The following is a 136,537-nucleotide window of genomic DNA, read 5'->3' as shown; positions in this document are numbered from 1 at the left end:
TTATTTTATTTTATTTTATTTTATTTTATTTTATTTTATTTTATTTTTTTGTCTTTCACATCTCTGAGGAAGCTGGAACAGGCCTGGTATACAGCAAACATTCAAAGGTTGTTAAGTTAAGCAAATATTTGTTACCACACACACAAAAAAAAGGCTCTCCTAGCTTTATTACAATCATTTAAAAACATGAGGTGGAATGTTTCCAGGTGTTCTGTTCTTTAACCATTCCTCCTAGTAGCTTCCTGATAGCCAGTCCCAAGTGTGCCCTGCAGTTTCTCCCTCCAGAGTGCGTCTTGAACTCGCCCACTTTTCTTCTTGTCATTTCCCTGTTCTGGGCTATCATCATCTTTGCTCCCATTTCCTGTAGTGGTTGAATCGTGCTCCCCTCCCAAATTCATGTCCACCCAGAACCTCAGAATGGATCTTATTTGGAAAAAGGGTCTTTGCAGATGTAACTAGTGAAGGATATCAAAATGAAATCATATTGGGTGTAGGGTTGACTCTCAATCCAATGACCAGGATCCTATAAGAAGAGAAGAGGAAACAGAGACACAGAAGGACGAAGACCAGGTAAAGACAAAGGCAGAGGTTGGAGTGGTACAAGCCAAGGAGAACCGAGGATTTCTGGGGCCACCAGAAAGCAAGGAGAAGCAAGGAAAGGTCCTCCCTAGAGACTTCAGAGGGAACATTGCCCTGCTGACACCTGAACTCGGAGCTTCTAGACTTTCAGAGCTTGAGAGAACAGATCTCTGTTGTTAACCCACCCAGTCTGAGGCACTTTGCTAAAGTAGCCCTAGGAAACTAACACATCTCTCTACCACCCAGGGTTGTGGTTTCTTTTTTTTTTTTTTTAAGATTTTATTTATTTATTTGAGAGAGAGAGAATGAGAGACAGAGAGCACGAGAGGAAAGAGGGTCAGAGGGAGAAGCAGACTCCCTGCTGAGCAGGGAGCCCAATGTGGGACTCGATCCCGGGACTCCAGGATCATGACCTGAGCCAAAGGCAGTCGCTTAACCAACTGAGCCACCCAGGCGCCCCAGGGTTGTGGTTTCTAACACATATCAGATCACATCACGCCTCTGCTCAAAAACCTCCAATCATTTCCCGTTGCTCTTAAGATAAACTCTTAAAGCCCCATTTCTCACATAGAGGAAAGAAGTTACAAATACGAAAAGGAGAAAACTAGAACAAACCCTGTGTTGCTGGATTGGGACTAGAGGTGTCAGTAATGAGCTCGTAGATTTTAAGGTGGATGTGTGGATGCGTGGATGGGTGGATGGATGGATGGATGGATGGATGGATGGATGGCTAGCTAGACAGATACTTTCTTACCTCTGTTCATTGAGAGAGCCTAGAAGCAATGATTTACCAGTAGCATTGAGAGCATCAATAGTCCAGATCTTGATTTCTAAATACCATTGTCCACCAAAAGGAACCAGGGAACCAGGGAGAAATGGGTAGTTCCAGAGCTGGAATAGGGCACGGTAAAAGGACATAATGTCTTCAATTACTCTTGAACTGTTCAAAATAATAACAACATATATATTACATATATAGATACATGTATCTCTTTCTATATAGCCACAACGCCCCTCCCCCCGTCACTGTTTCCATCTCACCCCTTCTTCTGTCCCTCTTCCTATCCCTCCTCAAGCCCTCAGCCCATGTACCCGTGCCCTCTGCAACTCACAACCCTCATCAGCAAACCCCTGGCGTTCCAACTTCTTTCAATCTCCCTCACCTTTTTGTGCTGACCTCAACCTGGCTTCCCCTGAGGCCACGATTTTCCTCAGAGTCCTCTCTCAAGTTAAGGCTGCTTTTTGCCCCCATCCCGACTAGCACTAGGTCTCCAGTGGGAAGTACCCTGCTTGCTCCTTCTTGCCACTTCCAGGTTCTTCTTCCTCCAGCCGCCCTCACGCCGCTCCCTAGCTTTGAATCTCTGCCTGTCTCGTCTGATGGAACTTCTCTGCGTCCGGTGGAAAGGAAACATTTTCCGACTGTGCTGCCTTCCCTATGTCGCAGCCTCTAGACTTGTGTCTATTGGGCACTTGTGGCTAGTGACCCTAAGGAGTGGAATTTCACATTTTACTTAATTTGTATTAATTTAAATTTGAATAGTCACACATGGAGGGTGGCTGCCATATTGGAGAATGCAGCTTAGACATACCATCCGCTTCCGCTTAGTACGGTGTTCTACAGACCCCCAAGGCACTCCCTCTTATTCCTCAAACAGTTTAGCTCCTCATTCTTTCTCTTAATGCTAGGTGATGACACCATATACTGAAATGATTCTGGCCACACCCTGGTCTCTTACTTTTTTGAACCCTTCTCCTTCAGTGATGGTGCCCATCTGCCTTTTATTCCTGCAGTCTTAGCCTTTATTGTTACCACTGACTGGGACCCCTCGTTGGTCTCAATACCCTGCGTCTGCTCTCTGACCACTGTCAAATCCAAAAATAAAGGGACTGATCTTCCTCTATTGCCCAAAGAGAAGGACATCTTCCCTGACTCCCTTTCCCTTTAATAGAGCATTTGCTGGAGAAAAGTATGTTTGTAAACCCTACCTCTCCTTTGACATGTATATAAATCTTTTTTTAAAGCTACAGAAGCCTCTGGCCAACACTGCAACCCAGAGAGGTCTTCCTTTAAGGCCTCGGGAGCCACTTCTTTGAAATGTAAACATCAAGGACCAAACCTTCCTGTTACTGCTTGTCCTAGAAACAGGAGAAGTTTCTTTTTTTCTTTCTTTGGATAAAGGCAGTTAGCCAACACAGATGGCTACCTTAGTTACAAGGTGGATTATTTTTCCCCCAATAACAGCCCCTTATTTTCCTAGTACCCTACCTGTCCATCCCCCTGGGACCAAAATCCAACGGTCCTATCATTGTCCATCACCCTGTCATGCCTGCACTTCCTTCCTTAAACTTCACGATCCATATTGTATCTACTGTCTTGCCCACCCTCTCAGGTCTCTTGACCCTCACTTGCTTTGTTTACTGGATGGCCAAAAAAATTCCAACCCTGGGAAAATCCACCTCTAGGCCTGCACTGTGTTTGCCTCATGCAGCCAGCTGTACGTAGCTGGAGGAAAACCCAGGACCACACTGATTGGTCTTGGAGGAAACAGAGAATATGTCACACCGAGATATACGCCACTGGTCATAGATGTTAAGCGAAACTGTAGGGGAGGAAAAATTCTCCTCCACCCTATTTGGATCTCTGGCTGGACCTAAGAATTAAACTGGCAGAAGACAGATTAATGGGAGAAAAGCACAGAATTTTTATTAGATTTTTATATGTACATAGGAGCCTTCACAAGACAATGAAGACCAGAAGACCAGACCAGAGCAGGAAGCTTTTATTCTCTTAGGCAGAAGAATAATCAATTTGTGAATTGATCAGACAAAGGGGTTTGGACTAGGTGTAGGTGAAGCAGTAAGTAGGAAGATAAAGGTTAGCTTAAGTAGGCTTGTTTGTACAGATTTCTTGGCTCCACATTCCCCTACAAGTTTCCCTTGACATTTATGACCAGGACCATACATTGCGCCCTTGATACTGTCCTGCAATGTACTATATTTCCCTGATCCATTTTGTCTCCCAATCTTCCGGACAACTATTTCAAACTCTCCTCTCTCCTTGTATGTTCAGTTTCTCTTCTCCCACCTCCGCCCTCAGCAGAGAACTTTGGTAACGCCCTGAAAAAAGGAAAACAGTCAAAAGAGAACCTCCACAAGCTCCTGTCAGCATCTATAAAAATTAAGTCAAAATGGATCACAGACCTAAATGAATGAACTGAAGCTATAAAACCTTTAGAGGAAAACAGCAGTAAATCTTTGTGAGCTTGGGTTAAGAAAAACTTCTTGGATATGACACCAAGATCACAAGTAACAAAAGAGAAAGAAATTGAATAAATAAAAACAAAAATAAAAAATAAATAACTTCTGTGCTTCAAAAGGACATTATTAGAAAATGGAAAGACAACCCACAGAATTACAGAAAATATTTGCAAATCATATGCCCGATAAGGAACTTGTATCTAGAATTTATAAAGAACTCTTATGAACTCAATAATAAAAAGGCAACCCAATTAAAAATGGGCAATGGATCTGAATAGGCAGTCTCCAAAGACAATATATAGAAGGCCAGTAAGCATATGAAAAGATATTCAATATCATCCATCATTAGAGAAATAAAAAAAAATCACTATGAGATACTGCTTCGTACACACTAAGATGGCCATTATTTAAAAAAAAAGAAAGAAAGAAAGAAAACAATGGAGTGCCTGGGTCGCTCAGTTGGTTAAGCACCTGACTCTTGATTTCAGCTCAGGTCATGATCTCAGGGTCTAGAGATTGAGCCCCGCGTCGGGCTCTGCACTAAGCATGGACCCTGCTTGAGATTTTCTCTCTCCCTCTCCACTTGCCCCTCCCCCTCCTTCTTTCAAAAGAAATAAAATTTGAAAGAAAGAAAGAAAAGGGAAGGAAGGAAGGAAAGAAGGAAGGAAGGAAGAAAACAAGTGTTGGCAAGGATATAGATGGGTTGGAACCCTCATACGCTGCTGGGGGCGAATATGAAATGGTGCAGCCACTTTGGAAAACAGCTGGGCAATTCCTTAAATGTTACCTAGTCACCAGATGGCTCAGTGATTCCACTCCTAGGTACATAACAAAGAAATGAAAACAATGTCCACAGAAAAACGTGGACTCATGTGTTAATAACAGTATTATTCAGGGGTGCCTGGGTGGCTCAGTTGGTTGAGCGACTGCCTTTGGCTCAGGTCATGATCCCAGGGTCCTGGGATCGAGCGCCGCATCGGGCTCCCTGCTCGGCGGGAAGCCTGCTTCTCCCTCTCCCACTCCCCCTGCTTGTGTTCCCTCTCTCTCTGTCTCTCTCTCCCTCTGTCAATTAAATAAATAAAATCTTTAAAAAAATTTTTTAAAAAATAAAATAACAGTATTATTCATAATAGCCAAAAAGTGGAAACAACCCAAATGTCCATCAGCCGGTGAAGAGATAAATAACCTGTGGTATGTCCATATGGTGGAATATTACTCAGCAGTGACAGGAGTGGGGTGCTGAGGCAGGCTTTGCTATGGATAAACCTTGAAAACATCATGCTAGGTAAACGAAGCCCATCACAAAAGACTGTGTATTATATGATTCCCTTTATGTAAAATATCTAGACTAGGCCAGTCCACTGAGGCAGAACGTAGATTAGTAGTTGCCTAGAGTTGGGGGAGGGGTTGGGGAAAAATGGAATGTGACTATCAATGGATATGGAGTTTCCTTCTGGGGTCATGAAAAGGTAAACCGATTGTGGTGATGACAGCACAACTCTATGAATATACTGAAAAGTATATGGTATGTGACTTATATTTCAATAAAGCCATTTAGTTTTTTTAAAGATTTTATTGATTTATTTGAGAGAGAGAATGAAAGAGAGAGAAAGCACATGAGATGGGGGGAGGGTGAGAGGGAGAAACAGACTCCCTGCCGAGCAGGGAGCCCGATGCGGGACTCGATCCCGGGACTCCAGGATCATGACCTGAGCCGAAGGCAGTCGCTTAACCAACTGAGCCACCCAGGTGCCCTCAATAAAGCCATTTAAAAAAGGAAAGCACCTGCAGATACCATGTACAAAAAAAAGTCACCTAAAAACAAACAAGTCTGCTCAAGCATGACCTGCCTGTGAAATCCTTCCAGGTCCTTGTTTGGATTTCTACACCTCCTGGCATCTCCCATCCTTCTCTTCACGGCATGCCGTGCGTGAGGCTGTGGTCCCTGGTCATCCATCTGTCCCCGTGGCTGGGCCGTGAGCCAGCGGAGGCCATGAATCACTCACTCTTCCCTGTGTCACCAACACCCTGCACAGTGCCTGGCACAAAGTAGGTTGCCGGGAAATGTTTGTTTAATAAGTGAATTCTCATAACGATCTTGAAAAATATTACATTTAATAAGTATACCAATCAGATATTTAATTATTCAATAAACATATATTGTCCATTGCCATGAATAACATATCCTTGATTCATAAACTGCTGATAAACATTGCCAGAACTATGAATCTAAGACCCGGGCTGTGCCCCATAACTTCAGAGGTCAGGAATGTCAGTCTCTGAATACTCAAACTCTATCTTGATCGCAACCCTGCATGGCCAACATTTGGAGGATCAAGCCACTTGTGTAGGTGGCTGGAGTGGCAGGCCTTGCCCTGAACCCCACTGTGGTCATCTCTGTGCCAATGAACTGGACACAGTGTCCCGCATGGACTGGGTCCTCAAGAAGGCTCATGCTATGGATTATTCACCTGGCTTACTGGGAAGACCTATGCTTAGCCAGCAGGCCAGTGGGAGAAAGTCTGTAGGCAGGTGAGTGTGGGTGACAACAGTGGAGGAAGTAGCCAATCCTGTCATCCGTGTCCATTCGCCCCAGCACCTTGGGAGAACACTGTGGGAGGTTCCCTACGGTGCAGATGAGGCTCCTGCCCAACACTTAAAGAGGTTGTAAAGATCCCTTTTAGAACTACTGGAGGCACCTGTGAATGTCTGTGCTGCTATGCACGACCTCTCCCCATGCATTTATTCGGCAGGAGTGACACACTGACACATAGATGAAATAAGATAGAATGAACTATGCCATCTGTTTAAAACACATCATTGTTTTTAAGATGTGTTCATTTGAAAAACGAGCGCCACGATCCGGGAATTTTGAATGAGAATGTTATAAAGGAACAATGGTTCTCCACGACCAGGGAAGAGCAGCACAAAATTCCCACAAGTCTCTGGTTTATGGAAGTCTGAAGAACCTGTGGACAAAGTGAAGCAGTTCACATATACCAACTTACAAAGTGGGGCTTTCGAGGTGTTAGTAAAACCAGGGGTGAAATCTCTAGGCAAAGTCTTCACGGTCCAGCTGGGTATGAGCCTGAACCCTGTGTCCTGTGTCCATGGGTTTGAAGAGGCCCTTGGGGACCCTCATTTCTTTGACTAGCCCATCCTACCTTGCAAACTTCCTGGTCATCCCCACTTTCCCCCACCCTGCTCTCCTCTCTCTGTTCTTTCCAGAACACTCTGTGTCCTCCCTCCGGTCCTGAAGCCTCAGGGATCCTGGGAGCCATCTTCCAAGGCAAGCTGCCCAGCTGCATGTCAGCCTTCCTCTGCTTCCCACTGGGACCCTCCCATGAGAACAGCTGCAGGGAGACCCATGCTGCCACACCAGATGCCTCCAAGAGGGAGACTGTGGAGACCCCCCCCCCACCCGAGGCTCCTGACATCCAGCTGACCACCACCCTCTGCCCCTCCTAGGAAGGGACAGGAGAAAGGAGAGACATGTGTCCCTGATGAAAGGTCCTCAGAGACGACAAGACCCATCAGGGAAAGATCCGTGGCTGCCTGCTTCACTGCAGGGTGAAGCTAATCAGCAGTATTTCCTGAATGAAAGAAAGAGAGAGAGAGAGAGAGAGAGAGAGAGAGAGAAAGGAAGAAAAAAGGGAGAGAGAGAAAGGAAAGAAAGAAAGAAAGAAAGAAAGAAAGAAAAAAAGTGATGAGTGATGAGTGAGTGAAATGTCATCATCTGAGCATGGCTTGAGCGTCCGCATTGACAACATCCAGCCCCGGCCCGTAAGCTCCCGGTGCTCCTCCACTCCGGGGAGCTTCCCTTTTTGTCTTTCAGCTCCCACTCCTGAGGCCACACCCTGCGCCTCATCATCACCCGAAACTGCTGCGCCTCTGAAAGCTTAGCTATCACCAGCCGCCTCAGCACAGCTCGCTGTCCTCCCTGCCCTCCCACCTAACTCCCACCGCATGGCGCAGTGCATGCACACATGTGCTCATGTGCACACACGCTCACATGCACGCGCAGACACACATGTGCACATGCATGCACACATGCACAAGCACACAGAGGCGCTCATGCGCGCGCACACACGCATGCACATGCGCACACGCACACACAAGCCCGCCTCGGCTGCCTCCCGTTCTGTCACCTCCCCCTGGTCTTGCTTTTTTCCCTGCCAGGGCTGACTGTCTGAACTTCCATCTCATTTGTACCCTTGTTCTCTCGCGCTCTTTATAAACACTAGATACCAGTCCTTTTTGGTATAGGTGTTGTGAATATTTTCTCCCAGCTTGTATTTTGCTTATTCATTTTAACTATGTTTCTTGATGATCAGAAGTTTCTAATTTTGATGACGTCTAACTTGTCAATTTTTCTTTTGTGATTACGGATTGGGTGTGGGTGTGTGTGTGTGTGTGTGTGTGTGTGTGTGTGTAGCCTAAGAAGACTCTACCTATTCCCCAAGTCATAAGATATTCTCCTGTGTTTCCTTTTTAAACTCTTAATGGTTTAACTTTGATGTTTAGATCTATGATCTATTTTGAATTCATATTTTTTTGTATGGTGTGAAGTAGGACTCGAGGTCCATTTTCCCCCGTCTGGAGATCCAGTTGCTCCAACACCGTTTGCTGAAAAGAATTTCCTCTCCTCACTGGATTGCTTTGGTGCCATTGTTGAAAATCAGATAATTACATATTAGGGTTTATTAGTGGGCTTTTTATTCTCTTCTATGATCTGTTTGCTAGCTTTATGGTATGTCTTAAAATCGGTAGCGTAAGTCCTCTAACTTTTTTTTCCAAAAGTTTTTTGGAAAAAAACTTTGTATTTCTACACATTGTCAATTTCTACCAAAAAAAAAAGCTCACTGGGATTTTGATTACGATTGCCTTGAGTCTGGAGATTAATGTGATGAGGATGGACATCTTAACAATAAATCTCATCTTGAATTATTTATTTATCTCTCGCACCCCTCCCTAACCTGCTCTTACACTATGTGCTATCATGGATCCCCCTGAAACTGGGAGGCACCCTGAACGTGGCCCTCTCCCTTAGCTTTAACAACAATCACTGAGGCCTGCCGACTTTTCTCCCTAAATATATACTGGATCCATTCTTACCTTTCCCTACTACCACTTTGCAGAATGCAGGCCTTCCTCCTCAGTCACTTAGAGAATTGCAATCACTGTTTACCTAATTGCACTCTGCAAAGCTAGCTTGCGCAGCAGCCTCAGAGAGAATCTTTTGTGGAGCTGATCATGCCACTCTGGCTCGAAGCTCATTAGCTCCAGGACGAAGTCCCAACTGCCTTAACTTGAAATGCACCATGTTCCTGATCTAGCTCTTTCCCACCTTTTCAGCTGCCTTTCCTGATATCCCCTGTACCTTCCTCTTTCTGAAAACCTCCCCATCCCCCAAATGAGTTAGGGGACCCTCCTTGATGTGCCCATTATGCCCTGTACATAAGAAAGGGTATCTAATGTGGGGGCACTTGTTCAAAAATTAAGAATTTCATGATGTTGACAGCAGAGTGTTAAGCCAAGTATAAGGCTTTTCTGAGCACAGGGCCCTGTGTAAGTGCATGGGTCCTTTGCACATCTCACACTCGTAATTGTCTCTGTTTCTATAGAGCAGGAAGCCCTAGAGCTCTGGAAGGCCCAGGCAAGTCATCCAGAAAATGAGTTGCTTTTTCCTAAAATCAGTGGCTTTTGTCTTTTGGTATAATCGGATCATTTTAAATGCTCTTCGAAGGCAGAACATTGTATTGTAGTATTGTAGTCCAGTTACTTGGTCCTCAAAATTAAGTCAACAAATTCCTATGCATAAGACCCACTGAGATCAGAACATTGTGAGCTCTGACGGAATGAATTTGCCTGTGGCCACAACGTCAGCCAGCAGCTCCATCATAAGGAGAGGTCGTGATAAGATTTCAGGCACAGAAATCACCCGTTTGTACTCTGTAAGTATAATTAGCCTGTGTTCATTCTCCATACATTAAACACTCCAAATATCCCCTTCCAAATAGGCTGGAAATGCACGCACATTCGTATTTGCTATTCTTCATACAAAATGTAAGTGATTGAGGAGGAAATGTCTACTGAGGTAGCATCTTACTGTCTGGGGCTGGGTGTGGGGTGATGACTGTGGTCTGGTTTGGGGCACAGGTCCTAGTGAAGGTGTTTGTGGTCAAGCGTAAGAAGTCTTCTAGTCTGTTTTACTGCTCAGCTGCCCTGGTTTGATTTCTCCCTCTCCAGGATTCCTTAGCAGTGTGGGCTATGTCCTATGCAGGCTTTTATTCCTAACACGCACAAGGCCTGGCAGCAGGTCCAATAAATGTTTGGCTGATGAATGCATGAGAAGGGGGAGGGAGAAAGGGGAAAGAAACAGGGGCAGATTTCAGGGCAGGATTCTATTATCTTGTGGAAATAAGATAACTTCCTTCCCACCCCCATCACCTAAATCCAACAAGCAAACAAAACAAACTGACTTAATCTAAAGTCCAGCTTAGCTTTGTTCTTAGTGTAGGTAATATATTATTCTGGTTCACTGAAGACCATTAAATGCCCATATTAATAATATTAATGAAAACAATAAGTTTATATCAATAACGTTTAGGAAATATTATTTTCTTAATAACATGCATATAGCTTTCATCATTTTTTAATTTGGTTATTCACTTATTTTTTCATTCAACAGACATTGAGTGCCTATTATGTGTCATAACTAGGGAATAAATGTCCATAATCAAACATACTATAGTTTATTTTACCATTGGACATTTGTGGATTTAAACATAAAAAAAAAAAAAACTGGGAGCCTAGATGGCTCAGTTGGTTAAGCTCTGACTCTTGTTTTCAGCTCAGGTCATGATCTCATGGGTTGTAGGATTGAGCGCCGTGTGGGGCTCCACACTCAGCAAGCAGTTTGCTTGGGATTCTCTTTCTTCTTCTCCCTCTGCCCCTCTCCCTGCTCTCTCTCTCTCTCTCTCTCAAAATCAATCTTAAAAAAGAAAAATAAAAAAGCAAATCTTTCTAACAGTGAAAAAGTTAACTGTATATTCCTTTTTCTTTCCCATCCAAGCCACATGAAATGGCCAAAAAGCATACCATTAGGTCGTATAGAAATAAAGAGCAGCACCAATGTGCATACGCATCCTTGAAAATGCCACCATTATCTAGGATACACTCTGAAATCTGTATGTCAGTTCAACTTGTTACTATTACTTAATAGTAATGACTAATTTTTGTATCAGAATGTCATCTACAGAGCATTTTCTTATGTTTAATTTCACTTGAAACCTGCCTCCTAGAAGCTTACAACCTAAAGCAGACAGATGGACAAATGTCTGAACTGTGCCTGGCATGCGGTAATAACTCAATAAATACTTGTGGAACAAATGTATGAGTGAGAATGGTGATAGTATATGTGATCTAAGGGTAAAGAAGTATTAAGATAATACAAAAATACAGAAAATTTACAGTAAGTCCTGAAGGCATTTCAATTTAATTCAAACATGGTGTTTACACATAGTAGCAGATGGATACATGGTGTGCTTAACCAAACTGAATTTGTCAAATCCTGGCCCATATGCCAAGACTCTGTTGCACGGAGGGAGGAGTGACTGTCTTTCCCTTGGCTGGACAGAGAGCTTGTGCTGGATGGTTGTATTGCTGGCAGTGATGAGGACTATCCAGGTGTGGTCAGCAGTGATCTAAAATGACCTGATGACCCTCACCTCTCCGTGATTCCTTCCCCTGTGCATATGGCAGGATATTATCTTATGTGACACCACAGAAGAGATTTTTGCAGGCGCAATTAAGGTTATTAATCAGTTGATCTTGCAATAGGACCTAACTTACTCACACAAGCCCTTTAAAAGAAGAGTTTTCTCTGCTGGACACAGAGGAGGAGATCAGAGAGACCCACTCTGAGTGGCCTGAAAGAACGCAAGCGTCTATATCATGAGCTGCCAATGGGGGTCATGGGGGATGGACCTGAGGCCCAGCCTCTGGGAGCTCAGAGTGGCTCCCAGCTGACAGCCAGCAAGGAAAACAAGGGGTCTCAGCCCTTCAACTGCAGAAGAATGAATTCTGCTGACAAGAATTAGCTTGGAAGCTGATTTTTTTTCCCCAGAGCCTCCAGACCAGAACTCAGCCCAGCCACCAGCTTTGTTTCTGCCTATCTAAGTCCAGCCATTCTGTGCCAGACTTCTGACCTACAGAACTGTGGAGCCAATGTTTATGTGGTTTTAAGATACTCGGTTTGTGGTAGTTTGTTATAGAGCAAGAGAAAACTAATGGCATTTTTAAGATGGGGAAAATTGCTCCACGGGTTATGGGCAAACCTAAGTGATGAGGCAGAGAAGCAAGGAGATGGGCAGGCGTGGGATCCCTGGCTCCCGGGCGGGGAAGGCCTTGGCTAGGAGGAGGGGGCTGCTCGCTGTCACTCAGGCAGGTCTACATCCCGTCTCTCTCATGCAACCTGGGGCAAACTTGTTTTTCTTTTAAAACTTTCAAACCTACAGAAAAGTTGAAAAAAAAAACCCAGTATTTTCAACATCTCACATACCCCTTTACATAAATGGAACAATTATTAACATCTTTTGTAATATTGGAAAATTAATACTGCCTCCTCCATAGGTCTCAGTGAAGCTTAAAGAGAGGCGACTTGTATAAAGCATTAAATTAGAATGCTTACCGTCCGCGCAGTGAAGTTGGTGATTTTATTCTTATTCATACACATAGCAGCATCTGCACAGGGCAAGACACTTCCAATTCATCAGAAATCTGATGTTGTATCTTGCAGTTCAGGAATCTATGGAGATGTGGATTAGTAAATAAAAAATCACAAATTCTTCAATCTTGAGCAATGATCATTCAGGTGAGGGGAAAAGAAATCTCACCCTCAGTATTGGCTCGGCTTATTTTTTAAAAAACATTTTACTCTGAAATAATTTTAGACGTACAGAAAAGTGGTAAATACACCACAGAGGGTTCCCATATGCCTTTCATCCAGCTCTCTCTACTTTTACCATCTTCTACAACCATGGCATATTTATCAAAACTAAGAAGTTAACACTGGTGCAATACTATTAACTAAACTACAGATTTTATTCAGATTTTCTGAATTCTTCCTTAATGCCCTCTTTCTGTTCCAGGATCCAACACAGGACACTGCACTGCAGCTAGGACTTACTTTTTTTTTTAATGTTTGACTTGAAGATATATAAATATAAACCCAGCTATAAGTTTATTGTGGTTTTAGCTCTTGTCTTACTGTACACCAAAGTAAACCTATGCGTTATTTTCAAGCAAAGTGTTAAAAGTTCAAACCAATGTAATTCAAATTAATTTAATATGATGATTGATACTGTTTTGATGAAAACCATTTGCCACTTTGCTAAAGGAATATATAGCACCTCATGAATTCTTTTGCATTCCCTGCCCCCTTCCCTGATCAAGCTGATTTGATTCTTCCCATTGCTGTTCTCTATCTGATGAACCGTAAAAGCCTTCTTTCACGCAGTGGGCCATGACATCACTGGACTTTCACTTGGCGCAAACTTTTCCCTATCACATTACTTCATACCATCCTCCTCTCCTTCTAATCACTGAGCCAAGACAATGAAAGTAGTGCCACATGGCACCAGTGAACTGTAAGTGAAATGCAAACCCGGCATTGACATTGACACTGAGCTTCTTTCAGAAGATGGCCAACCAGATAACCAGGGCTGTTTACATCAATTGTTGAAAAGACTATCACTGAAATAAAAAAAAAACAAACCTAAAGGTTTTGTTGAGAATACAGCTGTAAACCCCTGTTTAAGAAACACTGCAATGAGATTATAGACACTGTTTGATGAAAACTTAGATATTTTAAGGCTTCTGGGAGATGAAGAAGGATGAATGGGAGTGACCGAGGTTTGCCAAGAGAGGGAGTTGAAAGGAGTCAGGAGAGCGGGTGTAGGCGCCTGGGTGGCTCAGCTGGTCGGGCGACTGCCTTCGGCTCAGGTCATGATCCTGGAGTCCCGGGATCGAGTCCCGCGTCGGGCTCCCTGCTCGGCGGGAGGTCTGCTTCTCCCTCTGACCCTCCCCCCTCTCATGCTCTCTATCTCATTCTCTCTCTCAAATAAATAAATAAAATCTTAAAAAAAAAAAAAGAAGAGCAGGTGTAGGGGCATGAAGAGGTGAGAGAGGGTCTTGTATTTTTCAAGGTGTAGGTGATTCAGCCTGGAGAGTCTAGGGGGTGAGGGTCGGGGTGGGAGAGGACTGGGGGAGGGGCAGCATCAGATACTGGGACTAGAAGGCCGGAAAGACCAGCAAAAGTGGGCAGATGTGTCCTTCGAGGTTTGGGGAAAACTATAGAGCTTTGAATTGGAATGTGATGTGTTCAGATTTTCCCATTAGAGAGGATCTTTGTCTCCTGTGGGAAACAGACACCAGAGAAAAGGATTATAATGGGTCAGGTGAAAGAGGATGAAGGTTTGAACTCCTGTGGCAGTGGGAACAGAGAAGAATGCATCTGACATCTGAAAAGTAGAATCAGAAAGATTTGGAGATCAATTGGCCGTGGAGGGAGAGAACTGAAAGAGGAATTTTGGATAGTACTTGAAAGCTTCTGAAATGGCAACTCAGAACATTTAAGTTATTTGGAGCCTAAATTCAGTCTTTTCTTAAACAGTTCTAACTGTTTTTGTTCCCAGGACTAACTAATAGCAAGTAATGCATAGTGCTCACCATGTCAGGCACTGTTCCGAGTGCTCCATCTCTATTGTATTTTATTGAATCTAAAAGCCCAAGGGGGAACCTGGCTGGCTAGTTGGGAGAGCATGTGACTCTTGATCTCAGGGTTGTGAGTTCGAGCCCCACGTTGGGCATGGAACCTATTTAAAAATAAATAAATAAATAAATAAAAGCCCATTAACTGTAAGATGTACCATTACATCAAGGACCACTAGAGGAAAAAACTGTCAACTAAGCACGCATGACACACAAGACACACTCTCATTTCAGGGATGTTAAAAATAGATGTCTTGGACTCAGTGATTTATGGCATTTGCTCATTTTATCTTTACAACAGCCCTCTGAAGTATGTACTCATATTATCCTCATTTTTCAAATGAGGAAACAGAGGCAGGAAGAGATCAGGTTAACTCACTGTATCTAGGCTCTCTCTGGGTAGCCAGTGGTAGAATCAGGATTTGGCCCCAGGCATTCTAGCTCTAGAGGCTGTTCTCCTAGCTCCAAGAATAGGCATCTCATAAGCACTACATTCAAAGTTCGGTATGATTGCAGAACTGTTTGTTTTATACACGATACTCAAAACACTGGAGAAACTGCACCATGCTTTGCAGTTCTTTTTTTTTTTTAATTATTTTTTAAAAGATTTTTATTTATTTATTTGACACAGAGAGAGAACAAGGAAGAGGAGTGGGACTCCCCGCTGAGCAGGGAGCCCGATGTGGGACTCGATCCCAGGGCCCTGGGACCATGACCTGAGCGGAGGGCAGATGTTTAACCAATCGAACCACCCAGGCGCCCCACTTTGCAGTTCTGTCCTCAGTGGAAAGTAACCCTAGAGAGCAGCAGTAGGTCACACCCTCAGGCCAGTGACTGTGGGGAGGGAGCTGTCTTGGCACTGAGGAACCAAGAACACCTTGTTTTATCTCGCAGAAAACACTGTGTTCCCTCCTTTGTGGTTCCTGACTCAAAGCTCTGACATTTCTTGTTGGAGACATAAGATGTAGAAATGTACATGTTTGAAACAATAATCATCTGGCATAGAGATATGCTGGGTTTTTTTTTAAGATTTATTTATTTATTTGAGAGAGATACAGTGAGGGGGGAACACAAGCTGGGGGAGTGGGAGAGGGAGAAGCAGGCTTCCTGCGGAGCAGGGAGCTCAACGCAGAGCTTGATCCCAGGACCCCGGGATCATGACCTGAGCCGAAGGCAGACACTTAGCGACTGAGCCACCCAGGCGCCACGATATATGCTGTTTTTAATATTACCAAAGGCCACGCTGTATGGTTCAAAGAATTAGGACTTTGGGTCAGGATGAGCAGTGATAAATTAATCGATTCATTTTTATGAAGAAATACTTACTGAAAGTGTGCTACATACTAGGCATTGAGTTGGCCCAGGGAACCCAGAGATGAATTAAGGTCCAGTGCTGAGCCCTCGACACAAGGGTTTGAAAAAAAAAAAAAAAAGAAAAGAAAAAAGAAGGCCCAGAGTTGCCACGGAGTCTAGATGGACAGGGTGGTCAGACAATGCATTACACATTTTCCTATAGTAATAAAAATGAGGGAGGAAGAAGGTAAAAGAGTGAAGGACATGTTCACAAGGAGACTCTTCCAAGTTTAATAAAGGAAGACGCTTTATGGGCTCTTGAAAAACGACATTTTAGTTAGCCCTGAGAGGTCGTGGTTACTTAAGGAAACCAGAGCACCTGAAGGAAACCTCCTAAGGAAGCCTAGGCTTCCAGGACAGCATTACATCCAAGTTCATTATTGTCCTTGTAGGGTGTATTAAATTACCATGTCTGTTGCTAACAAAAATCTACCAAGAAGATATAATTGCCATAAAGGTACTTATACAGAACAGTGAAAGCATAAGAGAATGAACAAGATATTCAAAAGGTGAGTCTTGAGGCACTGGTGGAATCTGGATATAAGGAGAAACGGAGGGCATTCCAGAATCCCGATTAACATAAGCAGAGACAAAAACCAGAATAATGAAACCAGTGCTAATGAATGAGAAGGCAAATTCAGGGGTTGGTGGGAGACAGGACTGAATAAAGTGAAATGGCCTATGGCCCTTAATTATCAAAATTTGTAGGATGGGGCTGCCTGGGTGGCTCAGTCGGCTAAGCATCTGCTTTGACTCAGTTCCTGATGTCAGGGTCCTGGGATCAAGCCCTGCCTCAGGCTCCCCGCTCAGCAGGGACTCTGCTTGTCCCTCTGCCACTACCCCCCCCCACTTGTGCTCTTTCTCGAATAAATAAATGAAATCTTTAAAAAAATTAGGATAGGTCTGTATGTCTTCTAACACAGAGTACTTAATAAGTGACAGATACTGTTGTGTTTTATAATCAGTGGGCTTTTACATTACATTCGTGGAAATAAAAGTATCATTTGTATAAAATTATTTAAGATTTCTTGGAAATCATCCTGCACATTTTGGAAAATAAATGTTTTCATTTTTATGACTTGCTTAAAAGGTCTATTTTATTATTGCTATGAAGCCCATGATCTTTCCACTGTGGCACACTGCCTCCCCAAGGAGGATGACAGTCCTGCATACTTCCTCAAAGAAACGCTCAAGCAGAAAGTAGAATCTGGACCGGAACTTTGAGGACAGTTACAACAAAAAGAAAATTGCTAAGCCCGAAAGTCCTCACCCTACCATAAACTAATATAGCCTTGCTCAAAATGACCCACCTCAGTTACATGTAAGGGACGTGGTACTGTGTTACAATTTCAAAGGGACCCGTAACTTTTCATCTAAGCCAAAAATTCTCCAGTCCTCACATCTAGTAAAGGCTGTTCTCTATGTAACTGGACAATCAACAGAGGCTGCGAACTTTCTGGAAACGATGTAGTGAGGGGCTGCGTCTGTCGTTACTGTCATACACCCGTCTCAAAAGACATCAGTTTCAAAGAACTTCTTCCTTGATCTCCACTCCTTTTACCACTTTCCTTAGTACGCTTTTTCTTTTTTTCCCTCCTTAGTGGATGAATGTCAAACAAATTCAGACGAAAGTAACATTTTTAATACACTAGCTTTAAAGAGCATTTATTTGTGATGTATTGTTGCTGAAACACTGGAAAGAAAAGAATACAAGTCCGCTCTGATTCCCTTGACCCAGCCCCCAAGGCCTCCGGTCGCCTGGCCAGCACCGCCTGCCCACTCGGGACCGCGACACCTGGGCCCGGACGGCGGCCCAGGGGCTTCCTAACGTTCGGGGTGTGGAGGGGAGAGAGACAGAGCGGCTCCTGGCCCTCACCGTCTCGGGGCCGCCTCGCCAGAGCCCCACTCGGTTCCCTCCCCGCCCCTCCACTTCCCTCTTCCGGAAGCTGGCGCTGTCCGGCGCGGGGGATGCGTCATCAGCCGGCGCCAGCGCCGCACGCCGCCCAGTCGCGCCGGGGACACGCTTAGATTCTGATGCTCGCGTGCGGCGCGGGGAGAGGGGCCCGGGGAGGAAGGCGGGTCGCCGCTGCTCTGCCCTGGCCATGCAGGTGTCCAGCCTCAACGAGGTGAAGATTTACAGTCTCAGCTGCGGCAAGTCGCTGCCCGAGGTGAGGCACTTCGCGGTCCCCCTCCTGATAAGGCATCCGCCCGTCTCCTCGGCCCTGGCCTCTGTGTCAGCCTCGCCCTGGCCGGCCCCTGGCTCGAGGAGGCCCGGAGGCGAGTGACGGTGCCCGGGGGGAGCTGGTCGGTACTGGTAGATGAAGACGCTGCTGTCCCCGCGCCAGAAGCTGGGCCGAGGGTGATCAGGGTCGGTAAGCTTTGCTGGAACTTTTGTCAAGTTCTCTAGAACAGAGGACGCGTCCCTTTGGGCTTCTAGGGATGTTCCCAGCTTCTGCCACACAGAGGAGGAAAGCGTGGACAGATTGGTTACAGACATTTCTCCCCCATTCATCAGCTGTTTGTTGGATGCCTATAGTGTGCCAAGTTCGAGAGATACAGCAGTGAGCAAGAGAATGCATCTGCAGAATTTATGGTGTAGAGGGCAGTGTTTCTGAACCTTGCTGACCTTAACTTAATTTCATCCAGTCTTAGGATCTCAGAGTTGGAAGGGGCTGGGAAAATAGTGATTTCTTTACAGCCTTCTCATATCTAAAATGTGTAACAGAGCCAGTCATGGGAAGGGTGGCTTACCCAAGCTCACCCTTGGTTTGGTGTTTTATTTCTTATAAGTCTTGGTCAAGCCTCTGTCCAAGCACTTCCAGTGAGAGGAAGCTCATTTCCATTTTTAGATTACTGGTTAGATATTGGTTTTAAAACTTGTCATTTTATAGCATCCTGGTGTTGGTTTGACTCTTGCCCTTAGAAATTAGAATAAATGTAGGTCTTCCCTGTGTCTGCCCCTGAGAGATTTGGAGTCAGTGATTAGATTCTTCCTTTTCAGAACTCAGGCTAGATAATTCCTCATCTCCCAGTTATTCTTCACACAGCATGATCTTTCTCATTTTGTTCAATGTACACATTTGTTAAGAAGTAACTGCGTGCCTGCAGCCCTGTTCTGAGTTTGGGATGTATAATGAACACGTCAGATAAGGTTCCCTGTTGGGAAAAAGGATGAGTGAACAAATGAGAAGACAACTTGGGGTAATGATAAGTGCTTTGAGTGATGTGTGACTGGAAGAGTGTGTTGTGGCTAGAGTGGTCAGAGAAAGCGTTTTGGATAAAGCCTTCAGGGAAGGCCTCTCCACAAGAGGTGGTAGGAGCAGAAGCTTGGACAATGGAAAGGAGCCGGTCATGTGAAGATGGGGGAAGAGTTTTCAGTGCTGAGAGAACAGAAAGTGTAAGTGTTTCCAGGTAGGAGTGCACTTGGCATGTTGGAGAAACAGAAGAGGCGCAGGTTTGACTGTGGTATGCCGAGGGGAGAAAGTGGGGGCGGGTAAGGCTGGAGAGGTGGGCCTTGAAGGCTCAGGGTGGAGGTTAGGGTATTATCGTTAGTGCTTCTGGAAGCCATTTTGGGGCTTTAATCTGGGCTGCTGTGTGCAAACAACTGTAGCTGGGGAGAGCGTGGGTGGGGATGAGGTAGATAGACCACCTGAGAGACTTGGGCTTTGCAGTTAACGCTGCCTGCTACACTGAGCAACATTAATTTCAGAATAAAATCTGTCGATGAATATGACTTAAAAGTGCCTGCACTTTTAAGTCATATTCACTCCTTCATTATCAAGTATCAGCTATTTGGTTAGTTAATGATCTAGTTTTGTTCTTTGTAAAAAAAAATAGGTTACTTATTAATATTTCACTTCAAGAAATAAAGTTATTCCATATATTAGTTGTAACCCATCATATTTGAGGCTTATTGCCTTCCGGATGAATTCGTTTTCTTTTGTGTAAAACATAGTAGTTCTAAAATTGATTGTCTAATGTATGTAAATATATACCAGAAAAAATCCAGAGGATATGTTAACAGGATTGGGATTACAGGATATTTTCACTTCCTGTGTTAATATCTTCCTATAAGGTTCTGATTTTTTAATGTGAGCATTTTTGTAAGCTTTAGAAAAACAAATATAATTTGAAATAAAGTCTCTTCATTTTCTCTAAGTGGCTTTCTGACAGGAAGAAGAGAGCACTACAGAAGAAAGATGTCGGTGAGTATTATTTTTTCCCCCCTTTGGCTACATTCATGGTCCATGTTACAGTGCTTTTACACATTTCTTGTTATATTTAAGTGGAGGTTTACAAAAATAGTGCAGTTAATACAGTGGAAAATATACTTTTTTGCCTTTTCCTTCCTAAGAAGCTTCTTGTTGTAGTTGATATGTTCCTGGTGAGTGTGGGGTTTAATTCGACCTACTTAAAAGCTGATAAGTTAGCCTGTTACTATTTCATGCATGATAGCAGAGGACGTGACGTGACTCCTGGGACGGAGGTGAGGACTCCCTTACTCAAGGTGACACAGCAGGTGGTCTGAGTGTCAGCATATTGCTGTCAGGTTTTCTTGCCCTGAGTTCCCCAGGGGCACTCAGCAGGGTCCCCATGGCTGCTGGGCACACAGGGGGGGGCTTGTGTTACAGCTGAGGAACACCGAGCTTAGGAAGTCCACTGCTTTTATAGCAAACAGGAAGCAAGCCTGCTCTTTGTCCAGAGGAGACGTGTTACCTTACCTGTCAAGGTTCTCAGCTCTACAAATAACCCTGAGAAACGGCTCAGGTAAAGGCATGGCCAGGGCGTTGTGGTCTTGCCATACCTAGCAAGATGTATAGGAATGCAAGAGACCTAAGGAGGATGGTCTCTCCTAGCCGTACCATAACTGCTTTGTTCTCCCTTGTATCAAAATCTTTTTACTAAAAGATCATTGCAGAAGATTTTGATTTTTTAATTTATGGTGGCTGGGAAAAATAAAAGATCGGTTCTTCTTCTTTTTTTTTTAAAGGGGGACAGGCAGATCGTGCCTCCCAGGCATCCTGCAAAGTAGGCGGGTCACCTTAGGGGCAGCCTATACCCGCTTAAAAATTCATCTCACATTAACATTGAGGTTTGGGTTGTCACACTGAATTGTTACTTTCCTTACTCATAAATTTAAGGCATCGATCAGTTTTGTTTTGTTTTTTTAACAAATTTTCACTAAATTTTCTCTATCCAACTTGTCATAGTGAAAGATGATTTACCTTTCCATATATGTTGTTTAATTCATCTCTAAAAATCAAAGACTAAGATGTTGAAGGCGTATCTTCTGGGTGTGAGAGCAATGCCCCAAGGCAAGCATCTTGGAAGAGAAGGCTTTTGTATAGATAGTACTGAAGGTAGATGACAAAACTTTGAATCAGAGGAAAACAAGAACTGCTGCCTTAGTAGTGTTCACTGATTCGGATTTCTCTGATTCCCCCCCTGCACTCCGGCATCCTAGTGTGTAGGAAAACAGATCTGAATTACTTAGAGGAAACACCTGTTCATCAGCTCTTTCTCTCAGCCCATCTCAAAACTGTCGTGTGTCTTCCATATCAAGTGGGCCATTCTTACTCTGTTTGAGTCTTATATTTGGGTTTAATTTAATAAACAAGGCAGTAATGTGCCATAGAGTCATAAACGGACCTTGCGGTAGACCCATTGTTATGATGGCAACCGGCAAGAATCCACACATTCATATAGAAGCCAAACAGGTTTTTTGAGAGTCAGTTTTGATCTAGAGAGATTGCTCTAAATCTTTCTCCAGCCTGGGTCCTCTTGGCTCAGAGCTCTGGTGCCAGCAGAGGGAAAAGTCAGCTTGGTAGCAGTTTCTTATACAGACTTAAGATTTTGAAGATTTTAAGCTTTGTTATTATTTAGGAGGAAAAAAAGATAAGATTTTTGTCTTAGCCATGACTGAGTAGTGATAGCAGTGTAATGTTGGTTCTGTTCCCCTTTATCTAGGTCTTGAAACTGGATGTTTGATACACAGTTGTGAACATTTTTCTTTTCAATTAGTGATGATACTTTTTTCTTTTTAAAAAGAAAAATAAAATACTAATGTATAAAAATAAAAAACTAATGTATGAGCTAAGAAAAAAACCTCCCTGTGTGATGGGTGGGGCTGTATGGATGCACTTTCCCAAGGCTTGGAAGCACCGGGACATTGTTGACCTGTTCACAGTGACTGCTCTGTGTGCTTTGTCTTTTTAGGAAATAAAATAAGCACTTGGTAGTTAAATCCGTTTCTTATTTCCTCTCTTCATAGATGTGCGCAGGAGAATTGAACTTATTCAGGATTTTGAAATGCCTACTGTTTGCACCACTATTAAGGTGTCAAAAGATGGACAGTATATCTTAGCAACTGGTAAGCATCTTTTTGGTTAATGATTTCCATACATTTCATAGCAGGAAGCGCTAGGATGGGTAAGGTCACTTTTTTTTATTACCTTAACATTTTACTATAAAAAATTTCAAACCTACATACTGAAAAAATTGTACAGTGAACATCCTTTTGCCCACCACCTAGATTCTCAGTAGTATTTTGCTTGGTCATATCTGTCCATCCATCAGTCCATCCTGTTTTCTGATACATTTCAGAGCAGGTAGCAGGTATCAGTGTACTTTTCCCATAAATGTCTTGGTGTGTATACTGTTATCCAGAGTTCCGTTTTATTTGTGGTTTTGCCTTTAGGTAAATTTACATACAGTGAAATGCACAGATCTTTTGAGAAGTTTTGACAGACGCATACACCTGTGTAGGCCAAACGCCAGTCAAGATCACGACATTCCTTTCACCTAGAAAGGTCTTTCGTGCCCCTCACAGTCAACCATTGCTCTTTGGGTTTGGGTTTTTTGTTTTTTGTGTTTTTTTTTTTTTTGGTACCCGTGACAAGTTTAGCCTGTTTTGGAACTTTATGTAAATGCAGTCATACACTATGGATTCTTTTTATGTGAGACTTATTTTCTTAGGATTTTAAGATTCATACATGTTGTTATGTGTGTCAGTAGTGTTTTATTACCAAGTAGTATTTCCTTATAAGAATATACTCGAGTTTATTTATCCATTCTCCATTTGATAGACACCTGGACTGTTTTCATTTTTTTGCTGTTATTGATAAAACACAATGAACAATCTTTTACAGGCTTGTTTTAAGGACATTGCTGTGTCATAGGGTAGGTGTCTGTTTAGTTTCTAGGAAACTGCCAGACTTTTTCCAGAGTGGTCAGATCATTTTACACTCCTACCAACAATGAATGAGAGTTCCAGGAAGGGTGACTTTTAACATAATTTTCCATATAATGGACTAATATTTTTTATGTTACTAAGATTTTATATTAGAAGTAGTCATCAGTTGCAAAAAGCCATGAAATATAGGGAACTTATAATGTGTTATAATTTAGAAGAGCATAACCCAGTATGTAGTTTGGCTGAGATTTTGGTACATATATCCTGTGTTTTGTCCACATACGTCTTTTTTATTTTGCTGGCTTAACATTATCCATCTGTATCCCTTTTCCAAACAGTTTCTTATTTGACAGAACTTTTATGCATCAACATGCCAGTGTCTTTTGTTTTGTGTTAGTGGTTGTCTCAGTACTAACACTATCCACATTTTTTAGCCACCAGTTCATATGTAAGAACTATATATGCTGTATATAGTTGTTGTTGTTTTTTAAGATTCTGTTTATTTATTTGACACAGAGAGAGACAGCGAGAGAGGGAACACAAGCAGGGGGAGTGGGAGAGGGAGAAGCAGCCTCCCCGCCAAGCAGGGAGCCCGACGCGGGGCTCGATCCCAGGACCCTGGGATCATGATCTGAGCCGAAGGCAGACGCTTAACAACTGAGCCACCCAGGCGCCCCTCCTTTTTCTTTTTTTTTTAAAGATTTTATTTATTTGAGAGAGGTAGCAAGAGATAGAGCATGAGCAGGGGAGAGAGGGAGAAGCAGGCTCACCACTGAGCAGGGGAGTCACACTGGGCTCGATCCCAGTACGCCGGGATTATGACCTGAGCCAAAGGCAGACGCTTACTGACTGAGCCACCCAGGTGCTGCTGTATATACTTTTATATACATAAAAAGTTATATATCTGATATGTAGTAAGCATGTGTGTGTGTATATATATATTATACTATTTTTAAATGAGGTCTTGGGGACTCAAGGACTACCTCATTCCTTTAAAAAAAAAAAATCCATTGGTTTTAAAAACCAGTCTTTTTCGGGGTGCCTGGGTGGCTCAGTCGTTAAGCATCTGCCTTTGGCTCAGGTCATGGTCCCATGGTTCTGGGATCGAGTCCCACATCGGGCTCCCTGCTCAGCAGGGAGTCTCCTTCTCCCTCTCCCTCTGTTGCTCCCCCTGCTTGTGTGTGCTCTCTGTCAAATAAATAAATAAAATCTTAAAAACAAAAATCAGTCTTTTTCTTTTCTTGATTGCAAACATGATACACTTATAAAAAATGCAAACATTACAGCAATGCATAGGATAAAATGTGGAAGACCCTAAAATTGCCCTTCACAGAGATAAACAATCACTGTGCTTATTCTTCCCACTTTTCTATAGAGTGCTTGCATGATCAGTGTTGGGTTCATAGACATGGGGCCGTCGGCACCACTCTGCAGCACTCACCTGCGCTCTCTGGACTCTCTATTTTACTTGGTAGTATGTCTTGGTGGCTTTCCCTGTGAGAACAGGTCTGAGTCATCCTCTTTATGAGCCATATGATGATTTGCCATCATTTACTTAACTATTTCCATGTCAGTGGACATTTTACTTTCAGTTTTTGGCCATTTGTGAACAGTGCTGCAGTGAACACTCTTCATGTCTTTGGTACACTTGTGAGTATGTTTCTCTAGGATAAATTTGTATAAGTTGCAGTACAGATTCAGGGTGTGTAAACATCACATATTTTACAGATATTGCCAGATTGTCCTTCAAAGAAGTTGTAACAGTTTATGCTAATCACCAAGTTATGAGAGTACTTCCTTTTTTAGCACCCTCATCTACACAGGTTATTAACTGTCTTTTAATCTTTGCCATTCTCATGAACAATAACTATTTCATTGTTTTAATCTACTTTGTTAGATTATTTGTGAAGTCTATTTTTTTCTTTTTTGTATTTAATTTTCTGTGACTTGCTTGTTTGTATCCTTTGCTGGTTTTCTTCTTGGCATGTTGGGGAAGGCTGCTTTTAAAATTCTTTTTCTTTCATGTGGTTATAACGAATCCTGTTTACCTATCTGCAGCATATTGACAATGAAAAGAATGTCCTTTCGGTTTTACATCACATTAATTTTTTTTTTTATATAGGAACATATAAACCTCGGGTTCGATGTTATGACACCTATCAGTTATCCTTGAAGTTTGAAAGGTGTTTAGATTCAGAGGGTAAGTAAGAGATGAAATTTGAATTCATGAAAGTAGCTTTTTATATGTGGCTACTTTTCTGCTTTTTAAAAATGGGAATGTGTCATGTGTAAGTTCTCTTTGCTGTGTAACAAATTACCATGAATATGGCAGTTTAAAACATGCATTTATTAGCTGACGGCTCTGTAGTTGAATTCATCCAGGATCTGCTGTTTTCTGTGCTCAGGGCTGACTCGCCTAGCGTTTATTCGGGGGCTCTGGGCAAGGATCAGCTTCGAAGCTTTCTTTCTTTTTTTTTTTTTTTAAAGATTTTATTTATTTGACAGAGAAACACAGCAAGAGAGGGAACACAAGCAAGGGGAGTGGGAGAGGGAGAAGCATGCTTTCCGTGGAACAGGGAGCCTGATGTGGGGCTCGATCCCAGAACCCTGGGATCATGACCTGAGCTGAAGGCAGGCACTTAACGACTGAGCCACCCAGGCGCCCCAGCTTTGAAGCTTTCTGGGTGTTGGCAGAATGCAGTTTGTTGTGCTTGTGGGACCAGGGTTCCTGTTTCCTGCTAGCTGTCAGCCTGGGGCCACTCTCAGCTTCTGGAAGCTGCCTGCACTGCTTGTCACCTGGTCTTCTCCATCTGTAAGCCAGCACCTACTCACTGGGTCTTTCTCCTGCTTCGTATCTCCCACTTCCCCTTCTGCCACCAGCCGGAGAAAACCCTGATTTTAAAGGGCTCACGTGATTATAGATCTCCCTTCCCCATCTAATGTGATGTAGTTACAGGTGTGTCCCACCAGCATTCAGAGGCTCCGCCCAGTCTCTTGGGAAGGGCCGAGAGAGTGGAGGTATTTCTGTCAGGTGCCTGGTGTTTGGGGTTGAGAGAAAAGCAGTAAATGGCTAAGTCTTCTCCAACTGGTTTTACCCTTTCCTTTTTAAAAGCAGGACAAACTCCACATGCTGCTGACAACTGTTTTCACTCTGTGTTTAGCAGATGTATGATGAATGAGTAAAAAGCTACTGTTGTCTTTTTTATTTTTATTTATTTTTTAAAAGATTTTATTTATTTATTTGACAGAGCACAAGTAGGCAGAGCAGCAGGCAGAGGGAGAGGGAGAAGCAGGCTCCCCACTGAGCGAGGAGCCCGATGTGGGGCTCGATCCCAGAAACCTGGGATCATGACCTGAGCCGAAGGCAGCTGCTTAACTGACTGAGCCACCCACTGTTGTCTTTTTTAAATAAATAATTAAAAAAAGAATTTTTGAATGTTCTTTAATGTCTGTTTTATTTTGAGCTTTTCAGAAAAACTGGGAGAGTTTAGAAGTCATTATGTTTTTGTTTTTGTTTTGTTTTTTTTAAAGATTTTATTTGAGAGAAAGAGCATGTGCAGGGGGGAGGGGGAGAGGGAGAAGGAGGAACAGACTCCCCACTGAGCAGGGAGCCTGACATGGGGGCTCCATCCCAGGACCCTGGGATCATGACCAGAGCTGAAGGCAGACGCTTAACCGACTGAGCCACCCAGGTGCCCCAGAAGTCATTATGTTTTGTGAGTGTATCTAACTTCAGTTTTGCAGAAAATCTGGTTGATCTGTGTTGAGAAATTAAAAAGCTTTTAATTTTCCATTTGGTGTTTTGGGGCCAATATAATATGGCAACTTTATTCTTATGAAAAGACAAGAAAGGGGAAAAAACCCAATATTTGTATGTAATTTTTGTGTTGAGTTAGAATCTTTTCATCAAGTATGCATTTTTATGAAGAACGTGGATTGATAATTGTAATTTTTCTTACTATTTCTTGTTTTTCAGTTGTCACCTTTGAAACTTTGTCTGATGACTATTCAAAGGTATGCTTGATAGTGTTGGTTGGTACTGGCTGTCCTTACGAAGTCATGATAAGTATTTTTATGATGTTCCCATTGTTACATTAAAAATGGCTGCATAGTAAAATAAAACCCATCATTTTCTATTGATATATTTTTAGTTTGACACATGTATGATACACAGAGGATCTTTTAAAACAACAGTGGTAGACTTTGGCCAGTCTAATATCAAAATGTTTTCTGTATCACATAAGAAACCTTATCTGTATTGTCAAGAATTGGTAGCAGCCATCTTTTTTAGACCACGTTAGATTGTATATTTGTGATTTTTAATTATTTCATTTAAACTACTGTTATTTGCCATGTTGCTTTCATATGTGAAAAGTAAAATAGCATAATTACATGATTAATTTTCTTAACTCTGCAAATAGATGGTTCTGGAATGGTTCTGAAACAGTTTGAAACACAGCTAAATATATATATATTTTTTCTTTTTTTGGTGCCATTAGTCCATCTTTCAACTCATGTCATTTTCAGTAGTTACAAAATTGTTAGTAAAGTACCTTATTCAGTTTAAAATAAATTTAAAAAATAAAAAATTTTAGTGATTTTTCTGAGCTGACATGGCTTTACATATTGTATCGGTTCTGGAAACTGTGGACTACAGTTTATTCTTTTGCCTGTAGTGGTCATTAATCATGTGTTGGGAGACATGTAATTTTATAATGTATTTTCTCTAGATATTGATAAATTTGCTGCTAAATACTATCTGCAGATTTTTAAGCTACTTTTGAAATACATTAATGTTAAATTGGTACAGGGGGGGTCTCTCAAACTCTGAATGGTAATTGTGAGATGATGATTATTATTTTTCAAGGTTTTATTTATTTGACAGAGAGAGACAGCGAGAGAGGTAACACAAGTAGGGGGAGTGGGAGAGGGAGAAGCAGACTTCCCGCCGAGCAGGGAGCTCTAACGCGTGGCTCCATCCCAGGACCCTGGGATCATGACCTGAGCCGAAGGCAGACGCTTAACGACTGAGCCACCCAGGCGCCCCAGTTGTGAGATTATTAAAATGTGTTCTTAAGTAAAATAGGAAATCACTTGTTGGGGTTGCTGAGCAGAGGTCCACATTGTCAAATGCTGGTGCCAGATAAATAAAGGGCATTTGTTTTAAGTGTCTGTTAGAAGGCAAGAAAAACTATCTTGGGTTCAGGAAAGCATTAAGAAAGCAGGGGAGAGGTTTGATTCTTAGTCATGATAGAGAGTTGTGTGTGCACACGTGCGTGTTTACAGAGAGAAAGAGGCTGGGAGAGATCAGAGTGTTCTTGCTTTGGCAGTTCTAGTGGTGATGAAGTAAACGCTTTTCCTAGAAACCTCAGCCAACTCATGCTCTTGTTTCATTTTCAGATTGTTTTCTTACATAATGATAGATACATCGAATTCCACTCACAATCAGGTTTTTACTACAAAACCAGAATACCAAAGTTCGGGAGAGATTTCTCCTACCACTATCCTTCCTGTGACTTGTACTTTGTTGGCGCAAGGTATTGGGTCTGATCCTTTGTTTTCTCCTTTCCACCCCACAAACGGCTTCTGTTGTTGAAATCAAGGAGAGGAATTAAAAGAGGAGTAAGACGTGATCCCTGCCTTTCAGTTGCTCAAAGGGTATAGGTCCAGAGTAACTGCTCATTGAGGAATTGCATCCTTGACTTTTACTAGCATGGTGCTCTGAACCTAGAGCGACATGGGTACCTCACAAGGTCATATTGGTGGTGAAAGTGGTTTCTTAGCCCTATTGCGTGACATTTGAAAACTTTTCATTTTTAAAAGCTACTTTATGATGATAAAAATAATACATATCCATTTTAGAAAATTAGGAAAATACTAAAAAGTATTAAAAAAAAAACCCGTTGTCATGCCACCCAGAGGAAACCCTTATGGTATTTTGTTGTATTTCCTTCTAGTCTTTTCTTCTGTATAGATCCATGTTGGATCTTGTATTCTCTATGTTATTTGTAAATAATATTCCACCTAATAATTTCATAATATTTCCTTGGTTTAAATCACTTTTATACATGAACAAACTCACAAGGTGATTATTTTTTAGGTTGAAAATACATTTTGGTGTAAGTTTTACAAAGGAAAGTCATGCCCTGGAAGCAAGAGATATATGTATATATTTCTAAAATTTGTATTTAGTTGAAGCGAAGTTCATTGCAGTTTACCAGATTTCTAACTTTATTCATTACTTTGCAGCTCTGAAGTTTATAGATTAAATTTAGAACAAGGCCGGTACTTGAATCCGCTACAGACTGATGCCGCGTGAGTGTTCTGCTGTGGGAATACTGCTGTATTTCTCTTGGCCAGGAGATGGAGTCAGAAGCTCAACTTATCAGATGGCAGGTTGCATTTAAAAGGAGCTTAGGGCAACTTAGTTCAAAGGAGTATCATTTAGTTTTTTCTCAAACGTAAAATTCACTAAAAGGCCTGGTGATTTCTTTAAAATTTTAGTTTTTTTAAATATCCTCGGAAATTTTATAACTCATTAAAAAATGTTTTATTATTTTTTTGCAGTATTCTTTAAATTTTCATTTATTATTTTGTTCTGTGATATTATCTCTCATAGAGAAATTTTGGATTAACTTGGAGTATCACTTTTTAAATTTTACTTTTTGTGTTTTTGCTGGCAGACATTTAAGGGTTTATTTCAAGTTTTCCCCTTTTTTCCTCACATTATAGTCTACATTTTTGTTTTGTTCAGAGAGAAAGCCTTTAGGAATAAATTTGTCATAATAATAATACTGAGTAATAATGACAATAATAATAGTGAAAGCGCTTACTCTGTGCCAGTTGTTACTCGGTATTTTATACATATTGACTCATTTTAAACTTACAGCAATTTTACTATTATCATCTCCATTTCACAGATGGGACAGCTGAGGTGCGGAGAGGGTGAGTCCACAGTCACCCAGCTAGTAAGGGGTGGAAGCTAGGTTACTTCTCATCTAAGTGTAGAAAGAGCTTGTTGGATTTTCCTTATTGCTTTGAAAGGGTTTTTAAAGGTTGGAAGAACATGTAGTGATAAAGACCAGATTAACTCTCAGTAATTTTTTCCAGATATCCTTGGAATGCTCTTATTTTCTTTAAGAAAACTAGAGTAACTTCATGATGTATTGTTGAATAATAAAGAGTTATCTGCTCTTTAGCTGCATACGTTCCTGTTTGTAATAGCTATTATTTATCGAGTGCCTTGTAAGCTCTGGATTCCATGCCGAACATTTTGTCATTTTTTTCGTTTAGTCCTCACAACAACTGAAAGAGGTAAAGTATCCATTTTACATAAAAAGAAGGTGAAGCTTTGATTAGTACATCCAACTCAAGCTCGTCCAGTCTCAGGACTGGCTTAGTTACAGCTTGTGTTCTTTCTGCTGTGGGAGAAGATATATTGAGAAGGAAGAATAAACCTTTATTCTCAAGGTGGTAGGATAGTATTTCAGAAGGAGTTCCTTTCTTGTCTCATCTCCTGGCAGATTGAGTATCATTCTGGGGATTCTTTCATGTCTGGTGCTTTTCATACGTGGATGAGTAAGGAAGCACCTGCCCGTCTTCTTTCTCCACAGGATTGGGTTGACTATTTATTTAGAAAGTTCACCGAGTATCCCTCCCGCCTAAAATAGGTAATAATACTTTCTCCCTTACTGCTTTACTGTTTCAGGGAGAATAATGTGTGTGACATAAACTCAGTACATGGCTTGTTTGCCACAGGAACGGTAGAGGTAAGCATACATTGCCTTTATTTTTTAACTTATTTGTTTTGCATTTGATAATGAGTAGAGTTTTACTTAAAGACAGAGTTGCTTGTTCCTAAGAGCAGAGAGCTAATGCAACAACAAGCCACTGGTTGGCTTTTTGTAGGAACATTGGTTCACACACAGACAGGCCCTTTTGTTGCTGCAGACCGCCCCGTGGTGCGTCTGGTCCGGCACGCTTTGACATGGATCATCTTTGACATTGATCCTTGGGAGCTAGAGGAGCGTCGCCAGCCTCCGGGGAGCAGTGGCAACACGATAGCCAGTTCTGTTCCTAACAGGAGGCACTCTGTCACGCAGTCCCAGCTCTCTGATACTTACCAGCTTTATGACTGAATTACTTTCCCTGAGGCTTAGTTTCCTCATCGGTGACATGGAGATAATGATAGCTTGCCAGCTTTGCGGAGGTGCAGGTGAGAGCCACACGGAGAAAGGCGAAGAGGATCGTGGTCTGTACATCCTGTATGGTAGGATTCAAGAAATACACGTTTCCCTTTTAACCTGCAGTATTTTTGAATCCGTGTTCTTCATACTTGTCAAGAATTATCCTAGACTTCCATTTTTTTAATTATAATAAATACTCATAGTAAAAAAAAAAAAGTCAGAAATTTATTATTGAAAAAGTGTTCTCTTGTGCTTTCCAGTCACCAAATCCTACAGCCTGGAGTTTTAACTCCTTAATGTTTTTTTCTAGGTATATGCAGATACGCATATGTGTTAGTCATATATTTTTTTAAAGTTTTTTAATACAAGTAAAATTATACTTCTTCATTTGCTTTTTTAAATATGATGATATATAATATACATCTTTATACATTGGTACTTATTACTTATAATGCTAAACTGATTTTTTAAAACTCATGGGTAGAATTCCATTGTGTGAATGTACTGTAGTTTATGAAACCAGTCCCAGATGGGTGAAATTTAGGTCTCTACTCAAATTATTTTTATGTTAAGTGGTTAGAATTTGAAGTGAGACAGAGTTGGTTTAATGAAAATATATAAAACTGTTGAATATGTTATAATGCTGTTGTGCTTAAATCGGGCCAATAAAGCATTTTCTTGGTAGGTACTTTTCTTGAGATTACCAAGGGGAAGTTTTAAAAAGTTTCCTTGGAAAAATAGTTTTTTAGGGCGCCTGGGTGGCTCAGTCGGTTAAGCGACTGCCTTCGGCTCAGGTCATGATCCTGGAGTCCCGGGATCGAGTCCCGCATCGGGCTCCCTGCTCGGCAGGGAGTCTGCTTCTCCCTCTGACCCTACCCCCTCTCATGAGCTCTCTCTCTCATTCTTTCTCTCAAATAAATAAATAAAATCTTAAAAAAAAAAAAAAAGAAAAATAGTTTTTTAAGTAGAGCCCTTCCAGAGCAGTTTACCCTTACAGACGTGTGCTCTGTCAGAGCATTTAGGTACCAGGGCAGGCTTTTCTCTCACCAGCTGTTTGAAGACCATCCCTGAGGGGAGACTAGACCCCTTCTTGCCTAAAGGCTGAGGCTCCTAAAATTCCTGGATTACTGGGGGCTTGAAATTTGATAGGCAAAGTCAGACCAGACTTTAAAAATTCACTTTTACAATAATTTTGGTAGTATATATTAGATTTTGATTTTTCTTTGACAATTCTTATAATACTACTTGTTATTGTCAAAATCAAACAGGACTGAACCTTTTGTGCATTTTGTGCTCTTTGAAGTACAAAAAAGTGCAGGCTTTAGCAATAGAAATATTCAAATTTCAGTCACAGAAAATCATTATGGTTTAAAAAAACCATTTTTATTTATTCTGGAATTTATCTGCATACCTATTTTTGTTTTTGAAATAAGACTTTTCTTTTTTATGTCCATAAAGTCTGTTAACTCATTTTGAGAAGACATGAAGACCAGACCATTTGGAATTACTTGCTGCTTGATTTCTAAGATTTCCTTTATTTATTATCTTTGTGACAGACACATTAGTAATAATACTAAATGATTGATGAGATCAAGCCTTCTAAGTATATTTGAGGTCTTACTTTTAAGGCGGTTAATATAGTAAATAATTTTTTAAAAAATCTTTGTATATATATTTTTTATCATTATAAAGTTGAGTAATACAAAAGACTAAAAGTGAGAAGCGAGTCCCCTCTTGCCCTATTCTTGTCCTGTTTCCTTACGTTTCCTGAACACTGGTGATAATTTGTTGTGTGCTCTCAGGGTTTTCTATGTTGGCAGAAACATTTTTTTTTTAATAGACAATGGGATCATACTATTTTTTTTTTTTAAACAAACTGCTTTTTACCTAGCAGATTGTGGGCATATTTCTACTCTATGTATATCTAAGTCATTCTTTTTAATGACTGCAGAGTATTCTTCTTAAATGGATTATGCCAGTCTCTCCCTTGCTCTTTTGCTTGCAGTTATTTTTTTGTTTTTTTTTTCTTTTTTTGCTTTATTTTCCTACAGCTTTTTATTTTTAAAAAATTCTGAAAAGTTGTAAACGTCACTTTCTGGAAAGTTGAAAACAGTTCACTCATCATTTATATACATTTTGCACATTTGCTTTCTTTTTCTATAAAAATGTGTATATGTATATAGAAAATGTTTTTTGCACCATTTGAAAATCAGTTGTGGACGTTATGACATTTTAGCCCTCAATACTTCTGAATGTTTTTCTTAAAAACATTTTCTTAAAAACAAGGACTTTCTTGTATAAAATTATAATCCTGTTATCATCCATAAGAAATTTAACATTGATACAATAATATTATGTATTAAATACTTAAAGTTGGTACCGTAATATTTAAATATTCTCAGGATTCTCAGGTCTACCAGAATGTCTTTCATATCTTCCTGCTCTACCCCACCACCCAAACCAAGGTCCAGTCAAGGATCAGACACTGCATTTTGGACTTCTTTTCTTTTCTTTTTTTTTTTTTTTTTAAAGATTTTATTTATTTATTTGAGAGAGAGAGCATGAGAGAGAGCATGCGAGGGAAGAGGGTCAGAGGGAGAAGCAGACTCCCTGCTGAGCAGGGAGCCCGATGTGGGACTCGATCCCGGGACTCCAGGATCACGACCTGAGCCGAAGGCAGTTGCTTAACCACCTGAGCCACCCAGGCGCCCTGGACTTCTTTTCTTAACCAGTTTTTTCCTTTTAAAAACAAATTCAGCTCATAGTAAGATATTTGACAGTACTAAAAAGGGCATAAGGTAAAAAATTAAATTCTTATCCCCCATGAGATAATCAGTGTTACTAAGGTCTTTTTCGGTATTTGTCTAAAAATTTTCTAGCAGCAGCTGTTCTATAAAATCACTGTGTTCTGTTGGTTTAGGGCCGCGTGGAGTGCTGGGACCCGAGAACTCGCGGTAGAGTCGGCTTGCTGGACTGTGCGTTAAGTAGCGTCACAGTGGACTCAGAGTAAGTGAGAATAACAGCCCGTTTAAATATCCATCTGCTTATGATTTAAACACATGTACCGATACTGGATTCAAATCAATTGCTGAAGGATGAAACCCCTCAGACTTCTATCTGAGGTTGTAGTTTTGTCACTTATGTAAAAATCCTTTTCTGGGAAAGGTCACTAGGTGGGAAAGCCAGACAGAATGCCTTTCTGAGGTGCTACATAGAATGTCTTTTTGTTAGTTGCTGTGGAATGTTATTAAAACAGATACACTGTCGGAATTCATAGTTCCGGTTCTGTAGGATCTAGTGCTAGAACCAGAAGTCCACCACTCCAGGTAACAAGCCAAAAGGTGTACTTTGAATTCTAAGGTGGAGGGAGGCGAGTGTTTTCTGATACCTTCTTGTTCTCGTTTGCCACTTCCTACATTTACAACAATCAGAAAAGTAATACACACTCAGGGGATGAAAACCTCTACATGCCTGGATTAGGTGAGTATAGGCCCCCTGTCCTTTCTCCACTCACTAGAGTGGTTAGTGTTGCACCGTTTGGTACATAGGTTTTCAGACATTTTTCTGTGCTCATATTAATATATATGCAGTCTTATACTTTCTTGGTCAGATTCTTGACGTGGGATTATTTTCTGTAATCAGTTCAGAAACATCCTTTCTCTGAGCCTTTGATATTTGTAGTAATGTGACTTTACTAGCATTTACTCATTTCAGTTGGCCAAACATTTACCCATAGTTGTATCATGTTGGAGGTGGAGTGTTTGATGGGCGGGCTACAGAGAGGATGTGAACCCTCTAAATTATTGCTGAGTTTTGTGTGATTTGCATTTTCCTGGGGGAGATAAGAATTTATATAGTTCCTTCTTTTGAAAAATCAGCTTATGTAAAGCACCCTTGACTTAGAGAAAAGTTAAGAATTGCTGAATTGGAAGGACTTTTTTTAATGTATACATTTTTCCCTATGTGATAAGTAAAGAATAAGTTAATTTTTTTTCATCTTTTAATTATGACATTTAATGGGAGCATAGGGGGTGCAGGGATGGACATTGAGGAGGGCACGTGATGTGACGAGCACTGGGTGTTATATACAACTGATGAATTATTGAATTCTACCTCTGAAATTAATAATACCCTATATATTAATTAATTTAATGTAAATAAAATTTAAAAAATTAAAAAATAAAAGAAGTGTAGGAAATTCTTTTCTATTATTGAGTTTTACGAAAGTAATACCAATGAACAACTTCATTAATCATGGTATGGAGTAAACAATTTTAAAGGGGAAAAGTTGCTCATTCTACATTCATTTTGTTTTGTTCTTAGAATTAGACATTTTTATTGTGAATTATAATCCACAGACAGAAAATCTCAAAGCATTAATGTACAGATTACTGAATTATTGTGAAGCTCTGCATTTGTCAATAGAAGAAACCAGGAGAAAATGCTTCTCAACATTTTATTACGTTGGTATGAAAGGAACCGAATCAGAGAAATCTTATTTTTCAAAAGTAGGAAATCAGTTGTAAGTGGAAGCTCTTTTCCCGCTCCCTAGGAAGCAGAAAAGTTAATTTTCTCTTACGTATAAATGTTAACTTGTTTTTGAATTAAAGTAGAGACACTGGGGTTCTGCTACAAGCTCTGTCCTTAACAGTTTTTTCTTAAAAGTCATTTGAGAAAACAGGCCAGCGGGAGTTCTTTGTATTATGTCTTAACGCTTATTTTTACTGTAAATTTAATGACTGTAATAGAAGTAACACTATAGAAAATTTAAGGAAGGGATGTGAAAAGATAATCTTTACTGTGGCCTTTAGAAATATGGGAGTATTCTGGTTTTTTTTTTTCTTTACACAGAATATTGATTCACAAACACTTTTTTTCTTTTTTAGTTTTATTGATTTATTTGACAGAGAGAGAGAGAGAGAGAGAGAGAGAGAGCGCACAAGCAGGGGGAGGGGCAGAGGAAGAGGGAGAAGCAGGCTTCCCGCGGAGCAGGGAGCCCCATGCAGGGCTCCATCCCAGGACCCTAGGATCATGACCTGAGCCAAAGGCAGACACTGAACTGACTGAGCCACCCAGGTGCCCCTATTTTGTTTATTTTAAAAAATAATTTTATTTTGTAAAGCTGATTTATACTGAGTATAAAAAGATACTAAGCAGTTTCAAAAATACAAGAAAGTAAAAATGGCCTCGGCACACACACAGGCAGGTGTAATTCAAGTAACCAGACCACTCTTGGTTCGTGAAGGGTGTTTATAGATTTTCACTGTTGTGCATCCACTTGTAGTTAGTTCTATGACTATTTCCTGAAGGAACATACTGAGAACCTGGATTTCTGGGTGAAATAGCTTTTGTACCCATTGCTAAAATGGCTGGCAGAAAAGGTAATATCAGTTTGAGGATCTCCCTGCCTGTACAGAGTGCCTGTTCTCCCACTCTCCGTTGCCCAAGGTGTCCATCCCTTTCTGATAATACTGCAAAGTCAGAAATAGCCCGAGAATACTGATTAAATACAGCTTGGTAAAAATCATAGTTAACAGATAGTGCTTTCTGTTTGCCAGCTAGTGTCCTTAGTTCTTTACATTTACTAACTTCATACTCATGGCAGCCTTTGATGCAGATACTCTTATTTATTTTACAGGTGAGGAAAATATTGATCAGTGGCATACGTAGGCTTTTAAGAATTATGTTGCAAAAGTACATTTATTTCTAGGGGAAGATGTTGCAAATATACTGTTAAATGGAAAAGCGGTGAACATGCTGTAGAGTCGTGGGGAAAAAAATCTGGATGTGTACTAAAATGGTACAGGTAGTTTTGCTTGCTGTTTCTGTTTCAGGTGATTTTATTTGTTGATTTTTAGATGCTTAGCTTCATTATTTTCTGTGCAAGCACTGTAAGCTGTCACCTCTGTTATTTGGCAGAGTGGAGTTCTGGAAGGTGGAACCAATATAATAAAGAGAAAGAAGTCTATGTAATTATCGGATGGGGGGACAGGCTGTCCTTACTTGCAGACGGTAACGACTGCCTGCCTGAGAAACTCGGAATCCAGTGGAAGATCATAAGAACTAATATGAGAGTTAAATAAGTTGGTGATGAAATAAATGTGCAAAATCAGTGGCTTTGAAGTTTAGCAGCAAAATCCAGTTAGACACAATGGAAAACAGTTCTTACAGCAACAAAAATTGTGAAATACTGTGGGATAAACTTAGTACCTACCTGAAGGAAATGACTGTTAAGGATCAAAAAGTTTGAGTAAGTAAAGAGAACTAACATCCCACTGCGCTGACACATGCTCCTAGAGTGCATTTTGAGGAGTAAATGACTAAAAGGATGGGCATGAGAGGCCTCCAGGTTCCAAATTGGTGCATCCGTGTGGTTACGGCTTGAGGCGTTAGGGGGCCTGAGAACCTTGAGGGTGCCGACAGGTCACGGCCTAGATGGTGGGGCCTGGTCCCGAGGACCCGGAGACAGGAGGGACTGAAGTCAGGACTGTTGTCCTCTTCTGACTTGTCTGGTACCCTTTCCACCAGGGAGCATTGCTTGTGGTGCCGATCCTCTTCTTGGTTGCTGAGTGAGAAGCATGTTCCAGATCTGTGGCCATAACCATTCGTCACACTGTCTCTGTACTTTCCCAGGTTCTAGTCCCCATCTGGGGATTAGTCTTCTATTTTAGCTTGACATAGGCAGCTTTAAAAATGGAAATGGGCATAACCTGCTCGAATGTAAACTCATTTGCTCTTAGGCAAAAGGGGATATTTTTGTAAATACCTTATCTTGGCTTAATCAAAATGAAAGATGATGTCATACTGATCCTTTTCAATTAGTTTTAGAGTTTTATAAACTTTTTTTTTGTAGATACTTTGAGAGTATTTCTTACAGTTTTGAAGAAGATAATCTACAAATTTTTAAAAGCAGATTACATTTACATATAAAGCTTTTTATTTTAAGAAAGTTTAGATACAATTACCTTTCATTTTTTATTTTTTTTAAAGATTTTATTAGAGAGAGAGCACATGTGCACAAGCAGGGGTAACAGCAGAGGGAGAGGGAGAAGCAGACTCCCCACTGAGTAGGGAGCCTGCTGTGGGACTTGATCCCAGGACTCTGGGGTCATGACGTGAGCCAAAGGCAGATGCTTAACCAAATCAGCCACCCAGGTGCCCCTACAATTGCCTTTGAAACATAAGGCTAGATGTATGATTTTCCCCAATGCAATTGAAGATTAATAATGAATTTGTTACTTGGAAGGTTTGGCCATATGTACATGGAACATGAATATTTTGCCTTTCAGGATAAACAGTTTACCAACAATCTCTGCTTTGAAATTTAATGGTGCCTTGACCATGGCAGTTGGAACATCCACAGGGCAGGTGAGTATCTCAGGAGCATGTATATATCATGGGAAACATCCACATATCTGTTCACGGTGGGAACAGAAAATGGAGCATTGTTGTTTTGGCCAGAGTGGAGGGGTACTCTGGAATGCTGTATTCTTTTAGTACCTTGAGAAATTCTGATTCTGGCCATCTGGGTTAGTCTGAGAGGTTCTTGAGCTGGGGGTATTATGCCTCAGGCATTCTCTTGACTGTGGTTTAGAACAACATTTTCCAGAGTATGTGGAACAGAATTCTGTGGTCAGGTAAGTTTGTAATTCTGCCAGATTTCTACTCTTGGAGGATCACAGTGCTTTTAGATATATATGGAAGGCTCTGAGAATTCCTCTAGACAAGAAATGTATTTAAAAAGTATTTCCAAAATTTATTTGTCCTTGGAACCTTTTTTTTTTTTTACTGAGCACCATTGACCACATGCGCAGTAACATACCTTAGCAATGCTAGTCTGACAAGGATGGATTGAGTAGCTACAGAGGGTTACTTTCATCTCTTTCTTCCCTTCTTTCCTTCAAGGCAGAATCCACACACTTGTAAGTTTGTTCTCCTCTAGAACAGGTCTGAGAGCCTACTTCCAGTGGAGTTTCTACTTCTGTCATCGTGGTCTGCAGAGGATCTGTTACCAGGGACTGAGATCTAGCTTCTCCAGCCACTTGCCTCTAGTGACAAGGCTCAGAAGAAACCCCCACTGCCCCCCACCCAACAGTCATGACCTTGCCACCACTATCTGCTCAGATCTGCCAGATTATCTTCATTACACCTTTTATTCTTACTTCTGTCAGTTGCTGTGACAGTGCCTGGTACATAGTAGATCCTCAGTATATATATTTGTCTTAGTTCACAAATGACACCAACTCTTACAGATTTTTCTTTTGGTTCCTTTCTTAGTGTAGCTCAGTCATTCTCAATCTTAGTGTGCCTAAAAATTAGTCTCCCGTTAAGTTCATAAAACCATGTACTCTAAGGGTAATTTAAGAGATTTTTCTAGAGTGTTTTGCTGTCAGACTTTAGAATCTTTGTGCCCTGAGTAAGGTGTTCCTTATGCTCATAAAAAGGCAGTAAAACAAATGGCAGCCATTATTCTAAGTTTTCAAAGTTGCTTTTTAAGATAAAATAATTTGTTTAAACAAATAATTTGTTTTCTTTCTTTTAGGTTTTATTATATGACCTTCGATCAGATAAACCATTGCTGGTTAAGGATCACCAGTATGGGCTGCCCATTAAGTCAGTTCATTTCCAGGATTCACTAGATTTGATTTTGTCTGCAGACTCGCGCATCATCAAAATGTGGAATAAGAACTCAGTACGTACTTTTTTGTTGCAATTACTTATTAGTGTATTTTCCTAATGTTTCTTTTCTTTCTGTTGCCTTTTTTTGAGTTATGTGGGCTTTTGAGAAAGAGCGGCTAAGTACCTGAGAGCTTAGTTGGAAGTCAGTTACTTCAGCAAAGATAATATTCGTATGTAGATAAATATTCAAGACTGCTTTCTTCCTGTGGAGAAGGTAGCCTGGTTTGTTAGAACTGGCATGCCTTTTTACATGTTCAGTTAGGTAGAGAGTAAACCACGTTTTAAAAACATTGCTCCATGAGAACCTCCTAGATCCTGAGGCTCTCTCAGTCTTGGGAAAGTTTTTATGAGCTACTAATTATCTTTCTATGTCAATGTTATTATGTATCTCAATTTCATACCTTTTAAAACCCATCTCAAATGATTGGCTTCTAGGTATGACCCCTTTCAATAATATCTTAGTATTTTTCTTTTTTAAGATTTTTTTTAAAGATTTTTATTTATTTATTTGTCAGAGAAAGAGAGCACAAGCAGGGGGAGCAGCAGACTCCCCGCCGAGCAGGGAGCCCAATGTGGGACTTGATCCCAAGACCCTGGGATCATGACCTGAGCTGAAGGCAGACGCTTAACAACTGAGCCATCCAGGCATCCCTTTTAGTGTTTTTCTTAAAAACATTATTTTCTTTGACGTGGGACACTTGGGTGGCTCAGTCAGTTAAATGTGTGACTCTTGATTTCAGCTCAGGTCATGATCTCAAGGATCATGAGATTGAGCCCGGCGTCGGGCTCCATGCTCATCAGGGCATCTGCTTCTCTCTCTCTCTCTCTCTCTCTCTCTCTCTCTCTCTCTCTCTTTCTCTCTCCCTCTGCCCCTCCCTCCCCTGCTCGTGTGCTCTCTCTTTCTTGCTCTCAAAAAAAAGAATATTCAATGTTCTTTCTCCTCAATTCCAAGTGTCATTTAAGAAGTAACAAAAGCCTACATTTCTGGTTTTCATCTACCCTACGCTATTCATTTTTTGTTTTAAAACTCTAAGGTATTTTGAGAGAGTAAAGATCATTTTGTCAACAAAATGGGAAAAACTCAGTATAGCAAGTGCTTTTTTTTTTTTTTTTAAGACTTTATTTATGGAGAGAGACAGAGAGAGTGCAAGTGGGGTGAGGGGCAGAGGGAGAGGGAGAGAGAGGCTCAGGCAGACTCCTGCCGAGCATGGAGCCCGACACGGGGCTCGATCTCACAACCCTGAGATCATGACCTGAGCTGAAATCAAGAGTCACGCTTTAACTGAGTGAGCCACCCAGGTGCCCCCCAATACAATAAATGCTTATAAGAGTTCTTTGTATTTAATTAATTACAAACGTCAGTGTCTTAGTTAAAAAGTGTTACTTCCTTTTTTTTTTTTAATTCATTTTGGAGGTGAGGTGGGGGGAAGGTCCAGCGGCCTCAGCGGTAGTTGCCAGAGAGCAAGCGTCAGTCTTTCCCGGGGCCGCATGTGCTCGGGACGGAGGTGCTGCCGCAGCCCCGTCACACTGGGCTATGTCCCAGAGTCCCTGGCTGCTTAGACCATAACTTGCGTTTTTAATTTTCTTTTGGTTAACTCCCAGAGTATTGGCCTTTCATTGTTGTGTCTTGAATTAGAATTTGGCTGCAGCTTTTCACTGAGCGTGCAGTAAGCACCTTCCCCAGGCCCTGACTCTACCCCACTGCTTCGCCACGCGCGCCTCTGACAGTGCGTTAATAAATGCAGGCGCTGACTGGCTTTGTCAGCATCCGTTCTTGAAATTACGTTGCTGTAGTTGCTGCAGTGTGTTTTATTTTGGCGTTGTTGCTATGACTAAATATGCCCTCGACCAACACCCAGTTTGCTTGGTTTTGCTTGACTTGCTCTCCGTATTTACCTTTCTCAGCACCCTTTCCCTCCTGTCTTCTTATCTTCTGCCTGTTTCTTTTACTATCCTTCTCTTAACTTTTTTTAAAATATAGCACCTCTCCCCCCTACCTCCACATTGAATATAAAAGTGTTAGCCTTTCCTGTGTAACTAGCAAGTTGTGTGTTTACAGGATTTTATTTTCAGAGTTATTTTCTACCTATGCTGTTACTCGACCGTCCTCAGAGCTTTGTGATCTAGATGTGGCAGATCTCCTCCTCATCTGACCCTGTTAACCATCTCCCGTTCTTTGCTTTCTTTGAGTACAAGTTTAATAGGGCTGTGTCTTCCAGATTAGTAGAAGTTTTCTAAGTTGACATACAACTGTATCTTAAGCTTTACCCATTGCTGCTCTGTGAACATTATCTATGAAACTATGTATTTCCTTGGATAAGTCACCTTTCCCCCCACAGGCCCGTTTCTCCATCTCTGAAGTGAAAGCATTTGATAAATTGATAAAAAGAATTCTGTATCGTTTTTGAAACTTAAATTCTGTGCTTTCAGCTAGGTGATGTTATTTCTTTACATAGCAGTATATGGTTATATGGTTACGTCAGATCTCTGGTTTATTTTCTTTACTCAACATTGCTAAAAGTTGTCTTCCTTTAACTATTTTAATAATTCCTTTTTGCTTTTTCTTTTAGGGAAAAATATTTACTTCCTTGGAGCCAGAACATGACATTAATGATGTCTGCCTCTATCCCAACTCAGGTATGCAGTAGGTAGCAGTAGGCCATTCAGTGGGATAAATCTAGGCTGTGCTTTGTGGGGTTTTAAACTCATTTCATTTCTTAAGACAAGGTTTGGCTTGCTCAGGACAATTCTTGGATATTATATTTACTGGAAGAATCAAGTGCAGGAAGTGGTATGGGTGATTCAGAAAATGGCACTCTCAGTGACTCAGGCCTTAGCCAGCCTAGCTATTAGTAGAAACCAACAATACATAGGCAGGTGGCAGGTGAGATGCTATTTTAGTGTGCCCTTCACTCTTTTATGTGATTAGTAATAGTGTGTGGAAATTGAGGTCAAGGATTTGGAGAAGGCTGGGATTGCCTGATGAGCCACAAGGCTCATGAAGCCGTGGGTTCTGGAGTTTTCTATGTTGTATGCTATTCAGCTTGCATCATTTATTTCGGGACTTACGATACCTTCAAGACAAATCTGTGAAGAATTTTGGGGTACAAAAGTACAGAACAGTCCCCGCTCTCAAGCATTGTTATATTCTGAGGACAGATGTGCACAGATAATTTTGATAGAGGGATACAAGGCAAAGCAGGAAAAATTCTGTTATGTACAAACAGCACTGTGACAGCATGTTAGAGTGAGGGGTTTCAGCCAGTGCCACTGGGGAGATTGCAGAGGAGATGTTTGTTTGCGTGTGTTTGGAGTGATGAGTGAGATTTGGTAGGTGGGGTGGGGAGATGGGATGACCCACATGAGGGAGCAGCGTAGGAGGGGTGAGAGGGTAGGGTACAATAGGTACCATAGGGTACCGTTCATGGGGCTTGTTTGGGGAAAGGGTGGAGCCTTATGTGCTCTGGTAAGCCCTGGTGGTTCTCGCACGAACAAAGGCGGCGGAGGTCCGGGAATCACGTGCTGATGGGTTTGGGCTCAGTCTGTAGTCGGGAGCTGTTGAGACTGCTTTCAGAAGACAGTTCTGTCCATCATGTGAAGAGTAGATTGGTGTTGAACTGAAATGAGTAGGAAGGGATACTCTGAGCTGATTGGGAACACAAGAGACCGAGCAAATTTAGAGAGAGAGAGATTGTTTTCTTGTTTAAACATTCGAAGAGCAGGAGGGCTGTAGGTCAGTGACAGTGTCTGGCAGAGGGTCTGACACCTGGCTGCTCGTAGATACCACCCAGGGAGCCTTTTTACAGATCCCTTGGCCGGATCCCCGATCCGGCTGACTAGAGTGTCTGGGGGGAGGGCCCAGAAGTGTGTGTGTGTGTGTGTGTGTAACGTGCTTGCCAAGTGCTTGGGAGGCCCTGCCCCGACCCACCACCTTGCAGTGGGAGCCAGGTCTAGTGTATGGGACGAAGTGTGGTCTTGAGAGAAGCAGGTCTGCACTTAAACGGCGTTTGCAGACGTGTAAGCTGAGGTGATTTCAGGAGAAGTGGGAGAGCGTGAGATCACCATGGGGAAGTGTGGAGAGCAGCACCTGAATCCTTTAGAGGGGGAATGAGAAGGAAGAGCCAGCTGAGAAACCTAACAGGAACGGACAGGACGCCAGTAAGGGAAGTGACAGTGTTTGAAGTAGAGCAGAAGCTAGGGTGCGTGTGAGTGGGCGGGCGGGTGGGCGCTGCTCAGTGTGTGTGAGGGCCACCGAGGTTGAGGCAGGAAGGAAGGAAGAAGTTCTCATGCTTCTGTGCTGCCGGGCACGGTGATAACCACGTATCATTCATCTTTCCAGAGCCCTGTGTAGTTCGTGGTACACACGGTTTTTTCTTTCTTCTTGTCTGTCTGCCAGTCTCTTCCATCTTAGGAGGGGGGACCAGTTGGGTAATTGGGCTGGAATTGATCGCCCAGCTGGTGTGTGGCAGGGCCTTGGCTAGAGGCAGCCTTTCCTGGTTCTGGAGCCCTTGCCCTTTCTAGTTCCACGCTGCTCTCCCAAGAAAGATGGGAAACTTCATTTTTGTGATCAGCTGTGTGTCTGTGATCATTAAGAGGATCTCACGGCAGTAGCAGGGGTGAGGTCAAACTCTGACGGTTTCAGGAATAAATTACAGTTGAGGATGGTGGGGTCCTAGTTAGAGAGTCTTAGATGGTCTGAAACGGGGTCTGAGCTGCATGGGAAGGCGAGTAAAACCAGGTGGGACTGAAGTCGGAACAAGGGTGGCGAGCAGGTTTCGCTGGATTGAGGGGGAGAGTTTGAAGGGGCAGCTGGTGCTGAGAGCAGGAAGCCTTGTGGCTCTTTGTGGCCCTTGAGAACTGGCAGCACACCTCATCTGAGCTGAGATGGGCTCTACGTGTAAAATACCAGATTTCAAAGAGATTGTACAGATAAAAAATAATGCGAAATAGGGGCGCCTGGGTGGCTCCATTGGTTAAGCCTCCGACTCTTGATTTCAGTTCAGGTCCTGATCTCAGGGTCGTGAGATTGAGCCCTGCATCTGGCTCTATGCTGGCGTGGAGCCTGCTTAGGATTTTCTCTCTGCCTTTCCTTCTGGCCCTCCCTGGCCCTCCCCCTGCTCGTGTGCATGTGCCTATACACATGCGGGCATGCTCTCTTTCTAAAAAAAAAAGTGAAATAGACCTTTAATTTTTTTATGTGAAAATATTTCGGACATACTGGGTTAATAAGATCTATTAAAATTCATTTTACCTGTTTAAAAAAATTTTTTTTAAATGTGTCTACTAGAAAACATAAAATCCCATGCGTGGCTGGCATAATATTTCTTTCGCATGGTGCCGGCCCAGACTTGGGGATATTTCCCAGTGTAGGATGCTGCTGAGGTGCGAGGTATTGCAGTTGGCTGCGGAGTGCCGCGTCTGTCTTGTTGGAGTAGGGACGTTCCTCTAGGAGTCCGCGTGCCACCGGCCCATCTAATAACTCTGAGTTCCTAGTAGACCTCCAGTCCATTCTCACATTCCCCATTGTCCCCCAGATGCCTTTCATAGCCTATTGTTTGGAACCAGGCTGTATTCAGGGCTGTGTGTTACTTGGAGGTGTGGCCATGTTTAGTTTCTTTCAGTTGTAACAGCCGTGTCCCCCCCGCCCCAACCGCCGTCTTTTTTTTTTTTTTGGCCTTCTCCATGACATGGACTTTTCCAGGATCAGGTCGGTAGTCTCAGAGAATGTCCCTCACCCTGGATTTGTGTGGCTGGTTTTCATACTCCCCCGGTTAGGGAGATCATGAGATCTCTTCGTTGCAAAGTGCACTTTTTCTGAGCGGTAAAAATGTTAAGGGTGATGTTTTGGCCAGAAGAACAAGTTGACTGCCATATAACTTAATAAGAAGTGAACCAAACACAAAAAATAGCCAAATAATTTATTTCCTGAGCTGGCAGGCATAGTAGGACAAGTAGCCCGGCTGCCGCCTTGGGGTTTGGATGTGAGCAGGCTTGATTCACGCGCTTCGCTGCTTTCCCTCGCGCTGCTCCGTTCCCTTTAACGCCGCTCTTGCTGCTTTGTGCTTAATCATCGTGAGCTTAATCATATTTTAGAAAAGCTAACACTTTCTTCTTTCTTTATCTTCTCACTTACTCATTTTGAAGTAATTAAAGCCGAATCACCTTTACTGTTTTGTCATGTTTCTCTCATACGGAGGTGGCTCAACATATTGAGAAATAGTGCCGCCTTCCTGGCTCCTTCCTCCGTCCTGCTTGTGTTGCTCATTCAGCCTGGCTCCAGCGTCTCCGCGGCGTTGGGCAGCCGCGTGCGGGCCGGTGGCGCCCTCGCTGGCATCGAATCACGGGGACAGAGAAGATGCGCTTTCCGCCCAGAAAGCCCGGACTGAGGCCGAGTGGTCCTGTCATGTACCCGTGTGGGTCTCAGCTGCCGTCCAGGCTCCGGAGACTGTCCGCACTGGGAGAGGGAAAGCCGCACGCTCCACACCGACATGTGGGGGGGTCTCCTCTCGGGCGCGGTCCCGCACACGCAGGCTGTCTGCTCCGCGCTGTTCACGACTGTGACCGCTGCCGGCGTCTGGTGCACGTGTGTCTGAAGGACTGAGGTCTTGTCTTTCCTTTGTGTTGAAGTTTCCAACCCACGGCAGCCCGATACTTTCCTAAACGTAATAAAAATGAATTACAAGGAAAAGACAACATCACAAGGCTACAGGGGTTTCTAAATTCTTCCCTTCCGTTCCTACACTTCCCGCCGGGCTGGGGCCCAGTTTGCACACTGGCGCGGGGAGTGGACTGAGTAGCACTGGCAGAGAACACCGTTTCGGATTTTGAACTCTGAGCCTCAGTGGATCCTTTAGAACCCTGCAGCACACGCAGGTGAGAATCGATGTGTGCGCGCTTCCTGGGAGGGCCCTGCTATTCTATCCAATTCTCTGTGGCTGTCCCGTGAGGCCGCACAGCACACTTGGGTAGCACTCGCTACGGCAGGTATCAGACTCGAGGTGGCGGGTTCTTCTGACTCTAGGCACTGAGCGTCTCCCTCTCTTTCAAAATTGATATTGTCATTGTTGAAATATAAGTGGGGCGCCTGGGTGGCTCAGTCGGTTAAGCGTCTGCCTTCCGCTCAGGTCATGATCCTGGGATCGAGCCCCGCATTGGGCTCCCTGCTCAGCCGGGAGCTTGCTTCTCCCTCTCCCGCTCCCCCTGCTTGTGCGCCTCTCCCCTCCCACCCCCCTGTCAAATAAATCTTAAAAAAAGAAATTATAATAAGCATCACTATGAAGGAAACTGGGGAGGAAAAACCATTCATAATTCCACCATTTCTTCCCAAGTACTGTTACTGTTTCCACGAGAGAATTCTCGTATTCATCTTACGTTCATATGTTTTTAGTCGTGGTCCTCACACTGTATGTACAGTTGTCTTTTGCTTTCCGGTTGACATTATATTAACATTTTTCTTCTTGTATGGTGTTTATACTTGTACTTTTGAAATTTTTTATTATTTGCAAGAAGTCTTTTCATTTTTTCTTAGTTGTGATTGTGGTTGGAGAGCCCTACGTTCCATGGGCTTTGGAATCGGTAGAATATCAGCTTCTCTCCTTAGCTGTGTGGTGACCTTGAGCAAATCATCTAACTTTCTGAGGCCACGTTGTTATCTGAAAGCAAAGTTCCTGGCACAGTGCCTCACACTCTTCTCCTCTCTTGCCTATGATCATCTTAATTTCAGCTGAACTAGCTTTCTTTTACTGATTTAATGGATTTAATTTTTTTCGGCTTTTTGTTCTTGGGCTTTGTGAGGTTGCCTGTTTTTCTTTCTCATTCATAATTGGTTTCAGTCCTGACCTTCCCCACTTTAGTTTGGTAGGAGGTCAGCTTGTATCAGTGTTCATATATGGTCAGGTGAGATCCTATTCCATTGTGAAAACAGCCTGCTTTGTCTAGTCTGGGTTCTTTGGGGGTAATTAGATTAGAGCCTTCTCTCTGGTTTGTTGGGTTGGTGTGATTGCGTTTCCTTGCGGAATGCTCATTGTTGAATGATCCGTGTTCAGAGTCGAGCCGGTGAAGCCAGGCTTAGAGTATATCTTCGGCAAGAACCTTTTTTTGGTTGTAATCTGCCTCCTCAGTCCCCACAACGACCTCTTTCATTGTGTCTAAAAAGTGTAGGAGAAGGTTTGTCTCTAAAATCCTCTAGCTTGTGACAGGGCACTCGGTCCCTTTGAACTTTTTTTTTTCATCTGTAAAATGAGGATGTTGTTATTTCTTATTTCAGAGACTTGTTGCATGTTCACCAAGGTAATATCTGTGAAGGCACTTAGTAAGTTGTAAAGAACTCCCCAGACGGTTGCTGATTTCAGTTGTGTGGAAAGTGCGTCATTCTGGAACAGGGGCTGGGAAGACTGGTGTTGCTTCAGGAGGCTTGTGGGGAGGAAAAGGTTGCAGATGTGGCAGAGAGCAGAGAACAAAACTGGAACAGAATCATGGGGTCACTGGGTGCTGTTTCTCCAGTGGTTAAGGGGATGCCTTCACCAAATGCCAGGAGCTTTTCCCATACTTCAGTTCTGCTTTCTTAAAATTCGGATCTGTTAGTTGAGTCTGTTCAAATTCCCTTGCTAGTGAATTAATTGGGTAGAGTAAGGGCTGTTAGATGCCATATAGGTCTTTCCTGGTGTAGCTACAGCGACAGCGTTTCCCTTTAAGTCCATCGTTTTGTTTGCAATTCAGGTGTGAAGCTTAATGCAAACCTTAGGAACTACTTTGCTGTGACATTTTGTGGGAGTTGCTTTGCCTTGCTTCTTTGATTCCTGATTAACAGAAAGAAGGCTTTTTTTCTTAACTTCTTTATTATTATCATTATTATTATTATTATTATAAATATTGCACCCGAACTACGTTTTGTTTATGTGTCTGAAGTGTCAAACTCTCCCCCTTAAAGATAATGGCGAACTTGATGTCAACCTGAGCACATAGCGGAAACTGCTTATTTACTTGACTGGTACAGCTTGAGCATTTTGCAGGTGGGGAAGCTGGTCTTCCTGGTACTTAAGGTGCCCCGTCTAGGAGGGTCAAGACTGAAGCCCATGACCTGATTCCCAGGGTGCCCGGCCTCTAGGCCCAGCTGTTCTGCCATGTGCCGTCTTCTGAGCACCCGGAACATTTCCAAGTGTAAAACAAAAGGAAAAGGGCACCTTTTTCTTCCCCTTGTGTTTACCGTTTCATTGTGTTTATTTTTAGGGATGCTTCTTACTGCCAACGAAACCCCCAAGATGGGCATCTATTACATTCCGGTAAGTAATACGAATAGTAGTTACGGTAAAAATAGGATAAGCAAAGACAGTTTATTTTTAAACTGGTTATATTGAAGGCCTTTGGGTCTGCATGCGGTTGTATAAATTAAACATAGTGGACTCACTTGTAGTTTCACTCTGTTTCCTGGAGCTCGGAAAGTAATGCTTCACCATTCTTTTATGGGAAACTGCTTCCTATCACATTAAAATAGACATTAGGAATTAGTCTTTGTTCTTCAGATTTACATTTGGTTTCTGTTTCCAAGTATTTCAGAATCTTGAGCTTTAAGCTGTTAGTGATCAGTATGTCTGATTCTAAACCAACAGCCTGGTGCTCTTCAGTCATCTTGTTTCTCTTACAATTAAGTTCCGCCTGAGGAAACTCAGATGGGCCTGGTCAGTGGCGGCCTGCAGTCACTGGCCTGGCCTTTTATTCTTCCTTCAAGCATTCTCTTGCATATGACAGAGGCTTCCTTGCCTTTACCTTTTAGATTACAGGAAGAAAGAGACATGGGGACGTAGGATCTCCTAAATCGAAAACCACGTAGGACAGAGTTGGCATTAGATTACTTTGCGGCCGGTAAACAGCTCCCTTTCTGAGATTTGGGGAGAAGAGGGTGGGGGTGAGGAGTGTTGCAGAGCAGGACTTCGGGGAGGTAAACTCTGTAGCTGCTGTCAGCCTCCAGTTGGGAAAGTTCTTCATATTTACGATAGTCCTTCTCAAATAGCTTAATGGTGTATTTCCCCAAAAAAGTGTTCTGGTGGATGTCGATGCTCTGTGGTTTCAGGAAACTTGTAAATTGTTGAAAGCACTTTGAGATACTTCTTTTGGTTGTTAGTGAAACGAAGACCATTCCAGCAGCAAACTTTTATGTTTTTCTAAGTTGTCACTTGTTCCATTTTCCCCAGCCTCTCCTATACTCTTTCTGTATTCCTGTCAGTTTGTCCGTCTTGATCGCATCACCTGCGAGTCAGGTCCGCTACTGAGTGCCAGCAGGGTGATGGTGTGTAGAAAGAACACTGCCCCTTTCCTCAAAGGAGTTCACCGGCAGGGAGTGAAGAAAGGAGGCAGTTCGAGCCCGGCACGAGAAGGGCTGTCACGGGAGGGAAGAGGGTGCTCTGGAGCACGCGGGAGCCGCACCCCCCGGCGTGGGGCTGGGGTCTGGGGCCAGGTGCGGAGGGTACTCAGAAGTCTGCTGGTGGGGATGGACTTCCTAGGAGAGACCTGGAGGGTGGTGACGTACCCCAGATAGAGAGGGCAGGGTACAGGGTGGGAGAGAGATCTTAGAAGTAGAGGGAACAGTGCGCAGGCACCAGGGAGAAAGCAGGCCACGTGGCTCAGGCACAGAGAGAGAGGGATGGGCGTCAAGAGCCCGACGGCGGAGGTCTTGTAAGCCAGGTGGGCGTGTCAGGCCGGGAGGCCTGGATAGGCTTTAAGCGGGGGACTGATACGATCAGATTTGCATTTGGGAAGGATTATTTTGGCTGCCACAAGGAGAACGGCTTAGACAGGGTCTCCTAAGAACATGCCATAGCCACATACAGGAGAGATGATGGTACCCCTGCCACCTGTGCCTTCCCTTTTTAGCGGGTGTAGCCTTTGGAGCTCTGGGATAACTTGAGACAAGGTTGAACTGGCCAGTAGTAACTGCAGAGATTTGTGACCCTTGTGTTGCCAGATGGCACGTCTCCGGGCTGTTTGCTGATGAAGGCTTGTATGGATCGTGAGAAACGCCTAGCCTCAGCCCAGTGTGACGTAATCCTCCAGAGAGACAGAATCAGTCAGCTCGCCTCCTAAACGTGGCCTCTCGTCCTGAGAGAGGTCTCTCTCCGTCGTCTTCTCCAGAGTGCTTTCTGTGTTTTGGTCTTCGGCGCTTGCCCCTAGGGTGGTGGTGTCCTGGATCGTGGGTCTCCATGTGTGGAGAATCACCCAGTGGAGGGGGCTGGTTTAGGGGAAGGAGGGCCGCGTCAGGAGGCCCGCTAGGTGGATAAGGACCCACAGGCCTCAGAGCCCAGAGCCGCTTGCTGTGGAGCCGGGGCGGGGGGGCATCCCGAGTGCTTGTGCGCTAAGGCCCCCTCACCCGTCTGTGCTCCACGGGGGGCAGTGGGGACCGGATTGGAAGATGGGCTTGGCCGCTGATGGGGCACGGGGAGTAAGAGAGAGGGGAGACCCGAGACCGCAGCCCTTTTGCTGCTTGAGGGACGGGTGGACAGGGAGGGGGAGGGAGGGAATAGGGAAGATGATCATCCCTTTGGTGTCCTCTTCTACATTTTGGAAAATGATCTTTAAAAGGAACAAGCACGCAACTTTTTTGATTAGACGAACAATGTATCATGTTTCTATTTATTCCAAGTGTTCTACGAAGTATAAGGCAATAAAAACCACCCATTTCCCCTTGATAGTATTAAAAACACTATTAATACTAGGATGTAGTATTTTTTGGTTGTGATGTTGCTGGTGAGAAGTCGTATTTTGTATACAAATTTGTACCTGGTTTCTTCAGTTAACTTCAGAAAGGCACTAAAATTACCTAACACATTTTTAGTTGTCTGTTGCTTTGCTTTCGTATTAATTGCAGTGTCCTTAGCACACAGTGTGACATTGTCTGTAGGTGTGCGGGACGCTGAGCAGCACTTCCATCTATTGCTCTGTGCTCCCCTCGAGCGCACTCTGTCCCCTCTGTCACCCGTCCCCCCGGCTATCTGCATTCGTTTTCATTGCCTGGCCTGTGACATTTATATCATCTTAGACCTGTAGGAGACCCATTATTCACTTCTCTCTCTCTCTCTCTCTCTCTCTCCTCTCTCTCTCTCTCTCTCTCTCTCTCTCTCTCTCTCTCGGGGCGGGCATTTTTTTTTCCAAGTAATAGGGACTTTAATTAACATGAATGAGAAGGGCTAGTGCTAGCCAGGTGGTGAGAAACTGCTTTCGTGGCAAATGTTAGCCTATCTTAGAAGACCTTTTTAGTTTCTGCTTTGTAGCTTGGAGTTAACCAGGGCTGTGAAGAAAGCCCACGGGGACCGCTCCCAGGTGGCTGCATGTGCCAGCAGTGGGAGCCCGGCATCCTTGCCCAGCTCGGCACTGTGCTGGGACTTGTACTCAGTGCTCCTTCCTGACCTGCCTTTTTACCCTGAGCTGCATGAGCTTTTACAGTGCCCTCGCCTTTATTTGGAACCTGTTCTTTTGTAAGACTCCTTCAGAGCGAGGAGAGAGCCCAGGGGTCTGAAAGCCTGCCATTTTTCATAAGATTTTATCAAACTTACCGAGCTGATATTTGGCACAGCGGTTTGTTTGAGGCTTATAAAACCGGGGAAGTATGTTTTTAATATACAATTCGTGCCAAATTTAGGAGGTTTGCATTGTGATTTGTTTTAACATCTTATAAATCAGGTATGAAAGCTCTTTTTCCCCCCACTTTGGGCCTGTACTAAAAAAGGAAGACCGCTTAATGTTCTTTTAGTTTAAGTTTTGTGTCTCTGATACCATTTTCTTGAATTCTTGAAGTCTTTATAGATTACATGTAATTCCTGATGTATACACTTTGCTGCGTACGGAACCCCATATCTAACCAGTCTTTCATGGCCAGGTGGGTTTTCTCCAGCCCTTTCCCTGTTTTTTCAGTACATTCCTTTTTTCCCCCCTCTCAGAGACCAGGAAGTGTTATTTTGCCTGTTTGTTTGCATTTTAAATTCCACTGTCTAATTCAACTGCAGCTTCTGACACCAATGCCAGGAATAGTTTTTTAGGTTTGGTTTTCCTCTGCAATGTAATTTAATCTTAGAGTAGTTTTTTTTTATAATTAAACCTTTGGCAACTGTGTGGATTCTAGAGGGAGTCCAAGTGTTCTGTGGCACCCAACTCAAAACCCAGCCAGTGTGGTTAATATTGTTTCTGTTGGAGCAAGTTTCAAGCCCCCAGTGTGTCAGGAGCTCCCGAAACCCCTCACGACTGGATAGTTGATTGCACGCTTGATAATATGTATGGATGTGTAACCTTGAGGAAAAATGTAAGAGGAAAATGCATCATTATTTGTTTAGGAAGCTATTTGATTTAGAAGAATAAAAGTCAATTAAAGATCTATTTTTAGAACATGTAGGGGCACCTGGGTGGCTCCGTCAGTTAAGTGTCCGACTCTTGATTTTGGCTCAGGTCATGAACTCAGGGTCATGAGATCCGAGCCCCACATTGGGCTCCGTACTGGGCATAGAGCCTGCTTGAGAGTCTCTCTCCTCCTCTCCCTCTCCCGCTCAGACCCCTCAAAAAAAAAAAAAAAAACCCCAAAACAAACAAAAAAATAAAGCATGTAAATTTAAGCCACTATAAAGATTATATGCAGTGTCACTGAACCCAATAATCAATATTGGTAGTTAAGTATTTTAAAACACTTTCGTAGGAAGAAAGACAACTATTGTTTTATTGAAATGTTTTTATTATTCGTAAAAAATCAGCCAAGCAGTAAATATTTTAACATTCACTATTTAAAGGTATGTTTTAAATTTGGAAAGTATTTTTGGAGCCAAAGTACCTGAAAATGGGGCGGGATTTCGAATATTATAAGTCCACAATTTGAAATATTACAAATAAAAACAATATTCAAATAAAAACATAAAGGACGATATTTAACCTGCACTAGCACTTTTGTTTCTGTTGAGAAATAGCACTGGAACTCAGCCAGCATAATGCATAAAACCCATAAAACTCTGTCTTTGCAAATAGAGATAACTAGGTGTTAAGAAGCATAAACGCTCAAGAATACTTGCTTCATTTAATTATAAAAACATAAACACACACACACACACACACACATCTTCAGAAAGGCATGAAAAGCCAAGGGAAATAAAACATTTTTTAGTTGTGAAATATAATAAAAGGCTCAAACTAAAGAATGAGTGTAAGTCTCTTCACTTCATTGAGTTATCACTAATCTGGAAAGGCCTGTGGTAGAGCCACGAGGTTCTAATACTATCACTGGGTTCATGTGCTCCTGTCTTCGTAGGGCCTTAGTCACTGGTTTGGGTCAAACGTCTGTGCTGTGGTCCTCAGGGAGGCACACTGTCAGTGAGTATTGCCTGGTTTTGGGGGGGGGTGGTCAGTGCTTTTGAAATCACTCAGTTGTAGCATTTGGAAGTCACTCTTAGAACGTGGTGTGAAAACTTTCTAGTCACCATATGAATGCTTACATTTGGGCGCATTGGGTTGTTGCTCCAGCAGAGCATTAAAAATGGCTACTGGAGTTTTCTCCTCAGTATTTTCTGCTTGATAGACTTTTGTGACCCAAACAAAGAAATTTCAGTACAAATGATTTTGCCTGCTCTGTCTGTGGCAGATTGAATTTGTTAGTCTAGTTCTGAACTCAATCACTCTGTCAGATTGGTACAGATGTATTTCTAGATACTTGTTCATTGCTATGTGGCCACACTCTCAGATATGGCGTCTTTTTTTTTAAGTTCCAGGATTTCAAATATTACTGCTCTGGGGTGCTTTGGCATAATTTTCCAGAAGACTTAGGAACATAGCCAGAGAGTGCTTCCTAACAATTACTCCTTACCTTCACCTCTTAAGAAGACAACATATTTTTATCGGCTATCCAAATTGTAAATAAAGTTATATTATGTTAGACTTGACAGTGTCTGAAAAGTAAATGCTTAAAATTCTTAGGTGGGTGACTCTTTTACTCTTTTTCTGTTGGCCTTTTTGTCTTTTCCTGTGTTATAAAAGTAAATGGAGGAGACTGGTGCTTCTGTTTGTTCAGCAATAATATACCGGGCATGTGCTTGGACGCAGGAATGTGTCGGTGAATGCAACTGTCTTCCTACCCTGCCTTTGTGAGTTCACGGTCTAGGGGAGGGCGGTGGTAAACAAGTGTGTAGCTAAGTGCTGTGGAAGAGAGGACCAGGTGCAGTGACAGGAATATCATCGGGGGATCAGGCCCCAATTACCACTCTCCATTTTGTATAGATATTTTAGGTCTCCTTTCTCTGTAGATGTTACCTTCCCTGTTTTAATCTTAAAGTTTAGGGTTAAAGACTTGGTCTTCTTTCTGTCTCATAATCACAGCATATACCTGGGGGCAAAATGGTGAATGATGGATTTGTTCCATAATTTATAATCTCTAGAAACAAAGCAGACAGCAGAGAGAATTTTGGCCAACCGAGAAAGTGCTGCTTTCCTGGAGAGTCAGCTGTACAAACGATCAAGTGCCCTTGCTTCCTTAACGTGGATCTCACATACAGATCACTTAACTTTATCTCTAAATAGCCCATGACACAGCCAACCAGACCTCTTTGAAACACTTCTAGAACACCATATTCTCTTGGGTTTTCCTCCTGTTGTCCAGGTGACCCTTCTCAGCCATCTTTGGTTGCTCCTTCTGTGTGTGGCCCAGGGCTTGGACCTCACCTCTTTCCTCTTGACCTTCAAGTGTTAGTCCTTGTCACTTTATATTCTTTCCCTCAGGAGCTCGTCTGTCCGTAGGATTTCTCTGACACCTGAATGCTGATAACTTCCAACTTTCCGTATCTAGTCTGTCTTTCTCTGAGCTACAGTTAGGTATCCACTAACCTATTTGGGTTCTCTGCTTGGAGATCTAATAGGCACATTATATTTGATAGGTCCACAGTGGAATTCTTGATCCCAGCTCCCGGCCCTTACCCCACACCTTCCATGTGTTCCCATTTCGGCCGAGGACCCTCCATCCACCCGGTTACCTAGGCCCAGAGTGCGGAAGCCAGCCTCGTTCCCTTCCCCCTTCCATGTCATGCCTCCTCCATCTGTCCCGTTGACTCTCTTTCTGGTTTGGTTCAGATCCTGCCGTGTTCCCGTGTTGTGGCTCCTGCCCTTCATCTGGATTACCAGGATGGCCTCTTAACTGCTCTTCTTTTTCTGTTAGTTCTTTTGCAGTCTATTTTCCATGTAACACCAGAGTGATTTAAAATATAAAAATAAGAAACAAAACAAACATAAATTGGATTATATCACTCTCCTGCTTAAAACCTTTCAGAGGCTTATCACTTTGCTTAACATAACTCCTTTCATAATTTGAAATGCCCTATAAGCAGAAAACAGCCAGAAATCCAGAGTCTCCATTTTCTCTCACCCGTCAGAGAATAGATCTCTCTAACCCATTAATCCATTTACAGAGATCACCAAATAGAGAATGAAACCAAATCCCCAACAATTGCTGCCACCAAGGGGGAGTAACATAAATGAACCAAGCCAACACATGAAATTAGTAGGCAGGAAAATTAAAGTTAAAATTAGAAAAACAGTCAGCAGAGTTCAGCTCCCCCCCTCCCCCCATTCACCTCTGGGAGTCAGGGGGAGAGCTGGACTGGGCCTCAGTAGCTTGTGTGAGGTGCACTTCTCAGGTGGTGGAGTTTACCTGGCTCTGTCTTGTGAATCTGTTGTGCATCTTGGTGAGACCTCTAAAACTTAAAAGATAATTTCAGAAAACGGTTAAATCGTGACTCTCACATAGATAGCAAATAAATGTGCTAACATTATTTATCTTAGGTTGAGAGTGTGAGCAGGGGTGGGGGTGGGGCACAGAGAGAGAGAGAGAGAGAATCTCAAACAGGCTCCATGTCCAGCACGGAGCCTGGAATGGGGCTGGATCTCACGACCCAGAAATCATAACTGGAGCCAAAATCAAGAGTCAGACGCTTAACCAACTGAGCCACCCAGGCGCCCTGAACATGTTAAAATTTTTATTTAGCCTGTTAATTAAATGAGGGAACCAGACACAGCTATACCAGATCAAAGAGGAAGTCTAAAAAGGCACATATTTACATGCAGTAAAGTTCTGTTGACTTGGGCATGTGCAAATGGACACAAATCGGGTTTTTCAAAGGCATGGAGGGTTACTTGTGCGGGACAGAATTCCTGTGCATGTCTATAGACAGTATTTTGCATTGCTGCCAGTTGCCTGCATTTACAGAATTGTAAAATAAATTCCCTAAAATCAGAATCTGATCATCTCGAAGGGTGTGCTCTAGATCAGGGGTTTGGCAAACTAAACACCAGCACCTGTTTTTATAAACCATTTTTTTTTTTAAGGATTTTATTTATTTATTTGGGAGAGAGAGAATGAGAGACAGAGAGCACGAGAGGCAAGAGGGTCAGAGAGGGAAGCAGACTCCCCGCTGAGCAGGGAGCCCGATGCGGGACTCGATCCCGGGACTCCGGGATCATGACCTGAGCCGAAGGCAGTCACTTAACCAACTGAGCCACCCAGGCGCCCTATAAACCATTTTATTAGAACACAGCACACCCATTCATGTCTGTATTGTCCTTGGCAGCTTTTTGACTAAAATGGCAGGGTTGAATAATTGTCATAGAGACCTGATGGCCCACAGACCCTGTGATATGTACTGGCCCTTTAAGAAAAAGTTTGCCAACCCCTGTTGTAGACCATGCATAGTTTTCCGTGAAAGCACAATATCTTCCTTCACTATTTATCTACTTAAAAATTTACGTATTTCCTCATCATGATATAAATAATATAAAAATAAAATTTATAAATATAAAACATGGATTCGGGATCATGTTTTGGCTTTTTCAGTGTTAGACCTCTAGCACCTAAAGCATTGCCTATTACACTGTAGGCATTCAATTAATATGTGTGGAAAAATTAATAAAACAGTTATGTGTGAGAGTGATGACTGTGATTTGCAGAATCTTAGATAATGATTGTCAGCTTCCATGATGGCTGGTTGGCAGTGTTAATTTTTAGCTGTTATACCAAATTAGAATTTTGCATTTGCCTTTTTCTGCTACCACTACTGAATCACAAAAGTGGAGAACGTGGCTCATAAGTGCCAGAGTATAATTTTTATACGGTAGGATAAAGATCAGTTCCTTTGCTCTGACTGTACCTTCTAATCAGCCAGATCAGAACATCTTGGAGTGATGCAATCTTTGTATTTGGGAGTGCTGACAGATTTATAAAAGTAATACCTTGTCCAGAAGATTTAATAGTGATGCTGTTAAGAGGATAAACTCTTTTCTAGAAGAGTACAAAAGGAAAATATTGAAAGTATGGGCATTTAGCTTTTGTTGGACCCTTTTTGAAATTTGTGCAAAAGTCGGCTTTTCTTCTGTTTTAAAGATTGGAAATAATGCCTTCGTTTTTCTCCCTGTGCGTCCCTGTGCTTTTAAGCAGGAGTTGCTGGAAGTGCTGTGCATGCTGCTAAGATGTGGGTTTGAATCTAGACCGTGATGGGTCCAGTTGATCCATTTCAATTCAAAGCCAGAACTGAAAGTCCTTTTGGTTCCATTCCTTTGATATTTGGAGATTCCCAGATGTGAGATCTCTCTGGCCAACTGGTGTGTGGTGAATGGCCTTGAATACACTAGTGTCCGTGTTCAGTCCTAAAAGTGACAAGACACATTTTCAGCTAGAATGCTCATTTAGGCAGAGAGCTGTTAGACAGAAGTAATTTTGTTAGAAATTCCTGTTTCATAATGCCAGTAGCAACATATTCGCTTGGTTTAGGGAGGTAGTGCCAGATGCAAAGAAAACTATCCCCCTGGGGAATTTGCTAGCATACAAAGGATATACAAGACAGAACATAAGCTGGACAAGTAGTTGCTGAATTGTTTCCTCTATGTTTCCTCACTAAAGGAATTTTCAGTGTGCTGTAAGGGAACGGGGGAAGCTTTTGAAGCACAGAACAGTAGAGAAGGAAGGGAACTTAAAAGTCATCTCGTCGAGCTCCTTAATTTATAGCTGAGGAATCAAGTTAACTTGTTCAAGGTCAGATGACAAGTTGGTGGGCAGAGCTGGATCTCGAAGGCATTTCTTCAGTCCACATTGCAGAGTGGAAACAACTGCAATTTGGTAATTAATCTAACCTGAGTTTGAATACCAACTTCATCACTTACAAATTTTGAGACCTTGAGTGGGTTACTTACCCCGCCTGAGCCTTAGTTTCTTGAACTATGGAAGAAGAATGCTGTTATCAGGAATAGATGTATTTATTCGATCACGTATCACGTGCCAGGCACATTGGGGATGTTCAGCTGATCATGACTCTTACACTTTCTTACAGTAGCGAAATTCAAGGAGTCCAGTGACAGAGAATATTTGGCATTATGTGCACATGGAGATTCCCAGATGTGAGATCTCTTTATGTAGCTTTTCGAAGGAATGTGCTTTGAGCAAAACAGAGATATACTGAAAAATTTGTGGTAAAATTGTAAGTATGAACTAGGAAAATGATTTCGGAAATAGGACTTTGTATTGTCTGGTCTGTAGCATCACATAAGATGCCAGGTTGAGAAAGAGCAGCTGAATGCCTTTAGGTTTTTTTTTTTTTTTTTAATTTTTTATTGTTATGTTAATCACCATATATTACATCATTAGTTTTTGATGCAGTGTTCCATGATTCATTGTTTGTTCATAACACCCAGTGCACCATGCAAAACGTGCCCTCCTCAATACCCATCACCAGGCTAACCCATCCCCCCACCCCCCTACCCTCTAGAACCCTCAGTTTGTTTTTCAGAGTCCATCGTCTCTCATGGCTCGTCTCCCCCTCTGACATACTCCCCTTTTCTTCCTCTCCTGTTATCTTCTTCTTTTCCTTTTTTCTTAAAATATGTTGCGTTATTTGTTTCAGAAGTACAGATCTGTGATTCAACAGTCTTGCACAATTCACAGCGCTCACCGTAGCACATACCCTCCCCAATGTCTATCACCCAGCCATCCCATCCCTCCCACCCCCAACCACTCCATTAACACTCAGTTTGTTTCCTGAGATTAAGAATTCCTCATATCAGTGAGGTCATGTGATACATGTCTTTCTCTGATTGACTTATTTCACTCAGCATAACACCCTCCAGTTCCATCCACGTCGTTGCAAATGGCAAGATCTCATTCCTTTTGATGGCTGCATAATATTCCATTGTGTATATATACCACATCTTCTTTATCCATTCATCTGTCGATGGGCATCTTGGCTCTTTCCACAGTTTTGAATGCCTTTAGTTTTGCTGTTAACTATTGAAAGAGAAAGCAGTGATGAAATCTGGTTGCTAAAATAAGAAATCTGATTTTTAAAACTGAAGTCCATTTCCCTCCATTATATCATCAGAGCGTGCTTTTTATAGAAAATGGCAAATAAAGAGAAGCAGGAGAAAAATCCAGCATCTCTCTACAGCCCAAAGACAAACATACTAACATTCTGCTGTATTTTTCCCACTGTTTTAATCTGAAACATTATGTGGTTTCATATCTTGCTTTTTCCCCAGTTAATTAATATTTCCCTGTGTCATTATAGACTCTTGGAGAGTAGTTAAAAAGTGGGTTTTGTGTGTGAACCTAAAAGTAATATATAGCTGGGGCACCTGGATGGCTCAGTTGGTTGAGCGTCTGACTCTTGGTTTTGGCTCAGTTCTGATCTCAAGGTTGTGAGATCAAGCCCCGTGTTGGGCTCCGCACTGAGCAGGGAGGCTGCTTGTCCCTCTTCCTCTGCCCGTGTGCGTGCTCTTTCTCTCTCTCAAAAAAATAAATAAAATCTTTTTAAAAAAAGTTATAGCTATTTTTAAAAATGTTTAAATATCAGGAAAAAGATGGAAAAACCCAATCAGTCTCACTAGTCAAAGACATTCTTACTAATATTTTGTTATATTTTCTTTGCATTTGGGAATATCTTAGTGGCCAGGCACTAAATTTATAGCACAATCCCATAATTAAGTTCACCTGGCTTACATAAGTATAAATAGAAGTCCTCAGGGTGCTGGGGGCTAGAGTGATGGAGCACATGGTGGCAGTTACGGGGTGGCCCTCACACGCGGTGGCACATGTCCTGGACTGAACTGGGGGGGGGAAGGGGAGAGAGCCTTTCTCAACTAGGAGACTTCAGTCCTAATTCCTGAAGGGTCCACTGTATGTGATCTGTTACCTTCTCTCCTCTGCATGGAGGAAGGTGCTAGATATGTGTCATTCCTGTGAGAATGAGAAAGTAATCCATTAGTTTTTGTGTTGTATGGTTGAGATGAGGAATGCCACTAGAAAAGGGCTGTTGGATCTGTTGTTTTCTTCCGAAGCTGTTTCCCCTCGTATCTCCCATAGTGCTGCCACACTGAGTGCAATCCTGATCATTTTAATAGATGGGTTTGTTTGTTTGTTTGTTTGTTTGTTTGTTTTTGGCTTGACAAGGCCACTGGATCTAAGTCCCCCAGTGTTTCTGCCCTGTTCCAACACTGAGGAAAATGTGCTCTTTCACATCCTGAAGGCTATACTGAAGGGATTTTCAAATTTAATTTTGGTTATACTTGCTTGACTTTAGAGTCTGATCTCTATATAAGAAGTTAAACCAATGAAATTGAACTTCAGAAATATTACATGTTTTGGATGGAGAAGGGAAAAGCTTTTTAAAATACAGTCAGCAAGTTCAGAATGGGCAAGAGGGCTTAGCGGCAGCCTCTGTGAAAAAGAGACCCGGGAGTTCTCTCCTGCTCTAAATCCGAGGGGTGAATGTCTAGCAGAATGTTGGCAGTGACGCCACCTGTGAATGGGGTGGAGGACGAGGTGATCCAGTGAAGGGGTGATCTGGGGGCTCTTAATGTGGGAATGTTCCCTGAGAAATATTTTACAGGCTGAGGATTGCAGCAAGCTCAGAAAAGAGCTCAGGAGTTGTGTCGTCATGCACCTCTAGAGAAGCCATGTTTTTAGGGTGTAGGGAAAGAGTAAGATCATGGAGGAAAGCACCTGCGTGAGGTAGAGGAAGTGGTGGGGTGTCGGACTGCAGGGGAGAATGTCTGTGACTGAGGGTACAGGAAAAGGGAGGGGGATGGAACTTTGAGAGCTTCTGCAAGGAAGAAGAAGACAAGTTTGAAGAAAAAACACAGTTCGTTGTAAACTGAGTTCAGTTTTCAGACCAAAGATGCATATTTTTCAGATGTCTTGATTCATAATAACGCAAATGGGACATACGCTTAATTTTGTTCTCCAAGAAAAGCATTTCAAAGATAAAGCTAATAAGCCTTTAAGATCTAGAAGGATAAGATATCTTATAAAAAGTAAAAGACTTAATCTTATGGAGAAAAAAAATGTGAGGCACTTGTAGTTAGTGGAAGAGTTGGATCCAAAGCCTGTGTATTTTAATTACCTTTTCCTGATGAACAAAAGGAAAGGAATGCAGAGCAGATGCCCTGTGTGTGTGTGTGTTTCCTTTCCAACCCAAGCTCACAGCAAACCTGTTGTAGTTGAATTTTATTTTATGCATGAAATTGTTTTAGAAGGCATGGCGTGCTGTTTGTAATTTGTCTGTTGTATATTCATCACTATGAAATGGGAAGTGAAGGCAAAAGTCACGTGGCTAATAAAGTGTTTTAATACAAACAAGTTGTTTGCATCTTTACCAAGGGGAAATGTGGGCTTCCTATTTTAATCTAAACATTTTCAGGCAGCAACATAGTATGTGAGGCATTTTTCCCAACAATGGAAATCCTCTCCATTTCCATTTCTGATGACAACTTAGTAGGTCATAAGAATGGCAGACCTACAGAAAGCCTTCATGTGCAACACTCAGGCAGCAACTTTCTGAGCATCCCGTCACATTTTCAAAAGTTAATTTTTGTTCTGACTAAGATGCCTGTCATGTGACATATGCTTTATTATGTTAATATGGCAGATGGTGTTTGGTTTTGCTTAAACTGTTACTTGTCTGGCATGCCCCATTTTCTTGAAAATAAATGACAACTTCCTATTCAGGTGCTAGCTACTCAGTTTGAATCAGATATAGACCAAAAGACTCGTCTCCCAGCTCTCTGGCTGTTAGGTCATCTTGATGTTTACTGGTTTGATGTCTTTACCATACTTCTTCTGGACAAGGTGGACTTGGAAGTAAATCGAGTACTCCGTGCCCTGTCGGTATGGTCACGTAGGTGGTGGTGACAGAATAGAGCGTCCACAACCAGGGATTGTTTTCAGCTTGGGAGTATGCCTGACCACTTGAATCATGTGGCAGTTTCTTTGGTTAATATGCCCATTACCTGCTCTGATTTTTTTTGGCGTGTTTTCTCCTTAAAAATAGAAGGTAAGTTATACAAATAGGCAAGAATTTGGGGCTACACTCGTTCAAAAGGCTTGACGTATACCGAAAACAAAGTTCTGGGACTCACACACAGTCCTTACTTAGTTAGACTCAGTGTTCTCAAATCCCAAGAAAATTTGTCTTGTCTTCTGATAACGTGTTCTCGTGTGAGCTCTGCAAGGGCAGGACTTTTGTGTGTTTACTTTATGTTGTGGCGTTTGCTAGCTAACAGGCTCTCACAGAATACATGCTCACATGAAGGAATAGATAATATTGACGCTTCGCTTTGAAAATTTTATTATGGAAAAATTTCAAATATGCATAAAAGAGGAGAGAAATAGAGTGAACCACCATCTACTTATCTCTTTGCTTCAGTATTTTCAGTTGTGGGGGGAAGCAGAGGTAGGATTGGTTTATACTACCAGCACTTTATATTGCTCCAGAAGGTGGTGGTTAAAAATTGTTAAATGGAAATGAATATTTGATCTTCACATTGGCTCATATCTTTAGGCTGTGTATTGACCTGCTTGAAGAACAGAACATTATTCTTGGTTGGAAACAAATCATGTGTAAACAATGGTGAGGCATATTGAAAGAAAGTTTAGAGCTGCCTTTCTTGTGTATCTGCACATGGTTCTATCATTCATTCATAATTGACTTTATTTTTTAGAACAGTTTTAAATTCACAGCCAGATTGAGTAGAAAGTACAGAGAGTTCCCACATACTCCATACACACATTCACACACGATGCACTCTCCTCCATTGTCAACATGCCGTACCAGACTGGTACGTTTGTTACAATGGATAAGCCTACACTGACACATCATTATTATCCAAAGTTGTTTGGATTCACTCTTGGTGTTGTCCATTCTGTGGGTTTTGACAAATGTCTAATGACGTGTATCCACCGTATGACGTGTATCCACCGTTACGTATCATACAGAATAGTTTCACTGCCCAAAAAGTCCTCTTGTACACAAGCCTGAAGCTCCAGAGTTTTAATTCACACACACGGGAGAAAGAACTTCAAGACAGTTTGACCTTTCTAAAACTGAAGTTAGCACTGAGTGGTACCACCGTCCATTCGGTTCCCCTGCCTCCCTTAGTCTCTACTCCCAAGGATCACCAAGCTCTAAGGATGTCCCTCCTTAATACCGCTTGTATCTGTCTGTCTCCTCCTGCACCACCCACTGCCGCTGGCTTACATGGAGCCCTCATGACTTTTCCTCATTAATCACAAGCCGTCCTAGCCTGTTTCCAAAGCCACTCCCCTTTAAAAGCTGAATAATCTGATACACAAATGACTGATCCCATTCCCTTGAGTAAAACCCTTTAAAGGCATGCCACTCTACTTAAAATCAAAAGCAAAGAGTTTAGCATGATACAAAAAGGTTTAGATTTAAGCCCCAATACCTCCCTGGTTTTGTTTATCTCTTGCCCCTGGAAAACCTAGGCTCTTCTCAATTCACCGCATGTGGAAAGAGCTCCCTGATTCCATCACCCTTCCTTCCACCTTTTCACTGGCTAAATCCTACAAGTCCTTCAAAATTCAACTCAGAGATCAATACTGCCTCTGAGCCTCCCGCCTACAGAAAAATGGGTTCTCTATGTGCTCCTTTAAGATCTTGTATAGAAGTCCCTTAGCAACTGGACTGCCTGTTCCTTTATGTAACAGTAAGCTCAGAAGTGGCAATGCCCATGTCTGAAAATGTCTTTGATAACTCAGGCTTTAAAACAGGCACATGGAAAATGCCTACTGAGTATTTGCTTAATGACCCAGTCCCCCCAAAATACTCTGACTGAAAACTAGCCAACACAGACTATGTAGTCAAGCCCACAACGACAAAAAACACAAGGTCTTATTTTACCTCTCCTCACTCCCCGCTACCAAATCACATAGCTTTCCTTTCATTCTGAGTGTAAAGATTTCATTATGTATAGGGTTTTTCTTATAAAGCTCTCTTCTTTTTGCCGATAGTTAGGTTTTACATGAAGTTTTTAGAATCTGTCCTGACTTCACTAAGATTAATGCTCTATACACACCCTCCCACCATAGCATAGATCTTGATAGGACCTTTAATATTGTCATGTGTATGGGACTCCTGTTACTCATCTTGGTGGGAAATACACATAATTAAACTCCAAAATAAACTTTCTACCTAGGGTTGTAGAAAGTTACTTAAATACTTAATGCTTGGTCACACGTTACTCAGTTATGAGTCTACATTGGGTTCTTTCACTCTTCTTTGCTCTGCCAGTGTAATGTTCTCCTTCAGCTTTTTTGAGGGATATATGGGAAACCTCATTTTGCTTGAATTGGAAATGTCTTCCTCAGGATTTCCTAGTTCTGTGTGTGGCACTTGTAGATAAACAGTAATTGCTAAATGGTGGCAAAATATTTTTTTGATCCTCTTGGAGGAGCACTGTTGAGGTGTATAACCTTGAGGAAAAGCGCACATATGATTTTATTTTATTTATTTTTATTAACATATAATGTATTACTTGCTTCAGAGGTACAGGTCTGTGATTCAACAGTCTTGCACAATTCACAGCGCTCACCAGAGCACATACCCTCCCCACTGTCCATCACCCAGCCACCCCATCCCTCCCGCCCCCCCTCCACTCCAGCAACCCTCAGTTTGTTTCTTGAGACTCTTAATCTCACATATGATTTTAAAACATTTACTCTTCCTTTGTTTCTGCCAAGTTTCCATCCCTGGCTATTTTTAAATATTAACATGCCGTTAGTTTTTACACAGACTTCAGAATTAAGAATTGGAAAGCGTAAGAATGTGCTGAAAAAATTAAAAATAAATTCTTTTGCCTGCAAGGAAGTGGGATGGAAGCAGGAAACTACTGATGCGGTAACCGGGATAACACACAACAGCCGTCTGTGTGACCCTTGGCAGGACTCAAGTGACAAAACAAGGTCTGGGAGAGTGCTCATTACCAGGTGTGGGACCCAGAAGATAAATACATTCTCATATGGTGAAATTGGCCTCGTGCCTTCAGCACCCATGGGGCATGGTGTATGTGTGTGTGCGCGCAGTCGGAGCCGTCAAGGTTGAACATTCTTAGCGTGGTGAGGAACCTGGGAGAGGAAGAGATGGGAAGTGCAGGACGTTAAGGCTGACATCGACGCTCAGTGCTTGCACTCCGTGTCGCTGCAGACTCAGTGTGAGCTCTAGACTGCCGACCCGGCATTTCAAGTGTAGCATGACCGGAAACATAAAATGGCGACATGGGTGCAAGGCCAGGCTGCCAGGTCAGACGCAGCAGGGGGCCCCTAGAAGAAGCAGGCGCTCCCGTGTAACTAGCGGTGGACTTCGAAGAAGTCAGGGACCATATTAAGATAGTCTTTCCTTTCTCTTGAGAATTTAGGGCATCATTTGTCATTTCATGAAAAGGAGAAAGGAATGTAAAGCTTTTCTTTCCACCTCAAATTAGAATTGCTTAGATTAAATATAATGTAGTTTAGAATGCTTAAGAGAGAAATCTAAGAGATTTGTTTTATGAAAGAATTTCACGGTTTAGAATAAAATTTTTGCTCTCTTCAATTGCAATGGTACATTTTTGTGTAATTCTGTTCTTAAATTTAGCAGAAAGTTTTGGTTTTCACTACACTTACATGTTCTAAATGCCACCAAGCTCAAAGTCACTACACCTCCAGGGGATATGTATGTGTCTGTTTTTTAAAAACTCGTTGCTTTGGTGACCCAGAAGCTTTCTTGACATTCTAGCACTTCAAATAAATACGAATCATTTAAAAAAAGAAAAGGAGTGGAATGCTCTTGTATGTCTTTTCATTTGGTAAAATGAGGAGACAGGATAGTCTGTCTCTAGGCATGGTCTTTTTGTCTAAGTTTGGCAAAGGGTAATTTCACGATATCAGCTCCTTGTGAAAATAACTGAAGCGTGTCCCCGTCTTCAGTTTTACTCATCTCTCCAATTCTGTGGTTGGGGAGGAGGGCGAGGGAGTGTGATAAGTATTCCTTGCATCTTTCTGGTCTCTCCTTCTGTAGCCCAGTGTAGCCTCATTGGCTCCTGGAATATGGTCCCCAGACAAGCCCTCATTGGGCCCTCTTTCCTGGAAACTCATTTTATACCCCAAATCCAAAAATCAAAGAAAAAAGAAGTGTAAAAATGTATGAAAATAAATACTGTAAGCACATGACATTACAAATATCAGTCATGCAAAGCCAAATGCTTGATGTAGAAACAGCATTAAGAGTCGTTTTGGGGGCGCCTGGGTGGGTTAAGTCGGTTAAGTGTCTGACTCTTGATTTCGGCTCAGGTCGTGATCTCCGAGTTTTGAGATCAAGCGCCATGTTGGGCTCCATGCTGCAGGTGTGGAGACTGCTTGAGATTTTCTCTCTCTCTCCCTCTGTCCCTCTCCACCTCCTCTTTCTGTCTCTTAAAAAAAAAAAAAATTGTTTTGGCACACATCACCTGTGCATTAGAAATGTTTAACTGAATCTAATTCTGAGAAACAGCCTGTAAGATGTCAAGACCTCTGCAAATCAGCTGGCCTGAACTCGGAAAGTATAAACATCCTGAAAGGCAGGGGAACTCTTCTAGATTAAAGGAAACTAAAGAGGCATAATAACCTAATGCAATGTGTGATCCTTCATTAGATTTTTTAAAATAACAGCTTTTTTGAGATATAATTCACAAGCCATAAAGTTATAACCCTTTTAAAGTATACAGTTCAGTATAGAGATCCTTGTTTGTTGTATTCACTGCTATGTCCACGTCTGACAGAGTTTTGTGTAGTAAACACCATTATCTAATTTCACTTTATACCGCACCAAAAGGAAGCCACATACCAGTCACTCCCCAACCTCATTCCCCCATCCCCACCCCCTGGCAGTTGCTAACCTACTTCTGTTTCTCTGGATTTGCCTCTTCCGGACATTTCACAAAAATGGAGTTGTATAATAGGTGGCCTTTTGTGTTTGGCTTTTTTACTTAATGTTTTCAAGGTTCATCTGGGCTATGTTATGAATCGATACTTCATTCCTTTTTGTTGCTGAATGACATTTCCTTATACGATTAGACCACATTTTGCTAATTCATTCATCAGTTGATGTATGTTGGGATTACTTTCACTTCTGAAATAAATATTGCTGCTATTATAAATAGTGCTGCTATAAACATTTTGTGTGGACATGTGTTTTCAGTTCTCTTGGGTGTATATATATATATACTTAGGATTAGAATTGCTGGATCATATGACAACTCTATGCTTAACTCTTTGAAGAAGTGCCAAGCTCTTTTCCCCAGTGGCTGCCCCATTTTACTTTCCCACCAGCAATAGATGAGGGTTCCAATTTCTCCACATTCTCAGCATTACTTGTTGCTTTCCATTTTTCTGAGTATGGTCATTCAAGTGAGTGTGATTTGATACCTTCTTTTGGTTTAGGTTAGCATTTCCTAGTGACTGATGATGTGGAACATCTTTTCATATGCTTGTTGGCCATTTTTATATCTTTGGGGAAATTTTTCAAATCCTTTGCCAAGTTTTAAATTAGAGTACTTACCTTTTATTGTTGAGTTGTAAGACTTCTTTATAAATTCTGTCTTTCCCTTATTGTTTTCCTTTCTGGAATGTCAGCTTTTTAAAGGTAGAGATCCTTGTTTGTTGTATTCACTGCTATATCCACGTCTGACAGTAACTATTTGTTGAATAAGTGAATGGTCATCTTTGGCCTTCTGTTCTTAAGAACGAGGCACTAAGATGCCGGCTGGAAGTTCTCTGTACACGGTGGTCTTGTCCCTGGTAGTTTTCATGCTGACTATTCAGCTAATGACTGTTGGGGGATTCTCCGAGACCAGCATCTGCCTTCGGGGGATCTTTCCTTTCCTGCAGAGAAGAACCCCCCACTTCCTTCCTTATGGGAACACTGGGGTTTTAGGCTGGCCGGAGTGGAAGCACAGCAACACATCCGTGGCTTTTGGTATTCTGGAAGATGAGAAAAGGAAGAGGGTGTGGTGGGTGGGGTCCCGCTTCTGACATGCAGACCGCCGTTCGGTGAGCTAATTTCTGCTCCACAGTGCAAGTCACCTGTGACGGGTATCCTGTCTCTTGTCCTGTTCACTTTCGCCAGAGAGTTATCCTCTGGTCTCCTGAGCGGTGGTGGGAACTTAGATATTCATCGTCTTTCTCACCTCCCCTCCATTCAGGCCCGGTTTCCCAGATGAATGGAGCCCAGAAGTCCTGGGTCTTGAGGGCTCCAGGGAAGAATCTGCCCTCTTTTTTCTGTTACCTACCTCTGTAGGCCCCGGATGTGCACCATGTTAAATCTCTCAACGGAGGCATTTTCTTCTTTTGTTCTTTTTGTCCTTGAAGGTTAATATACCTTTTATATTGATGGACTGTGAATTTTGAGTAGGCTTGAGAGGGGAAGGACATAAAAACATATAGTGTGCTGTTATTAACTGAAATCTCTGTGGTTGTTACTGTCAGGTTTAGTTTTGTATTTAGATGTTTGCTTGGGGTGTCCTGTCTCCCCCAGCCCTTGAGTATAGGCATTCCATCGTATGCTTATTTGTGCTCGCAGAGCCTTGCAAAGATTAACTGTTGGTTTGGTTGGCTGCTAGTGAGACAGTGGCAAGAGCATATTGTCTGCTTGGCCTTGGTTTCTTCTCATTTCATTTCAGTGTCTAAACTGCTTTTTCAAAAACCAAATTAAAATTGAAATCATGGCTGATAATAATTCTCTTTTTTTTGAAATAAACCTTTAAAAATGTTGAAATTGAATTGCTCGTTTGCTAATCTGATTTTTAGGAATGAGAGAACAAAGCGCTAGGAGTACCTTTAAATGACTCACAATTACTCACACAAATACATGTGAACTTGGGTGTGCAATTAGGCAGCTCATCACGTTGCAGATGCAGTTACACGCCTAAGTGCATGGCCACTCCCTCGGCTCACCCAGCTGCCTCTCTTGTGATCGGTTATTATTAAGCCCCAGCTGTCAGAATTTGAAAGTACATGCTGGTGCTCGTGGTGCCTTTCAACCAATAAGGGAGGAAAAGTTTGAAAGGAAATTTTCCTTTGGATGTATGAACAGTTGGTCTTAGTTGGCAAAATCCCATTCTGCCACTAGAGATACAGGCTATGCAATGAGAAAAATTAATAATCATAATGGTGGTCAGTGATGTTTACAGTATAACATACCTTCATTATCTCTGGTCTGCAATTCTGAAATCCAAAAAGCCCTGGCATTTTTTTAATAATTCACTGGTGGGAAAACCTGACTTGGCTTGCTTCATTGAGCCTCAAACCTGCCATGTGATGATGAAGTTCTTTTCCATCTTTATTTATCTCCAATCACTGGTGTGAATATGTGTAGGATTTTGCCGCGGAGATAGTAACATGTTTGAATATGGACCACTGACCCAGACCTCACCGAAGATTTTATGCAGTGTGCATACTATATTACCTTTATAAAATTCATAAAAAATCTGAATTTGAAGTTCTTTCTGGGCCCAGTAGTTTCTGATAAAGAATTATGGCTTCATAGTAAGAATAACAGATTTCTGATTAGATGTGACTTAAAATTCTTCAGGGGGATGAAACTCCCTCCCTACCTCTTAGCGTTTGGTTTGCTACTGCAGTGATTACTTTTGCTGCTCTTGATACTGTTTTTATTATTGCTCTAGTTCCAGAAGCAGATATTTATGTCTACTTAAAAATGTCCTGGAAACAGTTCTGTAACAGAATAATAGATAATTTACTTGGTTGCTAGATAGCAGAATTATTTTATATTCACAGTGTCCATTATTGCTTGTAAGTGTAGTTCTTATCTATTCAGTGGTGTCATTATAATGTCGAGTTTAAATTGAGTTTCAAGGATTAAAGGAGTATAAGATCACTAAAAGGTAAATTGATAATTCTTCTAACTAAGCATCTCCTGTATAATTAATGAGTAAAATATACATTAATTTTGCTAGCATTGAATTCTAAATATTTAGTATGGCAATTTTTACTGAATACATAATGATAACCTCTTCGGATTTTTCAAGGCCTAGCACAGATGTCTCCTTAAAAGCTATTTTGGCTGCCCGGCGCCATTTTAAAATCTCTCTGCCGTGACACTAATCATATTTATATTGTACTTCCTTGTTTTCCAAACTTGTTTTCCATATATTTGACATTTGGCACTTAGCTTTTGGTAAAAGCTCAGTTAACCTTTTGAATGAATGAATGAAGCTGAGGAAATTAAGAATTGTCTAGTCCATCCACAGAAGTATCGTTATATGTGAAACTTTTTTGCTGTTGGGTTACATTTTGCTACTTGTTTTTATAAAGTGGAACATAATAAGCCTGGAACTCAGTAAATACTTGATGAATAAAAATTGAATTAATATCTACTTCCTGACATTTAATGGAGCTAGTTTTACTCCTTGAACTTAATGGAATATACTTAAGTCATTTTTCCATGTGATGACGTGCTCTCTTACACTGTGATGGTTCTTTCTCCAGTTATCATTAAGAGATACCCTAATGCACACTATGCTGCAGCGCATTCTGAAAATTTTGTAAGAGAATATTTTTAAAAGTCAACTGTTTGTACTTGGATACATCATATACTTCTTTGTGTGCTAATAACAGTTGAAGTTTCCCAGCTTATAAGCCCATTTTAGTTCAAAGTTGCTTACTCTCTCTTGATAGGGTTCTATGAAATGGAGTAATTAAGAATTTTCTTAGTTGCTCAAGTTTTTTTAAGTCATTAAAAATTCAAGGTAATAATTTCAGGGAAATACAAATCAAAACTACAATGAGATAGTACCTCACACCTGTCAGAATGGCTAAAATCAACAACACGGAAAACAACAGGTGTTGTCAAGGATGCGGAGAAAGGGGAACGCTCTTACACACTGGTGGGAATGCAAGCCAGTGCGGTCACTCCAGAGAACAGTGTGGAGGTGCCTCAAACAGTTAAAAATAGAACTACCCTGGGATCCAGCAACTGCACTGCTAGTTATTTACCCAAAGGATTCAAAAATACTGATTTGAAGGGACACATGCACCCCGATGTTTATAGCAGCATTACCAACAATAGCCAAATTATGGAAACCGCCCAAGTGTCTATTGACTGATGATGAATGGATAAAGAAGGTGTGGAGTATATATATTTACAATGGAATATCATTACTTAGCCATCAAAAAGAATGAATCTTGCCATTTGCAACAATGTGGATGAGCTAGAGTGTATTATGGGAAGCAAAATGTCAGTCACCTTAAGATTTCACTCGTCTGGAATTTAAGAAACAAAACAGGTGAACACGGGGCGGGGGAAAGAGGCAAACCAAGAAACACTCTTAACTGTAGAGAAAAGACTGATGGTTAGGGGCAGGCGGGCTGGACGGGGCTGGGGTTAAGGAGCAAGGGCCCTTGTTGTGCTTGTTGTGATGAGCACGGGGGGTGTATGGAAGTGTTGAATTACTGTACTGTACACCTGAAACCAATATTACACGCAGCGCACTGGAATTTAAATAAAAACTTGAAGTAAACAAAAAAGATGATAATTTTAATTGCTGTTTTATGTTATCGGTTATTTTCTTATATTAATGGTTGGAAGATAATGAGATTATTTGGTTGTGTTCAGTAGCATTATAAGTAATGGAAGAAATGATGAGATTTATACCGACTTAGTGGTTTGCTTCTTTGTCTCTGATCATATGAATCATATATTGTTGTTGCTATTTTAACTACCCTTGATCTGTTAAAAACCATCCCTTTAGTAAATCCTCAGTCTTCATCTCTGCCCCAGGCCAACTCTGGCTGTGGCAAAGTGGAAGTTTCAAAAGTCGAGCGGTGGGAGGGCTACCTTCTGTGGACTCCAGAAGAATTTTCTCCCCGCTCTGTCATTTCTGTCCACTACCGGAATATACGGGAACTTTGGGTCTTAAAAGTAAGCCTGTAAAAGTAACATCGTAAAGGTAGTTTGTAACCATAGAGGCAGATGATCTCAGGCACATAGCATGTATTTTCATGTACTTTAACATCGGTTCTTCTCAAAGGGATTAGAGCAAGCAGATACTTGGCTGCATTGGAGTTGAGGCCTTCCCCGGGCAACGTGAGAAGGATTCTTTACCATTTGGGAGGACCACGTATTTCCGGCTAGATTGGTTGGTACGATGGTCACTGAAGTTGCTGAGGGGCCGCAGGAACCCTCCGTAGCAGTTGGTTGATTCAGTTTCCAGTTCGCTGCTGTGCTGACCTGTGACTTTAGGAAATTCTTATAAATCAAAAGTAGAAGTTCATTAATAGGTAATAGACGTTTAAAACAGAAGAATCTCCACTACTTTTCTGAAACAAAAAAAAAAACCTCTTAAGGTACATAAAAATGTAGATAAAGGAACAATACTCAGTTGTGGCTGAGGTACAGAAATAGCAATATAATGACAATACAGAAAACCTAGAAGCTTCTGACATAGTGAGAGTACTCCTGTGGTCAGAAAGGAGGCTTTCTTCAAGTTGTAAAGCCTGAAATTTAGGAAGTAAATTAACATATTTTTAAGGACTAATTGAAGGTTTAACATATTTTATGAGTGAGGACAACAAGGACTTTTTACACATTAATTAACCTTGTGGTCATTATGAGGACCTCAGAGAACTGTGCGTGGGGTTACGCCCTCCTTCCTGGCTAAGCTGACCACTGCTTTTGCAACCTAATGGTAGCCCTTTGAGGAAAGCTGGGATGTAGATAAAACCTGCAGTTTAATGCCAGTTAAATCAGTAATTTCAACTTTGTTATGGTTGTTCTGATGTTTCTTTTTCTTTTTTCCCCCCTGAAGAGGAACTAGGGAAATGTGATTAATAAACTCAACCCACTAGATTTCATTTTGTTTTTGATGGAAATATTTCCTCCTATAAAATTTAATGGCCATGAATTTGATTGCAGAGTTTATTTACCGTAACCAGACCTGCCCCAAGAGGCAGTTTAAAACAATTCCATTAGAATCCAGTTAACTAATCAAGATGAATGTTGTAGAACATTATAAAAAAGGACTTTTGTGAAAGTCAGTTCACATCTGGCCTGATATTTTGATATTCCTTCTCTTCACCCCCCCCAAGAAAAGTCAGTAAACACAGTATAATCTTCTTATTGTCTTTGAGACCTGTGGTTTATCACTGATTGAAGGCTTTTAAAAGTGAAACTGCCTCATTATGAAGTCTTTTGGTCACCATTGCCCCCTTGTCTAGGAGGTAGAATGGTCTTTCACCAAAAAGTGTTCTCATATCCAGTAGTTTTATGGTGAAGTATTGGAGTGTTTTTATCTGAGTAAGGAAAATTAAACAATTTCAAAAATACTTTTGCCAAACAGGACCCCTTAAGTCTTAGTACTCTGCGCGCATGGAATTCCTGAATGCACGCATACATCATGTACCAGTAGAGGTATTTGTGAAATGTACTGAAAGCACACTACTTGGCAGGTGATGTTCTAGGTACTGGAGATTCAGCATTTAGAACAGATGCAGTTCCTACCCTCCCACGAGGACAGGCTCTTGGATATTATATTCCAGAAAGATGACCACAAGTGTACTTACGTTCTGCTTAGAAGAAGAGAAGGTTTCTGCCTCAGGTCCTACTCCAGCATGTGGCAGAGCTTTGCGTTTGCTTTATGACTGAGGGGAAGTTGTGAGTGCCCGAGCTGTCGCTCTCTGTGATTTTCCCCGCTGGCTCATGAGTTCACTCCAACCCGAAGTCCCTCCGTATGTGATTTTCGGTGTCCCTGCTATTTGTTCCTGGCCTCGCCCGTCTCGGTACAATCTCCGTCTCTGGATGTACACGGCTGAGTGGGTGTGTGCATGTGCTCTGCTAGATTTCTTGTCCCAGTGAGATTTTAAACTCCTTCAGGGAAATCATGGTCAGTGACTTTGGTTTCATGCAGTGCTTTAGATGTAGTAGCATTTATTAGTATTCGTTGACGTCAAGCTACTTTCCTAAAATTGCTTAAATCATAGCAGTTTCTTTAAAAAGTATTCTACATTGAATTTTTTTTTTAATGCCTTGCATTTCTTTAAGGTTTGTCTTTCATGGTTAGAGTCAAACCACTTGGTGCATCAAAACCTTTACTTTAAAAAAAATTGCATAGATGATGCCAATATGAAACTTCTTGCTAGGACTCCTTTTACGCTCATTAAGCATGGTTTTTCATGTTCACAAGTGCCATAGCCTTTGGGGTGGGGCGGATCACCCTTTCTAGTCAGGCGCAATAATACTGCTTTAGTTTGGCCATGTCTGACATTTACCTGGTTTTGACTGGAGGTGGTATCAGACCCTGTTTTTCTTTGTTACAACTCTCTCCCTCCCACCTTTCCTTCCCCAAAAAGTTTAAGCTAGATTTAATCATTTCCATTATGATTTTTGTTTTTCTCCTGTTTGATTACTATCACAATAGACAGGGCAGTAGTCATGGGAAGTTCCATTTTGTCAGAGCCCAGGGTTGTTCCTTGTGAAAGCCTGCAGCTCAGTGAGGCTTTCAGCCGCAGGGCCTTCCCGCTAAGCAGCGGTGCTTCCTTTGGATAAGCTTTGACCTTGGTGGGTGAGGCACCGTGCTGGGAGAGATGTGTATCCACAGCAAAAAAGTAAAAAGCAGTCACGGTATGTTATGGAAGTAGGATTACAGAAGGAACTATTCCTATTTTAGGAGTTATAAATTCTGTTCAACTTTTATTTCTCCCTAACTTGTGGGTCTTGGCGACCTTTTAGGTTAAGTCTGACGGATTCTATATACAGAATTTTAGTTTTTAATGAGTTAAGTGAAGTGGACCACACGTGAACAAATATGATTATCAAGTACTTAGTTGAGAACCCCTAAAAAGAGGGTAATTCTCATTTTAGCCTTCCGTTTGAAAACGGCAAACTTAAAAAAATCTTTCATACCAAATATGCTTTGTAGATTTTAGTAATCTTTCGAATAAAAGAGGTGATAGATAAGTGGATGTTATTTTTTTGTATTTTGATAGTGCTAATATAAAATCTTTTGAATAAAAGAGGTGATAGATAAATGGATGTTATTTTTTTGTTTTTTGATAGTGCTAATATAAAAATATTCGTTAATATCTTTACATTCCAGACAGATTTTTCCTTTACAGGCCTAAATTTTTCCTACTTTATTTTCTTCCATTATATACTTGTTGATTATGCATATTGCAGTTATTTTTCAATACTTCTGATAGGAACAAGGATTTTTAAATTTTATTTAAGAAAATCTGGTGTAAAATAACTCTTAGTTGGTGTGGTGAGAATGTACATGTGCTAACCTTTTGATCAACACTGGTAGGTTTTGGGTCCTGCTCCCAGGTGGTGTTCGTTCCTGGACAACTTGACAGAAGAATTAGAAGAGAATCCTGAAAGCACGGTTTATGACGATTACAAATTTGTCACAAAGAAAGACCTTGAAAATTTAGGTAAAAAAAATTATGATAAAATTTTTAAAAAATTATTCGGGGGGGTGAGTTTTGAATGTACGAGGTAGTAGAGTCACATTTATCTGATTTTCCAAATCTTCTCTTTCTGCCAAATCAGATATTAAACTTGCTATGTATATTGTCAGGTTTGTAATCTCTGCTTGGAGAAAGGTTGAGAGAAAGGCAACCTACTGAAGCTTCTTTGTGTTTTAAACGAGGAATGATTTTCTTCAGCACGCTAGCTATGCGTAGAAAAAATGTCAGCAAGGTGGTGATTTTCTTCAAGTCCTGTTTGAGTATGAGGTTTTGGAAAATATCTCAGAGACTGCACATAAATGACTTCTGGCTCCCTTTTAAGTTTGCTTGTAGAAGACCCCATCCAAAACTTGGGAACCCGATTGAATCCTCAGATATGTAGAACCTTACAGTTACTTTAGGCTTAAAGGTCACAGACCCAAGAAATGCCTTTTACCAGCAGCCAGCATTGTGGGGCTTATCATGTGCCAGGTAAGATTCTGGATGTTTACATGCAACTCTTGATCCTCCCCACTCCACGGAGTGGATATGGGTATGACGCCATCTTATAGATAAGGAGACGGAGGCACTGGAAGGTGAAACTAGCTTGCCAGAGGCTTCAGTCATGAACATGAGGGTTGGGGTTTACGCCTAGAGCGTTACGCGCTTCACCTCAGCCACACCAACCCGTCGGAAGAGTGCGTGTGTCTCAGGTGACGGGTGCTACTTCATAGGATAAGGAGGGGAGATTTTGCTGGTCTAGTTCTGTCACTGGAGAAAGGCTGCACAGAAAACGATGGAGAGTGGGCAAACCTCGAGGACCCCTGCTCCACGAGTCTAGGCAACTTAGTTGTCTGTGGGACAGATAGACGTACGGCAGCAGTTAAATGTTACAAGAAAATAGAATCATGTCATAAATAAACCGAGAGGTTTTTGAACTTTATTTCATAGCACAGCTAATCTAGGCAGAATTCATTTTCTACCATTTACCACCAAAACAACTCTTTACATTTTGATGTTTAAAGAGAAAAGACTTGTAGTCTTAGCCTTTTAAAAATGATGCCGGGATAAAATATGGTAAAGTAGGATCTTCCTACTGATGTGCCTTCCTAAATATCCCCAGTGTAACTTTTACACTATGCTGTGTCACACTCACCTCCATTCTTAAATCGGAGGGAAAAAGTCATTGCTGTTTTGCAAAGTTTTTTAAAACTACTGTGTTTAGTTCATTTTCGGGTGCTTGTTTAGTCTCTTTTACTATTGTCATTTTGGGTACTTGTTTAGTCTCTTTTACTGTGTTTATTTTGGGTGAGGAAGGCAGTTATAAAGCATGGTATTTCCCAAAACATGTTTCATGGAATATTGTGCTGGAATGTTGGACGAAGTGCACCATGGCTAACACCATGGCCATCAGAGGGAGACTGACGGGTGCGTGCCCCACATCTTCTGCTTAGTATCTGCATGACTTGACCAGTTTACTGAACCTCATTAAGCCTTGGTTTTCTCATCTATAAAATGAGAATGATAATGGGAAAGAACATGCCCTTCTTTACATTATTGTAATAGCATGCTTTGTGTTTGGAAATTATGGGAGATAATCCCCCCCCCCCCCCCGCCCAGCTGTTCCTACCTGGTGGTATAAAGTTGGCAAGTCACTGTTGATGTCAGGATTATTTTTCAATTTGAACTGGTTCACAGAATCCAAACATCTGAGAACCACTAGCATAAAGAATCCTTTGCCAGTCTTTTATAGTTCACAAAGACTTTTTCATCATTTTTATGCTTAATGACATTTAAAATAAATAAGGGTGACACTGCTTAACGTGGATTAAATTTCCTCCATAGTTGGTGAAGATTAGTGGTTCTCATCCTTACAGTTTTACTCCAAAGTGAAATCTTATAATCAGAAGTGAAATCTTAACTATAATCTTACTATAATATAAGAAAAAATGGTTTAATTTTCATCAAGATTTCATAAGGATCTGCCTTCTTCTGATTAACTCCCTCCAGGGCTCACGCACCTCATCGGATCACCTTTCCTCCGGGCATATATGCATGGATTTTTCATGGATATAAGACTCTATCACAAGGTAAGTAGACTACACTTATTTTAGGTGATTAATGAGCCATTTCTTCTCTATTTACTTGCATTTTGCAGAACATGCTTATGATTTGTAAGAGAGCTGCCTCTTCTTTGGCAGAATAGTCATGGTGTTGACGAAACATGCTATTAAATATGACTTTTATTTTTGAACTTTTTTTCCACTTTGAAAAGGTGAAATTGATGGTAAATCCATTTGCTTATGAAGAATACAGGAAAGATAAGATCCGACAGAAAATAGAAGAAACCCGCGCACAGAGAGTCCAATTAAAGGTAGATATTGTGCTCTACTCACTATTGAGTTTACCAGAAAAGTACTACATTTTCACTTTGTGTGTTATTCCAAAGAAACCTGCCATCTGCTTCTTCGTTGCCCCCCTCCCTTTTTTTTTAAGATTTTATTTATTTGAGAGGGAGAGAAAGCACGAGCAGGGGGAGTGGCAGGGGGAGAAGCAGGCTCCCCGCGGAGCAGGGAGCCCGATGTGGGACTCGATCCCGGGACCCTGGGATCATGACCTGAGCCGAAGGTAGACACTTAACCGACTGAGCCACCCAGGCGCCCTCGTTTTCCCATTTTTAGTTTACATCTTCTCCTAATAGTTTTGATCTATTTTATTGGTCATGAGGGCGGATACTCTTTACAGTTTGAACATGATGGATTCTATGGCAGTGATATTATGGGAAATAATGCCAGAGGGACTGGTATCATCAGCCCTTCCAGGAGAATGTGACGGAATTCTCAGATGGGTTTTCAGTGTTTGGAGTGTTGAGGCTTTGATAATCCCCATTTCTTTCTGACATTTGGCAGTATCTGAGGCTATCTGGTTGGGTCATGGTCATCAGACTACATCAGGGTCCAGACAGGAATCAGATCACCTAGTTCTGTGAATAGAATTTAATGTAAAGAATGTTAGAGAACTGAGGCAGAAACCGTAAGGATAGCGCCTGGAGAGGTGTGGCTGCAGGAAGCAGCCTCAGGGCTGGGGGGCGGGGAGGAGGCGGTGCTGCTGAGACCCCGGCCTGTGAGGAGGCTGCAGCCAGTGCTGGCGCGCTCTTTCCCTGAGAGTGTCAGAAAACGGCCCGCTGGAGTCCCGCCCTCTGCTGGAACCACCTGCTTGCTGCCCGGGTGAAGAGCTGTGGCCTCGCGCTGCCCGCCCAACAGCAGACAGACAGGGAAGCCCAGCCCCCTCTGCCTCCCGATCTCGCTGGCAGCCCCACTGGGTTATGGTTCACCACCAGGTGACACACTCTTTTCTAACTGGGCATTGGCAATAAATAAATACACACATACATAAATACATACGTCTACCCATATATACGTAAGTATGCATCTGTACACACACACTCAGTACCAAAGACTGTTTCCCTTATTGCAGATTATTTGTGAAGTTTTCTAGGAGTGTTGAATGTGCGTGTGTTGGCAAGGGGGAGACTAGGATGTGTAGAGTACTTTTGTCCCATTCTTTGCATTACTTGTCAAAGTTGTATTTTACAATGGAACATAAAGCACTGAGTGGAAAAGGACAATAAAGAGCTCACAACTTTTTCCTGAGAGTTGTCAGACTCACATCTAGAATTCCCCTTAGAAATTTGCTGTTTCAGGAGCAGCGAATAGTGCATTTAGCATTATTAGTAGCGTTTCAGGGGTTCCCTGAACCCCAGCCAGAGGCTGCAATAGCAGGCCTGCTGGCTTCCAGTTCATCAGCGAGGGGCCTGGCCCTCTGAGGCCGACGTCGGCCGAACACAGCTTCTCCCAGCTCGCTCCTCAGTATGCCGGGAAAGACGCCGGGTGAGGGCAAGTACTCCCAGCTGATAACGCCACGTGTGTCCACATTGTTTCGTCCTCTGGGGATAATGAAATTTTAAAAAGAATTGGAGGGGCGCCTGGGTGGCTCAGTTAGTTAAGTTTCTGACTCTTGATCCCAGCTTGGGTCTTGATCTCAGAGTGTTGAGTTTGGGCGCCACATTAGGCTCCACGCTGGGCATGGGGCCCACTTAAAAAATAAATAAGAAGTTTCCTGTTTGTGAAATTATACTCCTTACAGAACTGTTAACTTTTAGAGCTAAAATGTAGGTATTTAATACACCTTTTTTTTTTCTTCTGCTAGAAATTGCCCAAAGTTAACAAAGAACTAGCACTTAAATTAATTGAGGAAGAGGAGGAAAGGCAAAAATCTACCTGGAAAAAGAAAGTTAAGGTAAGATTTTATAAGGCAATGAAGACATACATAAATTGTTCCTATATTTTCTTAGTAGTAACTTTTAATTATGTTTTTTCTTTCTTCCTGAAAAATACGTGTAGCTTTTTTCACCCCTGCTTATGGGATAGTGTATGCTCAGTATGGGAAGTTTGGAAAAATAGAAAAGAACATAAAGAGTGTCATTTATATAATTCTACCTAGAGAAGGGCATCATTAATATGTTAGTGAATTTCCTTCCTGTCTTATTTCTCTTAAAATTATAAGCTGTAATAGATAATATAAGATGTTTATCTTGGTTGCATAAAGTAACACAAGTGGTTTCCCATTTCATTAAAAATTCTTCATAAATACTTTTGAGAGCTGCATATACTCTTAAGGATGTATAATTTATTTAATCCTTTTATTGTTAAATATTTAAATTGCTTGTTGTTTTTCTTTGTTCTGACTAGATCTGTTTATAATTCCAGAATTAATTAATTTTTATTTAGACTTGGCGTTATCAGGAGCATGCACGCTTATGTGTAACTGCTTCTTACCTTCCTTTACTAATGTGAATATGGATGAAGATCAGTCATGAAATAAATAAGGGTTAGTGTTTCATGTCGCTGATATTATCAAGACAGGGGGAGATTTTTCTAGTTTTCCCACATATGTGAGGACTTCTCATCATCTGCTTAGACGAGCAGGCAGGCAGATCACTCAAGCTTGGCTCTTTGCTAGAATGAGTTATAAAGATCCGATCTCTCAGGAGCCCGCGGGCCCCGGCTCTGCGTGAAGGGCCTGACCTTGGAACTTCGGGCCAGCTGTGTTATGCTCGAAGGAGATTTTTGTTTGCTTGTTTATTCTTCTCTGTTCTCTTGCTGGTTTCTAACCAGGTAAGTGAATGGGACACAAGCCAGCTCTTTGTGTGTTTTTGTTCCACCACTCCCTTCCCTGATGCCAGTGGACTTCAGCTGAAGGCTCTTGTTTCTCACTAGCTTCTTGCTTCGTGATCTCGGGCTTTACCGGGGCAGGGTTTTTTCTTCTATCACATGCAAAGATAGGAGAAGAGAGAGGGTGTTCTTGGAATGCTGTGATTTCTAAGTGGAGTACACACCACTCACTTCCTCTCCTCTGCCTCCTCGTCCTGGGAGCATCTTCCCATCCTGGCCTAGTAGGTTTTTTAAATATGTTATTTAAATCTTGATTTTTTAGAAGCCTCTCTTAAGTAAATCCATAGATGACTTTTGTTTCCATTTTCCTTATGTGACTAATACACCAGCATTGAAACAATTACTTAAACTTACTATAGACATGTATATCCACGTGCTGTGTCTATGGCCCCTCCTAATTAATTCACATCAGGGCATTAAGTGTGTGCGTGGATCTTAAAGTGCTTGAAATGGAAGTGCTTCCTCCTGTGTTGACTCTCTCCTCAGAGTATTCACCTTGATTTTCTTGTTAGCCCAGCCTGAGGATGATTTAGGGAGGTAACTTTTCAACTTCATCATGTCGTTTTACAAGCTAAATGGAAGTGATCTTTGGATTACGTGCCCGAAAGCTTCAGGAGGAAGAGTGTGGGCCTGATGGAGGATGGAGATGTATGCATTCCTATCTATGTTTTATGCTTATGAGTCCTTATCTATAATGGTACATATCTTAATATTACAGAGAGTAAGACACTTAGATTGTAACTTCAGTACTTGTGCAGTATGGCATAGTCAGTTTAGGAGTCTTTTAAAAGGCCCTGGTGATTATGAAGATGTGGGAAAAGTATCCTGCCCTCACCTCGCACCCCCTTTCTTTTGCAGACTTTCATTGGGGTTGGGGACAGCCAGAGAAGGTTTCTAACACAGATGGTCCTCCCTGGGGTGGACCCTGGGGGGTCTAACCCAGGTCCTCCCTGGGGTGGACCTCCCATGGGGTGCAGGCGAGTAAAAATGACTGTGTGAGCTGAAAACACATAAAGCGATCTTATTAATAGTCAGTGGGAAAAGTCATGATTGTGCATTTGAAAATTTTTGTCAGAATGTTGATAGGGTCATCCTGTCAAGAATCCTCCGTTGGGCTATGTCCTGCTTCTACTGCAGTACCAGGAGGAACAACCTTCAAAATTCTTACCTTCTTTCATCAAGCAGCGTTGTCTCTCTGGCTCCTGGAAGCTGGAAGTCCTCTTTTTGTAAAAGCTACATCCCCTGATAAAACTCTGCTACAAAGTGGTACTTGTAAAATGTGCCCCTGATTTGCTTTTTGGTGGCTCGCTGACCCAATTCCGGGCCTATCATCAGAGCTCGGTTTCTTTCTGGAAATACTTAGAAGTTTTTTAGAAATCTCAGGCTGTTATTAGACAAAGTTTATATGATTTGATGTTTAACGTGGTTATCTAATTAAAATGAAGACCTTAAAAACCACTCATGAATTAAGGAAAGAACCCCTCATAATGTAAAGAATACTTGAAAGAATTGTTCCATCTATCAGCAGTTCGTTAGTCTTGCCTTTGAACTCAGTTCTGCGAACCCTCAAGAGCTTTCATAGCTCTGATGACTTCTGATGTGAAAGCCAGTATGGTTTAGTTCTGCTTTGGCCCCAGCTGGAATTTCTTGGAGGCAGACAGTTAAATCTGTTCCCGAATATTGCTGCCACTGATAACATCGTTGAAGTGTAATAAGGTGTGTTCTGTTCCGTACTGATGCTGCGCCTGCAGTGCGAACGGACCCACTCTCTAATGTCAAGAAGCATTATCTGGACCTTATCCAAACTTAGACATTTGGTGGTGTTCATTCATTTTTGCACCGAATCCGTATTGCAACCCCCTGTGTGCATAGGCATCTTGGAGAGGCATGGCACCCTGGTGATTCCTTGGATTTGAAAGGGTTTGAGCCATTTTTCTTACAAGTGTCATTTCCTGGCTGTTGGCCTCTTCTACCAGTTTTTCACTGTTGCCTTGGAGTCTTGGATAAACGTCGTTCTCTTGGATTCTGCGGCAGCTCAGTCGTGTGTGGTCCTGCACGACATCTCCGGGCCGAGCGTACTCTCACCTGGGCGGTGCACGGGAGAGGTGCCTTAGCCTGCAGGTTTATTGGATACCATTAAGAGTATATTTTAAAGAGTAATTCATCTCTCTAGGGAAAAGATAGAGCCATGCATAGACACTGGGTTGGATCAGATCAGTTTTAACATGCCAAATATTTTTTTTAACGTTTTTTAGTACCAATTAAAGATTGTTTTTGGCTTTTATTACAGTTTTAAACACGTAGTTTTTAAAACTAAACGTTTCTCCAGGGTTTGTTAGGAACGTTGGCTGTCCCTCTGTCCTTCTCTCCGCGCCCCCCCCCATGTTCCCCCCCGTCTGCACCTGTCCGGAGACAAACACTTTGGCACTTTTAGCGGATTACTTTATTATAAAGCTCCAAGTCTCTTAATATTGCCCCTAATGCTCCTTCTTGGCTTTTAAATGTCAGGCCAGTTATCTTTCATCTTTTGATGACCTTCCTTCCTGGTAAGTTCTGCTGCAGCTTGGGACAGTCAGCACTCAGCACTCAGCTTTTTGGGACTGTGCGCATGCTCTTCCCATACCAGGCGGAGTCAGGTGGCCATCTGGGGTTATGTTTCCCGTCCAGCCTCCGTCTTCCATGGATTTAGTGGTTGGCTTTTTCTTTGTTTTCTATACGGTGATTACTGGTTAGCCCTCAGTCCTTTGCTGGTTGTCTAACTCTCATCTCAAGATGTTTATAGGAATATCAGTTGTTACGTTAACTTTTCTTTTCCTGACGGAGTCTCTTCTGATGTGTCGGCCTCTGTCCATTCTGGACTAGCCACCTCTGAGTGCTGGTCTACAGTCAGCATCCTGGGGATGCACTCCACCTCCGCCCTGTGTGGGATGCAGAATTAAAAGGACCTTTAGTTTTCTGAAGGAATATGTTTCCAACCCAGACAAGCAGGCAGTCAGTGTAAGGGTATGGTGAAGAGATTTTCAAACGTGTAGGTTCTCAGCAACAACCACACATTACATTTATGTGCTTATTTTCCTCAGGAAGTTCCTTAGGATTTTCTCCTCCAAAATAAGAGAGTAAGGCAAGGGAGAGGAGGCGTCCAAGGAAGCCCCCCACGGATGGCTGTGGGCTGGTCTTCCCTCCATTAACCCACCCCACAGTACCCGCCACCGTGTAGGCCCGTTCAGTCCAGACACAGGCTCTTCAGTGCTGGGGGATTTCCTTGGGGGAAAAGAAATGTTTAAGTAGTTTTCCTCTGCTGTGATCTCAGATCATTTGTTTATATTTAGGAGTGAAGGACCTACAAAAGCTTAGTGGAAACTCCGAGGTGGGGAGACAGGATTCACCACTCACTCTGTGGTGACCTAGCCAAACTCTTTATTTGGGGAAGCTCCAAATAGCAGTATCTCTTCGGCCTTTCTCTTAGCTGGTCAGATTCTCCTGTTTGGAGGGTGATGGCCTGGCTCCCAGCGTTCTGAGAACCTTCGTCAGGAGGGCTTGGGGTGTGGGGGCGGGGCGGCATTGCAGCCCCTTTGTGCCACATGCTTCCCTAGCCCTCAGGGTGCTGCTGCCCCTGCAGGCACCCCTTCCCCTCCAGGGACGGCGCCTCTCCTGGGACAGGGAGGGTTGAGGCCTGCCTTTCATCTTCCCAGAATCACTGCTCCGTTTCTTTTTGTTTTCCTTATCCTTAAGGGTCGTGTCTTCTTTAAGCCCATTTTCTATTGCTTTCCTGGGGTTTTAGCAGATATTAGAAGGAGTTGCTTATGTTCAGACTACCGTCTTTACGCAGAAGTCTGCACCACAGACATCACAGTGTTAATTTCATAGACAGCATTGAAGGAATGGACTTGTTTCAAATGTTAAGCCTTCCTCGTAGGTGACTATGTCGGGACAGAATATCCATAGTAAGCATCCTACTCAAATCTACAGGTAATACTTCTTTGAAGTAGGGCTGTGGTAGGAATAGTGCTTTGAGATGTTTTTCAAATTTGAATGGCAGGTGTTTAGCATATGTGCATGTGTGCTTCTAGGGTAGAGAGCTAGCCAGACACTTACAAACTGCTGTAGAGCATCACTGACTACATCTGATCCTTCTCCTTTTGTTAAGTTAGCTGTGAAAACAAACAATTAGACTAGGAAAAATCTCCAAGAGAAGTATTTTTATAGCTAGGCCAGAAGAGTTATTATCTTATAGTTGTTCATCCAAAACATATTTGTCTTGAGGCAATACAATTGATTTGTTTAAAATTAAGAAAAAAACTTGAGAATACTAGCAGCATATTTTTTGTAACGTGTTTCTCTATTACTGAATGTGATTCTTTAATGACTACGCTAAGAATTTATACAATTTAGCCTCCTTCTCTCACGTGAGACCTGGCATGTTGTTCCCGGGCATCTAATAGTGTTCATCAGAATCCAGATGACCTTCTCCCTAAAGATCTAATTTCCTTAGAGCAGTTTTAGGTTCACAGCAGAACTTAGGGGAAGTCACAGTTCTCTCCCGTGTGCCCCCCGCGCCCACACGTGCACAGCCTATCCCCCTGTCCACATCCCCCACCAGAGGGGACATTGGTTAACTTGGTGAATCTATGCGGACACATCATACATCGTCATCGCCCAGAGTCCATAGTTTACATTAGGCTTGGTGTTGTACGTTCTGTAGGTTTGGACAAATGTATAATGACATGTATCCACCATTAGAATATCATACAGTATTTTCACTGCCCTAAAACTCGTCTGTGCTCTGCCTGTTCATCCTTCCCTCACCCTGGCCCTTGAGAACCACTGATCTTTGTACTCTCTCCGTAGTGTTGCCTTTTCCAGAATGCCATAGATCGTATGGGGGATCGTACGGACGAAGTCTTTTCAGATTGGCTTCTCTCACTTAGTAACATGCAGTTAAGGTTCCTCCATGTCTTTCCATGACTTCCTGGCTCATTTCTTTCTAGTGCAGAATCCTCTAGAGGTGTCTGAACATTGCCACGGCTTCTCCGTGCCCTTGCTGGAGGTCATCTTGGTTTTTTGGAACTTCTCATCCTCTGCTCCACCCCCTGCCTCTTTTTCTGATGCTCTTCAGTGATGGGGCCCAACTCCTGGTAGCACCAACTTTCCAGTCACTTACGCTGGACCTCATACTCTGCTTTTCACTCCCCCCTCCTGCCAGCTCCACTGTAGCTGCATCCATCAGTTCTAACGTAGAAGTGTTCCCGCCCTAAGTCAGGCCCTGGCTCTTCTTCCGGTTTCCTAAAGTGGCCCTGTAGTCTTCCTCATGCCTGGTTGCTCCCTCAGCAGTCCATCAGCTACCGTGCCGCTGAGGACTCGCACAGCAGAGTTCTTGTCACCCGAGAGCCCTGGAGCACACCTCGAGCTGTCCTGCTCACCCTTCTCTCCCGTAGGAGCCCCCCTCACCTGTAGCATAAAGGGCTCGGTGTTACAGGGTTGGTTTCCCTTACAGTCTGGCCTCATCAAAAAATGATTTTTCTGATTTTGTCATTCTTGTGTCATCAGACTGTTCACCACTCCTCAGTGGGCTGGAAATGCTCTTCAGCTTTCTGTCCGTTGACGACTATTCATCTGTCCTCCCAAATGCCGCATCCCCCAGTGAGCCCTTCTGACGTGTCTCTTGTTGGAGTTACTTTTTACCTTTGCTCTTAGAGCACTTTCAGCTTTGCTTAGCATCCTTCATACAGTGCCTTGGAGCCTCCAGGCTTTTGTTTCAGTTTTTGGTTTTTTTCTTTTTCTTTTTCTTTTTTTTTTTTTTAAAGATTTTATATATTTGACAGAGACACAGCGAGAGAGGGAACACAAGCAGGGGGAGTGGGAGAGGGAGAAGCGGGCTTCCCGCGGAGCAGGGAGCCCGACGCGGGGCTCGATCCCAGGACCCTGGGATCATGACCTGAGCCAAAGGCAGACGCTTAACGACTGAGCCACCCAGGCACCCCTTAGTTTTTGTGTTTTTCTTTCTCATTAGATTTGGAGCTAGCACCTTGGGATCAGGAACTAGATCTTATCTTTGTTTCTTCCTCGAACCCAAATCTGTCTTGGAAATGATATTTAATCAGGGAAGGCTTGTTCAGTGTATCTTAAATATATATTCAGTATGTCATAGAATTTTAGGTTAAGGGTTCATCAGATTTTAGGTACATGCCAGTAATAAACAGCCCAAGTTCCTTAATGTCTCATGACTTAATCAAATTTTTGTGTAGCTATATTCCAAGTACCACACTCAGAACTCCACTGCTTACAAAAAAACCACAGACAGGTTAGCCTCTCCAGCCCACGTTCAGGCTGTTTAATTTACAAACCCTGTGAAATAGGTTGATTTATCTGGTTTCCAAGCCTGTAGCAAATAAGAAACCATAGGAGAGCCCTGAGTATAGAAGATTGTCATCTGTTTATGTGAACAGCTAAGTTTATGATACACTCTAGAAAATGTTTTCAAAATGGTACAATTAAAAAGGAACTTAGTGTCAGCCCTGACCTCTTCAAATGGGTCTCATTATCAGTTTTATTGTCAGAAAGTTTACACTGTATCCTTCGTGAACAATTAAATGGCCGATGGAAAAAAATTGATGAGGCCATCCTATAGGAGATTGGAAGCTTCCCTTATGTTTCCAAATAACTCACTTAGAGTCAGAAAGCTTCCATCAGCAGCCCCCCCCCCCCGCCATGTTAATTCTTGCCTTATTATTGTTCTGTATTTCCTTTCCCAGTTTTGGAATATGAACTTGGAAAACTCACTAATTTTATTTCAGTGTAGTAGCTATGCTTAAAAAGCCATGTTTTAAAAATATATATTCCCTTGAAAAGTATTTTTTCATAAGAAATGTTAATTGAAGAAAACTCTTTCCAATGTATTAAGCATAAAGGTAAGCCAGAAAGGTTCAGTCTTCGCTCATGATGTGTAATGGTTAAGTAATATATATTGTCTGTGAAATAGATTAATAGCAAATGTTTGCAAGTAGGAGATAAAACCCAAGGGCAGTTAGAAAGAACTGGAAACTAGTTCTAAAGAAGTTTCCTAATAATTTAATGTTACGCCTTATACAGCTTATTAATTTATAATTGACCGAAATGTTTTTAGGCCATCTTTCTGGTCAGATTTTATTCATACTAACTTTAAATTCCTACATTCTTTTTGTCATAGAGCCTTCCTAATATTCTCACCGATGATCGATTTAAAGTTATGTTTGAGAACCCTGACTTCCAAGTAGACGAGGAGAGTGAAGAATTTAGGCTTTTGAATCCACTTGTTTCGAAAATAAGTGAAAAAAGGAAGAAGAAACTAAGACTCTTACAGCAACAGGAGCTTCATGAAAAAGTAACGTACTCCTTATCATTTTATATCTGCTGCTGTTTCTTGAATGTAAAGTTTTCTGTGTAAGTTAGAAGAGCCTTTGAGACACTTGAGGTGTAATTTGCTCGAGCTTCAGCTTGGAAGTAGATCTTAATTCGAGGCGTTTTCCCCCGATGCGTGCAATGTCACGTACTCCATGGATGACAGTTAGTTAGGAGAGAATAACAGGTCGGTGTTCGGTGGGGGAAAGGAGCTGCTTCTTACTATTTTTATTTTCAGGAAGAGGAGGAAGAACTGGAAGGAAAACCAAGTGATGCAGAAAGTTCTGAGAGCTCAGATGATGAGAAGGACTGGGTTGAAGAGGTCAGGAAGCAGCGCAGACTGCTCCAGCAGGAGGAAAAGGTGAAGCGGCAGGAGCGGCTCAGGGAGGACCAGCAGACAGTCCTCAAGCCCCAGTTTTATGAGATCAAAGCAGGCGAGGAATTCAGGAGCTTCAAAGATTCTGCCACCAAGCAGAAGCTGCTGAAGTGAGTAACCCTGCTCTCAGTGATGCTTCGCCGGGCTGCCGGGGCCTCGCTCTTCCTCGCGGCCACGTGGCCCTGAGCAGGACATTTTGCTCTTTGGAGTTAATGTGAGGGAAGCACCACAAGGCTGGAGGGAAAATACACTGGTCTTTATTATGATGACTTGTAATAACTTTCTGAGGTGGAGTTTACATACATTCCCACCCAGGGCCTGGCCCTGGGAGTATTGGCCAATATACGAAAGAACACTTTTATGCCGCACAGGTCACGTTCTTGTGTTGTCCTTGTTTCTTTCCCTCCATTGCCCTGACCTGCAGCTGCTGGTTTCATTCTGTGCCCTACAGTCAGCGCTTTTCTGTACAATGGTAATTAAGAGGCAACAGATTCTTTGCGTCTTAGCAAAAAGTTATTTTTCTTAATTAGAATTTCAGTCATGTTTATCCATATCTCAGCTTGCCTGATTTCTTGGTTATTTGGAAAATTTGCCAGAAATCTTAAGCCTTTTGCAGGAAAATTGAGAGATGAGAAAGAGTGATATTCTAGAATAGTCAAATACATAGAAAGTGGAATGGTGGTTACCCAGGGCTGGGCGAGGGGGAAAGGGGAGATGCCACTTAATGAGGTACAGTGTTTCAGTTTGGGATGAAGAAGTTCTGGAAATGGATAGTGGTGATGGTTGCACAGCAACGTGAATATATTTTACAACAATAAAGAAGTCAACGTTAAAAAAAATATTTGGGCAGTTTTTTCAGTTGTAGGTGGCTAAGTAAGGAACAAGTCAGGTCCTCAATTCCAGATTGTGTACCAGCCGTAGGTTATAGAAGTCTCTGCTCTGAGAATTCCTGGGCTGAGTATTAATGTGATAGATGGTCATGGTGGGGAATCTCGTGAGAAGAGCTGGAGGGTCTGGGGAGCCCAGGGGAGGAGGAGGAGGAGGGGGCCGGGCAGGGTGGATGAGGTATGAAGTTGGGGGCAGTACTGGTTCTGTACCGGCACTTCTCCAGCTCCCGGCTTCCTGTTTGGAAAATGGGGTTTTTCAGATGCAGGAAGTGGGGAAAGGGTAGAGAGGACATCGATGGATAGGCTGAATTGTTTCCGGAACGGAGATATGGCTGGTCCTCATCATCTCGCCAGCTTCTGGCCAGTATCTGGGATACCGAATGTTGAGTGAACCCTTCAACTTAGAATCCAGGAGCATATCAAAATTCTGGTTCTAACAACAAAAGATCTGGTGAACAAAGAATCTAGTAACAGGGTCGATATCTTTTGAAGATATCTTTACCACTTTTTTTTTTTTAATAACAACTTCCTTGAGATAATTTGCATAACATGCAGTTCACCTACTTAAAGTGTACGGTCCATTGGTTTCTAGTATATTCACAGTTATGCAGCTGTCACCACAATTGATTTTAGAACATTTTCATCTCTCCCAAATGAAGCCCCACGCCCCATTAGCATTCGCTGCCCTCTGCCCCCAGCCCACCCCATCCCCAGGCAACCACTAATCCACTTTCTATCTCTATGGATTTGCCTGTTCCGCCGTTTCATATTACTGGATCCATACACTATGTGGCATTTGGTCTGGCTTCCGTTACGTCATGTAATGCCTTCAGTGTTCGTCCGTGCCTTAGCATCTGTTGGCACTGCGTTCGTTTCTATTGCCAAAAACTATTCTGGTGTGTGGATAGACCCTGTTTCCTTCATTATTCACCAGTTGATGGACATGTGAATTGCTCCACATTTTGGTTATTATGAATAATGCCGTTAGGAACGTTTGTGTGGAAGACATGCTTCGTTTCTTCTGACTGTATACCTAGGAGTGGATTGGCCGTCATACGGTAGCATATACTTAACCTTTAGAGAAGCTGCCAAACTGTCTTCCAGAGAGGCTGCTCCATTTCACGTTCCCACCAGCAGTGCGAGCAGCCTCACCTTTTATGTACCTGTTAGTCTTGGATATTCAGCTTGGAGTCCTACTCAGAAGCAGAAGGAAGACTAGGTGTTTGTAGTCTTCTGATTCTGTGGAGTGAGTTTCTTTATTAGATTATCTGCTGATTTTGTGTTGCTTTGTTTACTTGACTACTGGCTCCTGAATCCGTACTAGACCCAAGTAGGTACTTGATAAGTTTTTGTGGAACTGAATCTCCTGTGCCTTGGCCACATGTCAGGCAACTTAGGAAGTTACCATTTCAAGGTCTGCTGAGAAAGAACCCTTTGGCTCCCAACCCATTGGCCAGGAAAACCTGCCAACAGTTGTCTTTAGGTAAGCATGGTAACACGGTGATTTGGGGGTGGGAGGCATGACTAAACTTTCTGACATTTTTGTTCTGCCTGTGGGTTGTAGCAGGACATTAGTAAGAAAAAACAAAAAGCATGGAAATTTAGTATTTAATGGATAAATAATAGCCAAGTTAATACACTACAATCAAACATTTTTACTAAGTTGAATTTTTTTTTGAGAAGAGGAACTATATGAGTGATAATACTTCATGAGCTTAAAAGGAGAGTCCTATTGCTTAAAGTAATAATCCTTTGTTATGAACAGCCTGCAATTTGCTGGCATTTTGGCACAACCTGCTTATTGAGTTCTAGTCTTGACTGGATTACTTTGGCAAACCCTGAACTTGCAGTATCTTTGTATTTAATGAAGCATTGAACCATTATCCTTCAGAGAACCAAAGTGATGCCTTCTGCTTATTCTTTTGACTTACCACAAGGCAGTCAATAAAACACATCATCAAAACTGAGTGTATTATGTTTTAAAGGTTCACTTGGACTTGCCCAACTTTAAAACTTTTTCTGCAAAAGGAAAAGTGAACTACGAATCCTAACTCAATACTTGAAGGAGTCCTCCTGTTTGCTTGGCGTAGTAACATGGCGTCAGACAAATACATATGTCTGTCAACACATGTTTATATGCCTTACAGTGTGCCGTGCTTTGTGAGTTTATTCAACCACCTATTGGCCTCTCTGGCCGCTCATTCATCAGTCAGACATTGGTTGAATGCCTGCCCAGCGTGAGCAAAGTGCTGTCCAGAGCCAGAGGGTGGAAAGACAGGGCACAGCTCACAGGCCTGTAGCCTTCCCATTCTCGCTGATAACTCAGGAGCTGTAAAGAGGCTTGTGGCAAGTGCATAAGAAAGGAAGGGATTTAACTTACGGAGATTTAAGAAAGTCTTTATAAGAGGTCATACTGAAACTGGCCAAAGACAGAGACAAAAGACAGAAAGTTGCGCACCCACAGCAGGGTGGGAGAAATGGTGTGTGAACAGGGAGGGCTGTGTGAAAGCTGCAGGAAGCTGGCGCTGCGGGGGTGCCTGGAGTAACGGGGCGGGCGGGGGGGGCGGCATTCAGGCCGCGGCCCTCGCACTGCTGAGCCACTGAGATTACCGTGAGCAGAGCTGTTTCCAACCCCTTCCCCAAATCATGTGAATCCTTACATAATAAAAGCAGTTCACGTTTGTTACAGAACATAAAAATAAAAACCTGTAGGCATAAAAAGTCCTTCTGTCCCAGAAACTGGTAATGAAATATCTCGTTTTAGAGAGAAGCTGCAGGGAGGGGCCCCTGGACCCAGCTAACAGACTATTCAGTCGTCCCAGTCAGAAGTAAGTGATAAAAGCCTGAACCGTGGCACAGAGAGGACCAGGCAGACTAGGGCCAAATTATTCACAAGACTGTCCAAGTAAGAATCGGAAAGGAAAATGGGCATACGGCACAAGGTTGTTCGGTTACTAACACAGTAGCGAAGGAGAAAGGAGCGGTCGGGCAGTGTTGATCTGTCTGGCAGTGTTGCCACCAAGGTCAAGGAGATGGAATGAAAACCAGGTTGAAGGCTGCAAGTCGTGAGCCCACTATCAGCACAGTAAGTGTGTGGTGCCAAGTGTCTTGGTAATGTTCAGTAGAGAAACTGAGACCCAGGGGGTGGGCCAGAGACCTGGGGCTGAGTGAGCAGCTTTCCCTGTGTGATTGAGACCGACTCTGAGTGTGTAGAGTCCGGTGAGGGTGAAGAGGGGAGCCCCTAGGCAGCAGCAGGTATTTTTCTAGTCTGTGATAAAAACCGCGCACCTCTCTTTAGAAAGATACACCTGCACGCAAAGCACTGCATGTCGTTTTAGAGCTGTCACCGGTAAAACTGACAGCCAAGGGCTAAGACTTCCAATTTGAGGACAAACGGAGGAGAAGGAAGTAGTAAAGATCACTGAGGAGTTTTCAGAGACATAGGAGGAAAGCTGGAAAGAGCCAGGCAGGGAGAAAATGACACGGAGGGTGTGACACAAATGTCAGAGAGAGGCGGGAGGTCCACGGAACAGAGCGAAGCCATTAGGAAGCTCGTGTTGCTGGGACCAGCTTCTCCAGCATCAGCCCAAATGTTGGATTGCAACAGACTGAGGAATGGAGATAATAAATATTGTGAGCAGTTAATGTGGATGATTCTTCCAAGAAGTTTGGCAGAAAAAGGAAGGTGTCAAAGCCAATAACTTGGTGGGGAAGGTCTTTCAGGTTATTAGAGATAGAATGTGTCAGTGAGCAGGGAGGGATTAACTGTGGCAAGCAGTGATGCGAGAGACCAAAGTGAACAGACAGAGCTGAATTCAGTAAGCAGTCGGGAGGAGACGGGCCTCAGAAAGGACAGGGGTACACCCTCAGAGCCCCGAGGGGAGGCCATCAGGATGGGTGGGTGGAAAGTGGGCAAGTTCATGCCGACGGCCAGTCTGCAGGGCCTAACGGAGGCACTGGCGGGGACGTGCTGGTGAGCCTGGAGGAGAGGTCTAGCACAACACAACTTCCGGAAGCTCGGCAGCTGGGGCTGTCTCCTCTCCTCTCCCTGCCAGACGGCCCTTCAGTGGGTAAGCCTTCTTTGAAGCACCTAGCCTGTAGTCCGTCTTGGAAATTCAAAGATTTCAAAGACATTTCCTGCCTTGGAGGAATTCCCTTTCTTCCGCAGGTGGTTTTAGTAGCTCTTGGAGAGCTGCTTATCACGCCGACAAATTTATCCGCTATTTGGACGAACTCTGGCCTGTTTGTACTCTTCAGCTAATTTTCCTCACTGCCAGTGGATGAGAGCTGAAGGAACACGGTCTTACTTTAATAGAAGCATTTTTAATATAATTTTGAAAGCAATTTAATTCCAAAGTTGCACTTAGAAAAAATCTCTTCTTACTCAAGTTGATACATACTCAGGCGATGTGGAAGCATCTTTTCATCGTAATACATAGGAATGTCGAATAAAAGGTGAAAGTCTTGCTTTTACCCCCACACTCCCTCCCTGAGGTCCCTGCTGTGTGTGCCTTTCTAGAATTCAGTGACCGCTGTGGGTGCACGCTCACACATGTGCAGCGCTAGCAGATCTCTCCTGGACACGAAGGGGCCCTACTGACCCTGTTGCCGGTGAGCTGCTCTTTTCACGTAGCGATAAGTTTAGAAAATTTTTCTCTGTAAGTACGTGTAGGCCTCCCAGTAGCTGCATTGCTAGTTCATAAGGTGGATGGGCTGTACCATATGTAACATTCCCTCATTTTTGGGAGGTTTAGGTTGTTTTCTTATTTTCCTCTTCCCCTTTTCCACGGTTAGAAATCTGTCCACACGTGCAGGAATTTCTTCAGGCCGTACCACCCAGTCCCGGAACTTGCTGGATCAAAAGGGGTCATACCGCCCCGGAGAAAGGCTTTGAGCTCTTCGCGCTCTTACCAGGATGCCCGTTTCCCCACACGTGCAACAACAATGGATGTTAGGAATCTTTCTAAATATGAACAGGGCTAATAGATGAGGTATCCAGATATCCTGGTTGCTTTAGTTCATACGTCCTGAGACACAGGAGCTTTGAGGAACATGCAGACAGAAAGCATTGAGATGGAGTTTTCAGTGACCTGCACAGTCTCTGAAAATATTTGTCAAAATTATTTGGCTCTAAACAGAGTATTTAACATTTGCTGTTTAGCTGTAGATGCCGTTTCTCCACTGCCTTCCTGTTTCCCTTGGTGTGGACTGTGGCGTCGTGGGTCCTTTCTTTTGAGTTAAGTCCTCTGAATGCTATACTAATGCACATGCCTCCACACAGTGATTTTTAAAAACTCAGTTGAGGAGCATTATTTCCTGGGGTATATAATAAATATCTAATTTGATGTTTCCCCTTGTACTTCATGCCCCCTTTTTTTTTTTTTTAAGGTAGACTTGCTGAGGACTCCAATTCTTTCCCCCACCCCACCGCCCCCTCCGCCACCCCGTAGCCTTGTCCGTTGTCCTGTGCTCGTTAATTCTGTCCTCACAACCTTTGGAAGGTTGACAAAGGTTGGAAGCCCACACCTGTCTTCTTAGCAGTCCCCACAAAGTGGTGGGGGGCTGTTCATCGTGTGCCAGTGAGATTTTTTTCCCCCTAGAGTTCTTAACCTTCCTTATCGATGTCACGCGGCGTGGATTTCTGCATTTTGTTCTTCTGTTACAGTAGACAGTTTTCAGGTGTCTGTCTGCTTCTTAAATCGTCTCTGACTGAATTCGTTCTCAAGTAGCTGGCTTAGGAACTGCTGGTTAGCAGCCACATACCGTAAACTGACTTTCAAAGGGAGGGAAGTGGAACTTGCTTTAATGTAGGAATCTCCGCGCTCAGTGCCTGTGTCTGATCTTCTGCCATGGCTCGTTCTAAAACCCCGCTCGTCTCTCCAAGGAGCCCAGACAGAACAAGTTTTTACAAGTGCACCTCGAAAGTACATTGAGAGAAAACCAGAATTTATATACCCTATCATGGAGGAAATAAGGTCATTCTTAAAAGAGTAGTAATTGCCCACAATTTACTTGAAAAGCCACTTTCTTCCCAAATTAGCGTTTGCTGTGTGCCACCCTGTCTCAGTGGCTCCACAGCCTGTCCGAAGCCATGAAAGGAACGAACCGGAACGGCACGGACAGGCTGAGGAATTTGCTTAGGCTGGCATAACTCACATCCATGCTGGGGTCCTTCACACTTCACGTTTGAGTTCTTGCTAGAATAACCAGGCTTGACCAGATCTTCGTTGCACTCTTGTCTGTCGTGTGGAAGCTTGTTATTTGGAAGACTTCGTGGATGCATTTCCCACACAAAACTTAGTTTGGTCTGACACACTCCTGGAAACCAGAAATTCTTAAATTGGAATCCTGCTTTTAGACTTGAGTCCTCACGTGGCCTGGGGCGAGTCATTTAGCGCCTCACCTCCCTTCTTGCCATCTATAAAGGATAAATACTTGTGTCTCAGGGATGTTGAAAGGATTAATTAGTTCGTCTGTAAAGCACTTTGAAGATGAAAAGTACTTTAAAAGTGCTTCTTAATAACATTATTGCTTAGAAAAGAGTGCCACTTTTATGCTAACCACTTCACGTCTCTAGTTATATAAAGAAGGCATGCTCGTTACGTTGCTACTAGTCATAAACTGGAGGTAAATCTCTTACGGTGTGAACATCAAACATTGCCCGCAGAATTTCAAAGGAGCATCGCTTTATCTTGCGGGCCATTTAGGAGCAGCTTTCTGCTCAGTAATTAGTTATGAAGATCGTATTTCAGGCAAAAGCAAACCCTTCACCCAATTCAGCCATTTTTAAATTCAGTTAGGTTTTTTACGGGTTAACTCGACAGGGATACACTCAGCTCTAGTTGGCACAAGGGAGGATTGGAAAGGGGAGCAGGTTAACTTTTTGGAAGAGGGAGCGGGAAAGAAGAGAGGACCGTGTTCTTCCCCCTTGCTTCCTTGGCCCCGCCCTCCCGTTTCCACCGCGGGCACCCGTGCGTTCTCCCAGCGTTAGAGCTCACGTGGAAGCTCGCTGCAAGTCTGTCTTGAGGCTTAGTTCTGTTTCCCTCCAAACCCAGTGCACAGAAAGGGCCACTGTTCTGATTTTATACTAAGACATTGCTATTGCGACGTGCAGTGAAGGGTCACGTGTACAAGGTACAGCCTGAACGTCCTGACTGTGAAGCCGGGTAGGGTGGGGGTACTGCTTCAGATGGCACAGCAGGCCACGGCGGGGGCACAGAGGCCCTAGAAAAGTGTGGAAAACGTGATCAAGAAATGCGATGAAATTTACATTTGGGGTAGAGTATGATGGGACGAGTAATTCAAGTAAGAAAATGGAAGGAAAGGGCACCGAGAGAAGGAGCAGTGAGTGAACAGATTGAATCGGATAGAATTTTACCCACGGTGCTTTCGTTTGCTCTCTGTGGTCAGACGGACTCATGTTCAGGGGGTTCTTACTGTGGGTGGTGAGTGTCGCCCAGGGAGCTAAGGGCGGGTGGAGGGAGCCTCTGGACTTCGCTTGGCACTTCTCCCTGGCTTCACCTGGAAGACCTGCTTGGGGTCCGCTCCCTCCGAGAGGTGACTGAGTTGCCAAAGCGTGAAGCGTTCTGCTGCCTGCCTGGTGTGGGGCGTAAACACAAAAGGCTCCAGAAACATCTGTGCCACTGACCGTTACAGTAAATTACAGGCTTCTGAAATAGCGCTCCTTGCCTGTCGGCTTCAGAAATGTGGTTTAGTGAGATCAGGAGCAGCCACTGAAAATATATTTGGAACCACCACTTAGAATACTAAATGAGCGGGTGTTTTGGCAGCTCCTTTTACTGTGTGTCTGTCGAGCGTGAGCAGTGACTGTCGGCCCCCGATGCTTTCCGCAGTTGCGTTCGGTGAATGCCATTTTCTGTCTTCCCCACGAGTGTAACAGATTTTCTTCATGTGATCCATTCTAATTAAAACTTGTTTTGAATGCTAAATCAAAACATAATGCTAATTAATGTGCCGTTCTCTTAAATCTCCTCCAGTAAAACCCTTGAAGATCGTTTGAAACTTGAAGCAAAAAATGGCACGTTGAGCGTAGCAGATATCACAGTCGGCAGCAAACAGTTGACATTCACGTTAAAGAGGGTAAGTTTTCTAACGTGATTTTGTGAATTCAAGAAAGGAAAACAGGCTTCCAGTTGTGCCGTGCACTTGTCTGACCTCAGCACGGCCGCCCCAAGCTTTTCCCCTGTTGAGGAAGCTGTGTTCCCGTTCTAGCCCCTTTCCTGCAGCCAGAGCCCCTCTGGGGTTGGGAGCGAGCACTCAGCTTGGCCGAGGCCAGAGCCGGAGCCGGGCCCCTGCTGTCCTGCCGGAGGCGGCACCTTCGTGCCCCGGCGTTGGCGCTGCTGCTGCGGAGCCGGCCGTGTGGTTTCTGGGTCACTGGGCCACCTCAGGTGCGGCCTTGTCAAGAGAAAGTCCTGCCTGTCTAGGGCTTATAGAATTCGTGGTAAAATGAAAATCATATGCCTCTGAAATTACTCACGTTTTGCAAAAAAAACAAAGAAGCACAAAGAAGTACTTAACATGTCCCCATGGTTGAGTCAGGCAGAGGCTGTGAAACTATTTGGGGAACTAGATCAATTTATGTTTGATTTTGCCTGTTCATATCATTAGAGCAACAAAATTTTAACTATTAAATCTCACTTTTAGGAGTAATTAGGGATTTGTGTATTGTCTAATAAAAATCTCCTTTGATACTAGGTATGTGATTTATTTAGGTAAAATCTCAGGTTTTTCCAGGATTTTCATATATACTTTTTTTTTTTTTTTAGTAAACTCTACCCCCAACATGTGGGGTTCAAACTCCTGACCCCACTGTCAGGAGTCACATGCTCTATCGACTGAGCTAGCCAGGCAACCCTAATAGATACTTTCTAATGCGTGACTAAAATGTTAAGGGGAAAGTTTATGCTTTAGTATTACTTACAGTTGTATAGTGGCAAAACTAGGATTAGGTCCCAAATGCAGTTTTCAGGTTTCCTGTACTGCAGTTTCTCATCAGACCCTTGGCCGGGTGTGGGGCTTACACATGTCTGCATCCTCCCCCTTCTCTGGGCCAGGCTGCTGGCAACTGTGGGCGAGGAGCAGGACGGAGAAGCAGAAGGAAAGGAAACTTGAGAGATGAGCCACCTGGACCCTCGGTCATACGGGACTGGGCACGTGGTGCTGACGTCGTCTGGTGTGGCCTTTTGGAGAGAGCCTGGCGAGGGTCCCTCTCTGGGTGGGGCTTTGTCTGCGGGACAGTCACTGCTGCTTACAGGCTCCTCTGGAGGCTCCTGCCTTTGTGGGGAAGGCCTGGCAGGGCTCTGCAAAACGTGCTGCTGGAGAGGGAGAGGTTCTCCCGGGAGATTGCTCTCCCAGCAGACCGTGGGGAAATGTCTGGGACTGATGTCCACCCCAAAGATGCAGAAACGTGCCTAACCGACAAGCTCCGACACACCCTGTTTATCTTTACGTGGTACATCATTTTCTAAAATTGTTTGGACAGGAAACACTTTTGGGGATACTTTTTAACATGAAGAAGCAAAATATTAAATCGCCGGTGTTTGTTGATCTTACAAGGGTCTTGATACCATAGTTTGGTGTGCTGGTATGCAGGTTTTCCAAGTATCCCATTAACAAGTGATTGTCACGTGTCTGCTCTGGGGTGTGTGCTGCAGGGACACAGAACAAGACAGGTGTGGTCCTTGCTCCACAGTTCTCGGTCTGTTGAAAGAGGGACACACCCAGTTAGGTCATTATGGTGGTGGCAGGTGCTCCAGCAGAGGACAGGGTGCTGTGAGAGTGTCCGGGGCCCAACCTGGACAAGAGGGGCTAGGGAAGGGGGAGTGATGTGCATCTTGGGTCTCTAAGTTGAGCGAGAGCCCTGAGGGGTCAGGCAGGGTGCCAGGCACAGGGTACCACTGAGGCAGCGCTCCTGCTTGAGCAAGGAGGAAGTCAGGCGTGCTCAAGGATCTGAACGAGAGCCTGTGTGTGTAAAACGAGTCCAACGGAGGAGCGACGTCGGATGTAGCGGAAACTCTGCGCAGCTCAGCCCTGGAGGGCCTTGTGAGCAGGCCACGGCACGTGATTACCCTTGATTCCGAGTAGAACCGTGCAAAGCTGTTGAACAGTTTTTGTTAGCAGTAAGACTGACTCTTTTTATTTCTAAAACCTGATGAGCTGTTGCGTGAGGAGTGGGCCGAAGGGGCCCAGAGCGAAGGCACTGGGGATGCACTAGGCAGGAGTGGACTGGATGGGATTTATTGGGGCTCTTGAAGGAATAGTAATAATCAGAAAAAGAACTTAAGGAATTTTTCAGAGTCCCAGTTTCAGAGCTTCCTAGAGGAGGGGGACTCATCGGCTTTGTGTCTTACAGATCGCTTTCCTTCCCCACTACTCCCTCGCCTCTCACCTCTTTGATTTCAAAATATTGAATAATACCCGCTGGAGGTGAATACAGAGACCTCTCCTTCAAGAGCAAGATACAAAGGACTATTGTAGGTGCACAGGGTAGTATAGACCCGTGTAAAGCAGGCCTCATGGGTGTCTGTAAGGCAATGCTTTTCAGCTTTTAAAACCTATGCTCCATCAGTGCTTTTCTCAGTTTACTTTTTGTGCAATTCCAGCAGCTAAGAATATTTTTTTGAGCTTTGCATTCAAGAGTTTGTACCCTTAGAACCATCAAATGTGATTTTAAAATCAGGCGGCTCTGCCCTCCATGGTGGGTTCTGCATTGGCTCTCTTCTGAGAACCGCTGCTGACAGCCACGGGCCTCCTTGGGGTGGAGGCCCCCCCCCCCCGTTCTGCCAGCGCAGGCGTCGGGGTGGGAGGCATGCCCTCGGAGCAGTCAGCCCGCGAACCTGCACGCTCGCTCCACCCGGGGGCCCGCAGGCCACTGGTCTGCTGAGCCCTTGTCCGGGGTTAACGGCAGCAAATCTTGGGCTTCTGAGGGGAGTTGGACTTTTTGGAAACAGCCAAAAATTCTTTGGAACCTGTTCTGGCGAATGATACTTAATCGTGGTGGATTATAATCCACCTTTGGTACGTGTAACTATTTGTGTGTGTGTTTGGGGTAGACTGCGTGCCCCGGGGCCCACGGCAGCTTTGCTCCCTTGGGTGTGATGGGGGTATTCTGATGGTTACAAAAGGGGCTGTTGGGGTTTTCTTTCTCTTTCTCTCTCATGTAATTTTCTCCTTCAGTCCGAACAACAGAAGCAGCAGCAGGAGGCTGAGAAGCTGCACCGACAAGAAAGGAAAACCCTCCGCCGTTCAGCCGGGCACCTGAAGTCCAGACACAGACGCGGCCGGCCGTTTCATTGAATCTGGAAACCGGTCCTGCGCGCGGCTCGGGAGGAGCGCCCAAACTGACCATCGCCGGAGCACGTCGAACACAGAGGGACACACGTTAACTGTTCGTGTAAATTCTTGGTACCTGGGCGAGGTAAAGGTTTGGCAGCTGTCGTCACGCCTTCTGCGGCAGACTTGGAAACGGCCCCCCTTCCCCGCACTGTCTGTAAGTTGTTGTCCCCATAAACATTGTCCATCCCCCCCAGTTTTAATCAAGTAAAGCCGGGTGTTGTTTTTAGATCTTGTGCAATGTGTGCCATGGGATGGGAGGTTATCCTGTGCTAACAATGCAGCTCAGCCGTGTTCAAGGCACCGTTTTCCTTTCAGTGCCTACTGCCCCTCACTGTTGACACCCCAGGAACCCCGTTCCTGCGTCACCCGAGGTGTCCGTGTTGGCCGTGTGTGCATTTCTACGTTGGTAGTTTGTGGCTTGTTTATGTGTGTGGGGTTTTTTTAAAACAAATTTTTATAAAAAGAATATAATTTAATGGTAATAATAACCTAAAACAAAAATGGAAGCTACTGGTTATTCTCTTAACTTTTCACAAGATTAAATATAGATTTTCCTTTTTTTTTTTTTTTCTGTTTCTTAAAGTACAATTTGAGATAAACTGGCTGGAGAAAACATTTATAAAAATAAATACTTTCATTTGAATAGCTTCTTTGAGAAAGATCCATTCTTTGAGTTAATTTGAAAATTGAATTTGGTTTCCCTAGTTCTCAGGTATTAATGTGATTTTGGAGGTGCGTTTCTTTATGTACAACTGGAACCAGGGCTCTTTGGCCTCTGAATGATGGCCTCTAGCTGGAAATGCGGTCAGCACGAAGGGAGAACGTGCTGACAGCACGAGGCTGCAGGCCGCGTACGCGGCCTCACGGACCCCCGACCCGGAGCCCCGGGTCCCGCCAGCTCTCCCTCCCCTTCTCCTCCTCCTGGCGCAGCATCGCTCCTTAGCCCTTCAGCTCTCCCCTGCTGTCCTTGACATCTTTCCTGTCCTGTCCCCGTCCTATCTCTGTTGCTTCTGTACAGACGTGTCCGCTTCTGAGCCCTCTTGGTGCAGTCTGTTTCCAGAAAAAAAGATGTGTTTGTCTGTGATGTGATGTGTGTGATGTGGTGCGGCTTGTGTGTAGGGACACACCCCGTCACCAGAAGGAGGCTTGGTACCTGGGCGCCGCCCCAGCTTGTGGTCTGGGACAGAGGCTTCACCTGTTTCCATCCCTGGTGCCAGCTGCTCTGCTCCTTCGGCTTCCTATCCCCTACATTCCTTTGATGAGCTGCCTCTTCCCAGAGGAAGGGGCCTCAGCTTTTCTGCACTTGCTTGTCTCTGTGTCCACGCTGATGGCTTCCCTAGAGAGGAGGATTTCAGAAGTTAAGGAAGGACACTGCTGGCCGGAGTTGTTCCCCCAGGGGGGATTGTGTCCTGGGGTCAGGGCCTTTCCCACTCCGACCTGGCCTTCCCGGGCCTCTCTTTCCCTTCCCTGCCTTCTCAGGGGGCCTCCCTGTGGAGGGGGGGAGCCAGTAGGCCGCGGTGCTAACTAAACCCTCCCGGCCCAGGGTTCAGTCCCAGCCCGGCTGCCCACCGGTTCTAGAGCCTTGACTGTTTGTTTAACCTCCTTGAGTGTCCTTTCCACCTATAAAATGAGCCCAAGACTTCATTTGCGTGAGAGTGAAACGAGGTACTTGGGTGGGGTGAGCATTGAGCGGGTCGTGAGGCTCAGGAGTGTTGGTAAAGCTTGTCTCTCGCCTGCCGCCCTTCCCTCACCTTGGCACACACTCCTCCGAACTCAGCGGAGTTTTAATACCGAGGTTTTTCTAGGGTAGAGGTACCCCTGGGCTTCTGTTCTGGGGGGTTCCTGAAAGGGCAGGTGGAGGACCCGAGCTGCATCTGTGATGGACGTTCAGGGAAAACATAGTGAACGGAGCTGCACAGAAACCCGCTCCAGGCCCCAGGGCTCCCTTATCAGTGCCTTGTAACAGCCCCACCCCTTCAGGGCTGAGATTCTTCAAGTACCTGCTACAATCCTCGCCTTTCTTCGAAGTGCAGGCTGCTTACTCTGTAGCTTGTTTGTTTGTAATGGCTGACTTAGCAGCCCTCGGGCGTGGGTCTCCCGACCAGGAAAGTACGCACAGGTGTTTTGTGGCCCGGCCACTGGCTGGGGGCTTGGTTTTCACAACAGGACCATCCCGGGGGCTCCTGAGTGACGGCTTCTCCCCTAATCCTGCTCCAGACCCCCCTCATTCCCTAATATCCCTAGCCTGATGCCTCAATATATTTTTTTTTAAGATTTTATTTATTTATTTGACAGAGAGAGAGAGATAGCGAGAGCAGAAACACAAGCAGGGGGCGTGGGAGAGGGAGAAGCAGGCTCCCCGCCGAGCAGGGAGCCCGATGCGGGGCTCGATCCCAAGACCCTGGGACCATGACCTGAGCCGAAGGCAGACGCTTAACGACTGAGCCACCCAGGCGCCCATCAATATATTAAACAACTATTTAAGAGAAAGTTGTTTTCAGCAGTCGCGGCAGTGAGCAGGGGAAGTGGCTGGGGTGTGCGGGGGGCATGACAGCCCATCCGGGCTCCAGTTGGTTCTGCCCCTTAACCTGGGTGGTGAGGTACTCTCACGACTCGTACACCTTTCTGTGTGCATGTCATATACTCCAGTGAAGAACTCTTACTAGATGAGACTTGGTCTATCAAAGTCCCTTGTACCCATTATAACGACTTATTCACATCTAACCCCCTGAGATAACTCCTAATAGTATAAGGTGTTTTTGTTCAAATATTTTTCCGTTTTATAAACAACTATGTATACATGTTTTAGTCATCCAATGGGGCTCTTTCTCAGCTTGATTTTTATAACTAATTTTCTCAAGTGTGGACATAGAGAGAGATGTACTTTGTTCTTTTGTATAAACTTCCGAGTATTTTATTGCATAGTTGATCCATAAGCAAACTCTTCCCCTATTGATGGTTATGCGTAAAAATCCACGGAAAGAACCTTTTAAAAAAAGTCACACCTATAATAAGTATACCCCAACTTCCTTTTTGCTGCTTTTTTTAAAAAAAGGTTTATTTATTTTAGAGAGAGTACGCATGAGTGAGGGGAGGGACAGAGGGAAAGGAAGAGAGAAAATACTCAGACTCCCTACTGAGTGCAGAGCCCAGTGCGGGACTTGATCCCAGGACCCTGAGATCATGACCCAAGCTGAAATCAAGAGTCGGATGCTTGACCGACTGAGCCACCCAGGCGCCCATAACCCAACTTATTTTTTAAACGGACATAGTAACTTTATGAAACACCTGTACGTAGCAAAGCAATCTAAATGTCATTTCCATTTTTTCTTCTTTTTTTGTATAGGGGATTTGAGAGAATTTCAAGTTTCTAGTTAGGATACAGTTTTAGCTTTATCCACCGTTTGTCATAAATATCTTGTAACATAATCGGACTAATCTTAATGACATTCTTTTCAGTACCATTTATGGAGTGTGTTATTTCGCCTGCAACTCTAATTATTAAAAAGTTCCTGGGACGCCTGGGGGGTGGCTCAGTGGGGTAAAGCATCTGCCTTCGGCTCAGGTCATGATCCCGGGGTCCTGGGATCGAGTCCCGCGTCAGGCTCCTTGTTCAGCGGGGGGCCTGCTTCTCCCTCTGCCTGCCGCTCCCCCTGCTCGTGCTTGCTTGCTCGCTCCCTGACAGATAAATAAAATTGTCACCACTGCACTGACCTTGCAGCTTCTAGAACACTCCGGACGTTCTCTTAAGCCAGGGCCTTTGCAGATGCATTTCCTCTGCTTGCAGTGCGCTTCGTCGGCCAGCTGTTGGCACGTCTGTCACACTTGAGGGTACAACCACCCTGTGTAAAACAGTCATGCCCCTGCCCCCAGCAGTCCCCGTGCCTTTACTTCAGTGGGTACCCGATACAGTGTGCTCATAAAAGACTTTTTTTTTTTTTTTAAAGATTTTATTTATGTATTTAACAGAGAGAGACACAACGAGAGCAGGAACACAAGCAGGGCGAGTGGGAGAGGGAGAAGCAGGCTTCCCGCGGAGCAGGGAGCCCGATGCGGGACTCGATCCCAGGATCCTGGGATCATGACCTGAGCCGTAGGCAGACGCTTAACGACTGAGCCACCCAGGAGCCCATAAAAGACTTTTTATTATGGAAAATTTCAAACATACACCAAGGAAGAAGACAGCTTCACGATCTCCTGTGTACCCATCATATGCTTCAGTAATTAACAACAAATCTTATCTTTTTCATTGTTACTCCTACCCATTGGCCCCATTACTTTGAAATATTTTGATTCCAGATATCATATTATTTTATCCATAAATACTCATACTGCCTTTTTTGTTTATTGTTTGTCCCCCACCCCACACCAGAATGCAAACTCGGTAAGAATAGGGATTTCTTTTTTGTTTTGTTTTATTCACTGCTGTATGTCCAGCACCATGCCTGACACATAGTCGCTGTCTAATAAAGTTGTATGAAATGAATAGTTGAGTTAGATGGAACTTTGGATTCAGTACCAGAGGGGCAATTCTCCCTTGACAAGAGCTGTTTCCGGGTTGGAAGGCCTCACTGGAGTAGCCCGGGACAGAGTAGGGAAGAGTGAATCGGGAGGAGGGATGGTGGACAACACTTGGTAGTTTTTGGATATAAGGGAGCAGAGAATAGGACCTGTGAGATCCAGAGAGGGTTTTCTTTAAAATAGAAATCCCAGCATGTCTGCATGTTGCTGGAAATCACCCAGGAAAAGGAAAAAGTATTGGCGTTAGAGAGGACAATTACTGGAGTGATACCATAAGTAAGTGTAGTAGTTATCTGTTGCTGCTTAACAAGTTATCCCAAAGCTTAGCGGCTTGAAAGAACAGTTACCTGACAGCTTCGGTGGGTCAGGAATTCAGGAGCGGGCCAGCTGGGTGGTTCGCATGCAGGGTCTCTCATGAGGGTACAATCAAGACATCGGCCAAGGCTACCCGGGCTGGAGGTGTGAGACCTGGGCTGGAGGACCCCCTTCCTCGCTCAGACACACGGCCGCGGGCTGGAAGTTTCAGTTCGTTGCCACGTGGACCTCTCCACGGGGCTGCTGGAATATCCCCATGACGTGGCAGCTAACGTCCCCCGGAGGTATCCAAGGACGAGAGAGACCAAGATGGAAGCCACAGTGCTTCTTATCACCTTGTAGCAGAGGTCATACATCATCACCTGCCCCTTTTTTTCCATTTGTTAGGATGGAGTCACCAAGCGTAGCCTGTGCTCAGCAGGAGAGGAGTTAGATGCCATCTTCCGAGGGGAAGGAGCATCAGGGAGGGTGGCCAGGTGAAATAAATACAGGACACCTGGTGAGATTTGAATTTCAGATAAACACGTGACTTATCAGAGTGTGTTCTGTATGTCGCATGGGCCATACTTACATTAAAAAATTATTTGTTACTTATCCAAAATTCAAATTTAATGGATGACCTGTATTTTTATTGGCAAGATCGGGCAACCCTAGAAGGAATGTGTAGACGTAGTTTAGAATCAGCACAGAAGCCAAGGAGGGAACGGGTGTAGTACGTGGATCGAGGTAGTGACCTTCCATAGACACAGGGTGAGATTGTAAGGAGAGAAAAGGCAGAGTACTCAGGCCTGTGCAGGGAGGTAGGTGATGGGTAGGCAGATAAGGAGCGGGAAGCAGGTGGACATTCCCTTCTAATTGCTTCGGTTTCCTCCCTGAAATAAGAAGCAAGGTTATGAACCAAGGAGATCTCCCCTGCCCCCACCCACTCTCCTTGTCCTGAATTTCTGTGCTTACACACCAGGCTCACTCTTTGATTCAGAGCCTTTGTTTTGCTCTTAATCTTCAGTTGTATCTCTTAATCTCTTTTGGTAGACTCTCTTAATCTCCAGTGACCGGTCTCTCCTGACCCTTTTTCTCCTTCCTACCTCTCCACCCCGCCATCATTTTTGGAGAACACCCGATTGCTCCCTCAAAGTAATAGAACACGGGACCTCGAGTTGGGAAGCGTGGGCTCTGCTTTTTCCTTTCCCCTGGTTTTATTGCCTCTCTGGGTTTCCAAAATTCTACCTCAGTGGTCTTCAAATGTTTCTTTGCCCCATGGTAGGAAATATATTTGACATTGTGACCCAGAACACATGTATATCCAAAGTGTTATCAACTGTAACCCGTAAAGCACGCTGGGATTTTCCTGTTCTGTGCTACTGCAGTTCCTTCATCCCCCCCACCTCCACCCATGTAACAGGTTTACACCCATTAAGTTGACTTCACAACCCACTAATGATGGATCCAGCCCTAAGTTGAAAATCCCTGCCTACCCTAGGAGGCGGGATTGTATTCTTGCACTCCAGGAGCATGGTGCAGAGCCCCAGTGAAATTTTGTCTCCCAGATGTGTACCTGTTGCTACAACATGTAATTGTGATACATTGTGTAGTGAGACCTTTTGCTGGAGCTTCCATGAAAAATTTTTTTTTTTTTTTTTTTTTTTTTTGCTAAATGCACAAGATGAATGTTTAACTCTTTTTCAAAGCTCTATCATCAGCATCATTGAAATGCTGCAAAAGAGATTTTTTTAAAGGTTTATCTGAGAGAGAGAGAGAGAGAGCCTTGCAGATGGGGGTGGGAGGGGACTAGCAGAGGAGGAGGGAGAGGGAGAGAGAATCTCCAGCAGACTCCCTGCTGAGCGTGGAGCCAGACACAGGGCTCCATCTCAGGACCCTGACGTCATGACCTGAGCTGAAATCAGGAGTCGGGGAGGCTCAATGAACTGAGCCACCCAGGTGCCCCATAAATGCAAAGCAGATTTTATAGAAGAAAAGTTTTTGTGCTTTTATATAAGAAAATGTGAGAGTTTCTAGTTCTGAGGCAAGTTTTCAACGCATTAAAAAAGTCAGGGGTTTTACTTAATTGATTTTGGTTTGGAAATGATTTTCAAACTTCGCTTTACCTGTGTAGCCATGAGACTGAAAATTGTGGAGTTGACCCTCTCATTGCTTTTGAGGGACTGTAGATGGCAGGGCTCACAGAACCATTTAACACTTTGTAACAGAGACCTGTTTCCATGGTACATATTCAGTAGGAAACTTGTCTCTCTCTTGCATTTGAGAATACCAAAAGTGATGTATTTTAGTCCTAGAAAGTCCACAGTAAATGAATGTGTTGAGTCTTGGAGTGACTGAATTCTGTTCATACTTTGAAAGAGAACAAAGCATTAGAACACAGTATGTATATGTAAATATAAATAAGTAGATACTTGATTCTTTTTATCGACATCCCTAAAAACGTTCCCATATCCAAGTTGGCATAATTTTTTTTCTCCTCCTTGGGAACATACGGAATTGTCTTGTATTTGGAATTTCCTTCTATTTAGGCACGGATAATAACTTGATTTAGGATACTGCTCATCTTCTTGAACACGCATGGAAAATTCCAGTCCTAGCAATTTTTATTCTTTTTTTTTTTCCTAAAGATTTTATTTACGTATTTCACAGAGACACAGCGGGAGAGGGAACACAAGCAGGGGGAGTGGGAGAGGGAGAAGCAGGCTTCCCACGGAGCAGGGAGCCCGATGCGGGGCTCGATCCCAGGACCCCGGGACCATGACCTGAGCCGAAGGCAGACGCTTAATGACTGAGCCACCCAGGCGCCCCAGTTTTTATTCTTGAAAGGCAGTTTTTATGCCCGTGTGAATTTTCCTGAATTAATTAGTGCAATACAAAAGTCTAACAGTTATGTTTGAATGAACTATTTTGGGAATTAGGGTGCTGTCCCCTACTCAAAACACGTACCCTTCCTCATGCATGAGCACATACTGGGCGGAGAAGTTTCTCGGAAGATATACCTCTGTCCCGCTCTCCTGACGGGGCTTGGGGACCCATGATGGTGGTGGGTGCCGGAGGTGGAACTTGAAAGTCGTAGGGCCACATGCCTTCCTGTTGGGTGGGGGGGACGCTGCCTGTATTTTTCTAGTAGCCTTGGGTTCCTTTCAGACCCGGACAGAATCATGAGCCCCAGACTCAAGACTCAAAGGAACCTTCAAGTTCAGCCACAGCCCCTGCCTGCTCGGAGTTCCGCCGTTCCGTCCCTGAGCACTCACTGTCCCCTTTCTTTCCGGGTACACACCCAGTGACAAGTCGTCTCTCCCGTTTCAGATGCTCCAAGTGTGAGTTCAAACCTGGGGAGTTGAAACCTTCCTCCCCACCTCCCCCTTCTCGTTCTTCTCCCACCCCTGCTGCTGCTGAGTGCCCCCCCTCCTCCTTGAGGCCCCAGGCCTCGTCTGCACCCCCTCACAGTCCGTCCTTCCTGCTGGGGCCCACCTTCCAGCCCCCACCCGAGGCCCGAGGCCCGTAGTTCTCAGGCTGGAAGCTCATCTCCCGATTTTGCCGGATCTAAGGCCAGACTTCTCTGACGCTGCCTGACTCCTTTGTCACGCTGGACACTGCCAGGCCCTTGGCCTCCTTGGTCTCTGCCGGCTCCTCAGCCTCACCACCCACCCAGGTGCGGACGTGCTCCAGGATTTCTTCTTTGAACCCTCCATTCCCCCTTCTCGATCTCAGCTCCTCTGGATCGCTGGATCCCCTGTCCTGGATGTTGCCGAGCCACCCACCAAACAGCTGCCCCTCTCGTCTGTGTGGGCCACTGGGACCTCAGGCTCAACGTGCCCCAAACCAGACTCATGGGCCCCACACCCCACCCACCGAAATACATGTTCCTCCTCCTCATCCCTCCTCTTGGGTCACAAATCAAGGTTCGTGTGGCTGTTGACTGACTACTCCGTGCCAGTGACCAAGCAGAGGGCCCTGGTCTGGAAAGCACGGCTGGCTGTGGCGAGACGGGCGGTGCCCGCCGAGCATCCTGAGGGTGAGGCGCACGACCAGGGCTGGGAGGGGGCCTGCATGCTACTGCTGCTGTCCTGACACAGGCCGTGTCAGGACTAGGCCCGTGAAGAAGTGAAGGACATTTCGGGGAGGAACATTCCAGGCAGAGATCCCGGAGAAGCCCCCGGAGGCCGGAGGGCTTATGAAACAGTTTCTGATTCTGCGGATTTGGAACATGGCAGATGCGCTGATCTGGGCCCTGCTCTCAGAGGCACTGAGCCACAGCAGAGGTCCCCCGGGCGGCCACACACGGAGGGGCAGACCCTCGTGACTGAGGCAGGAGCAGCTTGGTGTCAGCTCAACCCCCTGCGGCCGCACCACCCCTGCAAACATCAGGCCGGTGTGCGGCCACCAAGGCCTGGCTCTGCCACGCGGCGCCAGGGGAACAGCACCCCGTGCACTCCCGCCTCCCCTCTGCCCTGCTCCCCTCCCTCCCTCAGCCCTGCGGCCTCCCCCCCACCCCCCCCACCCCCGGGCCTCCTCTGCACATGGATGGCCACAGAGCACGCTGTGGGAAACTGAGCCTTTCATGAAGAAGGGCTCTCAAACCTGAGAATGGAGTCTGGTGAGTGGAGACAGCAGAAGGAAACCAGGAGGGGGGCGCTGGGTCGGGCCCAGATTTGCCCGGGGCTCAGCTGCCAGTCGGTGGCCAAGTCACTGAACCCGTCTGTGCCTTGGTGTCTGTGTCTGTAAAATGGGTTTAATAGTATCTGTCCCCTAAAGACTTCAGAGGGTGTTTGTGAAGCTTAATGAGTGAGGTCCATTAAACCCCTCAGAAGAAAGGTGTAACTAAATACAAAGCACTATTGTAATTAGCTCTCAGGCTCTTTAAACCAGGTCGCATCTTGTTTTAAGAGAGTTACCGTGACGACGGGTTTGTTTGAAAAACACATAAAAAAGGTGTGGCCATAAATCTCACAATAATAAGTAAATTTACTTTGCTGGTTTCTATTGTAATAAAGAACCGTCTAGCTCCTGATCGAGAGGTTCGCGCGGCATGGGATGGAGACACAGTCGTGGCTCCCATAACGCTGATCCTATTACGGTTCTCCAGACAACAGAACCCACAGGAGAGAAGAGATGCGTGCAGAGATTTGCTGTGAGGGACTGGCTAACCTGGTGACGGAGGCTGACAAGTCCCACGATCCGCTGTCAGCAAGCCAGGGCCCCCGGAGAGCCAGTGTGGTTTCGTCCACATCCGAAGGCCTGAGAAACCAAAGCCGCTGTAGTTGCCGTCAGAAAGCCAGCAGGCTGGAGACTCAAGAAGAGCCAGAGAAGACCCGTGTCCTCGCGGTGCCATCAGGCAGGAGTCCCGTCTTGCTCTGCCTTTCTGTTCTATCCAGGTCTTCAACTGATTGGACGAGGCCCACCCGCGTCGGGGAAGGCCATCTGCTTTACTCAGTCTTCCAACTAAAATGTTAATCTCATCCAGAGACTCCCTCGCAGACATACCCAGGATGATGTTTGACCAAATGTCTGGGCATCCAGGGGCCCAGTCACGTCGACACAGCACATTAACCAGCACAGTGGCATTCACCATGGCCTCATTGCGTGCCAGGCATGGAATTCAGCACACGGCGAGCTCTTGGTCCAACCTTGTTCAATGGATCAATGGATCAATGGGCAAATGGGTGTGGGGAAGCTGCTGGATTCAGCCTAGTGCTTCATAGACCCTGGGCAGTATTTTGGGGCGCCGGCAAAGGTTTGGGAGAGATGTTAATAAACTATTAAAGTTTCAGATCAAAAGATGAGGCTAAAAATAGGATGGAGGGGCCAGGGCACGGACTCGGCTGAGAGCTGTGAACACCCAGCCAGTCTTCCCAGCAGAGGCTTCTAGCAGATGAGGCGGGGAGGCCTCGTTCCCCAGGTTGGGCTCCTGGCCAGCAGGGCCCGGCTGACAGGCTGCTCTCAGGAACGGTAGATTGTTCCAGGCCTGTGGGCTTCTCTGCACCTAGGAGAGGCTATCCCTCTCAGCAGAGGGGGGATGGAGGGTGGGTCTTTGAAGCATCATTTAGGAAATGTCTGCTGGGGAATAATTATTTCCCCTCAGGGTTTGGCCTAGCAAGCGGGGTCACTGCCTTTCATGTAGTCAAGTGCAGCCCCACATGAAGAACACGCAGCGTGTTCTCCTTTCTTCATGGAGAGTCGGAGGCCGGCTCTACGTTAGATGAAAAGACTCAGGAACGGGGCTGAAAACTGGCCAGCTCGCCCTCGGCCTGGGGAGTCTCCAGGGGCCGCATCACCCAGGGGTTCTGTCCCTACCTCCTGGCTCTGTTCTTCAGTTTTTACTACTACTTTGTAGACTTTAGCTATTCCGTTCCCGAGGCCATCCATCCACTTTACCCTTAACCTTCAAGTGAACCACCTGCAGCCCCAGCAGGTAGGTCCCAGGAGGTTGGCCCTATCTGTTGGTTCTCAGCCGATGCATATGAAGGGGGGAGTATTGGGGGGGGGGAACCGCGAGCCTCTGCCCACTTCTGGCTCCTGGCCGGGACCTGGTGACCGAGGTGGCATCGGCCAAAGCCAGGGATAGCTCTCGTTGTCCTAGAGCTGAGCGTGCCCTTCCAAAATGGCCTGACTGGTCTGCCCCTTTGTGAATTTTAGCAAACAAGTGATAGAGTTCCTTCCCGTTGCTGGTAACCATAGCAACGTCCTCCACAGGGACCATGCCCCCCACCAGGCCTCCCACCTGCACACGCTCAGGGGCAATGACCAGATCTGCCTTTTACCATAGCTGCAAACTCGGAAATGTTACTAAAATTTCCTGGATTTCTCTGTCTGTAAAATGGGCGTGATTATTTCTACCTCACAAGGCTGTGGGGGCATTTAATGAGGTAAAGTGTGCAAAGAACCCAACAGTGCCTAGAAGATGGTAGGTTCCCGGTGGGTGTTCAACGTCACCCCCTCTCTGCCCAACATGGACCAGCTTTGCCACAGGTGTGGCCCTGCAGAGCGCCATTCTGCCCGTGGGACAGTCACCTGACTATGCGACAAGATGGCCCCCCAAGGGGGATCCTGCTCCAAATGAAGTCCCAAGCCCTGTGTCAGGGAAGTGGGCTCCACGCTTGGGCCACAGGCACCAAAACCCTGGACATAGGGTCTAGGAGTCCTGGAGTCCTCTCCCCACTGCCTGACCCCATTTGCACCACCACCGGTTCATCAATTGAAGCCAAAATCTCCAATAGAATGTCCCTCCCTCTTCCTGATAGAACCTGCCAGATACATTCCATCTTTCCAGAGTCATCTCTTTGGATCAAGAACAGAGGAGACTTCCTGTCTGGCTCGGGCTGCCTGGTGGTCTGCCGGCGCCTTCCTTCCCTTCACTCAGGATACTACCAAGACCCCAGGTGGAAAAATCTCTTCTCATTTCCCTGCAGTTTTCTGGATGAGAATAAACCCCAAGCTTTGAGTGAATTTCGAGCATTTCACTGCTTCCATCCGCCCCGTCCTTTCTCCCTTCGGTTTCAGAATCCCAGTCTCTTGGGTTTCAAATATTTGCCTTTTTTCAAAAGCGGATCCGTGGTTTAAATCACAACACAGGGCACCTGGGTGGCTCAGTCGGTTAAGCGTCTGCCTTCGGCTCAGGTCATGATTCCAGGGTCCTGGGATCGAGCCCCGCGTCGGGCTCCCTGCTCCGCGGGGAGTTTGCTTCTCCTTCTGCCCCCTACCTCGTGCTTTCTCTCTCTCAAATAAAATAAGATCTTTTAAAAAAATTTTTTAAAAATCACGACACACAATACATTGACCTGACTTATAACTCAGGAGTTTTTCATATTTCCAGCATTTCTAGGCTGCAGAATCTCCGGTGGCAAAATCTCACTGTGGGGGCCCATGCGTGTTGTGTGACTGGTGCGTTTCTGTAGGATTGGCGTGTTGCGTGGCCCCCAGAAGACGTGCTGGTGCTGGGAGGGGGTCACTGGCATGACATCTAAAGGCAGGAGCCAGACGGGGGGCCAGGAGTGACTGGGGGTGGAGGGAGGGCAAATGGCTCAGAGGAAGGCCCAACACTGCCGCCTTCAGCTCTCAGGGGCACTCAGGCCCTGGAGACCTTGACTTTGTTCACCTGACCACATTCCCAGCTCCCTTCCTTAGGACGTGATCTCTAAAGAGGACTTGGGGCTCCAGAAAGTTATGTCAATCATACTTGAAAATACTCTTCGATCAGATTGTTCTTCAGACTCTACAAAGAGGCCTTTCCCTGAGCGCCCATGTGGGCCCTTTGCCCTCCAGACAGTGGATGGGGTAGGGAGGGGGATGGGATGTGAAGAGGTTAGACCAGCCCCCTCCCTCCAGTTCATCCCGGAAAGGCCTGGCAGGGCAGGGCAGGGCAATGTGACAGGGTGGGGTGGTCCTAAACTCCAGGCACAGGGCCCAGCCCAGGGAGGCGGCAGTGGGCTTCCTGTGAGCCCTGGGCGCCCCGAGGGGCTGGGCCTCCATCCTGGAGCAGAGGCTCCGGGCGGCTTCTTCTTCTTCTTCTTTTTTTAAAAATATTTTATTTATTTATTTGAGAGAGAGAGAGCATGAGAGGGAAGAGGGTCAGAGGGAGAAGCAGACCCCCTGCTGAGCAGGGAGCCGGACCCGGGACTCGATCCCAGGACTCCAGGATCATGACCTGAGCCAAAGGCAGTCGCTTAACCCACTGAGCCACCCAGGCGCCCTCCGGGCGGCTTCTTGAGCCCAAGGATGACTTGGCCAATTTAACCCGCCTGCTTCCCTGATCACCTCACCTCCAGGGAAGGGCTGCTAATCTGACATCAGTTCTTTTCAGAAGCAGGGGCTGAGGGGCGGGGGGGGGGGGGGGAAATGCTTTAGGAGGAAACTGGGGTGGTTTGCTTGTGCGTTGGATTCCATTTATACCAAAGGCTTGGAAACTCTTGCCTTTTCTGATTCCTTGTGTGGGTGAGGACAGGAAGGAGCCAGGAAACCGTGCTCTGGGCCCATCTCGTACCCTGGTCATCTTCGGTGGGCACCAGCCTCTTCCTGTGCGGGGGAGATGCTGAGGATGCAAGCCTCACCCCACAGCTGGGTCTTATTTTATTGTTTCTAATTGGAAGAGAAAGACAAGCTGATTATTTTTAAAGACTTGATGAAACATCACAGAAATGTAACTAGGAAAGCAAAATCCAGCCCCCTCCCACCTCCCTCATCCCCAGCCCTGTCTCTCCAAGAGACAGCGGTGTTGTATCGCTGGACCACACCGAGTTTCCTGGTGTTTTGACATTTGCTGGGAAGAGAGGCCTCCTTCCTGTCATCCCTTCATCGCCTGCGGCACTCGAGCCCTCGGGGGCAAAGCGCCGCTCGGGGCACTGTGGGGGGTCCCAGTCTAACAAGGTAGGACCACAGTCCGCACCAGGGAGACCAGAAGCCTGCGCGGTACAGGTATCCTAGGTGGGATCCTGGGACCCGAAAAGCATGGTGGGTAAAACCACGGTAATCTGAGCCAAGTAGGGACTTGATAGCCACGTATCCACATTGGTTTAAGAATCATACCACATGTTCCAAACCAACCTAAGGATGGTAATGACAGTGAACGCTGGGTGCTGGGTAGACGGGGACGCCCTGCACTGTAGTCTCAATTTTTCTGTAAATCTGAGACTGTTTGAAAAAATTAAGTCTACATTTTAAGAATTTAGTCAAAAACAAGACAAGGCAAAACGGTAAGTGGCTCATCGAGGCAGAGGTAGGCTGAGGCTCTGTCTGAGCGGCCTCCCTCCTCAGGCTGGAAGCAGCCAAGTTCGCACTCCCAGACCCTGCAGGGCGGCCTCCCAGCACATGCAAAGGAGCCGAGGCTGATATTTCAGGGGAGAGCTGTGAGCGTCTCCGTCTGGACCCCCGTCCTCACCCTTCCTGGCAGGGCCCTGGTCAGGTGAGCAGCATCCTTAGTCCTGCAAATACCCCACGAGGAGGGGGACAATTCACGGATATTCGGAGGGCAGAGGCCGGGCCTCCACTGCCAGCCTCGGGGGAGGGCTCCGCAGATGCCCACCGAGCACGTGAGTCCGCCAATGAGCCGTGCGTCTGTTTCTAGATCTTGCAGGAAGGGCTGCATCAAGGCATAAAGCCAGGGAGAGAGCAGTGTCCCCGGCTGTCTTCCATTCAGTGTGCCTGGAGTCTTGAGGCCGAGGCCCAGATGCTCGTGAGCCTCCTTGATCCACATCCCATGTTACTGTTTTTCAGTGCCTGGAGGTCAGATCCAGAAAGCAGCTTCTGCGCCCCAGGGCTTCCTGCTCCGCGGGTGTCCCCACAACTGCCTTCCTGTCAAACACCTGAGCCGTGTTGCAAGCCCAGGGAATTGAGCGGCAGGCCTGGAGAAGCCCCATTCCTTCTGGTTCCTTCCCCTGGACGTGTGTTTATGAAGGGCTCCGCAAACACAACTGTTTGGAAAAGGCTTGAAATAGGAAACAGAGTCCCAGCTGAGTGTCTAGGTTACACGAGAGTCTTAAAAAAAAAAAAAAAAAAAATTAAAATCATTTCCTTCGAGCTTGCCAAGTTTGGAGGTCCTGTCTGGCTCCGCATATCCTGCAGATGAGTCAACTTGAATTTCCCTCCCCGTTCTCCACTCTGGCACCGTCTGCACACGAGGCCGGCCCCTGAAGGAGTGAGCGGCCCTGTGGGGCCCCAGGCCAGCCTCCCGCTCTGTCATAACATCGCCCTTCCCCGGGTCCGGGCTCTGGCCGGCGCTGGGCAAGCCTCACTCTGCTCACCAGAGCGTTTGCTGAACTGGGAATACCGTTCTTGACACAAGTAAAAGCAGCCTGTCTGTTTCGTGGGCGAGATTTCCTCTGCTATTTCTGAGCACACAGGGCAGTGGGATTCACTATGATCCGATCCCGTGGCCGCGCCGCCCTCACCGCCATACTCTCCACCCCCCTCCCAGACAGAAACTGTGCCCATGAAGCACTCGCGCCCCACCCAGCCCCCATCAGCCCCTGGAAAACTCGACTCTACTCTCCATCCCTCTGACGTTGACGATTCTAGCTACCTCATATAAGGGAAACCCTACAATCTTTGTCCTTTTGTGTCTAGCTTCACTTACCATAATGTTTTCAAGGTTTACCTGGACGGTGGTAGCATGTACCCAAATGCATCTCGATGGTTGCCTGCATGTACACATTTAGCTTATCCATTCATCCCTTGATGGGCACTATTTTGGCCACTGTGGACAATGCTGCCACGAACACGGGTGTACAAGTATCTGTTTGAGTCCCTGCTTTCAGTTCCTTTGAAGTGAATTGAGGGCAGCTCCGGCACCCCTTGCCCGAGGAGAGTCTGTCCCTGCCTTGCTCTGTCCAGTGCGCTCATGCGTCAGGCTCCCCGCTCACCAACACCCCCTGCTCCCTCCCTGCAGGCTCAGCCTGATCAGCCCCTCCCCGCACCCCCTGCTCCTCCCTGCGTGCTCAGTGCCCATCAGCTCTGGGGGCAGGGATTTTGTCTGCTTGATGGATCTCTGGGTGCAGTTTCATCATCCAGGGAAGCAATGAGCATGGATATTAAATAATAGTTATGAAAAAGGAAAGCAAAACCCACGCTGGTATTATTCCACAAGGTGTGATGCATGGGAAGGACAGGGGAGACTTACCCATCTGAGTCACACCCAGTTTATTTGTCAGATTCCTCAAAGTGTGCAAACGGCCCATTCCTCATCTAATGGGTGTTTGCCACCCACTGCCAGGCTCCAAGGATTCGTGCCTTCCTTGTCACTGCTTGGATTTGAGCTCTTCTGGGAGTGAACCCCTTAGAATCCACAGGAGCTGACAAGCGACAGGTAGTGAGTGGCACGTCAGAGGGAAGATGCAAGCCAAGCATGGTGGGCCCTGCTCCCGGCCTCGAACGCAGTGCTTAAGACAGCTCGAAGGTGTGATGGGGTGTCTGCGGCTTCCAGGAGTGACTGCCTGCTTGGTTGCCGTGCTCAGCCCTGCCGTGTTAGCAGGGCAGTGCCGGGCCAGCCCTGAGCCACCAGGACCCTGCTGCCCCCAAATTTCGGCCGGCTCCTGCTAACTGCCCCTCGTCTAATTGCTGGTGAGTCACGTTGCATAATGCCCCTCGGATCGACAGCATAATTTCCTATCACAGCTGCGGTGGAGCTCAGCTCCTCAGCACGGAAGAACTTTGGGGTGCGTTCTAACCGCATCTGATAACCATCGGTTTGAAAAACTTTCCTGCCATCATCCCTGGTGGGCTGTTGACTACAAGAGAAAAATCTGGATTTCCAGAATACCAGTGCTCTCCACTTTCCCTCCAGTCATCTCCGGAGAGAAATCTCCGAGCACCAGCGGGCTGTGGCCACACCAGCTGCCTCTTGATGACTGGGAGCAGATGGATGTGTGGGGAAGCCCCAGGTGGGCCCGCCAGGTGCAGGCCGGGGTTCCTCAGTCGTGTTCCGCTGAACCGAGGCTCCGGCCTCCAGCCTCACATCAGAGGGGCTGGGGACTCTCAGCCTCTCACCTGAAGGCAGGAGGTGTGCACCTCCCCGAGGGGACCCACACCCGGGCTAGACTTGGGGACTCCTTCAGCACCTGCCCCCCCAAACATCCCTCACCTCACTTACCTGCCTCTGTGTCCCTTCGGTCTCTCCATCCCTTGCTGCACAGTTGGGCAGGTTTGTGCTTCCTCCTCTAACTGGAGAACACAGACGTCCCAGCTGTCCCAGGCTCAGAAGAGAAGTTGTCACCGTGTGCCATGTGGCCGGCCTGTGGGGTGGGGGTGGGGGGACAGGGAGCCGCCACAGAGTTGGGGGGTGCAGCAAGAGACATGGGAGACTCATGAGCCGTCCGAGGCTCAGAGGGCAGGTGACCGGCTGGCATGAGATGGTCCTGGGACCAGGTCTTGGACGTGGGTCTCTCGCTCAACCCCACCCCCCCGGCTTGTCCCCGACATGGGCACACACTCGGGAGTGCAAATCTAGCAGGGTTCCAGCCTCCGTTCTTCCCCCCACGCTGACCTCCCTGTCCCAATCTTAGATGTGGAACAGACATGGGGGTGCTGCCCGGTCTGTGCACACTGGTCCTTACTCCAACTGCCTCACGTCTCCAGAGGAATTTGCTATTTAAAGGCATCCTGTGATTAATCTTTTCATAAAGAAAAGAATCAGCCCACTTTTCTGTTGAGAATATCTGAATTTTCATAGGTGGGGTTTGCTTAGCGTAGGGTTGCCAGTTGAAAGAAAGAGAGGGTGGGGAGAGAGAGAGGGAGAAAAGTACAGATTGCTTAGTGAAATCTGAATTTCAGATCAACAACAAATAATTTTTTAGTTTAAGTACATCCCAACTCCTGCATGGGACCCACTGAAATGCACATGTGACTGCGGACCTGCAGGTCATCTTCCGTTACGGGGTGAGTGTGTCCCCTAAAATCCACATGTGGAAGTCCTAGCCTCCCATACCTATGAGTCTGACCTTATTTGGAAGTATGGTCCTTCAGATGATCAAGTTAAAATGAGGTCATTAGGGTGGGCCCCAATGTGCTCATAAAGAGGGGGGATTTGGCCCCAGACGCGTACACGGGGAGAGCGCTGTGTGAAGGTGAAGGCAGACGTCCCCGTGATGCTTCTACAAGCCGAGGACCACCAAGGATTGCCAGCAAACCACCAGCAGCGGGGGAGAGGCTGAGAACGGATCCGCCCTCACAGCCTCCGAAGGCACCAGCACCACCGACACCGTGACCTTGGACTTCCGGCCTCCAGGACCTGATGATCAATGTCTGTTGTTGAAGCCTCTCAGCATGTGGGGCTGTGTTCTGGCAGCCTTCACAAACCAGCATGGCTGGCAGCGCCAACCGACGCCACCATTCTTGCTCTTCTCGCTCTTCCCGCCCTGGGCCTAGGGGGCTCGACGGTGACGCACGCAGATTCCCGCGGCTCTTGTGACCTGTCCCGTGGCATTCAGGGGTAGTGGAAGGAAAGATCACACATGGCTGAGTGAGGCCTGCTTTATGCTTCAGGTCAGAATAAAGGGGCCCCGGGCAAGAGGGAGCCGGAACACCGCCCCGCTGGGCTGTGGGCAAGGCCGTGCGGGCCTTCAAAGGGAAGCCAGTGCCACCGGGCCTCGCGTGACCCGGCGCGCCGGCCGCCTTTGCGGGTGGAGGGAGCACAGTGGAAGCCCCGGGACTGTCACAAATCCACGTTTGAGGAAGGATGCGAGCAAGGCCTCTCTTTCATGGCCTGAAGAATAAAGCGGCTGTGAAATCAGTGATGCCACATTATTGCTTCCTGGTCATGCGGGATGGGCTTCCTTCCCGTGGCCAGCACCCCCGGAGCAGCGGCTCCCGCTCTGGAAAAAGGCGGCAGACACGTGTATCCTGGACAGCTGGGTTTGGGAGTATTTCCTCTTCATTGTTTGAAGGAACACTCAGGGGGAAATATGGAAAAAGCCAGAGGGTGCACGCAGGCCGCCTGACCCGGGAGGTGCGGCCAGGCCTAGGGGAACGTGGCCTGCCTACCACAGCCATGGGCACGGCCTCCAGCTCCCGAATGCCTGGGGAATGGCATCCTACCACCTCAGGCTTTTTGTCCCGGTGGCCTGTAGAGCTGTTGTTCCTCACAGAACAAGGGCAGCATCATTTCAGGGGGGCCTGGGGGCTCCCCACTGCCTATAGTAATGTGGGGGCCTGGGGAACCATGCTGGGGGGCATCCCCCACTGCCCTCACGACAGAGCTGCCATGTGGGGCTTTCACTCAGCTCCTTCTGGGGCTGGCTAACGGTGGTGGGCTCTCACCTCTCAGGGTGCCCGCCCTGCTCACCCACGGGGCACACTCCCGGGCCCTCCAGGCCCAGCACCACTGTGCACACGTCGGGACCCCTGTCAGAGTGGTCCCCCGTGCCCCCCACACCGCATGGAACCTGCACCCCACTGGGTTGCTGCATTAATTATTACTGCACAGAAGTTTCCAGCAGGCTTAAGTCCAAGCTAGGGAAGAACCAGGTGAATCGAAGTGCAAACTGCCTTAGCAAGTAATGACTGCCCATCGAGGGGTGGGTTCAAACAGAGGAGGGGCAACCGCATCATAGGAAGCTACGTTCATCATTTCTGGGAACAAGTGGTCCTCCGGGGCCTTTCGACTGGTGATTCTAAGAATCGTTATAACTGACCAGAGCACCCAGGCCCCGTAGGCTGCATTAGACCTGGCCTGGAAGGACCCGTGAGCCCAGCTTCTCCCTGATGCCACCGCCCTCCAAGACACCACTGTTTCCTTTAGGTTTTGGGGTTGTAGAATACGATATCCCCAATACCTCTTCTCCCCTTCTTCCAACAGAAATCCCAAATGTTAGCAAAGGACCCCCAGGAATAAAGACTACACTTCCCAGCCTCCCTGGGGCTAGGTGTGATCATGTCAGTAAGTTCTGGAGCAGGGGATATGACAGAAGTGATTAAGTACCATTTCTGGGAGTCAGTGTTTCTTAAGGAAGGAGCGTCCCTTCTGATCTCCTGCCTCCTCCTCAGTGGCTGGTAATCCAGCACAGTGGCCAGATTTCAGCAGCCATTTTGGGCTGTGAGGACGAAGGATTCACCCAAGGGATGAGTCGCTGAAAGCCGGGAGGAGCCCAGAGATCCTGGTGATTTTGTGGAGCTCCTGTACGGTCTGACCTTCTGGAACATTGGAGGATGCAGCTTTGGATCTTTCTGCCTCACTTTGCCAGGTGGAATGCCTCATATATTCAATTGATAACAATATCCGCAACTTCAAATTTCCCTGAAGGGAAGGACTGTGTTTTATGTTTCTTTGTATTCTTTTCAGCATCTGGCACATAGTAACTGGTTTGATGTGATTTGATTTGATCCGACCTTTTAAATGCCCCGTTAGCCAGAGAGTCACAAATCTATGCAGCAACTTCTTGCTGTGTCTGATGACACTTCCCTCTTTCGTTCTAAAAATTACCTCTTTTAGGTTGCAGACAGGCCCTTTGTGAGGGATGCCAAGCTCACTTTGGACCCAAGTGAGGCCGATGACAGGTCTGGCTGACCCCACTTCTTAGATCCAATCTTTCCAGATGGGAAGTTCCCTCCAGGGGCTGCTGAATGAGGCCGATGATGGAGCCCATGTGCAGGCCCAAGGCCGGGGGAGGAGAGGCCTCCAGGAAGGAAGGGCTGGAGTCAGCAGTCGGCTCAGGGCAGGCCCTGGCTGTGGGGCAGGCCTTCCAGTGTGTCCTGGAGCTGCAAGCACAGGGGACCCCTGGAGCTGGGGAGCCACAGCGGGCCCAAACCGCCCTCACTGAGGAGGTGTGCGCTGGTAGGAATGGAAGGGGACAGAATTTCAGGAGTTGGGGCGGCCAGCTCCCCTGGGTGGGCTCTAGAAGTGGACAAGCCATGGCCCTTCTTTTCTTTTCTTTTTTTTTTTTTTGGTGGTCCTTCTTTTCTGACAGCAACAATTTCTTCCTGGCCAGGGGTGGTAGGGGACACTTTTATATATTCCTTTATACACATCTGCCTTGTTTTTCTGTTTTCAAAGCCTATTTGCCTACTCCTGTCATTCAAAAGGAAACATTTAAAATCAATTTTTTTTAAGATTTTATTTATTTACTTATTTGAGAGAGAGAGAGAGAGAGAGAGAGAAACAGCATGAGAGGGGAGAGGAGTCAGAGGGAGAAACAGGCCCCCCGCCAAGCCAGGAGCCCGATGCGGGACTCGATCCCAGGACTCTGGGACCACGACCCGAGCCGAAGACAGTTGCCTAACCAACTGAGCCACCCAGGCGCCGTAAAATCGATTCTTAAAATAAGAAGCAATTAGCAAGGAAAGATAAAAATTCAGGAATGCCTATTCATAGCCTTTTCCAGGAGTGGGACTTGTTTCCAACTGTGGGGTCAGCCAGACACGGGGTCACGGGTGAGAAAAGCTTCGGGAATTCCAGACACGGCTCTGGGGGAGAGGGGGATGTCAGGTAGTCACAAGGGTCAGGGAGCCCTGGGAAGGGTTACATGCATGTCTGCCAATGAAAGGACTCAAGAGAATATCTTTATTTCCACACTCAGTTTATTCCTGCAACCACCAAGCTGGGCTCCAATAAGAAAAGGCTAAAAGCAGACAGCTTTGGGGGTTGGCTTCACGGGAAGACCCCAGAGTTAGGGTGAGTAGAGGAAGCATGCCCCTGGCCATGGGACGGCGTCTGGGTACCTCCCCCAGGGAGTACTTTGCACCTGTAGGAGCTAGATACCGTGTATTGTGGCGTCAACCTGCGGCTCACAGTGACCCTGGGGGGCCCGTAGTGTCTGCCCATTTCATAGATGAAGAAACTGAGTCTGACCAAGGTTCCCACAGCCAGTGAGTGGCCCAGTTGGAACTGGTGCCTCTCAGGCTTCAGAGCTGAGCTGTGACTACACAGACTGGGCTGGCAGGCACAGTCAGTGCCCACTGAATCGATTCGAATGTGCAGGGGATAATTAGCACAAATCATACCATCATTCACACGTTTTCATTTGCTTATCAGGCACCCACTGTGTGCATGGCCTGGTGTGGAGGTCGTCAAAGGTGGGAAACATAACGTCGAGTGTCCTTCAAGAGCTGGCCGTGTGGCTGAGAAGCAAGGTGCACAATGAGGACAATGCCCAGTGTGCTGGGTCAGATCAGGCGAGCTGTGGGGCCCCAGGACGGATAGCCCCCTCCTGGGTCAAAGGTGTCATCTGGGAGTGCTTCCCGAAGAAAGTCGGGTTTGGGCTAAGCTCCAAGGCATGAGCAGGGCAGGAGTAGGTAAGAACGAAGGAAGAACTTTCCAGAAGGGAGAAATGGCATGCACAAAGAAAGGGTCAGAGACAGGCACATGTTGGGTGTAACTGGGAGGCGATACTCCAGCCTGGCTGGAACAGCAAAGGTCATGCTGCAGTCTGGAGGGCCCTCAGCTTGGAAGGTGCCCTTCTGACCCATTCCCAGCATGGATGAACCCTAAGACATGATTGCTCCAGTGAGCAGTGAAATGAAGAAATAATAACAAAAAACAAATTGATAAATGAATACAGGGCCTCATTGTTTACTCGGGCTAAATCCTGTTTCTCTTTTAAATCCACCGATTACGCACAGACTTTTGTTGCTGTTAAAATCTGGCTAAGAGCTTCCCATCTTCCCCGTTGTCATCTGTTGTTTGTGCAAACTAACTAGAGGGTTCTATATTTTTAATAAATGTGTTCAGAGTTCACAAATCTCTTCATCGGGACGGTTTGTAAACCGGCTGCAGAATTGTGTGCTCAGGGTTTTTAAAGTGTGCAGATACAAGAGCACTGCCAGTGGCCCCTCCACCAAAAAAATTCACACAACGGCAACATTTTCAAACATATTTTCCAAAATGCTCAACTGTACAAGATAAAGCGATTTCTTGGCATTATCAGAATGTCACTTCTGCTCAGAAGGGACAGACTGTGCATGCGCACCTGTGGGGCCGCATCTGAGGCCCCTGCCAGGTGATAGTCACGTGAATCAGAGAAAGGGTCACTAAGATGGGACACTTGATTTTTGTTTGTCTTCAGCTCGATGGGCCTTTTAACCGTTCTGTCACAAGATCACATTTAGATCTTTGTGGAACAAAAGATTTTCTTTTCACTCTGTCTTTGCAAAAAATGGAAAAGATTCAAATAATACATTATATGCTAATAAAATTTTTTTTAAAAAATGGAAAAGATTCTACTATGTTTAAAGGTATTTTTTTCCCCTAAGACTTTATTTATCCACTTGAGAGAGGGCATGAAAGAGAGAGAGAGAGAGAGCACGAGCAGGGGGGAGGGGTAGAGGGAGAAGCAGACTCCCCACCTAACAGGGAGCCCGACCCCGACATGGGACTCAGTCCCGGGACCCCGGGATCATGATCTGAGCTGAAAGCAGACGCTTAACAGACTGAGCCACCCAGGTGCCCCAAGGTTTTGTTTTTATAAAAGTACCCACTGATATTCGCATGCACTTCTTTGGCATCAATTTCTTTGCCTTCCTCAACAATGAAAGGAATGAATTCCCTGTTTCCCTATCTTTGTAACCTGATCTGGAATTCTTTTCTTAAAAAAATTCCAAGTGAAAATGCTGCTCTAGTAGCTTGCAGAGCTTCTCAATAACACATTGTCTGAAAGAGGTCATTTACAGTTGAGAAAATACCTTCCTTTAGTGGCTCATTAAAAAAAAAAAAAGGTAGTTCTCTGTGCACTTCATTTAGTGACACATAATCTTTTCCAGATACAGTCACAGGATCTGTAGGTTTATCCAATTGTACAGCACACTTCCCACTGAGTAAGTGGTTTAATGATTGCTCAGATTTTCCCTACTGTTCTCTAGGCGTCTGCAGCAGTATTTGTTGGTGAAGAAATGTACTTGTGTTTGCTGTCATCTGCTATTCCATTATTTAACCCGCTTATTCCATTATGTTTGCCCGCTGCCTCTTGGACTTTTTCTATTAAAATCAAACTCAAAAGAAGCTTCTAAACGTGTTTCATCAAATGTGCCAGAGCTTCTGCAGAACCGGATGGAGTAGCCACATCCCGGAGAGTATGGAGGCCGCCCCTTGGACTCTGGATGCTGGGTTTTCCAGTGTGTTGCTAACTGATGGGCCATCCCACAAGTCAGTGCCCGAGAGGCCCAGAGGAAGGTTTCTGGTCAGCAACTGCAATAGCTATCAGTCTGTGTTCCAAAAAGCCTCGGCTGGTTTTCAAAACTGGCTGATTTGCTGCCATAGCAGATTCGATCTGCATTGTTTTTACTGGGTGTTTGTCAGCTCCATGTCCTATTGTGTAGTGAGTGCTGACGTTACTGCGGACACGAAATGCACGTTGCTTTTGCACACCAATAACCAATTTCCCATTTCCTTGACACCTGCTGGTGACCGGCTATTCAATTCCCTTCTGACCCTGTCCACCTGAAGCGCCAGACACCCCAAGTTAAAGGCTCAGCCCTGTAAGACTACTTCCGCTTCAGACTTTAGCCACGGTGGGGTCTCCAGGGCACCCGCCATTCTGCCCAGCTGCCTCCAAATTCAGAGGCTCCCACCTTGCCAATAACTCACAAGAATGACTCCCAGAACCCAGGACACTGCCTTCCTGCCACGGTTTATTATCACAGTGGGTACAAATGAGCATGGGAGCCTCATTCCCATGGAACTGGGGTGTGCCACCCTCACGGAACGTGAATGCGTTCATCAAACCCCATCATTTCAGGGGTTTTGATGGAGGCTACATTGCTTAGGTATGATTGATTACATTGTTGGCTACTGGGGTTGGAACTCAATCTCCAGCTCCTCTCCCCTCCCTGGAGGGACTGAAAGTTCAAATCCCCTAATTATGGCAGGGTCTTTCTGTTGACCTTTCAGAAACTTTCTAGCACCCTTTGGGTCATCTCATTAGCAAAACACTCAGGAGATTCCCGGGGCTTTAAGAGCTCTGTGACTGGGACTGGGGACAAATACCATAACCATTGTTCACTTGGGCTTATATATTAGGATTATTTTCAATTTTAGGATTTTTTTTTTTTTCTGAACCATTTTGAAGCCACTTTTCCATTTGAAGACAGTTACTCTAGTTAAAATCAGATGACGTATAATCCATAGGTCCATCATGACTGTTCTGGGTACAAGTGATCTGCAAATGTCACATGATGCTAAAAAGAAACAGAATGTCAGGCAAAATGTGGGCGAGGGATCCCTGTATTCTGCATGCAGGAGTAACCTTCTAACAGTGTCAATTTGAGAAATAAATATTGGTAAATCTTACTCTCCTAGGATAACTGAGTCAGTGAGGATTCTTGAGGCTGAGTGATTCATTCACCCATGCATCCCACAAACACATACGGGGAGCTTCTTGGCTTTCAGATGCTGTGAGGAGTTGGAAGATATGGTTGCTTTGAGAAGCACACAGTTCAGTCATCAACCCAGAAGGGCAAGCAGACAATCCAACTATCAGGTATCAGTATCATAGGTGATAACAGGTGCCAGGGAGTGACACAGGGGCCCTTTACATCAACCTTGAATCATAGGAAAAGGGTCAAAGATAGACTTCCAGAAGGTGGTGATACATGGGCTGAGTTTTGAAGGTCAAGGTAGAGATGACCGATGTTAGGATAATAAGATTCAGGAAAATAGAAGGAGTGGGGTGAGTCCCAGAAAGAAATTTCCTGAGGTCAAGCTGGGCAGAAGAGAGGTCAGCAAGAGGCCAGGTTATAGGTCTTCGCATGAGGTGCCACAGAGTTTCGACTCTCCTCCCAGCGTAACGGGAGCCAATGACGGGCTCAAGGGAGGTGTCAGGGAATATTTGAATTTTAGGAAGATCTCTCTGACAGCAGATTACAGGATGATCCAGAGAGAAGGAGACACAAGAAGCAGGGAGCCAGCTGGGGGGCACTGTAACTGTGGGGTGGTGCCTCGGGAAGGCGAGTTCCCTGGGGCTAGCCAAACTCAAGGTTAAGGGTCATCCTCCACAAGACAGACCTCACTTTAGACACCAACCACAAGCTCAGGGGTCCCTGGGACCACCTTCACTTTGGAGCCGCCGGCTACGAATTTGGAGGTCCCCATGGACTCTCTCAGTCTTGATAATTCCCTAGAAGGACTCACAGAACTCAGGAAAGTGCTACTCTTGATGGTTGCAGCTGTATTATAGCAAAAACCCAAATTAGAACTGGCCAGGGGAAGAGATAACACAGGGAGAACGCAGAAATGCAGAGCTCCCATCATTGTGGGGGGTCATGGTACTCTTCCCGCATCGAGTGTGACGATACTCAAAGACTGTTGCGCACCAGGGATGCTCACTCGAGCTTTGGCATCCGGCATTTTTATTGGGATTTAATTACATAGGCACAACTGATTGAACCATTGGCTGTGGGATTGACCGTGACCTCCAATTCCTCATCCTGCCCCCCAGGTCAGGTCTGATAGCATGTGGCTTCAGCCCCGACCCCTTATTCACACGGCTGGTCATTCTGGTGTGGCCAGCCTCCATCCTGAGTCATCTGCTACCGTGAACTACCAGGACTCCCTCATCACCCTGAGAAACGAGACCTCTATCACTCAGGATCCCGAGGGCTGAGAGGTTTGTCCCAGGAAGCAGGACACAACCACTGGTGCACGGAACACCGAGGGAATGTGTGGAGTCCAGGGCCTGGAGGTGGGACATGCTGGAAGGAAGGTAGGCCTGAGCCTTGGGGGAAGGATGGCTGTGGTCTGGACATGGGGTGGGGCTTGTGAAGCAGAGTTTTATCTTTTTTTTTTCCCCGCATCATGAGTGTATTTAGGGTCTTGTTCAGGAAGCGTTTTCCAATCTCTAGGTTACACAGATTCTCTATTATATTTTCCTTCTATAGGCACATCTCAGAGATATTGTGGGTTCAGTTCCAGACTATTGCAATAAAGCGAATATTGCAATAAAACGCGTCAAATGAAATTTTTGGTTTCCCCCCAGTGCATATAAAAGTTCTGTTTATACTATACTGTAGTCTCTTAAGTATGCAATAGCACTGTGCCTACAAATGCACGTCCCTTAATTAAAAAGTACTTTATTGCCAAAATATGCTAGCCATCGTATGAGCTTTCAGTGAGTCATAATCACTGACCACAGAACAGATCATGGATCACCACAGCAAATATAATAATGATGAGAAAGTATGAAATATTTACCAAATATTTCATTACCAAAATGTGATACCAAGAGACAAAGTGAGGGGCGCCTGGGTGACTCAGTCAGTTGACTGTCTGCCTTCGGCTCAGGTCATGATCCCAGGGTCCTGGGATCAAGTCCGGCATCGGGCTCCCTGCTCAGTGGGGAGTCTGCTTCTCCCTCTGCCTGCCGCTCCCCCAGCTTGTGCTGTCAGTCTCTCTCTCTATCTCTCTGATGAATAAATAAAAATCTTAAAAAAAATAAAACAAAACAAAACAACAACAACAGAAAATCAAAGACACAAAGCGAGCCACTGTTGCGGGGAAAACGGCGCCAGGAGACTTGTCGATGCAGGATTAACACAAACCTCCAGTGTGTAAGGAATACAGTATCTGCGAAGCACAATAAAACGAGGTATGTCTGTATTGGGTTTGTGATTGCAGTTATTAGTTCATCTGGAGTCTACTATTTAAGATGTGCTAAAGATAGAGAGGAGTCCAGCTTAATTTTGCACAAACCGGGACCAGTTTTCTCAACCCCACTTTCCGAATGAGCCCCCTCTCGTTTCTGTGGGGCCATCATTCCTGAAGAGCAAGTGCCCAAGTATATATGGAGCCATTTATGAGCTGTCTATTCTGTTTATTACTTTACTTGTCTACTCCCGGCCTAGTATCAGACTGATTTTATTTCTGACTTTCTACTCACAGGCTAACAGCCCTGGCTGGGGGACTGGGGCCTCGGAGCTGGCTTTGCCCAGGAGGGCCGGGCAGGAGAGGAGGCAGGGCCTCGGAACCCTGCTCTCGGGGTCACCCACCCACCCGCCCACTCTGACGTCCCTGAGCCCCCCCTCCGCGGGCCACAGGCCTGGTGCAACTGGGGGACTTTCATGCTAAGATGGTCCCGGGCAAACCAGCACTGACTCAACCTGGAAATGAAGAGATGGGGCCTCTCGTCCCGAATACCCTGCCTGAGCGGCAATCACCGTCCCCGGTCTCAGAAATAAAGGCTTTCCAGACACAAGATCAAAGCTAAGAGCCAGAAGAGTATTAGGTTCCAGGCATTTCCAAACAAGCAGGCTCCACTATTGGTACGTCCGCAAAGGCTGAGATAGGGAAGGCCCTTCTCTTTCTTTTTTTTTTTTTTTTTTTCTGGACGCCAGGGGAAACAGAGCTGAGCGAAGAGCGGCGGCCCGGGGTAGCCAGCAAAAGTGGATTTGTTAACAAGGTACTCCGCCCAGCCCAGCCAACCCCTGCTCTGGGGGCCACTTTCCCACCTGCGGAGGGTCCCATGAGCAAGAGGACACTTGGGAAGACCAAGAGTCAGGTGACCAGGCTTTCGGTGTGTCTGAACCCAGGCAAGGGGCCGCTGCATGCCCGGGGAGACCTGGATGTCACCAGTCCCCCTGGGGACCCCAGGGCGGTCTCGCAGTGCACCCACCAGACACCACTCAGGTCCTTCGACCAAGGCTCCAGGTGGCCCATGTGTCTCTCCGCCAGGTGTCACCAGCCTGGAGCGCATCCCCCCAGCGGAGGGGGAGGGAAGCTCCTGGCAGCCCGCAGTGGCTCTGATGTTCCATCAGCCCCCTCCCCCCTTGCAACCAGCCACCAGCCTCGGTGCCCCCCTCAGGGTTGCCCTACAGAAGCCAGAGCTTTCTTTTCTCTGCCAGTCCTCCAGATGTTTGATCAGCTCTTCCTTCTCCATGAGCCTCCCACATTCTCCGGGGTAACACACCCAGCCCCGCAGCCGGTTTGCAGGCTTGCCGAGGCCCGGGCCACCCTGGCTGGGCCCAGCTGCGGAATTTGCAGAAACGTTTAATAATTCAGGAAAGCCCCCTTGTTCCTCCTGCGTCTCATCCGCTTGCACGCTGCTGCCACACCCGACAATTCTGACACCAGAGGCGGGGGGGGGGCGGCGGGGGGAGTTTCGCCTGGATTGGGTGCTTCCTCGACGCCAGCTGGAGGTCCCAGCATTGAACTCGATTCTGGCACCATCCGCCTGGAGAGAGCATCGGGGCCCACGGGTTAGTGGCTCAGGCCCACGAGACTTCAGCCGCCAATGGCAATTCCAGATTGGCACCTGTGTTTCTTTTTTTTTTTCCTTTATTATTATTATTGGTTTTTTTCTCTTTTTATTAACATATAATGTATTATTTGTTTCAGGGGGGCACCTGTGTTTCTGACCTCCTGGCTGCAAATTGCAGGTTCCCGCAAACTCTCCCTTCGATTAATTTGCCGGCCACCCAGCACCTCCACGTGCTCCCAGCCTGGAAGCTCTGCGAACCGCGCCTTGTGGGATCTCATCACCTAAGCACGACTGATCATCAACTCCATCCCAGCCCCTCTCCCCTCCCTGGAGAACGGAAGGTGAGGTTGGAAACTCCAACCTTTTAATCACGGCTTTGTCTTCTGGTGACCGGTCCCATCCAGCAGCCTGCCCAGACTCACCTTAGAACAAAGACATTGCTATCACCCAGGAAATGCCAAGGGATTTAGGAGCTCTGTGTCAGACTGCCGTCAAAAGACCAACTATTTGAACAAAGGATGCTTCTAGTGCTCTTATCACTTAAGACATTATGAAGGTTTTAGGAGCTCTGTGCCCAGAACCAGGGGCAGAGACCAATATATGTATTTTCTAGCATCTACCATTAATGCAGAATAAAAATGTGGGGCCGTTGTTCAGAAACCAGGACACATTGCAAAATAGCAGCTGCAGAGGGTTGAAGGCACTCAGGGCCCTTTGTGACGGCACAGACCGTACACTGGGAAGACAGCCCCCCCATCGCGGTCACTTCCTCCTGGGTGCCCTCTGGCCTATCGGTATCCTCCTCAAAGGGCAAGGGTCAGGCTCACTGGGCCTGGTCAGAGCAGGCGTCAAAGCTAGTCATGTCTTACTCCCTTGCCCAGCACTGCAGCCTATGGTCAGAGAGGGGACCCTGTCCTCTGAACCCCTGCAGGGCTGGCCAGGAATGCAGATTCCAGCCCCCCGCCCGTCCAGCCCCCAGACCTCCTGGATCAGCGTCTCCAGGTGTGAGCTGGGGCCTCTGCCTTCTAAACCTGGTCCTTACCTCAGTTCGTGCTGCTGCCGGAGGAAAGGCTGAGAATCACTGTTGGCCCCGGGGCTGGTTCTGCAGCCTCTGCGGGAGGAGGCTGGGCTTGTTCATGGAGCTGACTGTGAACTAAACATCTCCTTCTTTTCCTGAGGGCTGCTGATCAGCCCCATCACCCCATCCTTGGCGTGAGCAAGTTCCTTCTGACCTTCTCCTTGCAAGAGCAGGCCTGACCCGACATCAGACAATGGCAGGCCTGAGTGCTGCCCAGCTGCCCGAGTGGAAGGCTGAGGGGCCTGGGGCCCATTTGGAGCTCCTGCCACGTGCCCCGGAGGCCAGACTAGTGAGCAGGGCCACCGGGGTCCAGGGCAGCTGGGGAGGAGGAGTGGAGGTCAGAACATACTCTGGAGGGAGGGGACAAAACGTGGGACTCCTGTTTGCAGCCACAGCTCGTCAGGGCCCCCAGGGGACCGTGACCGGTGGCCGAGTCTGCGGCCTTCCTGCCAGGCCCTTCTCTTTTCTGGGCTTCCTTCCTCATCCCCAGGCCAGCTTTCCTTTCGGGGAAGCCGCTCAGGGCATGAAGTGTGTCTCCTGGGGCCTCCCAGTGCCCCCGGGGCCTCCCAACCAGTCAGAGCCCAGGGCTCGGAGTTGAACTGAGGTCTGTCTGGGGCCCAAACCTGGAGTCAGAGGTGAGAGAGGGGCCTCGTGTGGCCCCAGACACTGGCCCATGTCTGCCTCGGGAACAATTGAGAAAGGAAGCTGGTGGACTCCCCACCATCCTCCACCCCCCCGCCCCCACCATTCCTACCTGTGGAGGATGCTTTCACAGCACCATGTCATCGCACCCTGCCGTCTAGGGGGCATGGTTTCTGTTTTTGAGCCGCAGAAACCGAGTCTTCACATAGCAGGTGGGAAAGGGTTCATGGGGCAGGAGGGGGCCATGTCCATGATTCTGAGAGGAACGTTACAACGTACCCTGTGAACGGCTGCAAAGCAAACCTTTAGGGACAGAGGTTTTCCCCAGGAGGGAAGTGGCCCCGGGGACCAAGCCAGGAGGTCTGGGCCCTGAGGGGCTCTGCGGAGGGGATATGCATGTTTTGGGGCTATCCTCGGGACCAGGCGTCTACACCCAGCACTTCAACCCCCCTCCAGTGACTGGGCCAAGTCGGGGACTTCTCCTTCCTGGAGCAGAGGAGGTCGGGGTGGCGGGGGGGGGAGGGGGGATGCAGGGAGTGACCCCAGCAGAGGGACGCAGCTCCGGATGCTGTGCAAACCACCAGTGAGGCCACAGGTTTTCTCCATGACAGTGGCAGTGGCCAGGGCGCCTGCAGGGCACGGCACGGGGGCTGTCACTCTGCGGACCCCAGGAAGAGAGTCCAGTGGTGACAAACTGCTCGAACCCCGCCCGCTAGGCGAGGGCCTGGACAGGCAGCAAGGGCATAGTGACCCTCCCGGGGCTTGACATTCATTCACTGTGTGCGAAGGAGGCCCCAGCATCAGTCTGAGCACACAGACCAGAGCAGGGGGGCACAGGAAAACCTGCATCCAGAACATTCCTGCTGAAACGCGGCGACAGAGCAGGGCAAGGAGAGGCGCTCCACAAACGGAAATCTCCCAGGGCTGCCGCTGGGGCAAATGCACGCTCAGCGGGCTTAATCCAGGATGCTTTGTTCTTTGTTCTTTTTTTTTCTTTTGGTTGTTGTTTCTTGTGTAAATATTATAGTTCTTTTGTCTTCATCAAAGCCCTACGCGCTTATGTGTCTTGTCTTGCTCGGCCGTTTCTGAGCTGGTTAGACAGAGCCCCGTGTCCCCAGATGAACCCGGGATTTCAAAATTGATCCCCCCGCCTTCCAGAGACATCCTCCACATGCACGATCACCCGGGGATTGAAAAGCAACGCCATGCCTGGTCCCACCCCAGAGACCCGGATTTAGTGGGATGAGAATCTGCTCCCCCAGTGACTCCAGCACAAAGCCTGGGCAGGAACCGAGGCTCCAGGGAAGCTCGCTGGGCAGTGCTGCACGGATGCCCACCGACCAGCCAGAGGCAGGAAGGGCCCTTGGTTCTTATCAGTTGTGTGACTTTGGCAAAGGCTCCGAGCTCCCTGGGTTTTGGGTTCCCCACATGTGAGTCGGGATAGCAGCCCTGCCTTCTGTGTCTCCCAGGACTGTGGAGAACATCAAATGATTTCAAGGATGGGCCAAATTCAGGCCAGCAACCAGGAAATGCTCTGTCTCTTCCAGGTGGCGCCTCGGGGTCGTGAGTCTGTCACCTTGGGAAGGGCACCAAGCCTGCATGGGCTACAGACAAGTACAGCAGGAAGCCAGATGGATCGGCCCTCCCGTGGGTTCTGTGACCGTGCAGAGGATCTGCCGGGAGGTGATGGGGGTGTTCTTTCCAAGGGCTTCTGCAGTGAGCAAGGGCTGGGCCAGGTGGGACACAGCAGGGACCAGGGAAGATGGGCAGATACCAGCAGCACAATGCCAGGAGGGCCCGTAAACAGTTTCTCTGATGGGAGGTTTCACGTGGGTACGGAAAGAGAAGAAGTTACAGGGCAGGAGTGATCGGAGATCCTGGGGCCATACTGCCTGTGGGAGAATCCAACCTCCGTCCTCCATCAGTACAAAGGGCCTAGAGCCACTCTGAGGACCAAACGAGACCATCCAGACCCACGGCTTGCTTTCGACACTGTGTCATCACGACCGTCACCACCAGCACGGAGGGCTGACGACAGGCTCTGGGTGGGTGCGGCTCGTTTCTTGTGAATATCAGTCTTGCTGGAGGTCCTACCCTCCCTCCTTTTCTCGGGGAGACAACTGGGACTCAGGGCTGAGTCCACTCACCTGAGGTGACAGAGCCAGAATTTGAACTCACGTCTGCCTAACCCCAGAGACTGCTGTCCTCCGGTGCCTGGCCTCGTCCGAGCGAGCACTGGTTCTGAGCTGTCCGTAAATGGGACGGAGATTGGGCCCCGGGCAGCTGGGGGCACGGCTGGTGGCCGCTTGTCTGACAGAAGCCCCTCAGCCTCCCAGAGAGGAGCACAGGGGACACGTGGGGGGCAGGGGGCATGGGGAGGCCCCCGAGAAGCAGCCACAGGGGATGAGGCTCTGGGGTGCTCCTATTATGTGCCCCAACACATTTGCTGAATCCTGAATCCTCACACGTGGTGGGACTATCCCGGAGATAATCTGCGATCTGTGACAGACAAGGTAGACAGACCAGGCCCTGCGTCCAGTCTCCGGGAAAGACACAGAGGTTTGCAAAGGATTGCGACAGACAGCAGGGTGAGGGGACCTGGGCTCTGGGACGGCTGGGTGCTTTCCGCCGCGGAGAGGCCCCGGGAGCACCCAGCACTCATGCCTGCCCCCGGGGCCTCTGCAGGGCTGAGGCCTCCGCTGCAAGGCCTCTCTCTGCATCGGTGCGGCTCCGCATGGCCGCTTCACATTCCTCTCTGGGATCCCCGGCCGGAATGGGCTCTGCCCTCCGGTCTGCACAGCTGTCCTGCCTGCATCCGGGCACCGGCCCCACCTTCCTGCCCCCCTGACGAGACTGGAAAGGCAGCTCGAGGAACAGCTGGGCCTGGGACCCCGGCACTGGGTGGGTGCTCCGTCCTGTGCCTCCGTTATTCGCAGGGCTGACAAGCAGGCCTGCAGAGGGGTTTCTTTCTCTTTCTTTCTTTCTTTCTTTTTTTTTAGATTTTATTTATTCATTTGAGAGAGGGACAGACAGTGACAGAGACAGCGAGAGAGCGCACCAGCCGGGAGGAGAGGGAGAAGCAGGCTCCCCGCCGAGCAGGGAGCCTGATGCGGGGCTCGATCCCCTTGAGCTGAGCAGAAGGCAGACTCTTAGCCGACTGCACCCCCCAGGCGCCCTGGGGGGAACCACTGTGAAGGGTTTGAGCTGCGTGGCCTGGCCGAGAGTTTGAAGAAAGAAATGACAGGCTCAAGACCTGCCAACAGAATCACAGAGCTTGTCTTTGTAGCTGAGGCTAATGTGACTCAAAACAGAGCAGAGGGTTGCCAGCCGGCTCTGTTGATTAAGCGACCGACTCTTGGTT

At 45.3% G+C, this 136,537-nt stretch overlaps 1 protein-coding gene and 1 non-coding gene across 2 annotated transcripts; one reads left to right on the top strand and one right to left on the bottom strand.

The window, feature by feature from the left end:
* Positions 1-17,956: 17,956 nt before the first annotated feature.
* NOL10 (nucleolar protein 10) lies at positions 17,957-102,238 on the top strand. Its single transcript, XM_025867731.2, has 21 exons — positions 17,957-18,131; positions 20,123-20,168; positions 22,235-22,333; positions 25,278-25,355; positions 27,132-27,169; positions 28,556-28,692; positions 29,405-29,470; positions 30,864-30,924; positions 34,262-34,347; positions 38,631-38,709; positions 39,884-40,033; positions 42,591-42,657; positions 49,249-49,301; positions 76,642-76,768; positions 78,794-78,873; positions 79,059-79,157; positions 80,993-81,082; positions 89,204-89,377; positions 89,633-89,880; positions 98,655-98,757; positions 101,854-102,238. Exons 1-21 carry the CDS (start codon positions 18,066-18,068, stop codon positions 101,971-101,973), a joined length of 2,067 nt encoding a protein of 688 aa, XP_025723516.2. The 5' UTR covers positions 17,957-18,065; the 3' UTR covers positions 101,974-102,238.
* On the bottom strand, positions 20,959-21,108 carry LOC112821347 (U12 minor spliceosomal RNA). The gene has a single exon (XR_003207410.1). It is a non-coding gene; the product is annotated as a U12 minor spliceosomal RNA (small nuclear RNA).
* Positions 102,239-136,537: the final 34,299 nt, after the last annotated feature.

This window comes from Callorhinus ursinus, unplaced genomic scaffold (assembly GCF_003265705.2).
Source record: "Callorhinus ursinus isolate GAN/ISIS: 27379988/994484 unplaced genomic scaffold, GSC_fseal_2.0 scaffold10, whole genome shotgun sequence".
NCBI classification, from domain to species: domain Eukaryota; kingdom Metazoa; phylum Chordata; class Mammalia; order Carnivora; family Otariidae; genus Callorhinus; species Callorhinus ursinus.
The sequence above is the reverse complement of the archived record's forward strand: the minus strand, read 5'-3'. Positions and strand labels throughout refer to the sequence as shown.

What these genes read in the sequence shown, in the direction of transcription:
- NOL10 (XM_025867731.2), top strand. Translation starts at nt 18,066, where the DNA reads ATGCAGGTGTCCAGCCTCAACGAGGTGAAGATTTACAGTCTCAGCTGC. An exon ending in AAGGTGTTTAGATTCAGAGG is followed by an intron (nt 25,356 to 27,131) that starts GTAAGTAAGAGA and finishes CTTGTTTTTCAG; the next exon opens with TTGTCACCTTTGAAACTTTG. An exon ending in GAAAGACCTTGAAAATTTAG is followed by an intron (nt 76,769 to 78,793) that starts GTAAAAAAAATT and finishes AACTCCCTCCAG; the next exon opens with GGCTCACGCACCTCATCGGA.